Source organism: Monodon monoceros, unplaced genomic scaffold, assembly GCF_005190385.1.
Source record: "Monodon monoceros isolate NGI ecotype Baffin Bay Population unplaced genomic scaffold, NGI_Narwhal_1 Super_Scaffold_15, whole genome shotgun sequence".
Lineage (NCBI taxonomy): Eukaryota > Metazoa > Chordata > Mammalia > Artiodactyla > Monodontidae > Monodon > Monodon monoceros.
The window spans coordinates 69600486-69723363 of NW_021703771.1; the positions used below are offsets into that span (position 1 = coordinate 69600486).

Genomic DNA, 122878 nt, shown 5'->3' on the forward strand with positions numbered 1-122878 from the left:
GAGAGAGAGAGAGAGAGAGAGAGAGAGAGAGAGAGAGAGAGAGAGAGTGTGTATGTATTGTCTGGAGGGGAAGGGGGAGAAGGAAGAATGGCTGGAATGAAATCATAGAGAGTGGCTGGAAGACTTTATTTGGTTCTCATAGATTTGAATTAATATCTTAAAAAAGCTTTTTTATGGTACCCTGTGGATGACAAGTAGAAACTTCTCCATGATAGATCTGCACTGCCCAATACAGCAGCCTCTAGCCACTTGTGGCTGTTTATTTTAAATGTAAATTAACCAAAACTAAAATAAATTTAAAATGTTGTCCCCAAGTCATGTTAGCTACATTTCAAGCACTCAATAGCCACATGTGGCTGGTGGCTACTATATTGGATGGTGCAGATATAAAACATTTAGATCATCACAGAACATTCTGTTGGGCAGCACTGAATGGACAACTCACAACTCAGCTTTCTGCAGTATCATTTCTGCCCTGAAGAAGACAAAGAACCTTGGCAAAGAAACTTAATGAGGAAATAATGGGCTATGCCCAATAACTGGACATGAGCACTGCTGAAAGGAGTGAGAGATTTGCTTCTCACCTTCTGAAAAATATCAGACTCTTGCCATGCAGAGAGCTAAGATAATCCCTGGCTTTCAGTTTGAAAACAAATGTAAAGGCTAATTGGGAGAAAGTATTATAAGAGGAAGACTCCAGAGTCAGACTGCTGGGCTCAAATCTGGCCTTGCTTCTTACTAGGTGGGATCCCTTGAAAAAATAACTCAACCCCCTGAAGCCTTCGTTACTTCATCTGTGAAATAAATTTTGTTAAAGAAAAGATTTTCATGACACTTGTTAAAGCAGTAAGGCAGACTTTATTAAGGATTATAGTGATAGGTCTAGGGACTGTTGAGATGGGGCTTTGCTGTAGGGGAGAGACTGGGCTCAACTCTGAACACAGCTAGGAAATGTGAGGATTTATAGCCAAGGAACAGGGTGGGGGCGTGGGTAGATGAAAAATTACTAAGTGGAAACACCAGGTGTAAGGGGGGATGCTGGCTAAACCAACCTAACAGGGTTCTTGCTAAAGGCAGGCTGGGATGACCAGGCATCATCTGGGGGATAGTGGAAGATGAGGAACCCAATTAGATATCAAAGGCAATCAGGTATGGAAGGTAGGGGATTCTAGGTAAACCAACATAGCAGGGTTCTTGCTAAAACTGGGCCATGCAAAGAAGGATACAGAAGTTCAAAATTTGAGATCTAGTTTGGGAAGAGGATTTAGAGGAGCCTGACTAAAGTTCGGTCAAGGAGAGACTCTTTGCCAATATGGCAACTGTACCTTCCCACAGGGCTGTTATAAAGGTGACATAAGTAAATATATGTAAAGAATTACAATAGTACCTTGTGGATAATGCAAGCTTTTAGTGTTCATTAATATTATTAACCAGCTCATCTTCTTGTCAAATTGGCACTACACAGCACTGGCTTTGGAAGGAGAGCCTAGAGAGAGCTGGTTTTATATGTGTGAACATGTCCTAATACACAATAAGCACTCAATACCCATTTATTACTGTCGTTATCTTTCAAATGGCTGTATTACCAGAGGCAATTAGCAGTATTCACAAAGGGTTGGAAAGTCAGTTTATGGAATATAAGTTTTTTGTTTTTTGTTTTTTGTGTGTGTTTTTTTGCGGTACGTGGGCCTCTCACTGCTGTGGCCTCTCCCGTTGCGGAGCACAGGCTCCGGACGCGCAGGCTCAGCGGCCATGGCTCAGGGGCCCAGCCGCTCTGCAGCATGTGGGATCTTCCCGGACCGGGGCACGAACCCGGGTCCCCTGTATCGACAGGTGGACTCTCAACCACTGCGCCACCAGGGAAGCCCAGGAGTGAAGGTTTTTTAGATGAAGAACAACTTCTGTTGGGGCTTGAAAATAATAAAAATGAATGCAGAAGTTTTGATTAAAGGTTAACCAAAGAAGAAATCGTCAGAATAACACATTTAAAGTAAGTTCACCAAGACCAGCCATAAAAAGGTAGATATATAAGACCAGGTTTCCAAAGAAATGCATGGATAGATGCTAATATATTGTAATATATTCCCTGAGCTTAAGTGGTATCGCCCCTTCAATAAGCAACAAATATTATAAGCCATCTGGATGAAAATGACAGTGGTGAGTGGTCGGTTTGCAATAGCCCCTGTTATTAAAAAGACAGAGAAGGGTTAGGAGAGCATTCTAGGTAAAGAGAACAGCATATTGACAAGGCACTCAGGTGTTAAGGGGATAACAAGTTTAGTGTAACTGGAGTTTTGTTAAGAGAAAGTGGCTGTCTTAGTCTGCATGGGCTGCTATGGCAAAATACCACAAACCGGTGGCTTAAACAGCAGAAATTTATTTCTCACAGTTCTGGAAGCTGGGAAGTCCAAGATCAAGGAGCCAGCTGATTCAGTTTCTGGTAAGGGCTCTCTTCCTGGTTTGCAGACGGCAGCCTTCTCACTATGTCCTCACGTGGGCTTTCCTTGGTGCATGCTTTGGCAGAGGAAGGGTGGGGGCCAAGCTCTCTGGGTGCCTCTTCTATAAGGACACTAATCCCATCATGAGGGCCCCAACATCATGACCTCATCTAACCGTAATTACCTCCCAAAGGCCCCATCTCCAAATACCATCACAATGAGGGCTTCATTAGGGCTTTAACATACAAATCTGGGGGGAGAGCACAATACAGGTCATAGCAGTGGCTGAGATGGGACCGGATATGTAGAGCTGGGTCAGCTAATAAAGGACAGTTGTACCCTGTTCAGGAGTTTGGGACATTTCCACTGTCAACAAGGAGCTAGCAAAGGTTTTTTAAGTAGGGAGATGACGTAATCAAAGTATTTTTAGAAAGGTAACTTTGACAAGCAGCATCTTCTGGCTGCTGCTTCCTGCTGCTTTTAGTGACTCGTTAAGTGACTAGTTGTCAGGAAGCAGGGCCTACAGTCAGTAGGATACAGGGTATTGAGGAATTACTCATGGTGTATTATTGGGGTATTGTTGCTAAACAGATTGTGTTAAAATCTTGCGTGATAATCTTTTTTACTTATTATTTATCCATGTGAGTAATTTGAATCATAAGAGTGTCTGGCAATGGTTCCACGAAGTTACAAAGCACTTCTTTGTATGAGTGGTTGATTCTTACATCTTGTTGACAGATTAATTTACCTCTTCTTCTCTTGCTGTTATGTGACTATAATTTAAGACAAATCCCTCAGGGCTGTCGCCTGAAACCCTATCTTCTTGTTTCATTACTCTTCATTTTTTACCTTTCCTTGCTTTGGACCTTAATTTGGGGGTCTTCACATTTATTCCATAAGGACATTTATTACTGAATAACCCTCACTATTTTTACTTATGCCAAACATTTTTAAGCTGAAAAAGATCCTTGAAAAAGAAATGGAAGATTTTTTTAAAGTAAAAATAACAACAATTACAACAAAACAAAACCAAACCCAGAACAAACAATAAAGTCTCTTGCAATAAGGCAGCACTTTGCCACCTGGTGCAGAGTTAAAGTCATTTAGCTTATGAATAAGTTTTTAAAAGGCTTGGAGCATAAAGACAACTTTTCTAAAAAAGGCACAGCAGGGTTTCCCTGGTGGCGCAGTGATTGAGAGCCCGCCTGCCGATGCAGGGGACACGGGTTCGTGCCCCGGTCCGGGAAGATCCCACATGCCGCGGAGCGGCTGGGCCCGCGAGCCATGGCCGCTGAGCCTGCGCGTTCGGAGCCTGTGCTCGACAGCGGGAGAGGCCACAGCAGTGAGAGGCCCGCGTACCGCAAAAAAAAAAAAAAAAAAAAGGCACAGCATTCTTTCCAAGTGAAAAGCCCAAAGAGACCAAAGTCTGATGATGACCTAGATTTCTGAGACAGTTTACACTGAAATGATTATTTGTTTCTTTTTGAGTTGCCACATTTTTAGGTCTTTAGTGGTAGGCAAAGTTGTTAATGGCGCTATCTTTTTTTTTGTTAATGTCCTTTTCTTCAGCCCAGTATATCAAATAAATAAAATTTAAAACACAAAGATAATCTGAGACTTTAATGCTTTTCTATTTATTTCTAGTATGGAACGTTCAGAACCATAAACTGCCACATTTTTTGTAAACTGCTATAGTTTTATTATTGTGGGCTGACTACTTTCTTCCCCACAGCTATGATCATCCCACGTCTCTGACTTAAGCCCCTTTCTGAGTTCACATTTTGGTACCTTTGACCTCTCTTATGCTCTTCCCATCTGAATTTGGAAGGAAACAAATGGTTACTTTTCAATCTAATTCAAGCTGTCATTCCAACCGCAGTGAGAAGCAGTGGATGTCTGAGCAAATTCCAAAGCTGGCTTCCCTCCGGGGAGTTGTGTCCTGGTATGAGGAGAGTCTGGGCAGTCTCTCCAAGAGTTGGGTTCGGCTGCATCTTGCTACATTGGCTGCTTCAATGAGCATTTCGAGACAAAGCAGGCCTGATTGTGTAGAACAGGAGGTCTCTAACTTGGTGCCAGGGAGTCTAAGATTCACATGCAGGCCCTATTTGGGAAACCCTGTGTATGTCTATATATCCTTGAGTTATTTGATTTTGATTCCATGGGAGCAATTTTACAACTCTGTATGCTGTAAGTAGCAGGCATACAAATTCTGTCCTGTCTGGTATGAGTTCTATCGACTTCCTTCAGTCTCCCTCTGCCACCAACGTAGGGGGGTGAAGGGGGGGTGAGGTGGGAACAGTTGTGCTTCCATCTACAGTTCACTTCAACCTTCCTTCCTTTGTTCCACACAAATATGTGCTTCTAGACATTTTTTTTGGGCCATGCAGCTTGCAGGATTTTAGTTCCCCAGCTAGGGATTGAATCCGGGCCCTTGGGCAGTGAGAGCACAGAGTCTTAACCACTGGACCACCAGGGGATTCCCTTGACTTCTTTTCTGAACCAGCTATAACATCTGCCTGGTTCCCACACTGAATGATTTAAACAAAATCTTTAATGCACGTCCATTCTTATGTCTGTATAAAAGTCACAATTTTACTTTTTTTTTTTTTTTAAATAAGGTTTTAACCCTAAGCTCCCTCATTTGGAGAATGAGCATAGTAATACCTCTCTCACCCTCCTCCCTGAGTTTTTGGGCTTGAATGAGTTATAATTAACTGGGTTGAAATGATGCCTAAGGGCTGAAAATGTGTCTTCTCTGCTTTTGTATTTCCAGTATCTGGAAGGCAGAACCTGTCCCAAAGTGCCCTTTGGTATAAAATACTAAACTAAATAGGAGGCATTATTATTATCATCAGATGTTGTTGGCAGCCCAAGAGCCAGCAACCACTGACCTCCTCTTGAAAGTGGTAGAGGGTTCACCTCAGGTAGCATTCGAGGAGTCAAAGGAGCAAAGCTCACGTGCTGGGCAAATGAGGACACAGACACACCTGGTGGTTTCTGATTCCCGGGAAGAGGCCACAGGTGACAGAAAAGGGTTAAAGGAGTCTCAGAGTTGCCTCTTCCTTTCTGGGCCCTTTGCCACCAGAGATTCAGAGGTCAAAAGTGCTGTTCCCACACAAACGTGAGCTGCTCTAACACACAGTAACCTGTCATTCTGTGCCTCTGAGGTGGGAGGATAGGCAGAGGGGAAAGAGCACGATTTCTGGTCTGCAAAGTCCTATACTGAATAGCAAGACTGGGTACAACAGTAAAAGACTGCCGACACTTACTGGCTGGATCTGTATCCTACTTCTACATTCAAATTACTTATTTCCATTCCAAAATATAAACTTTAACACTTTAAAATAGGAGGCTAAATCTCAAAGCTGAAGTCACTATAGAAATATTCTGCAACGGTTTTTAAGTCTCAGTGTTCTCTTTTCCACTCTTCATCTCTCCCTGATCTCAACATGAGCAGGTACACTAAACATCTTGTTCATTAAGCATTACCAATGCAAGGGTAACAAGAAGGCAACTTGTGTTCGCTCAGTGAGTATCTGAATGCATCCCCCCCATTAGGCTGAATAATGGCACCCAGCGATGCTGGTCCTAACCCCTGGAACCTGTAACTTGTACCTTATATGGGAAAAGGGTCTTTATAAAAGTAACTAAGTGAAGGGTTATGACAAGGGGAGATTATCTGGATTAACCTGGTGGGCCCTGAATGCAATTACAAGTATCAGTATAAAAGAGAGGCAAAGGGAAGACACAGACAGAAGAGGTAAAGGCACATGATCACAAAGGCACACCTTGGAGTGATGCGGCCATAAGCCAAGGAATGCCGGAAGCCCCAGAAGCTGGAAGAGACAAGGAAGGGATTTTCCCCCAGAGCTTCCTGGGAGAGTACAGCCCTGCCAACATCTTGATTCCACGCCAGTGAAGTTGATTTCAAACTTCTGGCTTCCAGACCTGGAAAGAATCCATTTCTATTGTTTTAAGCCACCGCGTTTGTGGTCAGACTGGGTAACTTAAACAACACAATTTTATTTTCTCACTGTTTTGGAGACTAGAGTTTCAAGATAAAGGTGTCAGCAGGGTTGACTTCTTCTGAGGCCTCTCTCCTTAGCTTATAGATGCATTGCCCCCTGTGTCTTCACCTGGTCTTCCTTCTGTACATGGTTGTGTCTGTGTCTCAATCTCCTTTTCTTTTAAGGACATGGGGCATATTGAATTACGACCAACACATATGACCTCATTATACCTTAATTACCTCTCTAAGGACCCTATCTCCAAATACAGTTACATTCTGAGGTACTGGGGGTTAGGACTTTAACATATGAATTTTGAGGGGGATGCAATTCTGTCCATAAAATCAAGTAACATCATTATTCTTATTTCTACCCATGAGGAAAGAGTGAGGTCCAAAACTTTGTTTGATATCACACAGCTGAAAAATCCAGGAGCATGGATTTGAAATCAAGTTGCTCTGATTTCATTACTGAGTTCTTAAAAAAAACAACAACAACAAAAGGTAAAGACTCAAAGAGAGATAATGTGGATGTCTTAGAAGAGTTGTTTTTTTACACCTCACCCCTCTAGTTTCTTGTCTGGTAAATTCAATCTGAAGGTGAAGAAGGACGTACAGCCTAGGCAGTCAGGATCATTACTATATATATATATATATATATATATATATATATTAAGTCTGCTATAAAATAATCACCCTTACAGCTGATTTCTTGAAATATCATTTTGGAAACAAAAACATCTACAATGAATTATCAGAGTTATTTTTAGGAGAAAGTTAGAAATCTTGCATCATAACAGTTTGTTTTTATTCTTCTTCAATAATAATGCCTCTCCTATCTATTTCATGAGACATCATCCTTTTTCTTAACAAAAAATTTGATCAAGTTCTAAAATGTTGTTTGTCAATGGGGAAGAATTTCCAAACATAACATCATTTGTTGAACAAACATTTATTGAACATGATCTGCCAAATATTGTTCTAAATATTGGGAATAAAGTACAAAAAACCCCTCACAGAAAAATCCTGAATGAAGCCTACATTTTAGTGGGATAAAGCAGATAGCAAACGATTACATGTCAAAAATTAAGTACACAGTACATACCAGTCACGCCTTAAAGTGACTGTACCCACAGTTCACAGAACACAGCCTCATGAGAGTGGTTACCAGACTCCTGACCCACAGAAATCATGAGAGATTAAATAAATTATTATCATTTTTTAAAGTCATTAAATTTTTTTTTTTTTTTTTTTGCGGTACGCGGGCCCCTCACTGTTGTGGCCTCTCCTGTCGCGGAGCACAGGCTCCGGACGCGCAGGCTCAGCGGCCATGGCTCACGGGCCCGGCCGCTCCGCGGAATGTGGGATCTTCCCGGACCAGGGCAGGAACCCCTGTCCCCTGCATCGGCAGGCGGACTCCCAACCACTGCGCCACCAGGGAAGCCCCTAAAGTCATTAAATCTTGAAGTGATTTGTTATTCACCATTAGACAAATAATAAGTTGTTTGTAACAATAATTCAAGTATCTTCTTAGTACCTACTTTGTAATAGCTTTGTGTTTTCAATTGGTTGCATGATTATTTTATGGTAAATGTCATGATGTCACTAGAAAATATGCATTTTTCTCCAGGCAGTGCTTGGAAAGTGTAAGGCCAACTGGCCCGAGGCAGGGGAACACAATCAGATGCACAGGTTGCATCAGAACGAAATTCTCCGGACCACCCAGTTCCAGAAACTGCCCTGGAGACATTCCGGACCACCCAGTTCCAGGAACTGACCTGGGGACTTTGAACCCGGCCCAGCCTTCCCGCCTTTCGAGGGGCGGGACCAACGGTCCCCCAGGATACCCGAAAAGACCACCAAATAAGGAATACCCTGCGCCCTCCCAGATTCACCACACCCCTTTCCCTTCTTCCCCTATAAAATCTTGCCCAACCCTCGCCCGGGTGCGACTTCTCTGGCCCCTTTCTCTCGGACCAGTGAACCTTGCCCGGGAGCGCTCCCTAATAAAGCTCACTTGAAGCTTTCCTCTGTTTAAGTGCCGTTTAAGATTCGACCTTACAGAAAGCAGTTGTTAATATATAGTATCATTCTTAGAAGAGCCTGATATTTCTGAGGAGCTACAGGTATCACTAAATGATCGGGCTCTTTCAAAGGAATGTGAATTCCTATCCAGAGAACCTAATTTTCTGTGCTGCTTAGCCTCAATTACTCCTTAACATTCTTTTCCTAGAAAGAATGCTTCTAGGTAATTACAATACCTGAACGGTGCTTGTCACAATAGATATTCAAAAAGAGGATAAATCTCTTCCCCTCACTTTCTTTATTTTTCATAGGTTAATTCTAACTTTCAACAAATAAAACTAACGTTGAGTTTAATAGATTTATATCTAGACAATAAAAGTATCTGTTACCTGTTTTCCAAGCCATTAACTGACTTGAAGGCAATTTAAAAATGCATAGTATGTATTCTTGGTTGACCATACAGGATTGGACTTTTACAGATTGCCGTGGTTCCCCCTGTTAAAGTGGTAGCCTCCACCAGCTGAGGAGAGAATGGAGCATATTGCCCTTTCAGCCCAGAATATCTATACAAGGAGGAAAATCCCCACATTTATGTATTTCAAATAAACCTATTATATATAAGGCTGGGAGTTCTTTGTAAAAACAACAGCAACATTAACAACAACAACAACAAAAACCTCTTGGAGTTTCCACCTGAATCAAATCTTTGGAACAAATGATGATTTCATTGATTTCTGCATAAGACAACGTTGCAGGTCAAAACACAATCTACTGGTAGCATGTGTTATTTAGCTGCTAATCTTAAGAGAAATCTTTATACAAACTTATTACAGCATAGCTAATTTGCAGCCATGCTTAAAGATTCTTCTTACTGCGCTGTGAAGGAATTCATATTATAGGTTTCTGACATAAGTACGCTAACATTCACTCAGTGTTTCTCCAGGGAAGCCTGCACTTAAATGGCAAATGTATTTGCCCCGAGGCATATGACAATTGTCTTACTCTACTTTTTACATCCTATTTATACTTGATTCTTCAGACACTTTGAAGTGGTACTTCATTTGGTGGCAATGAAAGATCAATGCATTGATCCTTTTAAGTGGATGGCAGACAAATGCAGCTTGTCTTTCTATTTCAATATCATATAACATCATAGAGCGCTGGAATATTGACACATCACATTTCTGACCAACTTAAGGTCTTCATAATTAAAAAGGAGACACACCATTGGAGAGATACTGCAGGCACTGCACACACTGAGCAGCAGTACTCAAAGTGTGGTCCCTGTACCAGTAGGACCAGCAACATTTGGGAACTTATTAGAAGTTATTGGGTCCCACCCAAACCTACTGCATCAGAAACTTTAGGGGCAGGGCTCAGCATTCTGTGTTTTAACAAGCCCTCCAGGGGACTTTGATGCAGGCTATAGTGTTATAGTTTGAGAACCAATGATATAGGACATTCCTAGCCAAAGAATAAGACAGATCAGGATACTGAACCCCTGTTAGGCCTGATGCAAATGTGGATTAAAAAATAAGACATGACTGGCATTTGTACTTTCTTCTTGGTTAACTTGATTTCTATTTAAAGTCAGAAATCTACGGATGATAAAATTAAGTTGCTTCATAGGTGAAGCAAATTTAAATAAAGGACTTGAGATGAGGAAGTTTTCTGGTAGGGGGTGTATCTTCAGACAATATTCCTTAACAGGAATCTGGGAATGACATACTACAGAAAGTCCTCATGACATTTCTAAGTTTTACCACTGGGAGAGACTGAAGGACACCATCATATCTGCCTTTCAGAGGAAATGCCAGTTAAGTGAATCAGTATGTCAGTATCCATAAAATGGCTCTCTGGAAGTTTGATTAGGATTGCATTGAATCTATAGATCTGGTTGGAAAGAATGGACAGCTTGACAATATTGTGCCTTCTTATCCATGAACATGGACTATCTCTTTATTTAGTAGCTCTTTGATTTCATTCATCAGAGTTTTGTCATTTTCTTCATATGGATTTTGTATATATTTTGTTAGATTTGTACCTAAATCTGTATATATTTTATTTCCTTTTCTTGTCTTATTTCATTAGCTAGAACTTCCAGTATGATGTTGATAAGCTGTGGTGAGACAGCATATCCTTGACTTGTTCCAGATTTTAGTAGGAAAACTTTGAGTTTCTCACCATTAAGTATGATGTTAGCTATAGGTTTTTTGTAGATATTCTTTATCAAGTTGAGGAAACTCCCTTCAATTCCTAGTTTGTTGAGAGTTTTTATCATAAATGGGTGTTGGAATTTGTCAAATGCTTTTTAAGCATCTCGATACAATCATGTGATTTTTCTTTAGCCTGTTGATGTGTTGGACTACATTAATTGATTTTTGAGTGTAGAACCAGCCTTGTAAACCTTGGATGAATCCCACTTGATCTTGGGGGTAAGGATATTTTTATTCATTCAAGCTTTCAACAAGTTATCTGTTGATCTTTTTACCAGGTAATGGGCTATAGAGGTAAACGAAATAAAATTTCAGCTCTTATGGAGTTGATTTTCTTTTCTATTGAGGAAGATGGAGAAAATGTATAAAATGAATATATGTCAGATGGTGATAAGACCTTAGAGAAAATAAAGCAATAGGGGGATAGAATGACGTGGTAGAAGGGAAGGTGCAATTTTGTGTAGAATTCTCAAGTCAGCCTCACTGATAAGCTGACATTGGAGCAGAGGCTCAAAGGAAGTGAGACAGTGGGCCATGCGAGTACCTGGGGGAAAAGCATTGCAGACAGAGGGAACACTCATTTCAAAGGCCCTGAGAAAGCATGCTTGAGAATGCTCCTGGTACAAGAAGCACCCTGAGGATGGAACAGAAGGATAGAGGGGCAGTGTGGGAGTTGAGGACAGAGAGGTGGCAGGGGCTCAGATCGGCCAGGGCCTTCCAGCCTTCATGAGGATTAGGTTTCTCTCTGAGTGAGCTGAATAACCATGAGAGAATTTTGCACAGAGCTAGGACATTATCTGTCATGTATCTTAAAACGATCACATTGGTGGCTGTGTTGGGAAAATGCTCTAGGAAGCTGTTAAACAATCCAGCTAAGAGTGAGTATGGCAGGGGCTAGGTGGCAGCTGTGGAGGTGATGAAAAGTAGTTGGAGTCCAGATGTATTTTGAAGGTGGACTGATGGATTAGATGTGAAGGATGAGAGAAGAAAAAGATCTTTGTCTTGAGTAAGGGAAAGATGGAATGCCATTTAATGAGATACTGAAAAAAACCCAACCAGTAGCTTTATTCTTATACCATTAGTTAACGAAAATTCCAATTAACAAATTCATTTCATTTTTTGAAAGTTTTGGGAGAAGACTTTCCTTCTATAAGCTTATATTCCTTTAGTGAATATCTGTAGCCAATACCATGGACTTGAACTCTGGGGCCGGTTCTTGGTAAAGCCTCCCATTCTGCACATAGGAGAGGATAGCTTGTCCATGGTTCCCTGTAGAATAATTGCAAAGGGTGGGTGGGGATGTTAGCTTTAGTGTCTCAGTGGTGCTTATTAAAGGAGGGAGGGAAGGAGAGAGGGAGGGAGGGAGGAAGAAAGGAAGGAAGGCAGAAGGAAGGAAGGAGGTAAGGAAGAAGGGAGGGAGGATGGAAGAAAGTTAGGAACCATTTAACCCCAGCTTCTTAAAGGCAGAGGCATCAGGTCTACTTATGGTCCTCTTGAGGCAGGTGAAGACTTTTCAGTGGGAAAACTAATGTCACAGAGTGATATTATATTAATGTTATGACATATTCAAATGTGTGGACAGACGCTGTCCACACCACAGGTTCAGAATGCAGTAAATTCACATTTAAAACCCTTGAAGTACGATGTATCAAAACTTACAAGATTACATCCTTTTTTCTTAGATGATTTAATTGATAGGCTTGAAGGACAATGAAGGTGAGTTCTGCCATGATGAGCTGGTGTCCATAATGATAAAGACATCGAGTGTATTTGCAAATTCTCTGTCAGTGGATAGCAAATCTTTTGCTACATGGCAAAGTTAATTATACAATTACATTTCAATTGCTTTCAAATGTTTCCATTTATGTGTCCAAGGGCAGTCTTTTACTACAATACAAATATTCTTTCTGTGGCTCCGCGCTGGCAGTTCAACATCAGATTCAAATTTAAGAGCAAAATATGACAATCTTCCAAATATCCTTGGCAAATAATATGGTCACCTAAATTTGTAATATCAGTGACACCACTTATTACACAATATTCTTAATATTACAAACCAACAGAGCTTATACTAATGAAGTAAAAGTCAAATATATGGAATTTTCCTTTTGATACATGGTCTGTGTTATTACCATGGAAAATGATTAAGTATTTCTTGACTTATTGTTCTCAATTTTGTACCCCCCAGAGATATTTGCTTATGCCTGGGAGCATTTTTGGTTGTCATAATTTTGGGGGTGGGGTATGCTAATAGCATCTCATGAGTAGAGGCCAGAGATACAGCTAAACATCTGATGGAGCACAGGACATTCCCCACAAGAGTAATCTAGCCCAAAATGTCAGTCAGTAATGCTAAGGTTGAGAATCCCTGACTCATGCCATTGCTCATAGCTCATTCCACAGCTCACATCACAAATGCATTCCTTTAGCTGAGCCTTACAGTTCAATCGTTCAACTCAATATTTGAGTGTCAAAGGAAGATTGGCACTATATTGCGTCTCTAGGATGGGAAGAACCCACTAGGTTGAAGTTATAAGATTTACAGTCATTAGCTGAGTTGGAAGACCATATGATTCTTTATTGGAAACTGGCAAGTGTGCCAAATTAAGGCTTTACTAAGAATATCGTGAGGGTTAACGAGTCTTTGAAAGATAATAGTCACCTTTGTGTCTAAGAACTTTATCTATGCATTCTTCTTTTTTTTGCGGTACGCGGGCCTCTCACTGTTGTGGCCTCTCCTGTTGCGGAGCAACAGGCTCCGGACTCGCAGGCTCAGCGGTCATGGCTCAACGGGCCCAGCCGCTCCGCGGCATGTGGGATCTTCCCGGAACGGGGCACGAACCCGTGTCCCCTGCATCGGCAGGCGGACTCTCAACCACTGCGCCACCAGGGAAGCCCTATCTATGCATTCTTTATTCATTCCAATCCCATGGCTATCTATTCAGTTGAGTGTCAGTTACAGCTAGCTATTCGAGATGCTCCACACACACACATTTTAACTGTGGCTGCCAGATATCAATGAGATTCACAGGCCCCCAGTACAATATTCTCCACAAAATATGCCTGATATTTTGAAGACCATCTGTCTCATTTTAATCTAGAATAGGCTCTTCTAAAGCTTTTGCATGCCAAATGACTTTTAAAAAACCAAAAAAGCCTTGTGCTGTGTTAAAAAGTGTTTTTAAATGTTTTTATTGAGATATAATTCATATACCATAAAACCCAGCCATCCGAAGTGTACAATTCAATTTTTTAAGTATACTCACAGAATTGTGTAACTATCACTACAATCTAAGTTTAAAATATTTTCATCATGCCATAAAGAAACCTCATGCCCCTTAGCAGTCACTCCACATACCCCAGTACCCCCAGACCTAGGCAACCACTAATGTACATTTTTGATTCTATAGATTTGACTATTCTAGACATTTCATATAAATAGGAGCATATAGTATTTTTACTACTGGTTTCTTTCACTTAGCATGTTTTCAAGATCCATCCTTTTGTAGCATGTCTCAGTACATTTTTTCTTTACTGTGTCCAAATAATATTCCATTGTAAATATATACATTTTGTTTATCCATGTATCATCTGACCGACATTTGTGTTGTTTCCACTTTTGTATATTGTAAATAATGCTGATAAGAACAAGTTTTAGGGTGGGGGCCCTAATTCAATATGACTTGTGTCCTTATAAGAAGAGAGACACTAGGGGTGGATGCACACGGAGGAGAGACCATGTGAGGACACCTTGATCTTCAACCTCTAGCCTCCAGAACTGTGAGGATAAAATTCCTGTTGTTTAAGCCACCCAGACTGTGGTATTTTGTTATGGCAGCCCTAGATGACTAATATTCCTGGGAATGGAATTGCTGGGTCATATGGTAACTCTATGTTTAACAATTTGCAGAACTGCCAAATTATTCACATTCAAGTCATTGTATGGATATATGTTTTCTTTTCAGTAAACACTTAGGAGTGGCATAGCTGGTAAGTGTATGTTTAACTTTTTAAGAAATGGACAAACTGTTTTCCAAGGTGGCTATACCATTTTACATTCCCACCAGCACTATATGAGGGTTCCAACTTTCCATTTCCTTGCCCAAACTTGTCATTGTTTTGATTGTAGTCATCCTAGTGGGTGTGAAATGATATTTCATTGTGTGTCTTTTTTTTTTAATAGAGTTCATTTTTTTTAGCCATTTTAGGTTCACAGAAAAATTGAGCAGCACGTACAGTGTTCTCAGAAACCTCCCACCCATCTCCACCTACCCCCAAGTCTCCCACTATCAATATCACACATCAAAGTGGTAAATTTGTAACTTGTTACAACTGATGAACCTATTTTGTCACATCGTTATCACTCAAGGTCCATAGTTTACATTAGGGTTCACTCTTGGTGGTGTAGACTCTATACAGGTTTTGACAATATATAGTAGCATGTATCCACCATTGTAGCCATCATACAGAATTGTTTCACTGCCCTAAAAATCCTCTGGGCTCTGCTTATTCATTCCTCTCTCCCCCTCCACCAACCTCTTCATTAGGGTTTTGATGGTTTTGATTTACATTTCCCGAGTGACTAATGCTGTTGATCATCTTTTCATGTGCTTATTGGTCACTTATCTTCCTCAGAGGGGAGATATATGTCAAAGTTTACAGACTTTCAGTTATGAGTATGTACAGTATGATGACCATAGTTAATAATATTGTATACTGAAACTTGCTGAGAATATATCTTAAGTCTTCTTACCACACATACACACAAAGAGTTAATTATGTGAGGTGATAGATGTGTTAATTGTCTTATTTTGGTAATCATTTCACAATGTATATGTATATCAAATCATCACACTGTATACCTTAAATATATACAATTATATTTGTCAATTATTCCTCATTAAAGCTGGGAAAAAAAACCCCTTAAGGTTAGAATGGCTACTGTTTGTACTGACTACCTGAGAATCGTATTTGAGGGCAACCATGTTTAGTGATATTATATTGTAGCAATACAAAATATACATGATGTTTTTTGAAGTAATTTTATAGAACTCTTAGACTTCTTAAGATTTTGATGTTTTTGTTTTGAAATAAAAATATTTCTATTAAAAAAATCCTTTGCCCATTTAAAAATTGGATTATTTGTCTTTTTATTGTTGGATATCAGTGCTTTTTAAGGTCCAGTTTGCCTCCAACTGAAAAGGAAAACGACCCACGATTTTGTCTAGTATAAGAGACACACTATAGTGTCTTATCCTGAATGGTAGTCTCCTCAACAGGTTTCACTCTTTCTTTACATCTGGGATCCGCTGTTGCCTTGTGATTTCAGGGCAGAGGCACCACTTTTCTTGGCAGCTGGATTCATAGGCGTCCAAAAGAAACAGATAGCTTTAGGCAATTTTCAATCAATCTTAGAGAGATAATAGTGTAACAATTCGTTCCTGATATCACAAAGAACAGATTCAAACAGCACTTCTTACAATTAAATATGAAACACACAGGAATAGTGCAGTTACAGGAGAAGTGTTAACTTATTTCTCAGTGTTTATTGGCTAGTGCTCTTTAACGGACAGGACGTTTGCAGATGTCTTAGTAACCCACACAACCCTGCTCTGGCGTGGACCGTGCTTACCAGTTATTTCAACCAATTAAATTCAGCAGCTATTTACTGCACACCCAAAGAGAGGCAATGCCTGTTCTGCTGAATTCACTGAATTCTTTGATAAATGTTTAAAAAGAAATAGTTGTACGTTTACTAACTTTTTAGAAAAGGAAATAGCAGCCTCCCTTTTTTGTTATTTATTATTCACTTGGCTAAAGAGATTCTGGAACTTAACACCACGTATTCTCGGAGAAAGAAAAATCTAAAATGGAAAACACCACAGTGCTTCATCTACAAGATTTAAAAGAGCCTTAAAGTTCACTTGTACTTAAAATCTTTCAGAAACGATTTCACTATCTCCTTTGAGAACTCATTTTGTGTTTAAAATTTCCTTTCTCACAGATAATCAAAATCATGCTGGATGCTTCAGGCCTATCCTCCTCTGCATTCAGTAGACTAGCTCCTCCCTGCTGACATCTTATAAGGATGAAATTCTTCACACTTTCTTTGCCTGATAGTATAGTAGCTCCCGTATTCACTTACACAGATGACATGTGATTGCCAAATAAATGGATGGGAATAAAGGTGTTGGTGCTGATCTGATATTAAATAAGAGGAAGCTTAATTTCTCCTTTATAAATAACCCTCCACTCTGTGTAAGTTCCAGTATCTTCTTTCCACATCTTAATGGATATCCTTGCCTATCCCTAGAATGTGTACATGCCACACCAGAGGCCACTAATGAGCCAATGATACTCATAAACTGTCTTTTTTTGGGTGCAATCTTTATTCTTTGATGTTTAAGTCATGGCTAAACACTTTGGGGTATGTTTTCTTAGAAACATTACGATGCTATTTAAAAGTGGTAGCATAAACCCTATCACCCATTTGTTTCCCCAAGGGTAGTGTATGAGTCGGAGTTCAACCAGAGAAACAAAACCAGGACTTATGGCAAGGTATTGGCTTATGTGACCGTGGAGGCCAGTTAGGCAAGTCAAGTCCATAGGGTAGGCTATCGGGAAGGGCAGGCTGGAACTCTCAGGCACGAGCTGAAACTGCTGCTCACAGATGGAATTTCTTCTTCTGGGAAGTTTCACTTCTGCTTCGAAGGCCATTCAACTGATTAAACCAAGCCTGCCCAGGTCATCCAGAATAATCTCCCTTACAGTCAGCTGATTATGGACTTTAATCATATCTGTAAAACACTGTCACAGCAACACACAGTGTTTGGATAACTGGGATTACAGCCTAGACAAAATGCCTCATAAAACTGAGCATCACAGGTGACAAGTATCTCTGTGGTCATAGAGCAGTCACAGAGTATCAGTTTACTTTGTATTCATACGGAGATGGCTTTTGGTTTAAAGTCAGCTGTTATAAGCAACCTCAACCATTTAACTTTTTTTAAAACAAAGTGTAAGATGCAAAATTAAATGGAACTCCTTGTTCTACAGTCCACCAGACTTGCTGTCGCTGCGTGGGTAGACTTCTTTCTACAGTGGGCCTTTGCCTATGATCAATAAAATTGTGTATATAGCAACTTACCACAAACTTGGCTAGAAAAATTTAGCCCATTCCCTGCCTTGTTCTTGATGAGGAGACAATGAAGATAATTTAAAAATGGTCTATTGTAGTTGTTCGCAAAATTTTTGGTCTCAGGACGTTTATGTGCATCAAAGTTATTGAGGACTCTATAAAGACCTTTTGTTTATATGGGTTATGTCTTTGTCAGTTTGGGCTGCTACAGAACTCTCTCCAGGGAGCTGCAGACTGTATACAATTTGGGGGGCTTATCCTCTGAAGCTCATCTGGGAAACCTCTTCCTCCCAAGGGCCCACTGACTCCAGGTTAGGACACTTGGGTGGGGGTCTGATAAGTACCCTTTTACGTGATGGTGAATAAACTGCTCTTCCAGTACCTAGACATACAGTTTTAAAACCAAGGAGGAAAAGAACAAACAGGAAGGAAGGGAGAGAGAATTAAACAGTGGTTTACTCAGTAAAGATCTTTTTTTTTTTTGCGGTACGCGGGCCTCTCACTGTTGTGGCCTCTCCTGTTGCGGAGCACAGGCTCCGGACGCGCAGGCTCATCGGCCATGGCTCACGGGCCCAGCCGCTCCACGGCATGTGGGATCTTCCCGGACCGGGGCACGAACCCGCGTCCCCTGCATCGGCAGGCGGACTCTCAACCACTGTGCCACCAGGGAAGCCCTCAGTAAAGATCTTTATGGTGATGCTTGAAAGACCAAAGCCATTTAAGTAGGAAACGTGCTAATCTTTTGCTGTATGTATATGGAAAGATCATGAGTAAAAGTAATCCTCCCTTAAAAACAACTCACTGCATAAACTGGATGTCTACTTAATCGAGTCATCGTTAACAACTTGATAGGAAGGCGAAGTGCTATGTAACATCTTTACTTGTACTGTATCATGCTGGTAGACAATTCTCTGGGAAGCTGAATGAGTTCAGGGTAGAAGCGGCCACCTGCAGCATATAAGCAGTAATCTGATTATCAATTAAAAAGTGAAAAGCACTGAGGAAGTTTTAATTAAGCAATATTCCACAATGATGCTTTTAACAGTTTTATAGCTAGCTAATCATTTATAAACATTCTAATACAATAGAGCGAGATCAGGGACTAAAATACATTCCCTTTTAAAACACAGGTTTGCACTGAGCAAAGAAGACAATATTCTGTGACAGCCAAAGGAAAATATACTCAGTATGGTCAACAAACAGTAGTGTTTTCATTTTAGTTGATGGACATTTTTACAAACAGTCTGGAAAAAAAAAAACTGGGTGTAGCACTCATTTGATTGGGAAGCAGGGAAACAAAGGGGCATAAGGTGCCTTTATAATTCTGAGCTCAGAATTAGGGATGTGGCAAATATACATGAAATGGTCTTGAAAGAAAATAAGCGCAGGTCACCTCAGTAGATATACCCCAAATAAATTATTAATAAAGTGAGGAGGAAGTAGTTTCTAAGGAAATCTGGGCACAGATGTTTGCTCTGTAAGACACGGAGAGTTCAGGGATCAGAACTGTGAGACATACAAATCACGGATCTGAAAAGATCCCATGTGTTGAAAATAGGTCCTTGCTCAAAATTGCTCCTTGAATAGGCTCTATCAAGGATGTGGAACATAATAGCAGGTTTATTAGGAGACAAAGATACCAAAGGGGTTTGGAGAGGGAGTTCTTTAAGTAAAGGCTGAAGGTATGGAATATCTGAAAGGCAGAAAGCAAAAGTTACCTAATAATTTAATAATAATAATAGTCACCCATACAAAGAATCATTACACAGATAATGGAGGTTAAATTTTATTTCTATTTTGCAAGTAAAAAGCATATGCTGTAGTACAAAAGATTTGGTTTCAATATAACAAAGTCAGTTTTAATGGACAAAATCAGTCTTGAGAGTCACTGATATTAAATAACGGAATAGGGTTAAGGGATGGTACGGGAACTTCAAAGACAAGGTATGCAGGTCTCTGAAAGGCTGACTGAAGGCATGGGAAAGCTGGAGATGCCAACTTTGGTCCCAGCCAAGTTCTCCTGCTATTTTCTGTACGTGATACTGTCTGTTATTCAACTCAGAGGCAACACCATATACCCACTGTGAGAACTGAATTCCCTTTGGGTTTATCAATTACTCACACAGCCTTCCTCTAAAGGAAGGCTTGCAAGTGGTTCATATTCAAGCCTTACGTGTGATAGTGTTTATATCACATTCACAATGTAACAGAAGTACATAGAAATTCTTGTAAATTATATAAAATATAGAGTTGATTGATCCCACTTTGAAGAAGCATCATTGAGGATTAGATTTCCTTTATCAGAGTAGACAGGTTTAAAACACATTGCTTGTACTGTACCGTTTTAATAACATTTCATTTTTATATTGATATGTCAGTTAGAAATTAAGAAATGGCATATAATTGTGGGATTTCGTTTAAATTCTAGAAAAACTGAAAGATACTTTTTATTCAGCTTAACTAAGGCTGAGGTCTTCTAGCACAGGTGATTTTTGCATTTCTTGAAGATTATCCTGTAGTTTAATAAACATAAAGAACTCAAGCACACTAAATCTTGGGAGGACTAGTAAACGAGAGCAGAAGATTTAAAAGACATCATTTCTTCCTTTGTCTACTTAACAAGGTAACTTGAGTTGATGATTAATCTTGCATTATTAAATTCAAATCCTAAATATTTTGACAAGTATTGTTAAGTTTGATAATTGTTTATAAAGAATTTGTGGTTATATGTTGAATTATCAATGTAGAGAGTTTTCAGTTTGTTGTTATTAATATGATATGAAAGGGACCAATCCCTAATACTGTATCCCTAAAACATGGGCCATTCTACTGAGATCACATACAGAGAGAAAAGTTGAAGCTGCAATAGACATAGTAAAGCTACCTGGGTTTGAAGCAAAAGACTAAGGAATTAGGTATATGTATTTCACATTGTATATAAATAAGTCTTTTCAGTCCTAGTAAGCTCACTTCGATTCTTTAAACAGAGATGTGGCCCCAGATCCAAATGCATTTCAGCTAAGGACTCGAACTACCTCATTTTTTTTTCTCACTGGTTCATTAATAAAGCACCCATTTAAGAACAACTATTTATAAGTATAGTGATATTTCAGAGAATATAAAATGATGGAAGGAGGAAACAAAGAAGTCCTTTGCTTGCAGCCAAGATGTGGGGACGAGATCTGAATTTGTTCTGAACAATCATTTGGGAGAAGTGTCACAACAGTTTTGAAGAAACAATAAATGTCTATAAAATATAGGATTCTGTGGTATAAACAATTTTGACACCTTTTGTCGAGAGACCAAAACAAACAAAAAACAACCCCCCCAAAAAAACAAAAACAAAACAAAAAAACAAAACAAAACCCCCAAAGCCACGCAGTATGTTCTATGGATCAGAAATTAAATAAATCCCCAAATTTCAATTTACACTAAAATATTTATTTGATAATATTTTACAGAAATAAATAAGAGCAGGTTTTCTCTAATACAGATAGGTATATTTATATATTTATATTTCTTTTTTTTTACAAAATTAAAGCATATCAAATTGTTTTCCCTAAAACTGTAGCGCAGAAAGGAATACTAGGAAACAAAAAGAAATACTGAAATATGTTCATCATTAAATTATAACCATGGGCCTTCTGAATCTCTACAAGGTATATGATTTAGAGAAAGAACATGAGATTTGCAGTCAGGGGACCTTGGCTCCACTGTTTACTTGCTGTGTGTCATAGGCACATTTCTCAATATTTCTGAATCTCAGTTCTCTACCTTTCAAACAGGAATGATATTAATTATATCAACTTCACAGGACTGTTGGGCAAATTAAGCACGTGAATGTATAGGAAAGCTCTTTATAACATGTAAAGAGCTACAAAAATAATAGTTCTGTTTAATATTTCATATAAAAGAATCAATGCATATCTTCCTTCAACTGAAGAAAATAAGCACCAAAAATGTGTGTGTGTTTTCTTCAGTTGAATTATGTCACCTTATAAACCAGAATAAGAAAATGCACCTTAACTAAGCACCAAAGCCTCTCGGACAAATGTGATCCAGGGTATATTTCTATTACAGTTTTCTGGGCAACTAAGTAGGAGCTAATGAGTCCTGAGGGTCATTTAAAACTCTGAAGGCTCAAAGAAAACAAATCAAGAACATCTGTATTGCATCAAACGGCTAGGATACAACAAGCTACTCCTTATTTAGCAATTTCAAAGTCCATTAATTCTTCACAGAAGAAGAAACACTAGGTTATTATCACTTGCAATTATTTGCTTATGTGAATATGACATTCTCTTGCTCCAAAGATCAAATACTAGTCCTTGAGGAAAGTACTAGTGGAATGAAATAACAAATCCTATCATAAATTTAGATATTAATGATTAAAAGTCTAGTTACACAAGAACACGGGAAAGGAAAAGAACCCAGGACATTAGTATAATAACGATAAAAAAAACCCCTGCCATATTGCCATGTTATAATAATAAGAATTGAAATGATAAACACTGCAATATTTACAGATACATCAATCTTAAAACATGTAAAAACTCAATAAGACAAATTAAAAGTAGAGAAAGCAGTTTAGATAATTTTAAGGAAAGTAAACATTAATACACTTAGAAAGGCTAAAGTTAACTGCTTACACTGATAATACTTAACATAGAATAGAAATACTTAAAGTGTGCCGTGTTTTGATTTTTAGTGGCAAGATACAGAGAAAAGAAATAATTGCCTAATATTAACTTATTGTTAGGAGTTGCATTACTCTAAAGTTACTATTTATGGAGTTACAGTCTACATCTACTCAAAGAATTAGGAGCTAACATAATTCACCATCTTTTAAAAATATCACTAATAAGATATTGGTGAATCATGTGCTAAAGATACTGAAGGCTCTTTCAAAGATGAGATCTAGTTGGTAGAGTATACCAGGTCATGTACAAGGAGACTAGTTGACTTACTCTGTTATTCTAACTCTTTTTAAGACTGATCTTACCAAAAGAAAAGTACACATTACCTCTCTTAATTCCCTCAGATAGAGGTACTCTTTGGAACAAAAACAAATATTTTATTCGGAGTGTAAAATTAAAAATCTTTATAGCTATTGTGGAAACAGTATACTGGAAAGGACTCAATAACTACTAGGACACTGTACAACTGAAAAAGAAATAAATTCATTCAACTAAGAACACTGTTTACTGACATCTATTGGATTGTTTAACTTATAACTTTATTCTTTAAACTATGAAAAATTTAAAACACATTAAAGTCTGTGGACTGAATCAAGTGTACTTCATTCAAGGTCTTCAGTTTCTTTGGTAAATAGGTCTGCCAGATCAGCCACAGTCAAGACAGAGGCCTCGGAATGTTTCGCTGATGGGCTTGTGTGACTGCAGGATTTTGCAAGTGAGCAGAATCAGAAAGAAACCCCAAGGAATAAATTATTATATTTGTCTTTATAATAATAATATAAGACATAATAGTACATAATATTATATTCTTATATAAGAACATATTTGTTCTAAGTTTTTGTAATTGAGTTATAGGAAACTCCTGGAAGAAAGTAGGCAATGGGATCATTATTACAACTTGTTAAAATTAGTGAAGATTTCTATATACCATTTTCAAACTTGGTCATAAAATGTCTTTCTCTGCACAATTAATAAAACAAAGAAACAAAACCCCTGCCAGCTAGTACTAAAGCTCTCACCTTACAACTTACCTTCTTGGTATCCGAAGTTAATTTGTTTCAAGAAAAATCCAACAGCTCTTTTAATTGCTGTTTTATTGAGGCAGCTTATATATAAGCACTGAATTCTGTGACATATGGAAACACCACTAACAAAAAGCCTTCATGCTTGAGGCAAAAAGCTCTTGTGGTAGCCTTTCTTTCCCAGACCACCAATTAAAGAGAATTTCTGGTTTCCAATGGCTTCTCTGCTATGCAAAGTACCTCTGTGGAAACAATCCCTTCTAAGGCAATCATCTCTTCTGAGTATATCTTCCAATCATACCTATCTCACAAGGATTCAGTTAGGTATTAGTTTATGTTTCAAAATGACTTTAAAGAAAATTAATTAGGAAATAAATGTTAGGAAGTTTTATGATTCCAAACTTAAGTTTTCAAAATTAAGGCTGTTCTGGTCTCTCTGCTTCTGTTCTGCCTTTGAAATTAATGCCACAATTACCAGCCTAGTTTTAAGCCCAGACCTTTCTACCTGTGTGATGTATCAAGCAGCACTCTAAATTTCATGTTACAGCTATCAGACTAAAGCTTTTAGGTTGGACATAAAGATAGATTTCATTTAAAAGTAATCCAGTGGCAAAGAAATGTACGATAGTTCCTCCCTCCACCCCCCGCCCCAATACACATGGGTGATTTAAAGTATACTAGCTCTGAACTGAAGTTTCTTTAATAGTAGGACAGTTTAAATATTTTTATATATTACAATCCTTATTAATAAACTAAGTCAAATATAGAATGCCCAAAGTACTAACTGGGAAATTTTGGAGAGGTAAAATGCCATACCGTGCTTTTAAAAAGTATTTGCACTTAAATCTTCCGGTTGACTAAGTGGTCATCTAGGTGAAGAAGTTCTACACACCTATACAACCTTTTATGAACAGGAAAACTTCTCCTGTCCACTTGAAGTAAACTGTTACGTACCTCCTCTCGGCGGTTTTCAGCATTGCTTGCATTCTTTCTTCTATTGTTGCTTTAATTAAGAATCTGTGTACAATAGTGGGTCTAGAAGGCACATAACAATTATAAGTTTAAAAACACCTTAAAACAAATTAGAACAAACAAACTTCATATATTATATGTTATATTCGTCAGTCAGTTGGTATCTACCGTGGCAGGGACTAATCCAGGTGCTGGTGGGGGCAATGGTCAACAGTGAATACAACAAATGATTTAATCTGAGTGAACAAGTATCTATTGAGGGGAGACACACAAAATAAGATATTTTCAGGTGCAGACAATGACATGAGGAGGGTGACACTTGACTTGAAGCATGACTGATGGGGATGAGACAGCTAGTAAGCAAAGGAGGAGTGGAAGGGGCTTCCAGGTAGAAGCAGCAGCAAATAAATGCAAAGTCCTGGGAAGAGAATGTGCTTGGCACAAGCTTAAAATGTCTGAGGGGCAGAAAGAAGGCTAGCATGGCCAAAGCATGTTGTAAACCAAGGGCAGGGAGGTCAAATCACAAAGGGTCTCGTAGGACATGGCAAAAATTTGGATTCTTGCCATCAGTGGGTTTAATGCATGACTTGAATTATTCTTGGTTATACTTTAGAAGTTCTTTTGGCTGCTGTGTGGAGGACGGACTTTTAGGCAGAAAGTGGAGGCAGAGATGGCAGGTATCTGCATGACTTTCTTTTTTATCTCATTTCACATTTCTTTGTTCGGCTGTTACCTTCTTCATAAGAACCTCCATGCCTTCCTGCCCAGCCGCCTGCACTCTTAATCCTCTTTTCCTTGCTCCTAGCATAGTATATATTTCACTTATCATGCTTATTGTTTACCATTTGCCTCTCTACCAACCCCCTACAACTAGAGTTTAAGCCCTGTGAGGGCATCTCAAGTACTTAGAACAGTGCTTGGCACACAGGAGGAGCTCAATAAAAACTTACTGAATGAACTATGTGGGTATTGATGCAGCTAGACTGTTCAAGCTGGTGATGGAAAGATGAGGCACTTCTAATCTGACTGTATCTGTTTTCTCTGAATGAGGCAAGATCATCCTCAAAGGGGAGGAGGAAGATACAGGAGACTTAAGAGAGTCTCCTCAGAAAGTAGAAAAATCTATTTACTAGGGAAGCATAGTAGGATTGTAAAACAGTGTTGAGAGGCCTTTTTAGACTTGTGGCCTTACATCTGGGATGAGTCCACTGTATGCTTTAGAAGATAATGATAAGAACTCAATGTTTAAAGATATAACACAAAACCAAAAAGCAAAAAAGCCAACGCCCTGCTCCCCCGACCCCACCGCCAAAAACCCAAACCAAACAAAAAGGAATAACCCAATAAGACATAAGTACGTTTCAAATGCTACTTGGTAGTACTTTAGAACAAGCTTGCATTTATTACAATTATATTACTTTGCCATATTTTGCCTGATGAACATGTCTCTTTCTTGCTTGAGGTTAAAAGTCATCATTTGCTCTCCCAGCCACTGCTTACAAAGCAGGCCACATTTCTGAGGACGGCATATAAGACCTTGTCTCCTGCCACTCCTCTCCACATACTTTATACTCCAGCAATTTCACTTCTTAGGGTCCCTAGAAATATCATGTTATTTATTTCCTCTGTGTTTCTGCACAGGCAACTCTGGCTGTGTGAGCACCCTTTTCTAGCCCAACTTTGGAATAATTATTCCTTTAAGAGTCAATCTAATGAAGCCTTTCCTGACTCTCTAGGGCACAAGAGATCACTCCCTTCTTTTGTTACCACAGTACTTCTATTATATTTTCTCACACTCTACTATAATATGTTAAATCATGTTTCCTGTACCACATAGTGATCTCCTTGGGGAAACCAATGATGCCTTATGCAATCTGCATCTTCAGGATCTAGCATAACACCTGACATATGGTAAGTATTCGATCAATATTGATTTCATGAGTGCTTAGTATGGATGCATTTAAAAAAAAAATTCAAAGCATCTAACATCCAGGAGGTAATACATCTGAGAGACCTTATAAAGGATAATTGTCCATTCTGACATTTGAATAAAAGTAGTACATACTACATAATATCTACTATTAGGATTACTTTGCGCCTTAAACTAAACGAATTGTCTCTTAGAGTGGACCTGGAAGGCTGTATTTCCTAAGGGGAAGAATTTATAGAAGAGCTATTTGTTTTCAGTCATGTACAAAATATACCTTCTTTTAAATACAGGCTACTTTAGCCAATCAAAAGTCAATTCTTCTCAAAGTTATGATAGATGCCTTCAACTTAGTAGTTGTCTTAAGTATTTTAAGAAGCTGTTTTGATGAAATGATCAGGGTAGTTTCTAAAGGAGGAGACAAAAATCTAGGAGAATTTGGGGGTTTGCTGCTTGGAGAAGGGAGGGTTGCAAATCTCAAAATGTCTTCTGGTCATCTAATAACACTTGAAAATTTAATACATAAGGAAGTAACTAAAAATGAATAGGTTATGATGAACATAAATGAAGAGTTTAAATGCTGATCTGTATCTTAGAAGCTGGAGCAAATATTACTGATGTTAACTTTAGCCCTTACTTTGTTTGTCCAATCCGGTGCACCCTTCCTATGGCCTGAAGCTCATGGGCAGGGTTCAATATGGGCTCCACCAAGAGAACATGAGTTGCTTCGATGATAGTTAATCCATTAGAACCTGTGTGCAGGGGCAGCAGCAAAATATTGATTTGGGGATCATGTTTAAATGCTGAAAGGTTCTCCTAAAAAAGAAAGGTACGTTTAAATTTTAGCTGGATAGTTAAAATTAAGAGCAGTATATTATAGGTAGCTCATGTTAAAATGCCTAACGGTACCCAGGTCATTGTGAAATGTAGTGACTAAGAAAATTAAATGTAAAATTACCAATTTTAGAAAACATAAACTTATTGCTTGACTTTATGAAAAAAAGTGTCACATAACCTCTCTTGTTCTTTATGATATATAATGGAATCACAAGATACATGTATGTGATGTATGCAAATTAAACTATATGAGCTTAGAGGAAAAAAAGTGAGAGAAAGAATGCAAGAATGAGTGTGAGGTAAGAGCCATGAATCTACTAAATTTACTCTTGGTGTTTTTTTGTGTTTGTCACTTAGGTGTGCACCTGTCATTGTGCTGAGTGTGATGTAAGCATAGTTTAACCATACGCAGTTTGCCTAATGCAGTGACTTTAGAGCTTAATCCCAGGGGCAATGAGGCCTCTGTCCATTCAAAAGGTGCGTCATAGGCCATCTCTTCCTATATTAAAGAAACAGACCTCAAATCAGAAGATCTTTAAATATGGTTTGCTATGGGTATAACTGAATAGATGGAAAATAAATGCAATTTCTTTACTTTGCCTTTAAATGTTAATTTTATAATCAAGAACTCAAACCATGTTTTTGTGGTTTATACGACACAAGACAATAAATGCAAGTAAGCTAGTTAAGAGCAGTTTCAATTTGCAACTGAATCCACTCCAAAAAAACATAAGTCTTTTGACATACCTGAAATGTCTTAACACGACTGATCTGTGCAAATTCCATGTTGTTATCAGTGAGAGCTTTTGAAATAATGTCTAATACATCTTGCCACTAAGAACACATAAAATAATAGGAAAATAAGTATTTACAAACAGCTTTCATATAACAAAAATTTGAAAAGTGACTAAACCAAAATATCCTTTATACCTCAGAATTAAGTAAACAAAAACTTCAAGTATAATACCATTAATATATTTTGTTCTATACTGAAAGATTTTTTTGTATCAAATGCTGGTTAAAGATAGGGTAAAAAAAATGAGCGTCTTCAGTAAATGAATTATGATAAACATAAACAACAGAAAACAAATTACAGAGTGCTTAATGGATGTGGTTATCTTCCAAAAATGAAAACTAGAAGCTTTACTCAATACCTTTTATTCAATAGTTTATTTTAATTTTCTTTGCCTTAACCAAGTTCATCCATGAAGTGACTTTCAAGGTTAGAGATTCCAATTTAAAAATATTAATATAAGAAAATCCCTAGTAAGATTAATATAAAAACATGAAATGTAGCTATAGGAATTGCCTTGTGAAGCATCATCAAATTTCTCTAAAAATAATTCTATCCAATGGACACAGAAAAAAAATCTAACATGGAGAAATCTATCAGTAATTCTAAATCTCAATTATATTTTGGCAAACATTAACAATTATTTCTCAGATAAAAAGTGATTTGAAACAGAAAGCCACTCCGAGTTAACAATGAGGATGAAAATGTTGATTGTACCGTTGAGAAAACAAGTGCTTTAGCCCCTGGATCTCTCAGCTGGATTCTCATCAGAGTTCTGACCACAGCTTCCACTTTTGTAGAATGGCTGCCCTTTGAACACAAAGAAGAAAACACATTATTACCAAATAAAATCCAGTTAACAGTGGAATGGAAAACTAACATAAAACACTTATTATCAAAACTATATGATAGGAACGTATGTGTTCATCCTTTTTCATTTTGTATCTGCTGGAAATTTTCTTTAGCCTCAAACTGTACAAGATACGGACTTACGCCCTGAGAGAATCAAATATAAAAACGCACACCAGAAAGTCATACAGTGATATGACCCTAAGATAAGAGTTTTTAGTTAAGTGGCTGGGTTTTGTAGTTACAAAATTTTGTTACTTTAGATAAGCAGAATTTATATTAAAAACACTCTTCATTTCAGATATTATGGCATTGAAAATGTTCAGAATATAATGAATCAAAACTCCAAAGTAAGCAAATAGTAAAGAATCTAACCCACAAAGAATCCTTTCTTACAAGGGCACTACAATGACAGAGGTACAAATGACGTCCACTTGGACGGAAGCAGATTTATACAAAGCTAGATAAACATTGAAAGAGTGCTTTTTGTACTTTTCCATGACCATTTCCAGGATAAGAGTATGAAAATGAGAAAAAGTGAAGAAATAAGAAAATGAAGAAATAAGGCAAGTGCTTTTGTAGCCTTCATTGAGAAAGTCTTCCTCCTGGAATGCTTTGGGAGATGGTATGACAGGGAGATCAAGGGCATAAGATTTTGAGTGAGATAAATTGAAATTCATCTGCCAGTGCTGCAACTCCTTTAGTTATATAGATTCCAACTTTTCTAAGCCTTAGTTTTCTTATCTGTCAAGCAGGGATGATAATTACATCTATTTCCAAAGGTTGCTGTGATGGTTAAATGAGAAAATGAATACAAAGCGTTTGGCCCAATAGTTGGCAAACAGTAGATACCCAATAACTTACTATCTTTCAGAGACATTAAATATGAGCACAACAATGACAGAGATTATCCTACAAGGGGGGCAGGTCTAACCAAAAAGAAGTAAAAATATTCCCATACTACTCTTCTCCTCAAATCACACCCCCTTACTACTTTTACACAAAGAGACACTCAAAGGTAGAAATATAAACAAAACAAGGAAGAAGGCTTTACTAATTTTAAAGTTACCAACAAAGAATTATGGGAGAAATTTAAAAATTCTCGTATTAAAATCCTGGATCTACATTTATTTCTCTGGATATGCAGACTTTCAATTATACTTGCAAGGTTAAAAAGTATAAGGGACCTACTTCAATCTAAAACTTATCTTAAATAAGAGCAAAATTATTTCAAATAAGAGAAAACAGGAAATTAGCATAATGTGATCATTTAGTCATTTAGACAGAAATGTCCATGTTCCTTGCAAGGTCTCATTTTCAAAGATATCTTCAAGTGAAATACCAGGATAACTATGAATGCTTCTATCAATTAAGCTGCTTCTTACAAAAATTTCAAAAGAAAACAGAATAGTCTTTTATAAGCAACATTCCAAACCAGAGTGCTAACTCTATGAAGGAAAAGACTAGAATATTCTCTTTTATCAAAATTTGGCCAATTCAGTGGTAGCTCTCAGTGATCCCTTCCAAATGCTACAATTCTGAACCATTTGGTCCCAGTCCAGTTACTTCCTACTATGAAAGAAGAACAATAAGGAAGTCTGGAAATCCAAAGCTCTGCTTGGCAGAAAGCTACATGGGGAGTGAGATGGCCTTAATACCCTTTTCTTCCAGATGGACAGAAAGTGGCTATTGAGAATGAGAAAACTGAAGAAAGAAGAGGGTAGCTCATATATGTGTTCCTTGGTTTGAGCAAGCATGCCTTACACAATTTTTGAAAACAAAGCCAAAATGCATAATCCTTATGTTAGACCAATGTGTTAAAGCAGTTTCTCCCAAAGATTTCACATTTTAGACTACTTGAAGACATTTAAATTATCATAAATTATCATTACAAATGTTGCTTCAAGTTACAAGATGCTGTGTTGAAAATACACTGCCTTTGTGAGTCTATTTTAATAAAAATTCATAATATGTTGCTAAATGAAAAGTTAATGCCCTAGACAGTGAAGGATTACCAATCTAAAAAGCATTACTGATCTTTCTAAAAAGAAAGGCAGTACAATGTAGGAGAAAAACTGAATAGAAGTTAAATAAGGATCTGGTTTCTGTCCTATTTGCTACATACAGCACAGACACTTTTTGGATAACTTCTTTTTTGGCCGCCCACACGGCATGTGGGATCTTAGTTCCCTGACCAGGGATTCAACCCATCCAACCCGTGCCCCCTGCAGTGGAAGCACAGAGTCTTAACCACTGGACTGCCAGGAAAGTCCTTGGATAACTTATTAAAAATTACAAAAAAGCAATGTATGTTCATTGGACAACTAAGTTAATAGAAGTTTAGGATTAAAAAATTTAAGTCTATTATTTTATGCCTTACTCTCTCTAAACACCACTAAGAATTTGGCATTTATTCTGTTAGACCTTCTTGTGCATTTTAGAAGCCTCTATAAAAATGCACACACACCCCACAAATATTTTTAAATGTGTTTTATAACATGGCCTTTATATTTAACATTGTATCTTGGCAATCTTAACCACGTAGGACCTTTATATATACCTCACCTCAATGGCTGCACAATATTTAGGATACAACAATTTATTAAATATTTGTTTATTAATATATATTTAGGTTGATTTCATTCTTTTTTGTTCTTACAAACAATACTTCAGTGACTATGCTTATACTTATACCTTTGGGTACCTGTGCACATATTTTTGTTGGAAAGGCATATAATGTGGAACTGTTGGTCAAAAGTTAAAGAAAAACTGGTTTGTAGGACCTCTCATATACTGTACATGTTAAATTTATGTTGTAAATATTTTCCTAACTTTCTATATGTAGTTCACATTTAATTGTATAAAATGCAGTAATGTAAGCAAAAGTGCTATATTATATTAGCTTTAGTAACTCACAAATGCTTGATGAATGATATGTGGATTTAAAAACTAAGTATTCCTTTTTTTTTAAAATTAATTAATTTATTTATTCATTTATTTTTGGCTGCTTTGGGTCTTCATTGCTGCGCCCTGGCTTTCTATAGTTGCAGCGAGTGGGGGGCTACTCTTTGTTGCTCTGCAGCATGTGGGATCTTCCCGGACCAGGGCTCGAACCCGTGTCCCCTGCATTGGCAGGCAGATTCTCAACCACCGCGCCACCAGGGAAGCCCAAAACTAAGTATTCTTTGACTTTACTACTTTATTAGACTTTTCTATGTTTGTTTGACATTTAAATTTGTCTTTCATAAGGGAAAGATGAGAGATTTTATTTAGAGAAGAATAGCTTTTTCCTCAATTAATTGCCCTGCCATGATTCTATCTAGTATGATTTCATATGATATTATATCATATCTCAGAGTACAGTATATTCCTGTCATTTATCAGTTGATATTTGTTTGAAAACAAGGACCAAATGGCATTTACTTTTATATCACCTAGAGCCTAGCATGGTCCTTTGTAAATAGTATACACTCAACCAGTTTACTCAATGTAAAAATTTTTAATATGTATGTTTAGGCTTCTCAATCCCAAACACACCTGAGTAAAACAATGAATAAACAAAATAAAAATAAAAGCGGGTTAGAATACAATTAAAAACTCTCAACATATTTTTTTGGTCATTCAGAATGATTAACAACAGGCAAATCAAATCTTGCAATTAATCTCTTTTATAATTGAGATTATAAAATTATAAAAGCTAGAGAGACTCAGACAAGAGCAGTCTTGAAAGATGAGCAGATTTAATCTAACACAAAGCAGACCTGAGGTGGTTTTTGGATTAGTACTGTGTAATGAAATCACTGGAACTGGTCTAAAAAGAAGGTACCAGTTGGAGGGTGGTGCCATCTCATTCTGGTCTATCAACACTCATTTTTTTCCCTACCTACCAGCAGTGATAGGAGAGGTTAATAAAATCAGCAAACCCTGTGGACTTTTATTTCCAATCTTTAGAATCAGAGATACCTACCACATTAGGCCTCTATTCTTAACTTTTTTCTCTCTTCTGCTTGTGTTTTTACACTTCCAAGTGAAAAGCAAAAGTCCCCAAATAATACTGAAAAGACCATGGTTGGTCTAAGAGCAGAGTAATAAAAGGGATCAAAGGGATCAAACCCTCTAGCATTTCAGGTGAGTTCATGTTGGATTATTCAAATCATTCAACAAAAACTTTCTGCGCACATAAATGACAAGAACTACACTAGGCACTGAATATACAATGATGAAAAGATACTCCCTTATTCTCAAATACACATAGTCTAATGCATGTTACAGAATATGGAGAAAAGCAAAGGATAGTTTTATACTGCTGGGCTGGCCTGGAAGCGACTTAAGTGAATGCTTTATTATACCATCTTAATAAGCATTATGCACATTCTACTGTTCCTTTTAATGTTTCTTTCTATCTCAAATACATAAATGAAATTTGGCTCAGATCTGTCAGTTTCTGAGACGACTACTCAATGTGGTCACTGCTACAGAAAAGAAATATTCACTTTGTTAAAAAGATTAAAACAGGAAGGAGATGGGTTATATCTATATAGGAGAGGATCACAGAAAAAGCAAAAGAGATATGGATGAGGAAAACAGAGATATCAATCCATCCCTGTGCAAGGTGTTAACAGAGTATGAATATTCTCAAGACAGGTACACTGGCAGCCTTAATCCAACCCAGTTTATGTTTTAGCTCTATCAGCAAACACACAGGTGCAAAGTTAGGCTGGAATTAGGGAGGGGGGGGTGCATGGAAGAGAAATCCCCCAAAACTGCTAGATCATTTCATAATATATTAGGCTGGCAGAGTTGGATTTAATTATAAGCAGCTCTGCCCTCTTCTGAAGTTCCTGTCCCTTTCCTCATTTCTATCCTTTCTCGGTAGTCTCTTCAGTTTTTCCACATGTATATCTACCAACCCTACTCTATGATTAATGCTTGGTTTTTCTTCATGTTTCTGAAACATCAAAGACCAAGGCCCAGCTTTGGAATGAAGACCCATCATCTGTCCTCTGCCCGCCCCTGACTGTATCTTTGTGGCTGTTCTCTCTGAGGCACTAGCTCTCTCTAAGGCCAACTAGGGAACTATGAAAGGAGACATATAATGTGCTACCACTCAGATCAAGTTAGTGCCTCTCCTGGTCTTCCTCTCATGAGGTAAGCAGCCAAGAGCATTATAACACTTAACACTGAAGGAAAAGGATGGAATTTTCCTTCTTTACAACAAAAGAATCTTACAAAATGTTCTTTATGAAGATCTTTGCTCCCTTGCTTGTAATTTAATGAACAAAACCAAACTAGATCTCAAAGCTACACATATAGGTCTTTCCCTTTCTGGAAAATTAAGCACAAAGTTAAAAGCTCCAGACCACTCAGGCAGTCAAGGCAATGAAAAATCAGTAGAGATCCATTAGCAATAAAGGCCAACAAAGAATTTCTCATGAAATCTGGCCTAGAGGTTGTCTAATAGCATAGCTAGAAATCAGAAATGTCTCGTAGCCTCTTATCTGCACTAAATAGGTGCAACTGACTTATTTTTATCATAGAGTTAAACTTGATTGGAATAAGCAGCTACACATTTCCAGGCTCTTGCTAAAATCTGAGAACCTCAACTTTGAGTTAAAAGCTGTTAAATGTGTTAAAAGGATGGAAAATTCAGTTTTGTTTCTATTTCTATTTTCTATTTCTATTTTGTTTCTATTTCTACTCAGGAGATGAAGAATTCTAATGAAGCAATCAAGTAGTATTTGATTTAGACTTTGATCAACCCCTCTCCTCCAAAATAGGTCTAAATATTTTACCAATGCATCTTAGAGTGAGGTACTGCTTTTTTCTCTGAAGTCTTGTTATTGGGGAAAGAGGAGGGAACAACAGGAAAAATCCATGAGTATAGCATAGAAGACATACTGTAGCTGGCTTCACCCTATTCCCTTCACATCTATTTTCTATCTGTTGAGACTCCTTATTTAGGGAAGGAAGGAAAGGAAGGAGAACAGTTATGGCACCTCCCAACTGTAGCAGCAAAGCACTACTTCCACTTGATGTATATAAATAAAAGAAAAATAGTGCTCTCTATGACTGGAAAGTTATTGTTGAAAACTGGGAACTCTGAAGCAGGGCTTGGCAATCCATGACTCTGAACCAACGGTTCGTTACCCGTTATATCGCTTCTTCACCAGTCTAGTCCTTCTTCCTTTGGCCCCTTTTATTTTCTCTGTTTGTCTAATCTGCCCACATTGCTCTCCCACTCCTTTTTCTTTGTAATATATATGGATTCTCATGGTCATGCTCAGCTCCAATGGCAGAATTAAGGGCTAAAGTGGCCACTGTGTTCTGAAGAACATCAGAAAAAAGTCAACACAATGGAGACGATGAATGTACTGAGTCTTATTTTTCATCAAACATCAGAGAGAATATTCATGTTTATAGGTTACTTTATGTCAACAGGCAGACTAAATCTTTAGGGATTTTATAGATACTATATATTTATATATTATCTTTAATGTATCTTTATAATATATTAATATATGATATATTAGTATATATGTTTATATATTATATATATTCCATACATATTCCATACATACACACTAATATAAAACATGTCAAATAATGTCTTACAGTATGGGGGTTGCCAGTCACTTATGACTCTAAAGTGAAGGCAGAATGAAGTCATTTTCAGAAGTGTAAAAACTCTGATTTTCCGTTCACATGCTTATCATGTTAAAATTTCTTGATGCAGTAGATCACAGCGAAAAAAGAACTGTAGAATGAGGATTACATGAATAATGGTGCCAGATAAGGCTGACACAGAAATGAAGGAAGCTAGCTAAAAAAATGAGAACTTCTACTACACTGGGGTACTCAGAAGATTCTTCCTTGAAAAGCGAAGTTTAAATGAGAGGATTAGGATTACATTCCTTTCTGCATGACTTCAATCACTCTGCTTGGTTCTCTAATGAAAAGTATTTATATTATAATATTGTACACACCATTTACTGATTTTTTTTTAGATATGGAAGTCACATCTACAATTAGATAACAAAACATGACAGTATAAACATTATAATATAAAAATGATACTATAACAAAAATTAGAATGTGGAAGGGAAAAGAAAGAATGAAGGAAGAAGAGATGCACGAATTTCCTCCTATTTTGACGTGAGGACTATTAGCAGATACTGTCTACAGCTAGTACTTCAAGAAACAAAATTTATGTATATTACTGAAAGTCATAACTAAAAATAGAAACTGGCAATAGAAATAGGCAAAGAAGGAAGAATGGAGAACATTACTTTTCACTGTATGCCGTTTGTTTTATTCTGAATTTATGTTTATGCTTTTGTGCAAATTACTTCTACTAAAAAATAATATTACACTTTTTGTTTACCCTGATTTCTTACAGATGAATAAGGGTTTTAGGGGAATGGGTGGGAGGCTTGTAATTCTGGGACCTTTTAAGCTTACTACATTAGTGATACAATTGGGACTGTGTTTATCACAAGTGAACTGGTGTTCTGAATTATGCCATTACCCTAGTGCTGCATGCTATTGTACCTGCAGTACCTCTCACTGCTCTAGGGTCAAATGGATGCCTAACCTGTGCTAGCTGCCCTGGATAAGAAGTTTCAGCCTTGTCAGAAATGGGACAATCACATCTGAAACACAGCAGGGATAACATTTAAATCTTCCAGTTATTACTTGTATTGGTTTTTTGCAATCTTTTAAACCTACTACAAGAATCAAAGATCCTGAGATTAGAGATTTTTTTGAAGATTCATTTAACTGAAGAACATCACTTTAAAAAAGACAAATTTACACAATTTAGCTCCGCTTCCCCCCCCCCCAAAAGAACTATGATCTCTAATCAGTTGTATGATAGATCATAGATTTTTCTTTAGGTTTCCTTGCTGATATGTAACTTGATCTGTTTCCTATTGTTCAGTATAGAAGAAGTCATTTCCTGTCTTAGTACTTTCTGACTTTCATTACTTTTATTCTGGACTTTTCCTTTTGAAGCAGAGCTAACTCTTTCAATTTGCCTGTGCTGTCCATAGTAGTTCCTGCTGAGTAAGATCAGTTAGCATTGTTTTATTTCTGTCTGCACCTGTTCACCATGCTAAAAATCCATGTTGATAGTGACAGATACAATTTAGTGCAGTTACACAGCTTGTATGATTGATCTCACAAAGTAGGAATACTTTTCAAGCACATGCCTGGGTTGGGTTCTTCACATGTTACTTGAATAAAGTTCAATGGAAACTCCATCCAGGCAGCCTATGTGGGAAGTTTTACAAGTGCACTTAGCCACAAAAATATTATCCTGTTGTTTAAAATACTTTGAATGATTATTTCCAAGAGATAAAGTTAGCAACTGCAAAGAAGTTAAAAATTTTACCTGGAGCCAAAGGTTTTTGGGGATATTATATGTAAATGCTAATCAGTGGTTTACTTGTCCATCCATCCATCCAGCCAACCATCCATCCATCCATCCACTGAGTACCTCTTACATGCCAGGCATTGTTCTAGATACTAGGGATACAGTAGCGAATGAAACAAGTCCTCACCTCATGAATAATGTCTTTTCCACATTTTAATGGAGTTTATACTCCACACAGTAAAAGTGTTCATAAAAATAACTTATAGTTTATATCTTAGAAGTCTTTACTGTATGTTCAATTTATTGCAAGCTATTGCTAACTTCAACATGAGACTCACTAACAGTTCAAGAGCTAACTTGGCTGGTGAATAGAAATGGTTTTTTGCAATTATATTTATTCATGACATTTTCTAACAAAAACACTTAACTGTGTTATAAATTTACCAGTTAATATTCATGTATTAATATTACACTATACATTAATATTATATTATACATAATATTAATTTACCAGTTAGTATTATAATATCACATATCTCATATGAAAATATTTAGATAAGCATATTTACCAAATTATTTTATGTCAATTTTAAACTCAGTCATAATTTTATAGTTTTATTCCACCCAGATATTTTAATTGTATTTAGAAAGTACAAGACAGACTTCACAAGTCACCTTTGAATCAACTGAACAAAAAGTCAAAAAGAAAAAAAAAAAAAGAAAAAGAGAAAAACAGAAAGGAAACAACAGGATTCTACACATAGTAGAATATGACCCATGGTATTACTAGGTTTCTCTGAGAGTTTTAATGTAGAAATACAGTATTTTTTTCCTCTACAAAAAGGCTGTATAAAACACCTCTACTAGCAATAGATTTGCTTGTTAAAAATGTAGTTTCCTGGACCAGATCCGAGATCTAACGAGTTAAAATTTATGGGAATGGAGCCTGAAAAAATTCTTTATTTTAAAAAGCAGACCACTTGATTATTAGACACTCAAAAGTGTGAGAAGATGAAGCACTGTGGTGTGTGTGGGACAGGTGGGAAGGCTTTGCTATGGCTATATCCATGTATTTTCTCCTGGATAGAAACTTATGACATAAGAATCGTGTCCATTATGGGGTCACGGTTTCCGCTGACAAAAATGCTTTGTATGAAACCTAGCCAAACTGAGGACCCGGGGAACAGGCCACGTGGGGCATATGTTCTGCCAGGAGGCCTACTTCACCCTCTAAAATGCCTGGCAGCTGTCAGAACTTGCAGGGGGAATTTTGTTTACTTTGTGAAATGCCCAGTAGGTTCCAAGGGTCATTCAGGAATACTGTCACACTGCTGTTAGGGTAGATAGAGTCTTTAACTTAAATGCATCCACTAACTCAATAATGAATACTTTACTCATTTTACTTATATGGTCAGTCAATAGGATTCCTTACATTGTGAAGTACCAGTAGAAAAAAATGTCTTATATTATTTAATTCTATTTTTATGTTCTCCAAATATCTTTTGTCAGAGATCAGCTATATGATTAAGCACCATGTATGATATTACACTGTTTGCTATGTCCGAGAGCCTTGACATGAATGCTTAGAGTAAAATAAACATTTCAGATAAAAACTTTAATGAAATGAAAAATTAATTCTCAGGAGTGTTTAATAAAAATCAGGGATTGGATAACCAACAATAAAAAAGAACCCCTAAGTTTAGGAATAGTATGAACTAATATTTATAAAATTTCAAAATAATGCCTTCATTATTCATATAGAGTCATCTTTATATCCCTCAACTCCAAGACAGATGACGTGACCATTTAGTGGGGTAGTTTCAGATGGTCAGAGTACAGTGAGAGTCTGAGAAAACGATAAGCACATGCTTTAAGGAGAAGGTGGCAGAAATGTGACAGGCAGCAGAAGGCAGAAGCGGCAGACAGAAATCGTGACAGAAAATGAAAGTTAATGTAGCAAGAAGCAATGTGAGAAGGTGGAAAAGTGATAAAACTTGCTTGCATAGTAAGTACAACATTCAGTCATGTATTTAATGAAAAGGAAATGTAAATATTTATGCATCAAAAAGAGAAATTAACTTTAGTGAATTCTGTATTCTTTTAATTTTTTTACAAGATCCTTCAATTAATTCATGTGTTTATCAATACCCATGAAAGACAGGAAGAAGTCAGAACATAATAAACAGTATTTGTACAGATATCCCTGTTCCAACAGGACAGCAAATGTAACTGTCCTGATCTCTCTCCTGGGTGTCTAGGAAAGCTGCCATAAAATGAACAGGTGTTTGGGTTTGATGGGCTCAATGACTCAGTTTCACAGAGGCTGTGCTGTTTACTGGTAGCCAGAGCAATCACTTCTTAAACCTTACTGCATGAAGCCTGACACAGCAGTTCTTTCTTATGCTCGTTCCCCATACTGTGATGAAAGCCTTCACCTAAGGGTCAGCAGCCCTGCTTAGGCCGTGAATGCTATCTGTGGCCCTTGGGATGCTTGAGGCCAGATGAAAAGATAAAAGGGAAGAAGAAAAGGCTAAAAAAAGACTTTTTATGGGAAGGAAAAGGAGAAAGAAACTATAAGAGTAGGAGGAAAAGGGGAGGGGGGACTGAAAAGGAAAGCAGTTCTTTGTGTGGTGAATAGGTTAAAGTATACTAACTCTGGACATTATATACCATCCACCTGGACCACCTATTCAACATTCAGATCTCATTGGTTCAGCTTCTACCACCTTTTCTCCTCCACCTCACTTGAGTCACCCACTTCTACAGTCACATCTGGAGTACCGAAAACCTGTCCCTCTGGAAAGAACTAATACAAATATCATATGATATCGCTTATATGTGGAATCTAAAAAATGGTACAAATGAACTTATTTACAAAACAGAATCACGAATGTAGCACACAAACTTATGGTTACCGGGGGTGGGAAGGGAGGGGAGGGATAAATTGGGAGATTGGGACTGACATATACACACTACTATATATAAAATAGATAAGTAATAAGGACCTAATCTATAGCACAGGGAACTCTACTCAATTCTCTGTAATGACCCATATGGGAAAAGAATCTAAAAAAAAAAAAAAGTGGATATATGTATATGTATACCTGATTAACTGTGCTGTACTCCTGAAACCAACAAAACATCGTAAATCAACTATACTTCAATAATAATAATAATTAAAGATCTCCTATTCTCTGATAAGGACCCCTACCCTTATAGCTTGGTTGTGCAACAGCCCACCCTACACTTGTTAGTTATTCGATTTCAATGAGATCTCTACTTTCTCTCTACATATCAACACTCTCCCTGTCTTTTCAAGAATCTTGTATTACGCATTATCCCTTTTCTCTCCTATATCTTCAATCTACTCTTCTTTATTGAAGATTAAACATGCTCAAGAATCTTTTATATTAAACAGAATAAAACAAAAAAACACAAAGCCTTTCTGCACTTCATATCCCCTTCTGGTTACAACACTCACTTTTCTACTTCACAGCTAAATTTATGAAGTAGTTGGGCATTTTTCTCTCTTGACCTATTCATTTCCTGTTCACTTCTCATTGCCTCCCGATCTGCTTTTTGCTAATACATTTCCACTGAAAGGGCTCCTTTCCAATGACCTTCAGTAGCCAAATTAGTCCATCTTGTAGCTGAGCCACCTTCAGCATCAAGGGAAACAGGTGATAACCGCCTCCTCCTTGAAGCCGAGTTTCCATTGCCTCTGTTGGCAGCATGTTCTCCAGGACTGCCTATGCCTCTAGTTGCTCTTTCTTGGTCTCCTTTTTCAGCTCCTCTCCCTTTATTCCATTTTTTTAAAAAGCTATGGAGTGCTGCAGGACCTGATCTGAAGCTAAATTTTATGTTTCTTTCCTTAGGCCAGCTCATACACTTTCATGGCTTCAAAGATCACTTATGCCAATGTCTCTGAATTTTCTCTCTCCAGCTCCATATATTAACACTTTGCTGGAAAGTTCTATATGGATGTCTTCGGCACTTCAAATATCGTATATCTAAATGTACCCTTCTTCCAAGTACCTTATATAGTTAACTGTACTTTTAGTCACTTGATTTTTCACATCAGAAACCAGAGGTCACCTACGAAATCTCCCTCTTCATCATCAACCCCTCCGATACTGTATCTCATTCATCAACTCTACTCCAAACATCTCCTGAATATATGTACTTCTTTGCATCTCCACTGCCACCAACCTAATCAAAGCCACCATCACTATTGTTGTGGCCTCCTAAATTGGTCTCTCCAAATTTTTTTCTACTCTAGTCTTTTCTATTCCTGCTAATCTAATTTCCATACTGTAGCAAGAGGAATCTTTTAAAAATCCAAGTCTGATCATGATACTCCTCTGCTTATAACATATAACATGTTAATAGCTTTCTTTACATGAAAAGAAAATTCTCAGATGCTCAGATGGCTCTTCAGTATCTGGCCCCTCTTTGGATTCGACTCATTTCATTCCATTCTCCTTTGTGTTTTCTACACCGCAGCTACTCAGTTCCATTTGAGTTTCTTCTTGTCTCAGACCTATTCACATACTGGGATTTTTGGTTGTTTGTTTTTTCTGTCTTGCAGCCTCCTCCCAACAAGATCACTTTTACCCTCTCTCAGGCTGGCTGATCCATTCATCCTTTAGACATCTACTTAACTGCCATTCCCTCAGAGAAGCCAGGTTTGATTTTCTTTTGTAGTGCTTATCACGTCAATTATTTGCTTAATGTCTGTGCTTTCTGCCTCAACTCAAACTCCTTCCCCTGACTGCCAAAATGTAAAATCCATGAGGGCAGCAATCATACCTGTTTTATTCATGAGTGTGTGTTGCATCTGTGAAGCCCAGCACACTGCCTGGCATACAGTATGTGTCCAGTAAACATGTACGGGAAGAATGAATGAATGAAAGTTCATCCCAACTTTGGGATTCTGTTTACCTCAACACACTTGAGAGCACTGTGACTGATATTTTCAGGTTTTACTCAAATGACAGTGGGAATAAATAGCAATTAGATATTCCTTAATGGAACTCCAGTGTTCTCGGGAGAGGGCATCCTAACAACTGCCTAACTCCTGGCAGCTTCAACTTGTGGTTAATTCTACTCACAAAATACAACCCTGAAAAATAAGTGAGCAGAGAGCATCAGGGACCCAGAAGGAGAAGAAATGAATGAAAAATATTCTACTACCTCTTGCTTATGAGCCAGCTGCCCCATTCTCCCAACCACTCCTTCTGGCCTATATTCCCTACTATACTCATACATTGAGTTGTCCATTGTCTAAGTTTGGTTAGAGAGAGAGAAAAAAAAGCATGCTTAAGTAAAACAAAGAACAAAATAGTAAAGGCTTCTCATTAAATAAATACCCCTTAGGCAGAAAGTCCAGTTACAGATCCTATTTGGATTTTAAATTATAGTCTTATTTCTTAAAGTTCTGAAGGAAGCATGGGAAAAAAATAAGGAAAACAAAGCGAAGCTTTGGCTATACTCTGAAATACCAACCCACGCCGTCTAAAAGTGCACTACCTCCTCCTTGTGACAGTCTTCACTAACTTCAATAATCAATTTATTTTATCCTTCAATTTGGTGGGGCACATCTTTTTTTCCTGATACCCGGGGCTGAATGGAAGAATGAAGAAAAAGAAACCTTGAATTTAACCAGAGCTCTATCAATTTGTAATGGACAGAAACACTGCAAAAATAGTAAGGGACTGGAATTCTAACATGTCACTTTTTTTGCCATGATGGGCATAACTATTACTAACTAACTATGCCTGAAAAAGCTTTCTTGTGTTCCTCCCACGAGGAACAAGTAGACGGTAAAGCTGAGGATTTCAGGCAGTGTATCTACAGACAGACAACAGTGGTTGCTCCATAGTCACTGGGCCAGGCTTGTTCTGATTTTGATGCTCTCACGGCCAGATACTGATTCCTATTATCTTGCTCTGACTATGCGTCTACATGTTCTTAACTGACTTTACCTTCACAGGGATATCCTCTTCCTGGCTGGCTTTCTCTGAGGTGAAGACATACGAGATTTCTTTATGAGATGTGGTCTGGCGGCAGATGGCACACTTAATGGAGCTCCTGTGAGACCCCACGCTGTACTGTTCGATAATAATTGAAATGCATTCATTACAGAAACAGTGCCCACAGGTCAGTACTGCCCACTAAAAAAGAAAACACATAGAATATGCCTCAGTGAGATGCTATCAAAGATGCCTTCCAATCTATATACATATTAAAAGGAGAAGAGAGTCATAATTTCATTTCCTAACTATTTCATAATATAAATATCCTTTAAGTCATAAAAACTAAGTTATACTTTTAAACTAACTATTTTTTAGTCCAACTAGACTAAGCTTTCATAGTCTTTAGTTGTGTTCACCCTAATAGGAGGATAATAGTCAGTCATCATTATTTTGTAAGATGCTCATGTTCTCATTTCAGCATTTAGGAAAAATGCAAATTACTCTTTAGCACTCTCACAGAATAGACTGACTACAACATTAATTTGGACATAATGTCATATTCAGTATATTCTACACAACTTAGTAATAAGCAGATTTACATTTTCACATGTTAAAGCATTTATTATATAGAAAATGAGATGGAAATGTTAAAGATAATAAAATTTCTGAGACAATCTAGTTGCGTGAATCTCATCAAAACTAAAAGCAAAGAAGAAACTACTTACACCATGATCCTTTCCATTTTTATAGTAATTTTTATCAAAATGTTTTTATCACTGATTTTTAACAGAAATTGCCAGTATCTGTAACTACTATTCTTCTCCTCCACTACCAATCTGTCCTTTTAAGATTTATTATCAATAAAATATCCTTTAAAATCTTATCTTCTCTATGAATCGTGGAAACTAAAAGATATGTTCTTTCTGATTATTGCTGGTCAGAATACAGAACTCATATATTTAGGCTTCTACTCTCAGCTCCATAGAAAAAAGTGCCAAGGACACTTTTACTCATTTAATAGTAATAGACTTATCTTTCAAAATTTGAAAAGCAGTGAATATACCGATATTACATATATTTATTTATCATACAAAGTAGGAACTTACAGTATCATAAATCACATTTCATAAAGTAAAAATAAGAATCTCTTTGAGGAAAACTAATACAGTTCCATTAAGTTTATAGACATTTGTATACTAATATTCACAAAGAAATATACTTAATTGATATAATAGTCTTCTAAAAATCACATATGAATTCCCTCAGGACTGCTGTTATTTGCCTTTAAATCCTGGTACTATTAGACAGTAATAATGTTAATTAAGAACTACGTTACTATACCTTTGTCATAACTTAAGTAAATCTGTGTATGCCGTATTATATTTCTGTACAAGTACCAAATAACCATGGTAAACTGACAGACTCAAGTGACTGGAAATAATACTTAAAATTATTCACCTTTAATGAAAAAGATGGGGCTATTCTAGAAATATGTTTTCACCTATCACTTAAGGGAAAACATTGCTCAAACATATTTGGCACTAAGCCTGTTAACCTTTGGCCCTACCTTTCAGACAGAGGTACTATTTGCCTTGCATGCAAAGTTTGAGGGTGGGGCGAGTTGTATGTAAAAGCCTTTGAAGACTGTAAAGTATTTTACAAATGCATGTAATATTTATTATAATTTCACCTGTTTTCCCAGTTGCCGAGCACAGATTGGACAAGGTTCTGGATTAATACCTCCTGATGTTTTGTCCTGAGACTATCCAAAAAAGAATTAAAACATATATTAGTTATATTTTAAAAGCTGTTACATGTTTTACAACTCATTTATAAAAGTAAATGTTGGCAATTAAAATAATCTAATAATTGAGATGACCTAATAATTCATATATTAATACTATCATTCCTGGGATTTACAAATTTTAAGGTGTGAAGAAAAAAATGGACTCAATTTTCAACAGTTTGTTAAAGTTATATTACTGTATTTGTGATTATGATAGAAGGCAAAATAAAAAGCAAAATATGATATAATTTACCTAAATTCTCAAATTTTACTTTCATGTTAGATATATTTTTTTAATAAAGAAATAGAATATTCTGCATGTCCACTTGGCATGGGATCAAAGACATTGGGAAGAGGCAGCATTTATTCACATAACCCTTATTAATACTGATTTCTTCTCCGTATCCTTTTTCTAATCTCACCAAGGCAAAGCAAATAATTAGAAACCAGAAATATTACTGATTTGAGACCTAACTATGCCTGGAAATTATGTTGAAGTATAATAGCTTTTCAAAGTCTCTTTAAAAACTGAAAGATTTCCAAAAAAGTCATCAAATGAACAGGTTTTAAAACTGAGGAAAACAAAGGAAAGTAAATTAGACTCATAGATTACTAAATTGTTCTTGATTATCCTTTGACTCTTATAAGCAGAAAAAAAAAAGCTAAACTGTGCATGGATTCAGAAGTTCTAATGGTTAAAACAATTCCATTAACTACAATGTAAGTACGCAGCATTTAAAAAAAGTTGGACTGAATTATTCTTTTCCTCTGTTAATTATTGATTTGTTTCAGGTAACATAGCAAACCACCTAAAACCTTAGTGGCTAAAAAAACATGAATTTCTCCTGATGCTACAGGTCACCTGGGTTACTTTGGGATGCACTGATTTGGCTTGGGCTGGATGGTCCAGGACGGCCCACACTCATATCTAGCAGTTGGTAGGCTAGCTGGTCTGGGGAGAGGGCTAAGCTGAGGTTTTTGCTCCTCAAGAAAGGTAACCTGGGCTTCTTCACATAGTCTCAGAGTTCCAAAACATGACACAATTGGGAGAATTCCAAAGTGCGTGGACTTTTCAAATCTCTGTGACACAAGGCCAAAAACAAGTCATCTGCCTAAGCCTAGAGTCAGTGTAGGAGGGCATTAACCAAGAGCAAGCACGCAAGAGAAGGTATTACTATAGCATTTTGTAAACAATCTACCAGAATTTACAATACCTCTTCTTTTCTAATTTACTTAATGTAAGAATTAGCATGTTTTCCATAAAGGGCATGATTGTAAATATTTTAGGCTTTGTGGGCCATACAATCTCTGCTGCAACTCCTCAACTCCGCTATTATAGCACAAAAGCAGCTGTAGACAATACTTAACGAATGAGTATAGCTGTATTCCAATAAAACTTTATTTACAAAAACAGGTGATGGGCTGGATTTGTCCTATGCTTAGTAGTTTGCAGATTGCTTATTTTCTTTCATTTATAGAGTAAATATTATTTTCTTATATTTTTTGCCAAATGGGTTTTCCTACATAGATTATATCCTTGGAATTTTAATTTTTAAAAAAATAATTCAACATATAGAGGAGATCAACTTATGTTCCATAACTAAAAGAATCATCAACTATCTCTTAATTTTGACTCTCACATTTAAAGTACAGAAATCTTGTATTTTAAAAACTCATGTCCAGAAATATCAAGAATTTTTTTCCGAATGTTATTTTTCTATAGCTAGCATTTTGAGAGATTGACTTGAAGTTCTTCTCTTTTTTCCCCTGCCAAAATAGTAGTCATCATTATAATAATAGTAATAATATAATAATATTAAGAGTGAATACCTAGAAAGTGCTTAATAAACCAGTAAACACTTTAGCACTTACATATATTAATTCATTTGATCCTCAAGAGAGCCCTACAAGATAGTGTTACTTTTCTCATTTTACAGATTGGACAAAGAGAAGTAAATAACTTGAATAAAGTCCTATATCTAGAAAATAGTGGCATCATGATTCAAATTTGCACTATCTAGGTCCAAAAGTCTACCTTCTTAACTACTATGCTATTTTACCTATAAAGAATGTCCAACTTTTTCATTTTGTCATTGCTGAGATTTAATCATTCACTTAAATGTATTTTGTACTAGTTTTCAGGACCAATTGTAGTCTACTGCTTTCCTTCATTTGCCCTATCCAAAAATCTACTATTATATGTTGTTCTGATAAGTTACTCTGCCACTCCCATTTATTCTTGCCAGAAAATGGAATTATATTCATCAATGTCTAATACAGTACTTTGCTTACTACCACGAAAATATGTTGAGAATTACATTAAATAATTCGTTACCACGTCCTCTTATTTAGCAGCTTTCCAAACACACTACACAGTTTAAAAAACAAATTTTAAAAATCTGTATATGTGTTATTGGATGCATGCGTTTATCTTTGCTGAGTGGTATGTTGTAATACTTTCACTATTCAAGGCTTCCAACTACAGTCTGTTTACATTGTGCTATACTATATACTGCATACCCTTTACATTATCTTTATAACATATTTTCTATAGATATCATCTTCTTTTGTGATCTGTGTAGCTATTGCAGACATAGCTAGTGTTCTGACTCACATAACTAACACAAACAAATAAAAGAATGATTAAAAAAACACCTATACCATTAATTAGGGGACTAACAGATTAAACGAAAGGAGTCAATAAAGTGGTTTATTGATAATACAGTACGGGAAAAAGTAGCATCTTTTAAAAACAATACCTTCTCCAAGTTAGTTAGGTAAAGAAGCTGCCCAAGTTTTTTCTGAAGCTGTGATGTAGCAACAGCTTTATCATTTAGTAGTTTTATACGATTTTGTTCCACCTAAAAACAAAACAAAACAACTTCTTTATTCTAAGATGGTAACATTATATTAAACATGCACAATTCTTCTATTTTAATTCTTTCTTAAAAAGTGTCCTATTTTATGAAAACATATTTACATGTGAAAACTCAAATTTGCAAAAGAGATACTAGATAATATTAACATATTTCAAAAAATATATATATTTTACTGTATAGAAGACAAAATTCTTTTAAATAAAAAGCTTCCCTATATACCTGAAGTAGGTTAAAAATCAACCAAAGGCTATTTGTGTATGATTTTTCAGTAATACATTTATGGGATAAAGAAAAATAAAATGGTATGTTACTTTGGCCATACAAATGAAGTGATTTTAAGAAATCCAGGGAAGAATCTCTCTGCTCCTCCTTTCTGTGCCTCCCGCCCCCCGCCAGTAGAATATGGTAACAGAAAAAAAAAAAAGAGGAATTTGTTTTCACTTAAAACTTATTGAGAATTCTATTTTAAAAATGAAGTGAAATAGTATATAATGAATATTTCTAAGTTTTTCTAAGTTACAGTCTTCAAGCTTTATAGGAAAAAAAAGATTTAAAAGATTAAAGGAATAAAAACAAATTCTAAAGAAAATAATATTTTTAATATGAAGAAAAAAGGTTGGTGGAGTTATTTTTTTAATTCTGAGATACAAAGAGGAATTTAACAGACGATAAGTTGTCAATATCTGCTCATCGTTAGCAAAGGAAAACAGTGCAAAATCAGTTCTTGGTTGTTCTTATGGAAGATTGTTTTAGTTCTGAAAAAGCTGAAGTAATAGGACATACGTCTAAAAACTGACCAAGAATATCTTTAGGTTTTGGCACGCAAAAGGTGCTCAAGAATAGATGAATATGCAACATGGAGAGAAACAAACAAACGTGCAAATGCACCCAAACAGTGAATGCTAAGCATGTATTAGACATGAAATTGCTCATCTCTGACCTACTACAAAAACAAACAACTTCATATGGCTCAAATGAAGAGCAGATATGAAACACTTACTTATTGAAGACATCACTGCCCTGACTCTATCCCTTCTATGGATCTTGGATTTTTGTGACATCTATTTTCTGTGTTCTTTTCTGTGATTCATTTGCAAATTACCTCATGTGGTTCAATGATATGAGGAACTGGTGGACTGGGCTTTGGCTCCCTAGGATCACGTACTCTTAGTCGTTCTGTAGCCATTGCAAGCTCATCAACAGCAGACACACGATTCCTCAGAGCCATCCAATATTCATGAAGCAACTGAAGGAACAGAAAAGACAGACAGTGGTAAAGCACATAATTAAAACTGGTTAAAACCATCAAGATGTCCCTTGGTCAAGAGTCTTCAGTGAGGTCTTAAATCATACACAGTGTTTTCATTACGGGTCTAAGGTACAAGCAATTCTTGGGCCATTTTTAGGATGAGGAAGTGGGTCTGAATAATCTCCACAGGACACTATAGTGTATTGCCTCTTCAGAATCTCAGGAACAGCATACCCCGAGATTTCTTGGTAGGACCAAAGATCTTTACAGATCAATACTAGACTGGTGGAATCTCTGCTTTATTTTTTAAAGAAATACTTTTTATTATAAAATATTTCACATTCTCAAAATAATATGTATATATGATAATGAGAATATTAAAGTATACAACTGAGTCCACATCATCCGAATTAGGAAAGAGAATAATGCCAGTTCCTTAGGAAGCCTGTGTTCCTTCTCAATTGCATCACTCTCTTGCCTCACACATTCTTCCTTCAACCCCCAACAATGGGGTAACCACTATTCTGAATTGGACTTACTATTCTGTACTTTTTGCTGGAGTTATACTAATCCATGCATCCTTAATAATCTGGTTTTATATGTTTCTGAAATTTATAAAAATGCTATCAATCAGTATAAAATTTTTTGATCTGCTTTCTTCACTAACTAACATTATGCTTTGAGTTATATCCTGATTGATGTGCGTAGCAGTAGCTCATTCATTTACACTGTTGTTAAGGGGTTTAGTCTGCAATGTTATGGAGAACAAATGAACAAAGATCTGGGTGAACTGCATGATAAGCACTCCTCTGACAAAGACCATGTGGCTAAACTGAGCTCAAAGGAAGAACGCAGGGGCAAATGAACACTGTATATAGTATTGTTTCTTCCATGACTTGCCGTAATTAACTGTGTTAATGTGCTTTTGCTTTTAGAATAGTAATGTGAAAAGAAAAAAACTATTATGAACCAATGATTTCGATGCTATAGAAGTATCATTCTTCAATCTATCAAATGTATGAATTGATATTATAGACAGCACAGCTTCTCTTTCTTGAGAGAAATTTTTATCCTGCTTTAAAAGGCAAAACTTTAGATTAAAAAAATAAAAGATATCAAATGGAATATAACATTATAAATAAAAAACCCACTTCTTTTATTTCCTCACTCATCTCACTTGCAAAGTAGGACAAGGGATTAAAAAATCCACATATAAAGAATAATTCAAAATTAATGAATTCTGGAATCTCAAACATAGAGTTATAATATGATGAAATTATTAAAGTACAAATATGAAGAGTCCCTTTGTGCATTATTAATTGCAATGGTTTCTAGTCTTGTATGTTGAGAAATGTTTACTATGTCTTCCAATCTTTAAGGTTGTTGATGTTTGGTTGTTATTCACAGAGCAAAAGAAAAAAACAAAAACGGAAACAAAGCCACACTCTGATTTCAGAGAACAGCAGTGTAAGACCAAGCTAAGACTAGAATAACACACTTTCAAGGAAAAACAAAAGGTTTCATATAAATTTCATTTTAGTAATGATTTTTAGTAATTTAATAAACAGAAACTTCTCATTTGTTCAGTATTATTATATTTATTATTCATCATTACAATCATTACATTTTAGGGAAAGATAAATTATGACACCTCAACTCTCTAAAGCAGATTTTTAAAAGCTGAAGAGAGAAAAAGGAAAGTAGCAACTAAAATTAATGTAAAGGAGGGGAGTTCTTTTTTATTTTATATTTTGGTACACGGGCCTCTCAATGTTGTGGCCTCTACCGTGTGGAGAACAGGCTCCAGACGCGCAGGCTCAGTGGCCATGGCTCACTGGCCCAGCCGCTCCGCGGCACATGGGATCTTCCTGGACCGGGGCACGAACTCGTGTACCCTGCATCGGCAGGCGGACTCTCAACCACTCTGCCACCAGGGAAGCCCAAGGAGGAGAATTCTTAATATGGGAAGGAAGTTTTAAATTACTGTTACCTTATATTCTTTCTTCCAAGCTTCAAAGAGGTCCATTGAAGTACTTCCCTCATCAATGAATTCAACATCAAATCGATGTGATTTTGCAAACGATAGCAGAGCTTTCATGGATCGCTCTGTCTCACTTATTGCCCACAGACCCCGGTTGGTGGTAGGTATTCGATCATCCACCAGTCCTTCTTCATCTTCTATCATCTCCTCAAATATTGCAGTCTGGCCTTTGACTCTGAAGACATTTGAGAACAAAACCACAGTAATTACTGTCAGTGGGTAACAAGTACTATAAAAATGATATTGCCAGAGCTAATAGGAAAGCAAGGTCAAAAACAAAAATTTCATCAACATCTTTCAATGTCATGTCTACAAGATCATGCGTGCAAGTTTTTGGAAAAACCATACCAACTCTGAAAATGCTTGAGGTATCATACATTTGACAAGTGCTTTCTTGAGAGCAAACTGGCCTAATAAAAAATGGCTATAAATTCCAGGCTAAAATCTTGCTCTGAGAATTAAAATAATACAAAACACAAATTACCACCACTATCAACCATGCAAAAATAAAACAGAAAAACCACAAGATGACCTAAAAGTACAATCAGACTTACTCTCTTCTCAATTTCCATGTTTGTAAAATAGGAATAATTTTACTAAATGTACTCACTAAGTAGCTTAATCCCTAACACAAGGATGAAGACTTCAAATCTGTGTTGGAGAAAGTGTATTATTAAAAAGAGCTAACATTTTTATAGAACATTACCACGTATCAAACACTATGCTAGAGAAGAGACCTTCAAGATGGTGGAGAAGTAAGACGTGGAGATCACCCTCCTCCCCACAAATACATCAGAAATACACCTACATGTGGAACAACTCCTACAGAACACCTACTGAATGCTGGCAGAAGACCTCAGACTGCCCAAAAGTCAAGAAACTTCCCACATACCTGGGTAGGGCGAAGGAAAAAAGACAAAAAAAGACAAAAGAATGGTGACAGGACCTGCACCACTGGGAGGGAGCTGTGAAGGAGGAAAAGTTTCCACACACTAGGAAGTGCCTTCACCGGCAGAGGCGGGGGGGTGGCGGGGTGGGGGGGAGCTGTGGAGCCACGGAGGACAGCGCAGCAACAGGGGTTCAGAGGGTAAAGCAGAGAGATTCCCGCACAGAGGATCGGTGCCGACCAGCACTCACCAGCCCGAGAGGCTTGTCTGCTAACCCACCGGGGTGGGTGGGGCTGGGAGCTGAGGCTCCGGCTTCCCGTCGGAGCGCAGGGAGAGGACTGGGGTTGGCAGCGTGAACACAGCCGGAAGGGTGCTAGTGTGCCCCAGCTAGCTGGGAGGGAGTCTGGGAAAAAGTCTGGACTTGCCTAAGAGGCAAGAGACCGTTGTTCCAGGGTGCGTGAGGAGAGAGGATTCAGAGCACTGCCTAAGCGAGCTCCAGAGACGGGCGCGAGCCACAGCTATTGGCGCGGACACCAGAGACGGGCATGAGATGCTAAGGCTGCTGCTGCAGCCACCAAGAAGCCTGTGTGCAAGCACAGGTCACTCTCCACACCTCCCCTCCCGGGACCCTGTGCAGCCTGCCACTGCCACAGTCCCATGATCCAGGGACAACTACACCAGGAGAAAACATGGCGCACCTCAGGCTGTTGCAATGTCACGCTGGCCTCTGCCAGCGCAGGCTCGCCCCACATCCGTGCCCCTCCCTCCCCCCGGCCTGAGTGAGCCAGAGCCCCCTAATCAGAGGCTCCTTTAACCCCACCCTGTCTGAGCGAAGAACAGACACCCTCCGGCAACCTACACGCAGAGGCAGGGTCAAATCCAGAGCTGAACCCCGGGAGCTGTGAGAACAAAGAAGAGAAAGGGAAATCTCTCCCAGCAGCCTCAGGAGCAGCGGATTAAATCTCCACAATCAACTTGATATACCCTGCATCTGTGGAATACCTGAATAGACAGCGAATCATCCCAAAACCGAGGCGGTGGACTTTGGGAGCAACTGTAGACTTGGGGTTTGCTTTCTGTATCTAATTTGTTTCTGGTTTTGTTTATCTGAGTTTAGTACTTAGAGTTTATTAACAGTGGTAGATTTATTTATTGATTTGGTTGCTCTCTTCCTTTTTTTTAAATACAGATATATATATATATTTTTGCTTTTTCTCTTTTTGTGAGTGTGTATGTGTATGCTTCTTTGTGTGATTCTGTCTGTAGAGCTTTGCTTTTATCGTTTGTCCTAGGGTCCTGTCTGTCCTTAGTATAGTTTTTAGTGCTTGTTATAATTAGTGGACTTGGTTTTTGGTTTGGTTGCTCTCTTCTTTCTTTCTTTTTCTTTTTTTTTTATGACTTAAAAATTTTTTTTATTTTTAATAATTAAAAATTTTTTTATTGTAATAACTTTTAAATTTTATTTTATCTTTTTCTTTCTTTCTTTCTTCCTCCTTCCTTCCGTCCTCCCTCCCTCCATCTCTCCCTTCCTTTATTTCTTTCTTTCTTTTTTTCTCCCTTTCCTTCTTAGCCGTGTGGCTAACAGGGTCTTTGTGCTCCGGCCGGGTGTCAGGCCTGTGCCTGTGAGGTGGGAGAGCCGAATTCAGGACATTGGCCCACCAGAAACTTCACAGCTCCACGTAATACCAAATGGCGAAAGCACTCCCAGAGATCTCCATTTCAACGCTAAGACCCAGCTCCACTCAACGACCAGCAAGCTACACTGCTGGACACCCTAGGCCAAACAACTAGCAAGACAGGAACACAACCCCACCCATTAGCAGAGAGGCTGCCTAAAATCATAATAAGTCCACAGACACCCTGAAACACATCACCGGACGTGGTCCTGCCCACTAGAAAGAGAAGATCCAGCCTCATCCACCAGAACACAGGCACTAGTCCCCTCCACCAGGTAGCCTACACAACCCACTGAATCAACCTTAGCCACTGGGGGCAGACACCAAAAACAACAGGAACGACAAACCTGCAGCCTGCAAAAAGGAGACCACAAACACAGCAAGTGAAGGAAAATGAGAAGAGAGAGAAACACACAGAAGATGAAGGAGCAAGGTAAAAACACACCAGACCAAATAAATGAAGAGGAAATAGGCAGGCTACCTGAAAAAGAATTCAGAGTAATGATAATAAAGATGATCCAAAATCTTGGAAATAGAATGAGAAAATACAGGAAACGTTTAACAAGGACCTAAAAGAACTAAAGAGCAAACAATGATGAACAACACAATAAATGAAATTAAAGATTCTCTAGAAGGAATCAATAGCAGAATAACGGAGGTAGAAGAACGGATAAGTGACCTGGAAGATAAAATAGTGGAAATAACTACCGCACAGCAGAATAAAGGAAAAAGAATGAAAAGAATTGAGGACAGTCTTAGAGACCTCTGGGACAACATTAAACGCACCAACATTCGAATAATATGGGTCCCAGAAGAAGAAGAGAAAAGAAAGGGACTGAGAAAATATCTGAAGAGATTATAGTTGAAAACTTCCCTAATATGGGAAAGGAAATAATCAAGTCCAGGAAGTGTAGAGAGTCCCATACAGGATAAATCCAAGGAGAAACACGCCAAGACACATAGTAATCAAACTATCAAAAATTAAAAACAAAAAAAAAATATTAAAAGCAGCAAGGGAAACACAACAAATAACATACAAGGGAATCCCCATAAGGTTAAAAGCTGATCTTTCAGCAGAAATTCTGTAAGAGAGAAGGGAGTGGCAGGACATATTTAAAGTGATGAAAGGAAAAAACCTACAACCAAGATTACTCTACCCAGAAAGGACCTCATTCAGATTCGACAGAGAAATTAAAACCTTTACAGACAAGCAAAAGCTAAGAGAATTCAGCATCACCAAACTAGTTTTACAAGAAATGCTAAAGGAACTTCTCTAGTCAGTAAACACGAGACAAGAAAAAGACCTACAATAATAAACCCAAAACTATTAAGAAAATGATAATAGGAACAGACATATCAATAACTACCTTAAATGTAAATGGATTAAATACTCCAATCAAAAGACACAGACTGGCTGAATGGATATAAAAACGAGACCCGTATATATGCTGTCTACTAGAAAGCCGCTTCAGACCTAGGGACACATACAGACTGAAAGTGAGGCGATGGAAAAAGATATTCCATGCAATTGGAAATCAAAAGAAAGCTGGAGCAGCAATTCTCATAGCAGATAAAACAGACTTAAAAATAAAGACTATTACAAGAGACAAAGAAGGACACTACATAACGATCAAGAGATCAGTCCAAGAGGAAGATATAACAATTGTAAATGTTTATGCACCCAACGTAGGAGCACCTCAATACATAAGGTAAACGCTAACAGCCATAAAAGGGGAAGTTGACAGTAACATAATCATAGTAGGAGACTTTAATATCCCACTTTCACCAATGGACAGATCATCCAAGATGAAAATAAATAAGGAAACACAAACTTTAAATGATGCATTAAACAAGATGGACTTAATTGATATTTACAGGACATTCCATCCAAAAACAACAGAATACACTGTCTTCTCAAGTGCTCATGGAACATTCTCCAGGATAGACCATATCTTGGGTCACAAATCAAGCCTTGGTAAACTTAAGAAAACTAAAATCGTATCAAGTATCTTTTCCAACCACAACTCTATGAGGCTAGATATCAATTACAAGACAAAATCTGTAAAAAATACAAACACGTGGAGGCTAAACAATACACTACTAAATAAGCAAGAGATCACTGAAGAAATCAAAGAGAAAATAAAAAAATACCTAGAAAGAAATGACAATAAAAACACGATGACCCAAAACCTATGGGATGCAGCCAAAGTAGTTCCTAGAGGCAAGCTTAGAGCGATACAATCCTACCTCAAGAAACGAGAAACATCTCAAATAAATAACCTAACCTTACACCTATAGCAATTAGAGAAAGAACAAAAAATCCCCAAAGTTAGTAGAAGGAAAGAAATGATAAATATCAGATAAGAAATAAATGGAAAAGAAATGAAGGAAACAATAGCAAAGATCAATAAAACGAAAAGCTGGTTCTTTGAGAAGATATACAAAATTGATAAACCTTTAGCCAGACTCATCAAGAAAAAAAGGGAGAAGACTCAAATCAATAGAATTAGAAATGAAAAAGGAGAAGTAATAACTGACACTGCAGAAATACAAAGGATCATGAGCGATTACTACAAGCAACTCTATGCCAATAAAATGCACAACCTGGAAGAAATGGACGAATTCTTAGAAAAGCACAACCTTCCGAGACTGAACCAGGAAGAATTAGAAAACATAAACAGACCAATCACAAGCACTGAAATTGAAACTGTGATTAAAAATCTTCCAACAAACAAAAGCCCAGGACCAGATGGCTTCACAGGCGAATTCTATCAAACATTTAGAGAAGAGCTACCACCTATCATTCTCGAGTCTTCCAAAATATAGCAGAGGCAGGAACACTCCCTAACTCATTCTACGAGGCCACCATCACCCTGATACCAAAACCAGACAGAGATGCCACAAGGAAAGAAAACTATGGGCCAATATCACTGATGAACATTGATGCAAAAATTCTCAACCAAATACTAACAAACAGAATCCAATAGCACATTAAAAGGATCATACACCATGATCAAGTGGGGTTTATCCCAGGAATGCAAGGATTCTTCAATATATGCAAATGAATCAATGTGATACACCATATTAACAAACTGAAGAAAAAAAACCATATGATGATCTCAATAGATGCAGAAAAAGCTTTTGACAAAATGCAATGACCATTTACGATAAAAACCCTCCAGAAAGCAGGCAGAGAGGGAACTTTCCTCAACATAATAAAGGCCATATATGACAAACCCACAGCAAACATCGTCCTCAATGGGGAAAAACTGAAACTATTTCCACTAAGATCAGGAACAAGACAAGGTGCCCACTCTCACCACTATTATTCAACATTGTTTTGGAAGTTTTAGCCACAGCAATCAGAGTAGAAAAAGAAATAAAAGGAATCTAAATTGGAGAAGAAGAAGTAAAGCTGTCACTGTTTGCAGATGACATGATACTATACATAGATAATCCTAAAGATGCTACCAGAGAACTACTAGAGCTAATGAATGAATTTGGTAAAGTAGCAGGGTACAAAATTAATGCACAGAAATCTCTTGCATTCCTATACACTAATGATGAAAAATCTGAAAGAGAAATTAAGGAAAAACTCCCATTTACCATTGCAACAAAAAGAATAAAATACCTAGGCATAAACCTACCTTAGGAGACAAAAGACCTGTATGCAGAAAAGTACAGGACACTGCTGAAAGAAATTATAGATGATACAAATAGATGGAGAGATATACCATGTTCTTGGATTGGAAGAATCAACATTGTGAAAATGACTCTACTACGCAAAGCAATCTACAGATTCAATGCAATCCCTATCAAACTACCACTGGCATTTTTCAGAGACCTAGAACAAAATATTTCACAAATTTGTATGGAAACAGAAAAGACCCCAAAAGGCCAAAGCAATCTTGAGAAAGCAAAACGGAGTTGGAGGAATCAGGCTCCCTGACTTTAGACTATACTACAAAGCTGCAGTAATCAAGACAGTATGGTACTGGCACAGAAAAAGAAATATAGATCAATGGAAAATGATAGAAAGCCCAGAGATAAACCCATGCACATATGGTTACCTTAATTTTGATAAAGGGGGCAAGGATATACAATGGAGAAAAGACAGCCTCTTCAATAAGTGGTGTTGGGAAAACTGGACAGCTACATGTAAAATGAAATTAGAACACTCCCTAACACCATACACAAAAATAAACTCAAAATGGATTAAAGAACTGAATGTAAGGCCAGACACTATAAAACTCTTAGAGGAAAACATAGGCACAACACTCTATGACATAAATCACAGCAAGATCCTTTTTGTCCCACCTCCTAGAGAAATGGAAAAAACAAAAATAAACAAATGGCACCTATTTAAAAGCTTTTGCACAGCAAAGGAAACCATAAACAAGATGAAAAGACAACCCTCAGAATGGGAGAAAATATTTGCAAATGAAGCAACTGACAAAGGATTAATCTACAAAATTTACAAGCAGCTCATGCAGCTCAATATGAAAAAACAATGAACCCAATCCAAAAATGGGCAGAAGACCTAAATAGACATTTCTCCAAAGAACATATACAGATTGCCAACAAACACATGAAAGGATACTCAACATCACTAATCATTAGAGAAATGCAAATCAAAACTACAATGAGGTATCACCTCACACCAGTCAGCATGGCCATCATCAAAAAATCTACAAACAATAAATGCTGGAGAGGGTGTGGAGAAAAGGGAACCCTCTTGCACTGTTGGTGGGAATGTAAATTGATACAGCCACTACGGAGAACAGTATGGAGGTTCCTTAAAAAACTAAAAATAGAACTAACATAAGGCCCAGCATTCCCACTACTGGGCATATACCCTGAGAAAACCATAATTCAAAAAGAGTCAAGTACCACAATGTTCACTGCAGCTTTATTTAAAAGAGCCAGGACATGGAAGCAAACTAAGTGTCCATCGACAGATGAATGGATAAAGAAGATGTGGCACATGTATACAATGGAATATTACTCAGCCATAAAAAGAAGTGAAATTGAGTTATTTGTAGAGAGGTGGATGGACCTAGAGTCTGTTATACAGAGTGAAGTAAGTCAGAAAGAGAAAAATAAATACTGTATGCTAACACATATTTATGGAATCTAAAAAAAAAAAAAAGGTTCTGAAGAACCTAGGGACAGGACAGGAATAAAGATGCAGATGTAGAGAATGGACTTGAGGAGATGGGGCGGGGGAACGGTAAGCTGGTATGAAGTGAGAGAGTGGCATGGAGATATATACACTACCAAATGTACAACAGATAGCTAGTGGGAAGCAGCCGCATAGCACAGGGAGATCAGCTTGGTGCTTTGTGACCACCTAGTGGGTTGGGATAGGGAGGGTGGGAGGGATACACAAGAGGGAGGAAATATGGGGATATATGTATACATATAGCTGATTCAGTTTGTTATACAGCAGAAACTAACACAACATTGTAAAGCAATTATACTCCAATAAAGATGTTAATTAAAAAAACAAAAAAACCCCTGAAAAACCCCACTATGCTAAGTAATTATATGCCTTTTCTTATTTAATATACATAAAAGAAACTCAGTGAGGTGTTATTATCTTCATTTCACAAATGAGGATCCTGAGGCTTAGAGAAGTAATCTGTGCATAGTAGTGAGCAGGGATCTGAGGTCATATATGTTGGACTGCACAGTCTGTGTACTCCCATAAACTGTCCCTTAAGCACATATTACCACACGACAGGAGCATTTGGGGGTAAACGTCAGCACAGGTGAAACTGAGCATGTTAAATGGGCAAATGCTAAAGTTTAGTAAACTGACTGGATAAGAGAAAAAAATATAAGAAATGTTATTGTGAGGAAAATGTAGTATAAATTAAAATACCAAGTCTTGTATAATGTTTCATTTTCCTGATGGGAAATAATCAGAGAACTTACGTGTGAGAAAATAACTTCGATTCATACTCTGTGAACAATTCATCAGCCTTACAAAAGACACAGCTGGAAAAGAAGAAATTATCAGAGAAATATTCACAAACATAACTGCAATCAGGTAATTTCTAAAAGAGGCTTAGTATTTTATACTTCACATTTTCTTTACAACAAATATGCCATTTTAGAAAAAAAAAAAACGTGGTCCTCAGGTATGTGTTCCTAGAGAGGTTTTTTTTTTAAAGTTCGATTAATAATACATCTCTACTTCTGTCTGAATTGAAATGAAAAATGTTTTATTATGTGAGCCAGTGTTTCTTCTCTCAGGAGAAATCTAGCTCAGTGGAATGATGCCATTCGTTGGATGATTTCTCCTATTACCTACCAATTGAGAGGAAGCCTGGTTGGCCGGAGGTGGCAGATTGTTGCAGACTCAATAACATGACGAGATGGAGGTCCCTCCAGATTTTTTACAGCGTCTCTTACTTGCTTCTGGAACTTACTTAGCTCTTCCATATGTGTTGTAAGTAAGAACTGAAGACCTCTGCAGTCATGGAACCTGATTCCCATCACCAGCACCACACACACAGCAAAGAAAAGAACAGTAGGTCAATTTCCTAAAAATTCAAGAAGTGGTTGGCAAAGTGTTAAAGAAACTGCAACATTTTACCTAGTCACACCTGAATGAGTTTACAGGAGTGTATTCAATTGGTATCTACTAGTAAACAAAGAATAATAACATTGGGTTGTCTACTACAAAAGATAACAAAAACATCTGATAGTGCCTGCCCTCAGAAACGAAAAACAATATGTAAAATCTGAAAAACAATATGTAAAATCTATGTCCCTGTGTCTGATGTCTTTGAAAGATCAGGATTGCCACAGTCTTTCTTTGTAATACTGATTGACTACAGGTGTTCTCCTGACACCCGTGGTCTACATAGAGGTGACTTGTAGGATGAAAAGTAGAGACAGAAAGCTGAGAAGAAAGGAGAAAAGTAGCCAAGAATTATATTACAAGGAACTTATACATATACACATATATTTTTATGAAGCATGTACTAAATGCCAGGCACTTTGCCAAGCACTTTTCCTGTATAACCTCAATAGATACCCAACTGTGCATGTGTAATAGATGAAGATTAATGAATTAAAGTAATTTAAGTAAAGATACAAAGTTATTATGTGGCAGCCACGGGCTAGGAGTTAAACCCAAACACAATGCTCTTAACCATTCTGATAAACTATAAATGAAATGGGTCAAGAAAAAAAATGTATGGATGTGTGTGTACGGGTTTTTGAAAGGAAAACGAAAGCCTAGAATAATAAGAAATTAAAAAACAAAAAATATAAACAAGACTTGTTTGCTTTTTAAGTTAAGAGTATATCCTTCTTCCTAAAATGCCATATGCCATTCTCTCCAAATTGTTCAAAAGAGCCCACTTTCCTTCCTAAAAGGCTTTCCCAATATTTCACAACACTAATCTATGTTTCTTTCTGTTCATGGAGTTTACTAACAACATTATTCATTTTCGTACTTTGTTTAGTTTTTATACATACTCACATTTCTCAAATTATTTACGATTCTTGTCTTCTCATTAAGCTAACTTTTAGAAGGTAAGAATTAGATTATACCCCTTTTTCAAAAACATATATAATACGCATAGAATAGCTGCTCAGTAATTTCTAAAAAAATTTACTTAGAGATACTTAAAATTAGGTTAGGTATCAATACTATTCACAAAAAGAAAACACAGTTTTTTATTTGTAATTTATTACAAATTTAGACTGCTCTTCGAAAATTAACATTGAACCAATGGGAAGAAGTGGCTTTGGAAAAGTTCTCTCCACTAACTCAGGTCTGAGCATGTGAGTAAGGGCTGAAAAATATCACAAATCAGCATTTAACATGTCTTTGCCATGTTCTCTCTTGCAGGTCCTTTAAATAAAAGAGAAGAAAACACAGTAATAGAAGGTAACTCTTAGACACCATAATGGTAGGTACTATTTTAAGTAAGCACTTTACAAATATTAATTTACTAATCCTCACTACAATGCTGTGAGGTTTTATAGATGAAGAAACTAAGGCAGAGAGAGCTTATACAACTTTCCCAAGTTCAAAGAGCTGACAAGTGGTGGCACTGAGGTATGAACACAGGCAGTCTGTCTTGAGAACCTACTTGCGCTCTTAATCACCAAGTTACATAGTGTTCCCCAAGAATCATTAACAAGCAAACATAAGTAGTTTGGTGTCTGAGATATGTCTCATTAAAAAACACAGCAGCAGTGTTAAGATGATCTCTGAATACATGTAATATAAAAAAAATTAACTTTAAAAATGTGTTTTCTTACTTTCTATTTATGTCTAATGTTTTTTAAAAGCATGTTTGTGTAATGAATTATACATTTTATGTTTCCTGTTGGTCCTTTTACAGACCTGGGACCTCAAAACATTTAATAGGGGATATATTCTAACATGAGGATTTACAACTTTTAAAAGTAGTTTCTAAGAAAAAAAAAAAGGAGTTTTTGTGTGATTTAAGAAAAACAAGTTCAAGATATTTTAAAATATTTTCCTTTATCAGCTGATGCCACAATGCTGGCAGAACACATTATTAGGACATAGCTTTAAAACTGGATAAGATGAATTCATGACATAAATGACAACTTATCCTGGAACAGTGATTCTTGGGCTTAACATGGAAAAAGGGAGTGCACTCAAAAGCATAATATACTGCATATACCTCAGAAATGAGAAGCTCATCACGTTCTGAATGGTGAAAAAGATGATTACATTAAGGTACATCCAAGTTAATAATGACACAGAAAATGTAGCATATTTTTTAGGGTGTTAGCAGACACATGAAAAAGTTTTTAGAAGAGCAAATGAAAACACTTTAAAACATTTCAAAGATATTCTTATACTGAATTTTTCACTGAAAACCAACTTTAATCCCAAGGCTGACATTATACTGAGATATGATCTGAGAAGCCATAAAGATCCTCCTCTCTGTTCCCCTCCCTAGAATCAACAGTTCTGCCGCCAACACCTAAATTCCCCACATTAGACAGACATTCCTTTGGGTTAAACCACTGAAGGTACTTTTGATAGGGTATATTTGTTCTCTGGGAAGAATTATTCACCATTCTTACTTCAAGAGGAATAACCCAACTTATCTATCTTGAAGAATGGTGATTATTGCTGAGAAGAAAGATGGGGAAGACAAAGCAGACTCTACAATATAAAACCTGGGCCACTGTGGCACTATAAGCTTAGCCCTTAGGGAATGAATGACATAGGGAAATATGAATGCCTTACCCCAAGGGAAAAATTCTCCTAAACAAAGTCTGTTTCAAAACTTTGCTTAAAGAGCTGGCTTTAAGCAACTTTGTCCAACAAAGATACAAAGAAAATACTTTAAGCAGATTAAAAAATAGAAAAAAAAAGCACTGAAAAGAGAACAGTTAAAAATGACTAATATACAGGAGAAAAGCATACCTCATATTTTGGTCTGAAATATATGCAACAATAGGTAAAATGTAGATGTTCATAACCACAATATGTTATGACTTTTAATTGTAACTCTTAATACCAAATGATCTGAATATTTGGGGTGACTACTCATTAACTATTCTGTTTTGTGCTATTTTCTTACTTCTCTGACATAGAAAGCTTGCCAGTTTGTTGCTTGTAGTTGCTGGTTATTTCATTTCGCACTCTTTGAACAAGTTCCTCTTCAATACCAAATTCCATTGCTCTGTGTATCACATTCAGCCACCAAGGAGAATTAGAATAAATCTGTAAACAAGACAACAGCTGATCAATTAATGTCTTTTTAGTACTCACAACATTTCTATCACTGGAAAGAGTTCTGTGAAAAATTAAAAGGGAGCAATAAATGCAACTCTCAAGGGAATCACAGTAGTGGGGAGACAAGTATACATGTTGTATATACAATGAATAAGTACAACTTCTGCATATATAAGTAAATAGAACACCTATTCCATGATTATTCTGAAAGAGTGAGAATTTATTTACATATATTTATAACAAAGCTGTGCTAAAAGAAAATACCTAAAACAAAATAAAAATTCAGTATTCACTCTATATATCTGAAAAGGTAACAGGTTTCTTTCTCAGCATAATAAAGTCATAATGCTTATCCTCAACTAACTGAACTAGATTCTACTCAATGAATAATCTTTGATAACTAATAAAATTATATGCTTGAATACTAAATAATTAATGAATTAGGAAGAATAAAATGTGGAGTAACTGGTTAAAATCAAAAAGTAAAAGTATTTTGTGTAGGCTTCTCCTTAAACTTTGCTACTGATTTCATGAAAGAGGAATTTTAGAAATAACAAATGGCACATATTTCATAAGGAAAATACTTATGGTTCTCATATTCTAACATCTTAAAAAAAAAGGTTTTGGAAACATGCACATCTAAGATCAAAAGAAGGTTATGGAAGTCTTCATTTTCTTCAAAAGACAACTTGTTATATACCGAAGGTAAGAGGAAACCCCATTATACCTTAAAAGAAATGAAAGAGGATAACCTCAAAATAGGTGATTTATCTATGTGTCTGTTCATCCAATCAATAAACACTGCTAACAGCAAATAAGTTTTTATTGTGGCTCAGGTACTGTACTAGGTGCTAAAAATTCCAAGATGAATAAGAAAGTTCAAGTTTCTCCCCAGAGCAGAACAAAAACCAAAATGTTATGTGGAGAAAAGCATAAGGAAAGTCACATTGGTGGCCATACCTTTCTCTGGAGGTCACGTACGGTCTGCTGCACTGGCAGCAAAGCTTGTTGTGCTTCAGCAACCTCTGTATTACACTTGCTCATATAATGCTCTCGCAGCTGTTTGGCCTGTGTTGAAACAGGAAACAAGCATAAACTTTCATTTCAGGTCAAGAAAATAATTTAGTATGATGTTTCCAGAACAGTGTACTTTATTTAATCTATTTAACTCAACTAAAGCATTAAACTCTACAAGTATACTGTAGAGAACATAAAAGCCACGCTAGAGGGCTTCCCTGGTGGCGCAGTGGTTGAGAGTCCGCCTGCCGATGCAGGGGACACGGGTTCGTGCCCCGGTCCGGGAAGATCCCTCATGCCGCGGAGCGGCTGGGCCCGTGAGCCATGGCTGCTGAGCCTGAGCGTTTGGAGCCTGTGCTCAGCAACGGGAGACGCCACAACAGGGCGAGGCCCGCGTACCGCCAAAAAAAAAAAAAAAAAAAAAAAAAAAAGCCATGCTAGAAATTCATAAGATGTATATTGAAGAGATTTTACCTGTAAGCCACCTTGACTTACATTTACCTATCAGTCACATAATTTAAGAAATTCCAAGGATTTGCTCCCCAAGTTTCTAATTTTTTAATTTTAAAAAATGGGAGGGGAAAGAGCAGTAGTATTTCAAACTATAAGGCAAAACAAGAATACATTTTAGAATTTCTTGTCTGATTCAGTTATTATCATTTCTTGGAATTACTTCAGTTTAGAAATAATACTTTGGGTTTTAGGACTGAATTGTGTTTCTCAAAATCTATGATGAAGTCCTAACCCCCAACGTGACTATATTTGGAGATACGGCCTTTAAGAAAGTAATTAAATGAGTAAATGTAGATAAATGAGATAAGGGTGGAGCCCTAATCCTATATGACTGGTGTCCTTAAAAGGAAAGAGAGACACACCAGGGATGCAAGTACATAGAGAAAAGGCCACATGAGGACACAGTGAGAAGGCAGCCATCTACAAGCCAAGGAGAGAGTCCTCAGGAGAAACCAACACTGCTGACACCTTGATCTTAGACTGCCAGCCTCCAGAACTGTGAGAAATACATTTTTTTTAAATTAAAATAAATTTTATTCAATTTATTTAAATTAAAAAACCCAGTAGGTTACCCATTTCTCCCACACCCAAGCCCTACCTCTTTCAACCACCAGTCTGTTCTCTGTATCTATGAGCATTTTCTTTTTTTCTTTTTTTTGGGATTCCTCATATAAGAGAAATCATACAGTATTTGTCTTTGTCTGACTTATTTTGCTTAGCATATAATACCCTCAAGGTACATCCATGTTGTCGCAAATGGCAATATTTCATTCCTTTTTATGGCTAAACAATATTCCATCATATATGTATACAACATCTTCTTTATCAATGGACACTTAGGTTGTTTTCATATATTGGCTATTGTAAACAATGCTTCAATGAACATAAGGGTGCATATATCTTTTCAAGTTAGTTTTTTTGTTTGTTTGTTTTCTTCGGATAAATACCCAGTAGTGGAATTGCTGGGTCATATTATAGTCCTATTTTTAAATTTTTGAGGAACCTCCATACTATTTTCCATAGTGGCTGCAGCAATTTATATTCCCATCAACAGTGCACAAGGGTTCCCTTTTCTCTCATCCTCACCAACACCTTTTATATCTTGTCCTTTTGATAATAGCCACTCTAACAGGTATGAAGTGATATCTCATTGTGGTTTTGATTTGCGTTTCCCTAATGATTAATGATGTTGAGCATTTTTTCATGTGCCTGTTGGCTATCTGTATGTCTTCTTTGGAAAAATGTCTATTCAGATCCTCTGCCTATTTTTTTTTTCTTTTTTAAAAATGTATTTATTTATTTCGACTGTGCTGGGTCTTAGTTGCAGCATGCAGGACCTTCACTGCAGCATACGGGATCTTCACTGCAGCATGTGGGATCTTTAGTTGTGGTATGTGGCCTTTTTAGTCTTAGTTGCGGCACACGGGCTTCTTAGTTGCAGCATGCAGACTTCTTAGTTGTGGCATGCGGACTTCTTAGTTGCAGCATTCATGTGGGATCTAGTTTCCTGACCAGGGATTGAACCCGGGCCCCCTGCATTGGGAGTGAGGAGTCTTACCCACTGGACCACCAAGGAAGTCCCTCTCTGCCTATTTTCTAATCACCTAATAAGGGGTTAATATCTAAACCCCTGATAAGGGGTTAGTATCTAAAATATATAAATAGCACATACAACTAAATATCAAAAAAACAAACAACCCAATCAAAAAATGGGCAGAATACCTGAAAAGACATTTTCCCAAAGAAGACATAGAGATGGCTATGAAAAGGCACATAAAAAGATGTTCAACACTGCTAATTATTTGAGAAATGCAAATCATAACAATAATGAGGTATTACCTCACACATGTCAGAATGGCTATCATCAAAAAGTTTACAAATAACAAGTGTTGGGGATAATGTGGAGAAAAGGGAACCCCTGCATACTGTTGTTGGGAATGTAAATTGGTGCAGCTACTAAGGAAAACAGTATGAAGGTTCCTCAAAAAACTAAATATAAACTACCATATGACCCAGCAATTCCAGTCCTGGGTATATAGCTGGAAAAAAAATGAAAACACTAGTTCAAAAAGATACATGAACCCCAATGTTCACAGCAGCACTATTTACAATAGCCAAGACATGGAAACAACCCAAGTGCCCATCAACAGATGAATGGATAAAGAAGTTGTATATATTTACAATGGAATATTATTCAGCCATAAGCAAAAAATGAAATTCTGCCATTTGCAGCAACATGGATGGACCCAGAATATTATGCTTAGTGAATGGGTCAGAAAGAGAAAGACAAATATCATATCACTTATATGTGGAATCTAAAAAATAAAACAAATAAATGTATGTGTAAAACAGAAACAGACTCACAGATGTAGAAAACAAAATAGTTGTTACCAAAGGGGAAAGGGAAGTGGGGAGGGACAAATTAAGGGTATGGAATTAAAAGATACAAACTACTATGTATAAAATAGATAAGCAGCAAGGATATATTGTATAGCAGTGGGAATTATATCTATTATCTTATAATAACTTACAATGGAGTATAACCTGCAAAAATACTGAATCACTATGCTGTATACCTGAAACTAATATAATAAATCAACTATACTTCAATTAAAACAAGAGAGACTGTCCTTTCCCCATTGTCTAATCTTGGTTCCTTTTTTGTAAATTAACTGACCATAAATGGGTGGCTTTATTTCCGGGCTCTCTCTATTCTGTCCCATTGATCTATGTGTATGCTTTTATGTCAACACCATACTGTTTTAATTACTACAGCTTTACAGTATAGTTTGAAATCAGGGTGCATAATGCCTGCAGCTTTGTTCTTAATCTTAAGATTGCTTTGGCTATTCGGGATGTTTTCTAGTTCCATACAAATCTTTGGATTGTTTATTCTATTTCTGTGAAAAATACCATTGGGATTTTAATAGGGATTACATTGAACCTGTATATTGTTTTGGGTAGCGTGGACATTTTAACAATATTAATTCTTCCAGTTCATGAGTGTGAGAAATAAAATTCCTGTTGTTTAAGCCAGTCTGTGGCATTTTGTTATAGAAACCATAAAAGACTAATACAGAAAGGATTCAAAAATTGTTCCTCTTTCAACTTTTCAAGACAAGTAGGATCATGTTATTTGCAAGTAACAGAAGTACTGAAAAATTTTATTCTTATAAGTTACCATTAGGAAAAAGGAAAATTCTTCACTTTCGTCCATTTAACTGAAATACTTAACTGGCTCTTGAAACTATTTTAAGAAATATCAATTAGATGGAGCATGAAGTCTGAAAAAAAATTCTTTTATAGACAGAATGAAAAAATAATAATTACCTCTTCCACAAGTCTGCCATCTCTCAGGGTAGGAGGTATCCCTGGGTGCTTGGCTATCAACAATTCCATCAAGTTATGGGTAGCATGAAGTCTCTGTAAAACACAGAAAAGGCAACAATTATGACAGCCAATGCAGTGAACTCTAAGGGGAGAACCTACTATTATTAAGGCATACAGGACACTAACACCACATTTAAGATTTAATCACCGAATTCTTTTCCTTTAAAACAATTTGAATACCAACTTTCTCTGAGTCAGTTTTATAGTAATTATCTTAACTCATAATGACATAAATTTCTAATTAAAAAGATACAGTTTCATGAAACATGTCTATGTATTTAACAGAGTATGTAATATAGGTATATTTCTTCTCTTATACATGCACTTGTCTATATGGGGAAATATGAGTATGCCAAGTAAGTCCAGTAAAGTAGAAAAGTTGACTGCACAGACTAGATTCCTCTTCTCCTGGGAAATGAGTGTGGATGAGCCTAGCAATTATATTATGATATAAACAAAGATAATGAAATACATTAGAAAACAGGGCTGTGACCTGGATCTGTTGAACTTAAGGGCTGAAAAGCAGAGGAGCTAGAGGTGAAGATGGTGTAGAATAAAGGAGAAAACTCCATCTTAAATCTCTGTATTAAATACAAGCCACGCATCTCACTGTGGTATTGAGTCTGCGACTGGTTTGACGCTCCCTCTGGAGTAAAGGGCTATGAGAAAAAATAAAGTGAATGTAGTTTCTATCTAATTTGAGTCTTTATTTGAGAAGACAACTAAAGGCTAAAGGATGATGGGAAAGGAGTCTTTCTGGTAAGGTCTGATTTGGTGTCAGTGATTTCAGACTATAAGGGTTTACTCTGTTTGGCCGTGGTACAGATCTTTGTAGAGTTAATCTTTGAAGAGCTACCTCAAATGTCTTAGGTCTTTTCATCATGCTTTCATAGATAACATAATCAGTAACACGATCAGATTTCTTTTTTTTTTTTTTTTTTTGCGGTACACGGGCCTCTCTCTGTTGTGGCCTCTCCCGTTGCGGAGCACAGCCTCCGGACATGCAGGCTCAGCGGCCATGGCTCATGGGCCCAGCCGCTCTGCGGCATGTGGGATCCTCCCGGACCGGGGCACGAACCCGTGTCCCCTGCATCAGCAGGCAGACTCTCAACCACTGCGCCACCAGGGAAGCCCAACACTATCAGATTTAATAGCAAAAACAAAAGTATAAATACCATGAAAGAAAAAATGGTAGAAACTCGGCTCCATTGCTCTGTGTGCACTTGTGGAAGAGGACTTCTGCTGCTTTCTGCACAAGGTGGTGGACTGAAATGGGAGGAATACTTGTCTCTCTCCATTCCCGTACACATGCCTTACACGTGCCCAACAGAGCAGGGTGGCTAATCTGACTTGATAGAGCAAGACATTTGGTGGACCATGCTTTATCAGCAGCTGGGGTTACTGTGACTCAAAAGCAAGAACCAGGCTGATTGACAGCTTACTCTTCACTCTTGAACTCAGGCATACTGGACCTACCTGTCCTACTTCTGTTTCCTTTATTCAGGAGCACGATATCTTTGTACTTCCTCCTTCTCGCATGTGGTAAATACATTAGCTAAAAGGTCCATGACCTTCTGTAATCCTTACCCATGCATAATATAAGGAGACTGGTATTTAATTTTCTCTCTTCTTCCCTCTCCCCCCATACACTCCTCCTAATACCTGCTCAGGCACAGGTGAACATGTAGGTCCCAAGGTTTAGATTCTGAATGGTAAAAAAGAAGCCTCACCTGGGACTCAAGCCTAAACTTACCAAGATTCAAAAAAGTATCCTTATTTACCATTTAGCTAGAAAGCCTTGTCTATATGATCCACTGGACTGAACCAGAAAGAGGAAGATATTTCACACTTAAGTAAGTGTTATAATTCAAATATCCAAGTCTCCTTAAAAGACCTCCAAAAATTAAATTAGAAGATCACTGAATAGTTTTTATTATCACTTAGTTTCATTTTTGAGTTTAACTCAATTTCTCTTCTTTTTGGTGAATACTATGTGAATAAATATGTTGATGTTAATATGTGAAGTGATAAAACTGACCCCATTCTTTGAAATACAAATATTTTGAGCTGCTTTTCTAATGTAGCTTAGGCTTATCTAGTCAGCCTTGTGGCCCATACTGACCTGAGCAGACAGAATAGTGACTCTAAAACTTTCGTGTATATACAAATCACCTTGGGTGCTTATTAAAAGAACATGATTTCCAAGCTTCATCCCCAGTGATTATGACTTAGTCCATTTGTTACTCTTTGTTCTCTTAAATATTCAGAAAAATTATTTTATAAAAAACAAATATTTTGAAACTTTTTACTTACTTGCAGTGAATCAGTTTTGAGCTTTCCCTTGTGTTCCTCAGATGAACGCAGCACTTCTCTGTACAGTTCTGCTGCCAAGGCATACTCACCTGAATAATCAAAATATATTTAAAGCATAAGAAAATCATGTATTTAGTTCCCAATGTCATCTAGTTATCTATAATCTAAAAACACCTACTGTAAAAATATAGCAATGATTACAATTCACTAATTTATTTTTTAAGAAAAGGAATTTAACGTGGTATTAATATGATTGCCCCAGTAAAAAAAAACTGGTAACAGCACCTTTTTTGTTGTTGTTGTTGGTTAATTTCACAGACTAGAACACCAAACACAATGTTTTAAAATTATACTGAAAAACAAACTCTGAATTAACTTTTAATTTAAACAAACGGTTTTCTTCTTGTTAAAGTTACTGACTACCAATCAGTAGTCATTAGGATGTTTGAAATTAAGGACAAATTAGGGGTACTTACATGTATTTATAGACAAATATTCAAAATACTATGGCCAACCTACACATAATTCTCAGAAAAATAATGCACTCTTCTTGATAGGAATTGTTCTTATTGGTATTTGGCCAGAATGATTTACAGTCAATAACTACATTTCAAAAGCTTAGGAATTCTTTCTATTTCTATCACTATTAGTCTGAGATTTATGCTGTTTTTTATTATACATAGTTAGCACCTTATTCAAATAAAGTAATTAAAAAAGTATCAAAGCACAGGTTGGCAAACTACGGCCCATGGGTCTTATCTGACTGCATTTTTGTAGGGTCTACAAGCTAAGAATTTTCTTTTACATTTTTAATAGCTGAAAAAATTAAAATAATAATAATAACTTGTGACATGTGAAAATTACATGATATTAAATTTCAGGGTCCACGAATAAAGTTTTATTGGAAGTCAGCGATGCTGACTTATTTATGTACTGTCTGTGGCTACTTTTGCATTACAATAGCAGGGCTGAATAGCTGCCACAGATCTTACGGTTCACAAAACCTAAAATATTTATTACCTGGTTCTTTCAGAAAAAGTTTGATGAGACTTCACTGAAGAAGAGATGAAACATTTTTAATGGCTTTGAGTAATGGAACCTATGTTATTTGCTGCCTGGGGAAAAACTCAAAATTGTTAATTGATACATACAATTAAAATAAAAATCTAACAGTGGCAAAATCATGGAATACAAGGGGAAAAAAAGGTAAAGAGATGTTCTGGTTTTAGTTTGCTGAGGAAAAAAGGCTTTTTCCTGATCATCACATACACTTGCATTTTTATTTTTTTTAACTTTAAACTAGTTTCATTAATATCATGGATTTAGAACTTTGTTCATGGCCATAATGAGTTTTTCATATATATACCTTTATAAATTTGTTCATGGCCATAATGAGTTTTCCATATATACACCTTTGTAAATTTTGTTGTTGGTTCTCTCTCTCTCTTTGTTAAAGTTGATTTTATATATGTAAATTTTATTGTGGTAAAATATACATAAAATAAAACTTACAATTTCAACCATTTTTAGAAGAGTGCAGTTCAGTAGCATTAAGTACATTCGTTCATACTGTTGTGCAAAACACTTGCTTTTATACCACTGCTTTATATCTAATTCTACCAGTTATCTAATATAAAGCTTTCTAAAGCACACGTTTTCACAGTACTTTACAGTCATCCAATTTCTATTCACTTTAATAAAGGAGAAGATTATTTTTGCAATAATAAAATTGCATTACAATGTAGGAGTAACATAATTATCTTCACACAATGAACTCTCTTTAGTTTTGAAGATTTTTCTAAAGCTTTTCAAAAGACATATGGATTCTATTAATATTTATACTATCATTTATAGAGAACAATTCATTTAACGATTTTCCCCTCATAATTATTGTAACTTTTAAAGGAGATACAATGACTATAATAAAAACAGTTGAAACTGAACTAGTCATTATAATGTTTTTTTTAATGCTTAGTAAAAAAAAAAAAGGACGTTTTCGGGGGAAGACATAAAAATATGCATATTCAATAAGCTATACAAGTTTAAGCCAAATATGGAAATACCGGTTCTTTGCCACTTGATGGCACTAACATTTCCAGGTAAACAAATTGTACTGGTTCTATACTGCCAAACTAATTTTCTCCAAAAAAACACCTGTAGAAATGAAGAATGTATGTGATGATCAGGAAAAAAGTTTTCTTTCTCAGAAAACTGAACCTAAAACACTTCTATACCATATATGTGTGTGTGTGTGTGTGTGTGTGTGTGTGTATTTCATGTATACATTGTACAAAATTGAAATAATACCATGTTTTTAATACCATAATCAGTGAGGAACATAGAATATACATTGTATATCATATATATATGTTTGCATACAATATAAACAAATCCCTTTAGAGTTTGATATTAAGTTTAGATTTCTTTTAGAAGTCAGATCTTTACTATCTGATCTCTAATATTAGAATAGTTTAAATTATGTAAGTTAAATATGTAATGTTACTTTTAAAAATGTGTATTGTTTAACATACTACTATGAGTTAAACCATGGAAACTAAAAGTAGTTAATCCTCCACAATTAAGTTCATAATTACAATTAAATGAAGAATAGACATACCATTTATTAATGGACTTTCTAATAGGAATTTCTCTTAACAATTAGCAATATTTTCCATCCATAGATAAATAAATACAGTGGGAGGGAATACAGTGGAAACTATCTGAAAAGAGCAGTGATGCACCTCCTGCTACACCATAGCATGGTATTTTGCCACATAGGAGCCAACTACATGCTGATCCTGCTGGAGTGTTACAGTGTTTGGAAATGATCAGATGAATAACCTTTTCCCCCAATTCCCATATTATGCATAACTTTACCACAGGGAAAAAGAGACAACAAATCTGACAAGGAGACTAGAAAAAAGGCCAAGTGAAGAAATTCATTTACTGTCTTAAGCTTCTGAGTCATAACAACATAAAATAAAATGAGGAATGCAGTTTTAGAATTAAGATGGGAAATCTGAAATTTATTTTTATTATTGTGATCATCTGCAAGTAACATATTACTCCATTTCAGAATTTTTTTTTTTTTTTGGCAGTACGCGGGCCTCTCACTGTTGCGGCCTCTCCCGTTGCGGGGCACAGGCTCCGGACGCGCAGGCTCAGCGGCCATGGCTCACGGGCCCAGCCGCTCTGCGGCATGTGGGATCTTCCCGGACTGGGGCACGAACCCGTGTCCCCTGCCTCGGCAGGCGGACTCTCAACCACTGCGCCACCGGGGAAGCCCAAATTGAACTTTTTGAATATGGATAACTAATGGTTCCAGTACCATTTACTGAAAACACTAACCTTTCTCCACTGAAATGCCTTTGCGTCTTTGTTGAAAAATCAACTGATCATAAATAAGTGGGACTAGTTCTGGACTCTATTTTGTTCCATTGGTCTACTTGCCTATCTTTATGCCAGTATTATACTGTCTTGATTATTATAGCTTTAAAGTAAGTGTTGATTCAGGTAAATCTTCCAACTATTTTGTTCTTTTCCAAACTTGTTTTGACTATTCTAGGTGAATTTTAGAATCAGCTTGTCAACTTCCATAAACAGCCTGCTAAAATTTTTGTTTGGGAAAATTTTGATTGCATTGACTCTATATCAATTTGAGATGAATCAGCATCTTAATAATATTAAATCTTCTGATCCATGAACACAGTATAATTAGGTATTCTTTAATTTCTGTCAGCAATATCTGTACTTTTCAATGTTTCTGTGATTTTTGTATGGGTCCTGTACATATTTTTTCCAACTTGATGTCAAAGTATTTCATATTTTTTTGATACTACTATGAATGGCATTGTTATAATTTCTTATTGTTCATTCCCAGTATATAGGAATATAATACATTTTTATATATTCATCTTGTCTTATGCAACCTTGCGAAACTCATTTATTTGCTCTAGTAGTTTTCCTACATAGACAATCACATTGCAGCAAATAAAGATAATTTTATTTTTTTCCTATTCAATCTGATTAACTGTTTGTCTTCCTCTATTAAGAATTTAAGGCCCACAAGATCAGAGACTACTTTATTTTACTGTATTATTTTTAGTACCTAGATCATACCCAGCACACAGCAGACATTCTAATATTTGTTGGGAGAATGAATTTATAAACAGTATTACTTTGTAAATTAATATTCACTTGAATGTGTCAAATTTTAACCATTCTTCTATTTCTAGGCATTTTGGTTGTTTCAGTTGTTCACTACTATAGACTAAAATCCATAATTTATTGCCAAATCTTTGTTCACATTATAATTTCCCTAAAAAAACTTCTAAAAGTGGAAATGTTTGGTGAAAGCATATGTAAACTTTGAAGCTTTTTGAAGTGTTCTGTGTAACTGCTCTTCATTAAGCTGAACCTATTTAAATTCCGAATAGTACCGTGTGAAAGTGTCTTTCTTGGGAAACTTTGATTTCTACTATAACTAATCTTCCTCATTAAGTGTTTAGAAGAATCAGAGATAACAAAGCAATCACCTTCTACCTTTAATGATGTGGATGCCTGCTAAGCCATTGAGGGCACAAACTAGCTGCCGATGTGCTTCTTCACATTCAGTTCCACATTTCTTCTGCAGAGATGTCAGCAGTTCCTCCATTGTCATGGTGCTAAAAGAAAAGGCAGATTGTTCAGGACTAGAAAGAATCCTAAGTTAGAGTATTATATTACATAAGGTCAACAGCACCAGACTCTTACAGAGTCTTTGTGATCTTCAGTATCTTTCTGTTTACCCCCATTTTCACCATTATCACTTTTAGCTTGATTACCTCTTACTATTCCAGCAAGCATTCTTCTGGTCCCATCATTCTTTAACTTTCTCTCATTTCAGTCAATGAAGACCAGAACTAGGAAAATCTTCCTAAAGTACAAAGTACACATGATATACTTGGAACAGTATGGGTGTGAGAACGTAACACTGAATCTGTATCCTAGCACTAAACTTAATTAACCTCTAAGAGCCTGACTTTTTTTAATCTGTAAAGAAAATGAATATTCTCCAAGGATCAGCTCAAATGCCATTTCCACCAGAAGGCTGTCTAACATTAACTACTTTATATAGAAATTACTGTCATACTCTAATTGTCCACAGCAATTCATATATACCTCTTGTGAAATACATCATGTTTGCCTTACGTAATAGAGATCTATAATCTTTGTCAGCTCCTTTATTTGTCCATAAACTGCTTAAAGGCAAGGACAAAAGTCAAATTCCTCTTTATGTTTCTTACAGCACCTGAAAGGGTATCTTTTTAATATCAAGTGCTAAAAAAAAAGGCCAGTTCTTAAGTCACAGTCTGACGAACAAAAAAGTTTCTGGGACAATAGAGTATTGTGGGCATAAATAACCTTAATGTATTAGAAAGGAATAATCAAAGAATATAGCAAACACGACTATAAAGAAAATATTTAATGGTAATCTAATTCATCTAATTCCCCGATGTGGGAACCAAAAAATATAATGCAAAAAGAACAAAAGCCTTTCATATCTGGGGTGCAGCAGAAAACAACCCCCCCACAAAAAACAACAAAACCCTACAACAGTTCTAATTTTAAAGAAATGTTCAAAACCATGAAAATAATTTTGATGTGATTCTCTTTCACAAAGGGGGTTCCATATCAAAGAAAAATCACCACACTGCTAAAAATAGCTGACCACTCAGTTATAATACCCTGAATGAAACTGTGGGCTAGGAAGCTAATTGCTTAAATATTGTCTATTACTACTGTATTATCAATTGGAGTATAAGAAAATTGGTAATAAAACCTTTTCTGGAGTGGCAAGAACTCCCCACGAACAGCCTGTGGGTGGCAGCAGGCCTGCCTGAGCCTCAGCAATGGATATAGGATGGAGGTGACAGTCCTTCTGTCCAGGCTGCTGAGCTTCAAAGCCCAGTCAGAAATCTTCCTGAGTTTTACTACTGCATCCTGGCAGCACACTTCATGTTGACGGTGATAGAAATGTCTTTCCACTGGAGAAAAGTGGAGCCAGTGGATTTCTTCTGTCTGAGGGGGTATCTGGATCTATACAGAGGAGAAAAAAGAAGATTTCACCTGGAAATTTAACTTTCTACCAAAATTCTGCTTTTCTTCTTTTTTTTTTGCCCTAATACCCTTAATCAATAAAAACTTATCCTACTGACTTGGTCAATCACATCTCTCTTTGCAGACCTCCACAGTATCTTGGCAATAAAGCTGTAGAGGAGCTGAGGATTCTTCTTGCAGTAAGGACGATAGAGAAGTCGAACCCACCAGTGTTTGACACAGTAAGGTTCAATACCAAGAAAGACCACTAACCCAAAAAGATCTGAAAAGAAAGAAAAAGAGCACATTGAGAATACAGACGGTGCTCAACTTACGATGGTTCGACTTACAATTTTTTGACTTTACCGTGGTGCAAAAACGAACGCTGTTAATTAATAAATCATCAAATCTGATTTATCTCTATCAGTCTAGCATAGTGGATCTCAACTGAGGTGGAGGTGGAGGGGTGCAATTTTGCCCACTGGGGACATTTGGCCGTGTCTGGAGACATTTGTGGGTGTCACAATTTCAAGAATGCTACCAGCATCTAGAGGGTAAAAGCTCAATATCCAAAATGCCCAGAACAGCTCCCCCACAAAATGAACTATCTGTCCCTAAACGTCAATGGGGCTAAGGTGAAGAAACCCTGGTCTAACACAAAAAGAAAACAAATGAGACTTCTACTTCCAAATACAACATAGTAAGTCACGTCAGGCTAACATTCCCACTGCAACAACTACAAAAAGAACAGATGTATTACAAGAGTCATAGTGTTAAAGATATCAGCGAATCATGGAAGCAAAGATGAAAGATAAACTAAATTTCTAGAAATTTGGGAAAGGCTACTTTTTAAGGTAACTTGGGCATGAGAAAACTTTTGGGGGTGATTATGTTGACTGCGGAAATAAACTCACAAGTAAATACATATGTCAAAAATTTATAAATTTTACATTTTAAATATTTACAGTTTCATTATATGTCATTTATACCTCAATAAAGCTGTTAAAAAAATTAATAAAAAATTTGTTGAATGGTGACAAGTGCTCAAAACACCTGCCAACATCTTATTCAACCAAAATAAACTAACTACCCAGGGAACTGAGGAATTATTGCTCATACTTTTCAATATTAAAATTAGAAAAAAGTAACTTTGATAGTCATTTTCTTTTTTCTATACCTTCTCAGCTAACTTTTGAGCTGAATGATATCTTATAAACACCTAAATATCATAATTGGGCAGTTTCCAATGTAACAGCAGACCACTAAATTAATTAGACTTTTAATTAGACTGATATTATTCTATAAATATGTTTCGCAATGTAACTTACTAAAATTACACAGGTATTTAAAATATATACCTAAAATCTTCCTAAAAAACTTTTTTCCCCTAAAAATAATCATCAAAAAAAATTGTTTTTCATGTCATTGTAATGGATGGATGCTGATATTTTTATTTTAGCAGAATGATAAGTTATTCTGCTAGAAGCAAACAATACATGAAAATTTGAATTTTCAGAATGATAAATTTTGAGGATGAATATTTGCCACAGGACTCCAAGAATATTTATATTTTATAATTAACTGCATTTTAATGACAGCTTTTCAGGAAATTTATTATGTAAAACAACATTTACTTAAACCTTTAGTTTTAAATATTTGCAACTTGAACAAAAGTTTTAAAAATGCAGTCTATGTTCCATGGAAAAAATAGTTATATGAATGAGATTAATGTAGAAGCATGAGTTATATTGTGTGAGCAGGAGGTCCTTATTTTTATAGACACGGCCAAGTGAAATTAATTCCTTTTTCCTCTCTCTCTGGCTCTTTCCCTCTTTCTTTCTTGTCAGGTTCTTCCTGTTTTCTACTCACCATTTGGAACTTTGAGTTCAATTCAGACCTATGTCTACACTGTTCAAGCACGCACAGTAACTGCTCAAATTAGGACAATGGGACTACTCACCATATATCTATCCTCATATATGCAAACAAATATCACTTGATTCCATTTAAAAAGGTTAAGTGTTTGAAACTATTAGGAGTCAAATATAGATACATATATAATCACTTAAGTAAGGATTTCAGCAAAAGTTAAACATAAAATACTTCTTGTTCAAAAAAATTAAGCTTTTCAAATATATGCAATATGTGAGAAAACCATACATTACCCTCCAATCCTCTCTGTACTGGAGTGCCACTGATGCACCAGCGGTTAATCCCACTTAAGCGCTGAGCCATTTCTGCAGCCTGATGGGAGAGAAATATGAAATAAAAAAGAAAAGAAAAAAGACACAGGAAAAACTCAAAAGTCAGGAATATGTTTACTTATGAAAATAGCCCATGACAAGCTATGTTTCAGGTCAGATGCATCTGCTCTTATCGAACACTTATCACACTCAATATTGAATGTCATATTCAACGGGCTATCTTCTAGTACAGTGGTTCTCATTAGCAGGAGGCTGTCATGTGTCCTTCCAAAGAGGAAAGGTAGTTCAAGTATGTGTAGAATGAAAATACCCGCTGAATGACTGATACATTCCCCAGACCACCCCATTCTCCAGATGTGAACCACCATGCTAATAGACATGATTTATAAATTCAATTCAGGTTATAGACTGGCCAAAGAAGACAGAATAAAGACATACAACAAAGTCTGAATAAAAATTCTGTCCTCTAAAGTAGTATTTTTCTATTACCATTTGGTCTCTCTGATCAAAAAACTGCCAAAGTTATCAGAGGCTATATGATGAGCCTTCCACATAGCGGAAATGCTTATAAAAGTCCCTAAATACTTTGATCTGCATCACACAAAAACTGCCATCTTATTCAAATATACATGTGCATTGCATTTAGAGCAATGATTCACAGATTACCAAAATAATTCCTAAGGATTATATAGTTCATACACAGAGAAAAGCAAATGTTGAGTGTTTAAAGGCAAACTTTTGGCCAATGTCAATGCTGTGGGTTAACTACACTTAAACTATTAAATTTTCTATGGACAGTTTCCTCCAATCCCTTTCCCTTGTCTCTTCCCCAGCCCTCAGAAGGTTCTGCAGAAATTCTCACTTTTACAGTAGGACATTCAACCATCTGAGCTTCATCAAGGCAAATCCTCCACCACTCCACAGCTACAAGGGGGCTCGGAATGGCCATATAGCGCTTCTGGTTCCTTAAGCGACGCCCATCCTCACTATTGCTGTGTGGGATATCTACATAGTTTAGTTCTGAACGAAGGACATCATAAGTAATGATGACTATATCCTGTTCTGCCAAAAAATGAGGCTGTAAAAAACCATCTTTCTTCACTCCTTGATATACCTAGGAAATAATCAGCATAGACATAGTTATTGCAGAAAGGCACATCAAAGATACTGAAACAGTCATTTATTTATACACTTATTGAGCCCTTTCTATTTGTTTAGAACCAAACATGCTATAAAATACACCCTATACCTGTCTAGAGAAAGATGCATTTTAGTGTGTAAGACTAATAACATAAGTAATGTGAATGGAACAGTAAATGTGAAGGCTCACAGTGGAAAGACCAATTCTATGGCTAAGAAGGTAAATTCAGAGAGAAATTCAAATTTGTGGTAGATCTTGAAGTACATTGAGGAGTCCTCACAGGTGGAGAAAAAGGGAAAAGGACTTACAGGTAGGTGGGTAGATGGAATAGCTTGTACAAAAGCACAATGGTGTGAAAAAGTAGAACAATAAGAGCTATTATTTACTGAATGCCTTTTATATTTCAGACACCATGCAAAGTTTTATCTCCTACTTTCAACAACAATCCTGTTAGTTGTTATTATTTCTATCCCACACATAAGAAACATGTAGTGACTTGCTCCAAGCTGGTAGAGTCAAGATTCAAACCAAGGTTTGCCTACCCTACAGAACAGAGCTCCTCAATGGCAAAGATGGTGTTTTACACATTACTGTACTCTCCATGCCTATCATAGTGGCTGAAATCCAGAAAACATACATAACATTTGTGTGGAAAGAAGAACAAAGAGAGTAAAGAAAACTAACAGTAGTGAACAACAACATTAAATGACCACTTACTATGTGCCAGCACTTTATCAAATCATTTAATCTTCACAAAAAGTCTGTGAGGGGGTACTACTTTCAGAATTTAGCGCAATTCGTGGCACATAATAGGTACTCAATAAATATCTGTTGAATGAGTAAATCCTTATTTTACAGATGGGGTAACTGAGGCTTCAGAGGAAGATTCTGGAGCTAAAAGTTGAAACATCATACAAGTTCATACTATTACACAATGCTGCCTTTGAACTGCATTTCTCTCAGAGTATAAACGCTTATACAAAGACTTTTTCACTTATACGATCAAGATTTTTTTCAAAAGCTTTCATCTTTCCATCCAAAGTGCTTTAACTTCTGATGTCAGAAAAGAATAAACAGTCTACAGTTCTATTTCTTATTCTCAATTTTCTCTATCTCTTATTCTCAATTTCCTCTTCAAGTTCTGATTTAATATTGTTATTATCTCATTAAGTTAATTTTGGGGATAAAAAACAAAGTGACAAAGATTATAAAAATTATAATGGGGCTTCCCTGGTGGCGCAGTGGTTGAGAGTCTGCCTGCCGATGCAGGAGACACGGGTTCGTGCCCCGGTCCAGGAGGATCCCACATGCCGCGGAGCGGCTGGGCCCGTGAGTCATGGCCGCTGGGCCTGTGCGTCCGGAGCCTGTGCTCCGCAACGGGAGAGGCCACAACAGTGAGAGGCCCGCATACCTCAAAAAAAGAAAAAAAAAAAATCATGGAGTGAAAATTTACATTTTCCTATCCCTTTAAAGAGTCCAAACTACCTTACCAAGACCCGAAGAGATGATGACCTCACATGTCTATTGATTTCATCCACCCACTGATGACAGATGGAACTAGGGGAGATGATCAGTGTTGCTCTTGTTGATACTGGCTCCATCGCAACAAGGCAGTGGGGGCAGTAGAAAGGTTTAACCTTCAGATTCTTCTCTTCATAATTCACACATTTTGCATGCTGCCACAAGTGGCATTTCAGGCACTGAACACGAGGCTTACGGTCTACCTGGTCAACTTCACCACATATGCACTCAAAGTGATAATCGGAGGAATTATAGGGACCCATGATATTAGAATGTGCCATGTCATGACCAACAGGATTTAGAGATTCAGCTTGGTCCTTTGCTGCATGTTTTTGCTTGACTTCAAAGACACATGTACTTTCAGATGTGGTAACATCAGTAACTGCAGAGTCACCGGTAGCTGGACAGTGATCCTGTGAGTTGAGATTGATGTTAAGCTGACTTTTTTCCTTTTTTGTGGATGGAACAACAGGCTTTTTCCTCAATTTACTACGATTTCTCCTGGCCTTATAGTAATAATAGTAAGGATCATCATCATCATCAGAGGTGTTTGATGGCAAGTATTCGGAATCTGTGTCCTTGCTCCCTGGTTTTCTGGATTCTTTCTGAATTTTCCTTGGACTCCCCACAACCTATGAAAAATATTATATATTTAATTTATTTCAACAGAGTCACATATCTGAAATTAAATGCCCAACTTCACGTGCTTTACATAAAAATCTAGTAGCCAGTCTTTGTTACCCCTTCCCTGAGGAGAATCACTCTTGATCAGTGGCTTTCAAGTTGCTCTAAGAACTCCCCTCCCTGATTTCCCCTCCAAAAGCAAAAGAAAGCTCTACTGCTGTATCATTAAGATTTGGAGTGAACAAAAGTTAGAAAGATAAAGGGAGCTACTAATTTTGGCATCAACTTCTTATAATTTACAATCTGCCTAAATCAATAAAAGACTGGTAGTTTATAATATATAAATATACAAACTAGGGCAATTATAAAGATACCAAGTATTAAAATACAGCATTTAAACAAAGTGAAAATTAATCTACTAGTTACTGCAATTAGCAAATAAGTTCCTTCTTTCTTTCTCCTTTCTAACTGTGTGCCCTCCTGCAATTATTTATTGAATGCCAATTCTGTGCCAGGCATCATGTTAGATGCTGGGGATATATATATGAGGAATATTTAGCTCCTGGTCTCAAAGGGGTCTGTTGGAAAAGACAGAACAGTAAAAAATAAAATGACGCCATAGGAATGCATAAGAGGGTTATATAACCCAGAGGGGCTGCGATGGGGAGGTAGGTGCCAGCAATAGCTTCCTAGAAGTGATGTCACAGTCAAGGTTGAACAGAGGAATGAATGACATTAACATGGAATGACTGGCATTAACTGAAGGAGATTTTCTTTTTTGGGTAGCAGAAGGATTATTAAAAGCACAGAAGTTCATTGCAGTCTTCTAACCTAGCTGGGGAGAAACTGGTGGAGACTCCCTGCTTTAGGAAATGAACTTTTTGGTCTGCCATTTCTTTCACAGTAGCTAAGCTGGTAACTCTACATTCTAAATTGTTGTCATTAGTCTTTTCTTGATTTATGTTTGCCAATTTGTAACTATTTTCTTAAAAGCAAACTGAACTTATTGGCCACAAAGCAGCAGTTTTATAAAAAAAATATAAACATTTTATAAGGTGATGACATGGGAAAAATAAAAACTTATATAAAAGATTCATTGTATATAAAGAGCTATGCAAATATAAGGTATCAGTATTTTTATAAAGTATGGAACATGCTTTTTAAACTGCTGACAACATGAGGGTAAGAAAAGTTATCTTAAATTATAATATGCTTAACAAACTAATTTTACAATTCACTCAATAAATATTTATTGAGTACCAGACATATGTCACACACTCTTCTCCAGGCTTAATGGTGACCAAAATAAAGTTGCTACTCTGATGGAACTTATATTCAGGAAGTAGAAAACATATGCCTCAGCCGTAAGCGTTTTTCCTAATGTTTGTTTTTTCATCATCAGACTGTAAAAGCTTCAGACAGGTGGGGTCTGTCAACTTATTCTGTAAAGCATCACATAAAGCTACTTAATAAATGCTCTGTTACCTGCTTTTTTGTTTTATCATGTATATCCTCTTCCTTGTAATTCTTTCCCAGTGTAAAAGTACCAGAAAAACCATGGCCTTTGATCTGTTTCACAAGACCTTCAAAAATTAAACATTTCAGCATCCTTTTCAGAAGACTCCTGTTCCGTTGAACATCGTATCTATATATAGAACTGACATACTTGTAGATGGAAAGAATGGAAACTCCTTTTTTTCCATTCATTTCTTTAACAGCTGTCAGGATCATCACACGTGTAGCTAAATGCAAAAGGATATGCTAACTCAGTCAAAACAATTAAAATGAAAAGAAAACTCAGTTAATCTTAATGTGTACTGAGGACCAAGTTAAGAAGAAAATAAATCAAAGATTTATTAAAGATATGTTGTCTGTACATCATCATTTTGAAGAATATGTAATAAAAATTTATCTCAATAATTAAGAAATAAATTACTGTAATGGAATAATTTAAGGAAGAATTACATTAATTTGCTAATCTTACAAATCAACTATCATTTAAAACTACATATTAAAAAAAAACTTCTCACAGTTATTTACATAAATGCTACCATTAGCAAGGGAAACATTCATTTGCTAGCAGAATTTGAAGTAGCTACTCTTTATCAAAGCCTGATTTAAACTGTAAGCTAAAGAAATTTAAATGTTACAAATTAAGCAAAAAACTGTCTGGACCAAGTCAAACCAAAGAATAAATGTTTATTTTTGTTAAGATAATATGCCTTGTAATTGAACTTTTATGCAAAGTATAAATAACTGTAGAAACAATTATTCATAACAATTACAAGATATCTCTATATAATAAGAACCAGAACAAAGATCACTGTAAAAAGGTGTTACCTTTAAGAGATTTCATACTTACGGGGGCACTGAACTTTTTCTTTTGGTTCAAATTCCATATTCTGGGTTTCTGTGTTTTTTACATTTCCTCCAGAATTATGTGATGGAATGAAATAATTCACCACTTTTCCCTGATATAAACAACATTAAGTAGTCACACAGTGTTTTGCTTTCAGTATTCTGAGTTGCTTAATAAGACAAACCCTCCTTCTATTAAGGAGATGCAAAAGAGTTATAATAAATTATGAAAGAAAGGACTAAATATGTTATGCACACATATAAACCTTATTTTTTATTTCAGAGTTTACAGCTAGCCATCACTTTTTAAAATTGTACATGTTATCTTAAATTACCTAAATTTTAAGTGTGAAACTTCTGAAATTAACTTTTCAAGCCTTGTTTAAAATAGTAATAACCCACTGAATTTGTAATAATACTCAAAATAACTTAAAATTAACACAGCTAATGAACAGAAAATATCCAAAGGAAGTTACCGATAGTTAAAACTGAATACTCCAACTCATTTTCTACAAAGGAAATAGACATTCCCTACTCTAACCCTTAATCAAATCTGAAAGGCTAATTTTGCAAACTTTACACTATTAAAAGATCACATAACCACTAAGGTTGTGAGCATGGTGGGCCCTACAGGTAATTACAGTTATGCCTTTAACTAGTGGCCTCATTTCGGCAGGATTAAATGGGCTGATTTCAGATTCCATTATTGGAAAATATGAACTGTGAGCTATATTTGCCTCACTGAAGTTTTTCCTTTTTCTTATAAACTCTAAAATTTGCATTTTTAAACACAATTGTATTTTGTAATGAAGACTCAGAGTTTGTTTCATCTAGCAATCTAATTACTAAGCTGTTTATCCTGTAACAAAGTTCTAATTATTGATATTTGACTCTAAAATTTACATACCCGAGATTTGCAGTTTTTGAAAAATAGCTCTCAAAAATATTTAGCAGTAATACGGAGACGTGAAGTAGTGACAAAACATTTGAGGAAGTAATAAAACTTTCCTAAGGGAATTTCTCTGCCAGCTAGAAGGAAGCTTGGTAAGTGACAGCATGTCGCCTTCCTAGTTGGTCAATATCACTTAAAAAAAACCCCTCCAGGTCACAAACATCCCATTTTCTGTGCCTACTTGAAGTTAACTAACAACTAATATAAATCATTAATTGCAGAGTAAACTGAAAGTGTTGACTTAAGTGCCAAGCAAATGTTCGATATATGATGCTTTTGGAGAACATATGTCCCCGCTTTCCCAAGCCCTATAGTACTCCTACTACCTCAGGAAGAGTGAGAGCATCTTGTTTGACATCTTGTCGAGTATGTGTCAGAATCAGAGCCAAAACCTCTACTGTCTTTCCCAGACCCATCTCATCTGCTAAGATTCCACCAAGCAACAGTGGCCCAGCATTTGGGTACTCACGGATGATGCTAAGGAAAAGACAAGAAAAACACATCATAGGAATGCAAATAAAAATTACACTGTTCCTAAAGAGAACTGGGAGAAATGCATAGAAGGCTAAGCTTTTAAAAATTATATTTTAGGTTGCAACAATTATAATCCCTAGATCATGAATATAAGAACTGTGATCAAAAAACTGCCTGAGCTGACAACTAAAGTCTGCAGAAACAGAATTGGTACTGTCATCATTTTTCTCTTCTATAAATAAAAGGAAGCATGTCTGCCTTCTTTCTGTGACCTTTATGAATCTGTGAATAAAAAATTAAGAATGGCAATAACTACTGATTCACTAGTCATATTTAATGATTCCTAAAACTCTTTTGTAATAGAAATTAACAAATTTAATGAACTGGCCCATAATAAGATGACATTTTTACCTAAAATTATAATCTCTTTAAATATCAATAACTATGCATCTTAAGTCTATTATACTGCATTTATCTACTGAAAAATTACAAGTGCTATTAATTCTATGTCTATCTATAAAAATGTCTAATGAGACCTGGACTTAGTATTCCTTCTCGAGGTACTGCTGAGGCTGAAGACTTATGCTACCAATCTCATACAGGTTTTTGTAATATTTATTTTTACTATCGTTTTGCCTTACCAGCCTGTATATGGATTGTAGTAGAGTTTCAAACCCTCAGATGTAACAATTTCTCGCCATAGGAAGTGCAGGGCATTTTCTAAAGAAAAATATAATCATAAGAACAAGTTTGTTTGTTTTCCTTTCTGCCAGATAATCACATTAAAATAAAAGTAAGTTAACAGTCAGGACACCCTGGAAAGGCACATACACATGGGAAAAAGGCTAGGACTCCTCTCATTCTTTTCTTCAGATATTATTCTTTAGCTTTCTTTGCTTTGGGCACCAATACGTTCCATATAAACAAGTGATAAGACAGAAAAAGTATAGCAAATTACAGAGGATTAACAGGAAAAGAAAACTAATACATATAACCAAGTCTTACCCAATAAAGGAAAGTAGCTTATCTTTTATAAATCCTTCAAGAAGTTACCTGATGTCTTTAAATAACTCAACAGATATACGATACTGGACTAATACATTAACGTAAATCAGACCTAACCTTTTATATGGGTCTGAGTCGGAGGAAAGGCTTAACTGAGGAAATAATATCTAAAACTATAACACTGAAGTACTGAGTTAATTTCAGCCAGAATCGTCCACTAACCCTTCCCTTAATATTTTAAGTTGTTCAAACCAACTGCTAAGTAGGAAGTATGGCTCCACTCACCAGTGAAATGGTAAGTCACTTTTTGTTACTTTCTTTAGGGATTAATAGATGAAGTAGGAATACAGACATATAGGTTTTATAAAATGAAAAAAATTAAAAGATAAAAAGCTTTAATTTACGGGAACCAAGGGAACAGAAAAACTACTAAATGACACATGGGATTTAATCAACAAAATCCAGCCTGTGGACAAAAAACAATGAATCACTGACACATGCAGCACGGATGAACCTCGAAAACATTATGTTGAAAGAGGCCAACTCCTTCCACCCGAGTGTACACATTTTATCATTCCGTTTGTTTCAAAAACAGGCAAAACTGGGCTTCCCTGGTGGCGCAGTGGTTGAGAGTCCGCCTGCCGATGCAGGGGACACGGGTTCGTGCCCCGGTACGGGAAGATCCCACGTGCTGCGGAGCGGCTGCGCCCGTGAGCCATGGCCGTTGAGCCTGCGCGTCCGGAGCCTGTCGCTCCACAACAGGAGAGGCCACAACAGTGAGAGGCCCGCGTACCGCAAAAAAAAAAACCAAAAAAACAAAAACAAAAGCAAAAAAAGCAGGCAAAACTAATTTACGGTGATAGTGGTTGCCTCCCGAAGGGGTTGAAGTAGGAGAACTGACTGGGCAATTATAGAACTTGCTGGGGTGATGGAAATACTTTGTCAGCCCTGTATGATAGAAATATTAAAAGAAACAGGTAAAATTAATTTTAATAGTTGTTTTCATTTAGCCCAATATAATCAAAATATTATCATTTCAATTATGCAATCAATATAAAAATTAGTAGTGAGATATTTCACATTCTTTTTTTGGTACTATTTGAAATCTAGTATATATTTTAAACCTATTGCACATAATTTGGACAACCACATTTCAAGTCTCAAGAGGCATGTGTGGCCAGTGGCTACATTTGAAAAAGTCTGGTTCTATGTCTTAACTGAGTTGCTGGTTTCACAGATGCGTAGATTCATCAAAACTTATCAAACTGTGCCCTTAAGGTCTGTGCATTTTACTGTATGTAAGTTACACCTTAATCAAATTCCTTAGTTGAAAAAAATTATTTCATTTTGGAGAAAAAATAATCCAGTCTGTGGTAAACTCTACAGAGCTAACCATTCCTTAAACAAATATACGAAAAAAATACAAGAGAGAGGAGATAGAACCTATGGACTAAAAGAAACTTAAGAGACAGCAACTAATTCCAATATATGGATGTTATTTGGTTTCAGATTTGAACAAACTATAAGAATGAGAAATAGAGAGAAGGGAGGGAAGGAAGGGAGAGAGATTTGGTGATATTAAGGAATTATTGGGTTTTAAAATGCATTATACATATATTTATATCTGTTTAAAAGATCCTTTATCTTTTAATGAAATAAACCGAAATATTAACAGAAGAAATGATACAATATGTGGGATTATTATTTCAAAATAATTCAAAATATTGGGGGAGGAGGAGGAAGAAGAAATAATATTGGCTATGAACTGATATTTCCAAAATAAAAAGTTAAAAAAATAAAGTTTGTTGGATAAAAAAGTGGGAGAAATAAGAGCTATTCATCACTGATTAAAATAAATCTATACAGGAAGAGTGAGAAATAGTTAACACTTTACTTCCTAGAGTCATGTAAAAATCTCATCTTGTGCCCATGCCTTTAAAGACAATGATAAAGAAGTGGCACAAATGACTCCCATAAATCTACTACTTTTTTGAAAACACTTATTAGATGGTGTTTCATTTTATTATTTATTTTGTGGAGTAAAGAAAATAAATGCAAACCTAGGAAAATTAGGTTAGTCACACATTGTCTCCCACTTTTGTAAATTTGCTTTCTGTCCCTAACATTCATGATTAAATTGTAAAGCCTTTTACATGTATTAGGAAGATTCCATCTGGTCAGGTTACAAAAGCAATTCTTAGTTGGAAAGGCATGTAAAAAATTTCTTGGTTTTTAAAAATTCCAATCAAGGCAGCCTTTACTTTGGCTGGAAAAATCAGTTTGAACTTTTATGGATGAGGGAACTCATATATGAATTTCTCTAGATTTCAGTTTTGAAGGATTTCTTAGAAAATAATTTTGTTCATAGTAGCACCCATTCTATCCTATGTTTTCAATATGATTTGTTTACTGATCGATTTCCCCCTACCCTCTCTCTCATATAATCCCTCTGATCAATTTGCCTTTCTTTAAGCATCTTATACTTGCCACTAGCAGGGGTGCTTTTGAAATGCTCTTGTTGTAGCATCCAATTTACAGCCTCTCTTTGGTATGGTCTCAACACAGGAGTCAGTGCAGGATGCTGGACATCCACTTGGATGCATGGAGTTTCTTGTTGATGTGTTTTCTTCACAAAGTGATAGAGTTCATCAATGTCCTGTCCCTCTGGCTCACTCTCTGAATCTTCCTCATCCTCTTCCAACACATCTGTATATACAAGAACAAATGTACTCAAAACAATCCCATCCACATTTATAACTATAAGCAATTCTTATTTCAAGAACATACCATGCATTCTTCCACTTCTGGGTCCTTTCTTAGTATGTTTTTTGACTGATCAAAAATTTACCCATCCATCCTTCAAGAAAATTCAACTGATACTTTTTCCATGACATTTTCTTTTGTTTTCCCTGGTCAGAATTAATATTCTCCTCTGTGTTCATGCAATACTCTTATACTTTGGATATAGTAATATATTGCAATCTGTCTGGTAATACAATCATTTGTGTGTATTCATCCCTTCCCCACTGAACTGTAATGCTCTTTGAGAGCAAAGGCTGTCTTTTGTTTTTATAGTTCCTTAGAGCAGCTAGCATGTGCCTTGCGCGTTGTAGATGTTTAAAAAACATCTGAGGAACTGAATGTGAATATCTTTTGCAGTTTGTAAAAGGATAATTTATTTCACTTTTACATCTTAACATAAAAAAAATCCATACGCAATTTTTCTATGTCTAATAAGACAAGGATTCCCATTCTATTTCTTATGCTAAAAAGGATAGGTATTTGGTAGCAGCACCAGCAGCCAATCAGGAGATTAAGGGCTTAAGCCATCAACACAAATTCGTAAGAATTTCAGACTCATTTGTTGGGCACAATTGCCCTGTGGAAGAAGATTCATGCCTACAACATGAAAAAAAAAATTCAAACTCTTGAACAAATTTACAAACCCCGTTAACTAAAGCTAATGATTTATTACTGAAAGGTTTCAAATAGGCCTACACACATTTATAGAACAGGCCTCATATGCCCTAAAATAAAAACTGTACCATAAAATACATAATTTACTATTTTCAATAAAAATTATGTCATATTAAGATTTTCAAAAGTTTACAATTAATGTGTAGTTATATGCTTGGTTATTTCAGACTGTTAGTATAGGTGTATACTCTAGTATCAGTAACTAAATTTGAAGTTTTCTTTTAAAATCCTTGAAGTTTTCCTTTGAAAAGTTCAAATTTTATTATTTTTAAAAGGCAGAATAATGGAATCCTTATAACTTTAAAAATTCTAGGTGTACTTAAAAGCATTCCTTCCAATTTTAAAACCGGTGATTTTCCTCCTTTTAAGTCTTTAACATGCAAAATGATTTACTATTATTAGTTATCATGAAGCTTTGCAAAGAATGTACTGCAGAAACAATTCAATAACCAAGCTCAGAAACGGATTTCCCAAATATTCCAGTATAAAAATGTTCTATAATTTGCACCTGAAATAAGGCTGACCCACCATGAGCAGGACTTGGAGAATTTGAGCCGTTTTTCCAGTAGTGTTGATGGGCTGCATCAAGCCATCCACACTCTCCCTTGGGAACCAATGGCAGACAACTCTGAAACTGCAGTCCTGACCAAGGATACAACGTCTTGCCAAGAAACAGTAGCAAAGTTAACTGGTCTTTATGGGAAGCAGGCTCTTGAGATTATTTGTCAGACTGCAAAGGAGAGGTGGAATAAAGGCCAGCCAAGAATCTCTGGCCATGACAAAATAAAAAAGCACAGGAATAATGCAAAAATTCCAATCAGCTCAGAGCCCTTTAAATTCTGCCTATTGACTCCGTAAACATTTCTTGAGTAACTACTATAAGCTGAGCACATTATTAAGCAAATAAAGACAAAAATTATAGAAGTAGGGGTATTTCGGATAAGTATAATTTTGTCATATAGCAATTTTATGAAGGTTTAATTTTTACTATGGTTTTAGTAGCTGTTTTTCTGGCTGTTATGTATAGGATTTGGGGGAAAACCCACAGCTCTTCAGTAGTAGCAATTTTAAAGTTTACTTTAAATATTACCTGGAATAATAAAATTGTGTAACTTTTCCATCACTCTCTTCATGAGTTGATTGAACTTTTTCATTCTTGAGTTTGCATCACTCAGAAAATCTAGTTTTGCTAGGCCACCTTCCAAAAGATAAATTCCAACCTACATAGAATTAATCAACATAAAAATAGTTTTGATTGTACTATACCATTTTTGAGGATGTAAGAAAAACATTTTTTAACATCATCATTTTTAAAGGTAATCACAGTATTTACCCCACAAGCACTAAATATATACCTACCAAATCTCCCTTAGATGTTTTCACTTTCAATAACAAATGCATTCTACAAATGCAGTACCTAGTATGTGTGATGCACCATTTAAGTAGCTAGAAAAAAATATTTCCTTAACTGAACCTGGGAGACTGTGATGAGAACACCAATTCTACCAACCAAGTCAATGATTTCCCAACTGGATGATCATCAGAATATCAATGAAGCTGGTTAAAAATGCAGATTCCCCCAGAAGATTCTGATGCACATGACAGGATTCTTAAGCACGGTTAGGTTTGGGAATCCCTATTACTATATCAAACACTAAAATGTATAGGAAAACAGACCTTGATTAAGGTTATGTAGCTTGAGTCTAGTGAAACAATGTAGTATGAAGTTTTGTAGTCAAAATACTTGAATTTTAATACTGGCATTGATATTTAAGAGCTAAATAAACTAACAAAATAATTGATTTATTCTGACCCCAATAGAGAGAAACCTATATGAGATAGCCCACTTAGTACAATTTTAAAACTTCCTAATGGTAGATAATCAATAAATACAGTTTCCTTCATTTTCCTGTATTATCCTGAGCTTAATTCCCTAATCACTGAGATTCTCATAGTTTTTCACTAAAGAACAAGAATCAACCAGCATTATACAGGAATAAGTGGCAAAGATTATTTTTCACTACTTATATTCTGCTTTGTACCTAGAGATGGCTTGCTATAGCAGCAATAAGTGTTTAAAAGTTTATAAAAATTGGGATTAGGGAAGACAGAACAGATCAAGATTTGGTGTGTGGGTGGGAGAAGTAGACAGAACACAGGCATACAATCCATGAATTCTTACATACTTGTTATCCCTGAGCCACAATTTTTGGCACTATCAGCAAAGAGAGGGAATGCTTGGTTGTACAGTTAGACTGTTCAGGGAAGAATTAATTACAATCCAATGCTTCTAAATTTTCTCCTTTCCTTCTGTCAATTCAGAAACTATAAATGGGGCTATCAATATAATTGATTTTTAATGTGAGAAATGTATAACACAGCTTTCAACTGAACAGAGGTGAATTTAACATTTTAGAATTTTTCAAGTTCTAGCATGAAGGCATATAAACCTGCTTCATAGTTGACAAAGTACATTTACTTACATTACCTCACCTGATTCTCAACACAACTGTATGAGGTAAAAAGAATGAGTACTATTTACATTTCGTACAAAAAGAAGCTGAAATTAGGGCCTTTAAATGATTCACAAAAAGTTACTTGGCTAGTGAATAGCAGAGCCTGAAATGAATGGTAAATTTATTCATTCACTTACTGAAAATCTGTTTAGTACATGGTATTTTACTGGGCTGTGAAGATAAAAAACTTCATAGTCTAGTGAGGGGGAACGATATAAAATGTAAGTACACTACAAGTGACCAAGGCAAAAATAAGCATATGTGTTAGATATTATGGGGGAAGAGCATGTAACACCATCCATGGAGTTTAAGAAAGCATCTCCTTAGGTGAAGTAAACTCTGAGCTGAACATTAAGCGATGACCAGGAGTTTGGAGGGATGAGGAAGGCACAACCCAGGCAGAGGGAAGTGTGAGAGCAAAAGCAGAGATGCAAAAAGGCAGCAGGGTATCTGCAGGAAACAAATTAATTTGCACTTTCTGGGACAAACTAAAAAGCAGAGTGATTAAGAGTTGAGGCTGGAGAAGGAGACAAAGGCCTATCAAAGAAGAGACTTATATGCCAGATTATCATTAATTCTAGAGGCAGTAAATAGACTAGAATTCCATTTGCATCCATAGCATACCAGCCCAGAGACAAAGGTAATGAAGGAGTTGAAAAGGTAGTAATTAAAGGATTGCTACAGGAAGAGAAAGAGATAATGAGGACCAAAACAAGTCACTGAGAGTAGAACTGGAAAGGGCGAATCAGGAAGATCCTGAAAAAAGAACAGCCTGAAAATGATTAGCTATAATATACATTTTTTATAGTTATTGAATGTCCCAAATAAAATGTACTCTGACACTTAATAATGAGAGGCTTATTGCTGGCTTTCCAGACCTTCCTTCTAAGTTAATTTCAAAATGGGCTGTCTGATGCAGAAGAACCTTAAAAGACACTACAGAAATTGCATACCTTGATAATGCGATTTCCTTCTGGTTTTTGGTAAAGTTTTATTCTTTTCTTCTTTTGCAGCCACCCCAAATCTTCTAACATTTCACCACTAAAGGATGATTCCACTTGAATACCTTTGTCACAAATACTGATTGGCTCGTTGAGTCCTCTTTCTTTTTTCTCTATATCTTCGCATTCTGAATGAACATAGATCACAAACTGACAGCTCGACTCTGAACTCGTCAGTGTAAAAGTCCTTTCAGAAAAATTTTCAATTAAACTCTGTTCAGGAAGAAGCTGAAGAGTTAATTCCCCTAGAAATGCTTTCCAAGAATTATCAAAGTGACAGGGAGAAATCACAATATTCAGCTTTAGAGACAAAGGGGAAAAAATGCCACCAGTCTCTTCTTCAACTGATTTTGAGACGCTCACCACTTCTGAACACCTCTTCTTATCTTTGTGAGCCACTTCCTCCTTTAGACTATCATCTAGGATGATGCAGTGAGCAGAAGAGGAGTCCAAACCTGGGCAGGACTGCTCGTCATCAGTTGAGGTGAGAGGTTCATTCCTTCTGTCCTCATGCATATTCCAACGAAGCTGCTGTTGCTTTTCCTCATCTACCCTCACTGGAGGAGCACGTTTCCGTCGGCTGCTCATTTTCAAGTTATCTTGGTAAATATGAAGTCTAGAAGACAAACACAACAGTAGGCATTCCAAGAGAGGATTTTAGTATTAAAATACTCCCAGATGAGAAATTCAGCAGAGAAAAATAATCCCACACATAACATGAAATCTTCAGAGACACACAAACTAATGGATAATTTTTTTAATAAGTCAAATACAGCTTTGGAACACACTGACTATAATCTCATGTATCATATAAATTCTAATGGTCTTATTGGTCTTTTACAGATAAATTTAATATAGATTTGTTGTTTAAACTAAAATAAATTCTAAAAATACATTTAATGAGCAGCATGATAGTAAGGTAAATCTCTCAGATATCCTGGAAATGCTTATTTGAAAACTTTTAGTAACATTTAGATTCATATCATCACCACAGAATTTCAATTTTGTTTTATAATCCCAAAGAGTTAACAAAACTTCACTTGACTCTTACATAACTTAAAAATCCCTAAAAATATATCTTCTTTTTCAAAAGAGGAAGATGAAAACATAGAAATGTATTTCTTTTTGTGAATCAGCATATAAAAAGAATAAGAGGGATATCTGGGCAAGAAATAAGGTGGTGATGGCAAACAGGGGAAATAAGGCAGAGACAATAATAGAAGAAAATTTAAAAATATAGGGAAAAAAAGAAAAGAAAGCTTTGTCAACTCAAGAGAGGAAACTGGGCTAAAAGCAGCCTATATAAGGTAGGCCCTAAACTACGTTTCCCAAAATAATAGCCAATTCCTATACACAGCATAAAACAACTCAGAGAAGTTAAATCACAAAGTCATAATGATGGTTGGTGCCTATTCCAATTAATTCCAACCATGTAGCTGGGGGAAAAAAAAAAAAAGGATGTATAAACAAAATTTGTCTTCAAGTGCAGTTTAAGAAATATTCTCAGAAAAGGGAACCCTCTTGCACTGTTAGTGGGAATGTAAATTGATACAGCCACTATGGAGAACAGTATGGAGGTTCCTTATAAAACTAAAAATAGAAGTACCATACAACCTAGCAATCCCACTACTGGGCATATACCCTGAGCAAACCATAATTCAAAAAGAGTCAGGTACCACAATGTTCACTGCAGCTCTATTTACAATAGCCAGGACATGGAAGCAATCTAAGTGTCCATCAACAGATGCATGGATGAAGATGTGGCACATATATACAATGGAATATTACTCAGCCATAAAAAGAAACTGAGTTATTTGTAGTGAGATGGATGGACCTAGAGTCTGTCATACAGAGTGAAGTTAAGTCAGAAAGAGAAAAACAAATACCGTATGCTAACACATATATATGGAATAAAAAAAAAATGGTTCTGAAGAACCTAGGGGCAGGACAGGAATAAAGACGCAGATGTAGAGAATGAACTTGAGGAAACGGGGAGGGGGAAGGATAAGCTGGGAAGAAGTGAGAGTGTCATGGACATATATACACTACCAAATGTAAAACAGATAGCTAGTGGGAAGCAGCCGCATAGCACAGGGAGATCAGCTCAGTGCTTTGTGACCACCTAGAGGGGTGGGATAGGGAGGATGGGAGGGAGATGCAAGAGGGAGGACATATGGGGATATATGTATATGTACAGCTGATTCACTTTGTTATAAAGCATAAACTAACACACAACTGTAAAGCAATTATACTCCAATAAAGATGTTAAAAATATATATATAACATATATAGAAAAACAAAAAAGAGAAATATTCTCAGTAATTCCATTTTTAAATAAAATCCAGTCAGGTATTCGCCGAGTCCCCAGTAAGTATTCAACACCGTGCTGTATTTGAGGAGAGGATATAAAAGAAGTGTACATCAAACCATGGTCTTTAATTCAATACAGACGATAAGCTGTGTTTTGGTTTCTTGACGACAAACTGAGCACACAGAGCAGTCTACATCCCTCTACCTCCACTAACTCGCCATCCTTAATTACTCTGCTCCAAATCTAGCCCTGTTTAAGGTAATACAAAACAAGGGGAAATCTCAGCTGACCAGAAACTTTGAGGTATTCCTAAAGAATGATACAGAGGGAATCAGACTGGAAAGCTGAGTGACAGCGTGAATGTATTAGCACAAAAGATGGGAGCATCATCAAGCGGGCTGCCATGCTCAGTGGTGGGGGACCTGGTAGTGGAACCCAAAGTGAGTCCAGGGCTACAGCACAGATAATAGTGGAACAATAAAGTGGAAACCCACAGGCCCTTACCTGCCCTATTTCTCCCAAAGCCAAGGTAGCTGTGATGGGGGTATCTATTTTCTGGTGAGAGCGGTGCCTAAACTGGAAAGATGTCCTTTGCCACTGACTAAAGAAAAAAAGGCAGATGACAATGGACTCTGCCTATATGGAGGTCTCACCAATCTCCCATCCTCACTGAATACAACAGAAAAGAAGTCTTACATCTGCTTCTGAGCCTCCCCTTAAGCAAACTGTACAAGCAGAGACAATGAAAGGTAAAGCGAGGAATCTGAACCTCAAAGATGAGTTCACAATCAACAAACATGAAGGGATCTCCAACAGGAGTATAAATGAACAAAGAAACTTTCACCCAAACAGATGGAGCAATCTGAATAAGAACTTTATAAAACAGTCAAATCATTACATCCTCAGGGAGATAACATATTGTTTTCATGAAACAGAATCAGCAAGTCATAACACAAAAAGGTGGCTATTAAAAAAACTGACTGGCAATTTTAGGAAAGCAAATTATATTACTGGGTATTTTCGATCCGCGGTTGGCTGAATCTGTGGATGCAGAATCTGCAGACATGGAGGGCTGACTGTATCTTTAAAGAAATAAAGGTGAAAAAAATGACAAAAGCCAAGAGAATTCACTTGCAGACCCACATTTACAAGAAATGTTAAAGGAAGTCCTCACAAAGGAAAATGATATTAGATGGAAATGTGGACCTACACAGTGGGATAAAAAGCATTGTGAATGAAAAATATGTGCATAAATATGTCTTTTCTCTTGTTTTTACAGTTCTTTAAAAGATAACTTTAAGAATTTTTCATTCTGAAAATTGTCAAGTCTACATAAAAAGAGAGAAATAGCCTAGTAGTATAATCATAGAGATATATATATACTATGTACTATGTTTATGGACTGAAAGACTCAAGATGCCAAAATGTCAATTCCTCAATATTGATCTACAGAGTCAAAGTAATCCCATTCGAAATCCCAACAGGCCTTTTTTTTTTTTTTTTTGTAGAAACTGACAAGCTGATTCCCAAGAACTAGAAGAGTCAAAATAATTTTGAAAAAGAAGAGTAAAGTTTAAAGATTTAACAATGACTCCAGGACTTACACTGACAGTAATCAAAACAGTGTGGTAATGATATAAAGATAGACATATAGACCAATGGAACAAAATAAAGTGTCCTGTAATAGACCCACATAGCATGGTCAATTGATTTTTGAAAGAAATTCAAAGGCAATTAATGGGGAAAGAATATCCCTTTTAATAGATATCTCTATGCAAAAAAAAAAAGAACCTTGATTTTTACGTCCCCACACACATAAAAACTAACTTGAAATGGATCATAAACTGATATATAAAAGCTAAAACTGTAAGGCTTCCGGAAGAAAACTGAAGACAAAATCTAAGTGACAGTGGATTAGGCCAAAAAAAAAAAAAAAATTTAAATAGGACACAAGAAGCAGAGACTATAAGAAAATGATAAATTAGGCTTTAATGAAATTAAATACTTTGGCTCTTCAAAAGATATTGTTATGAAAATGACAGGGAAAGCTGCGGATGGGAAACAATATTAGTAAAACAAATACCTGATGAAAGATTTCTATGTGGAATATATAAACAACTTGCAAATCAATAGTAAGAAAAACAACCTTATTAAAAAATGGACATAAATTTTGAACAGTCGTTTCACCAAAGAGGATCTATACGTTGCAAATACTGTAAGCACATGAAAATATCTTCACCATCATCAGTTATTAAGGCATTTCAAATTCAACCCATAAACCACAATGAGAAACTACATATCCAGTAGAATGATTAAAATTTAAAAGACTGAGGATGTAGAAGAACTAGAACTGAACTCTCCAGCATTCCAACAGGAAAAGTCTGTCAATTTCTTACAAAACTGAATATATATTTTCTACACAGTCTATTAATCCCACTCATAGGCGTTTACCTAAGAGAAATAAAAACACAGAATCATAAAAGACTTAAACTTGAATTTGCTAATAGCAGTTTTATTAATAAAAGCCTACAACTGGAAACAACCCAAATGTCCATCACCTGAAGAATGGATAAACAAATGCAATACTTACTCATGATAAACTACTGATACATATAACAACATGGATGAATTTTTAACACATTATACTAAGTGAAGGAAGCCAGAAGTGAAAGACTACATAGTGTATGATTCCATTTATATGAAATTCTAGAAAAAGTAAAAATCTAGTGATAGAAAGCAGATTAGTGGTTATCAGGGGCCAGGAAGTGGTAAGAGGTGACTAGCAGCAAAGAAGCAGAAAGGAAACCTTTGGGATAACAGAAATGTTCTATTGGTGATCACACGATGGTATACATTTGTCAAAATTCATCAAATTGTACGTGTAAAATTGTTGAATTTTATTGCATGTAATTTACCTTAATAAAACTAATTTAAAAAGCAGGACTTCCCTGGTGGTGCAGTGGTTTAGAATCCACCTGCCAATGCAGGGGACACGAGTTCGATTCCTGGCCGGGGAAGATCCCACATGCCTCAGAGCAACTAAGCCCGTGAGCCACAACTACTGAGCCTGCACTCTAGAGCCCGCGAGCCACAACTACTGAAGTTGTGGCTCTACTATGCGCTTAGAGCTCACGCGCCTAGAGCCCGTGCTCTGCAGCAAGAGTAGCCACCGTAATGAGAAGCCCGCGCACCGCAATGAAGAGTAGGCCCCGCTCGCTGCAACTAGAGAAAGCCCACACGCTGCAAGGAAGACCCAACGCAGCCAAAAATAAATAAATAAATTAAAAAAAAACTAATTTAAAAAGCAAAGATAAAAAGTACGTGCAGAAGTGATTTAAAAACTGTGAGAGAATATTAAGCATAGCTTTATTCTAATAAACTTGAAAAATCTAGATAAAATGTGTAATTTACTAACAAAATGTAATGAATAAAACTGGTCCAATAAATAGAAGATCTGAATAGAACAATAACCATAAAAGAAACATATAATATTACTTATCTACCTAAGATCTACCTCATTTCCTTGTTGACAGAACCTTTCTCTCACTTAGGAACACATTGGCCTTGTGACTTAAAAGAAGAGTGGTTTCCTCCGTAGTCTCAAGGAAGTTGTTTGTGCAGTCCAATAAGGATGCCACTAGCAGGAGAGAATGTGGGCTTTGAAGTCCTTTCAATAGATTCTAATTCTAGCCTTGGCACGTACAAATTATCTAGCCTCTTTGTGTATGTACAAGAGCACAGCAACAGAAATTTAGCACATATTCAGTAAGTGGTAGTTGCTATTATCATCACCCCGAGAACACTATAAACTATATTTTACAATAACCAAACTTTAAAGTGGCAGGATGGGAGACTATAGATCAGTGTGTTTCAAATTTGACTTACATTAGAATCACCTGGAGGAAATTTAAAAAATCCTGATGCCTGGTACTACCCCAGCCAATTAAATTATAATCTCTGGGGCAGGGCCCAGGCACTACCTCCATTATTTTTTAGGCTCCCTAGGTGATTCCAGCACGCAGCCAAGTTTGAGAAACCTCGTTATTGTTAGCCAGCTGCCTACTAAAATCCACTTTTCTTTCCAAAGTATAGTATAGATGGGAAATGTCTGCTCAACTGGTGCTGCATCTCTAGTAATCCATGACCATTTTGAGCCAATCAATTGCGAAGAGAGGTTAATATGTGCCCTTTCTCTTACAACAGTCTTGTAATAGAGATATTATTGAATCAGAACACATTCCTTCATCTCTCTGTTCTTTTCTCTGGTTAGGCTCATCCAGTATCTTTTAAGTGATATATACCACTATAATCTGCACATTCTTTCAGATGTTTGCTTCCAGTCTGATTCTTCTAATATTACAGAAGTATTTGTCAATTACAATGATAAGTTGAAGAAAAATAAAGACCAGGATTTCTAGCAAGGCTCTCATTTTGTTCAGTTCTCTACTGAGCAAACATTCATGATCTGCCTTCCCTCCACCCCACCATCCTGTTTTGGTTGACTCTTTTTCTAGCAGATCTCTATCTAGGGATAACTCTTTAACCAAAGAAGATAATGTTTGATCAAAGCTACTTATAACCATAATGTTAGCTGGTAGCTAATAAGTCAAGTACTGGTAAAATTCCAGGTATCTCTAATCATATTCCAATTCTAAATCCTTCTCCTTGTTTTCCTCATACCAGATGAATCTCATCTTTGATGATTCTGCTTCTTCTTCCTCCCCCTTAAATATCAATGTTTGGGTATAACATGATTATATGCAGTTTTCTATATGGACCACATTTTTATTGTCCCTCATTTAGATGTAAAAAGCCTTTTGCTTGAAATGCCCTTTGATGCTTTTCTGCCTATCGCTGTCCTAATCTCCCCACAAAACCTTCCATGACCAGGTATGCTGAGTTAAGGGCCTCTCCTCCTTGATCCCAACTGCTACAGTGCTCTTAACTGTTTGACTTTGAACTACTTGAAAGCTGGGCAGGAACAGTGTCCTATTCAGCATTGTACTCCCAATGCCAGGTCAGTGTCAGGATGGAAATGACATACAAAGTAGCGTGAACCAAAGATCTCTAATTTTCTCAATACCCTCTCTCTTTTTAAGGACCTAGTACAGTACTTTACTCATATTTCTTTCTGGAAAAATCTCTCTTAACCATATTCTAAAAGACTATAGGTAGTGTGAAACTACTCTTTACTACTTCTGGCCCAGAATGAGACAGAGAAAACTGACTGACCTGTATCTTTAACAGAAAACAAAGATAGATGGCTAGAAGAGTAAACATAAAATGTTAAGTTACTAAGACAATACAACAAATGGATATCAATTAAACTTATTCTGGTTCTTTCCTCTCCAAATTATTAGCTCTTCATTAAAAGACACATACCAATCCTGAATTACCACGAATCCATGGTAGGCCTGGGTTTAGGCTATTAGGGGAACAAAGAGTATATACATTTGAGATATTGCTGTCCAAGGTAAGCCTTATGCAAGTGAAGCCCAACCACTACTGATAACTGAGAAGTTCTCAGTGACCTAGCATTACCACAATCTTCTTCTGTAGTGATAATCCCAGTAGGCTGAGAGTATTTTCATCTGCTGAACTCTAGAACATAGGTTAGTCACAGATACTTAGAAAATGCCCTCATAAGATTTTTCACCAGCAGATTGTTTCCCCCAAATCTTTCTAGCCTGAACTCTTAATAAAAGATTTGTTTTAATAATCCTGTAAGTACAGTTCTTCAGGCTGGACAAGAAGATTATATATATACATATATATAGCATCCTTCAAAACTAAACTATTTTATTCTCAACTGCCAGCTTATTGGCCAAGTGGACCTTGTAAACTCCAGGAAGTGCCAGCTTTAGCAGTACAGGTACACTTATCCCACAACTGTTCACTACCACACTGCTTCCAGCATGATTACTGATCATAAGTCAACTAGTCTTTTCGGTGACAGTACAGATATTATGGATTATTTCAATTCATGGGAGTTTCATCATTCTTGCTATCACCAACCGAATAGTAAAAAATGGCTTTAATGACTTTAAAATTATTATTTTTTTGTTCCGTTAAAGCCACAAGTTAATTTAAACACAAGTAGGAAAACACCAAACATCTAGGATTTTTACCTCATGGCTAATGACAAGTCACTTAGAAAAAAGACACAAGCTTAATGGTCATTATTTAATAATACTGCTTATCTGACAGTGACCGTCAGTCATGAGAAAACACATCTTGGTTCTGGAAACTAGTAACTACCAAGGAGTCAAACTGTACAATGTGCACTGGTGGTTTAGAATGCGAACGTAATTAATATGACTCCAGAGGCAACTGAGAACTTTCAGACTAACTTGGCCTCGGCCTCCCCTGTACTACATTACAACCCCGCCCACCAAGAAGCTAGGCAACTGCCCAGTTCCAAGTCTCCAGGGGCATATCTGCGGCGAACAGTGATACCCACTCAGTTTTCTTCCAAAAGACTCAAAAGCGGTTCGAGGAGTCTGAGGAGGGCTGTCAGCGCCGACCGCTCCCAGCAGGCCGGGCAAACAAGCTGCCGCGAGGCGGAGGAGCGCGATCACAGCCCTCGGGGCGCTCGAACAAGACACTGCAGGCCCCAGGCCCCAGCCCCCGGGGAGAAGCACAGCCTCCTTTCCCATGACCCCACCTCGTCCCGGGGGAGCCGCGGCGGTGCACGGGCCCACACGTCTGGGATGGGGAAGGGTCGGGGGGACTCGCGCTGCGTCTCCCTCAGCCTTTTAGTTTCCCGGACTCCAGAACAACAGAGTCCTCCCTCCCTGGGACCTCCGTCTCTGTGCAGAGACGCCTTCCGTCCCCGACCTCTGACCCCTGACCCTCCATCACCCAAGCGCCTACCTAGACTCGTTCTCCAAGCCCCTAGAGCCTCTCTGCACCAAGGCTCAGGGCCCTCTAATGCCCCCGCAGGTCCCGGGCACGCATTCGCCACCCAGCGAACATCCACCTGAGGTAGCCACGCGCGATTTAGGCTGGCGTGTGTTGCGGTTCCTTGGGGGGCCCAGAAACCACAGCTCCTAGGTGCTGGGCGCGCGCTGGAGCGAGGGGTCAAGGTGAACGCGCACGTAGGAGCGCCCCGCCCCCTTTGTCCGGCAGTGGCTTCATGAGTGTCTTCTGCGCAAGTCCACATGGTTAGAGACTCTCGAAAGACACGGTCGAAGTCTCGCGATATCTCGACACCAAGACATTGGAGAATACAGGATTGGCTGGAACCTCTAAGGAGGAGGCGGGGCTCTAAGCGGATTTAGAAGTGAGCGGGGCTCCCGGCTGAAGGGGCGAGGCTCCCAGCGGAAGGGAGTGAGACCAGTTTGAAGCGAGTGCTAGATGTAAGAGTTGTGGCTTTAATAAAAAGAAGAGAATTCTGCAAATGCACCTTTTAAATTGTTTCCAGAAAGCAGCCACTAATTAGTTACGGATGAAGCTTATCTCCCTCAGAAAAGTGATTTTAAAAGACTTTCCAGGGAGATGTGAGTAAATATTTTAAGATGAGGAAAAAACTACACGTATTGTGCTGAAGCTGGCCTTCCAATATCTTAGTCCTTTTCCTTCTCTTCACTGAGCGGTAGCCGCTTTTCTTGGACGTAGGCTTATGCCTAGATAACTGGCATAACTGAGAGGCTTCAGGGCAAGAGCAAAATAACCCTCAGGAACATGGGGCACTCAGTGATTGAGTACCTAATAAGGACTCAGCATTATACTGCGGAGTGGTGTCTTGGCCTGTGTGATCACAGAAGGACAAAAGTAAGTTCTTGCCTGTGGGAGAATCCGTTAGCTGCGGAGAGAGTCCAGAGTGGGCCATATTCTTTAGACCTCTAAAAGCCTAAGAGAAGCCATTTGCATAAATGAAACCACATAGAATTCAGTGGAAATCAGTGACCTTATCCAAGTCTTCATAAGGCAAGTTGAAAAAGAAGTGCTAGTGCTGGAGCAGTAGGCAAGCAGAGTCCCTCTTCATTGGAGAACTGATCCTTTCACTAAGTATTGATACAAGACATAATGGAGCCTTTCTTTTGGAAGTGTAAGTTGAAACTCCATATTTAAACGTTTATTGTGCTGTAAAAGGTTATCTTTGATAACACATTTCACCATTGGAGCAGAAAATTAAGCTCATAATTTGACTGAGTTCAGCTGGTACCAGGCAGAAATATTTAAAAATAAGCACAGCATCATTTCATCTTTGTTCAGCTTGATCAGGGTAATTAATCTCTATAGACATTATTGTTATCCTGTACAAAATATTAAAGTATAGATCCAGTTGTGTGTCTGGAGATGTAATTTCACCTACAGAGATGGAATTCTATACAGTATCCTGTTCTTACAATTAAAGAAAATTCTTCCTCTTGAATTTTCCAATGGTATGTTCAATTCTGTATTTGCAAAGTGCCCTGTGTAGTCTTTGAAAAGTTCTCTATGAAGTAATGTTTTTTCATATTAGAATCACCAGAGCTGATGCTCAGTTTTGCACCTTTGCATTCTGGAAGCTCCCAGCTGTGAAATAGCTGTTCACCCCTGACAACACTCAGTTCATCCACCCATTAGATGCTAAAGATGTAATAGCATTCCTCAAGTGGGAATCAGTTGATCAGACATCAACCAATCAGGGAACCACTCAGTGTACATAGAGTTCAACTGCTTCTTCTTGAAACTGTAAATGTAGCTGAAGTCAGACCGCTTGCTTCCTTGTGTGGTCCACTAGGCCAAAGCTATAGATCCAGTTCCTTTTGGGGATAGTAGCTTTATTCTAACCTTGCCCCTAACTCAGGTCATCAATTTTAGAAAAGAATGTTTTAAGTTGTTCTCAAGGGGGAGGAATGGTTGAGAGGTAGTAAATGAGTAAATGTAAATTTAACTCCCTTTGGAGGCAGAAAAGCATGACTGATGATTTAGGAGTAGAACTTTGTTTTGCAAAGCCCTTTCATGTTCGTTTTTCCATTTGGTCCTAAAATGATAATATGAGATATTTAAATTTTTCATTTGAAGAGGAATCTGTGTCTCAGAAATTTGGTGATTTGCCACAGTTTGGCTCTCAGAGAACAAGAGAATCTAGAATTCCTCTGGATTCTCTGTCTAGGCTATTTCCTCTTATTACTAAGTCATGTTGTCTATCAAATAAAAATGAACAAATTTTCACCAAACTTTCTAGGTTGCCATGGGAAAAATGAAGGCAAGAGGTGTGTAATTACTTGATGACACAATGCAGAGTATATCAACAACAAGGATCATTCAGACCCAGCACTCCTTAATAGAAAGATCATTAATAAAATTGCTTGAGAAGTTTATTCCATATTCTACTTATATTTGCCTGCTCTGTGGAAGTGAAGCTGATGGCTACTCAGTGTGATTGAGGCTTGCCAAAGATGACTTTTTGCAAAAAGTGACTTTTTGTTTCCATTTTCCTTACTACCAATCTGTCTTAGGATTGCTTTTCCTCCTCCTGACAAAATGAAAATATTAAGGTCAAAGTCACTATTTCAGAATGAATCACAATGTCCAAAGCCATTGGTAAAGTGTGTGTAGTACTAACAGTGAGAGGAAGAAACATTGTCTTGGAAAATTGGTGCTAGTAGAGGTGATCAGCTGTGTTGAAGTGAATGAGTGCCAGGTCAAACAAACAAGAAATGGTATCATAGGGCCTGGGCATGCTTTGCTGTAGCTTGACCACGTTGCGGGGCAGGAGGTGTGTGACTTGAACACAATGTTTAGAACTTCACAGTTTTTGCTCAGGCTAGTCATGGATAGGTTTAACTGTTAACTTTCAATTTAATTTTTCCTTGGTGATTTGCAGGTCAAATTTATTTCAAAGTCCAAAGTTTGTTCTGTCTCCCCTGCTGCAAGCTCAACCTGCAAACTGAAAACTCTGCCTCTCCTAATTTGTAAAGCAAAATTTGGAATCTGTACATAAAATGCTGCATTGGACATGAACTTAGGACATAAGGAAACGGGAATTCACCATTTCTTTGTAAGTACTTGTTTTGGGTGTTAATAAAGCAATGCTTGTAAGTTAGGTAAGCACAAGGAAAAAGTTGAAGTTGGGTCTGTTGGGTAAGGAAAGATATAAGATTATATTCAGTGTTTATTAATGAAGATAATATAATCTGTATCCTTGGTACCCTTCTGAGTCCCTCCTCACCTCCATTCCCAATTGTTACTTTTCCTAATTGCATTTTTTTTCCAGGTGATTTTGTCAATATGGCCTCTGAGCATTAAGGAATAGTAATATTGTAGATAAGTCTTTCGATGCTTATGACTTAAGTAATATTTATTATGCAATTCTGACAAAAATAGAAATGAAATACTTTTTTTTTGCGGTACGCGGGCCTCTCACTGTTGTGGCCTCTCCCGTAGTGGAGCACAGGCTCTGGACGCACAGGCTCAGCAGCCATGGCTCATGGGCCTAGCTGCTCCGCGGCACGTGGGATCTTCCCGGACCGGGGCACAAACCCGCGTCCCCTGCATCGCCAGGCGGACTCTCAACCACTGCACCACCAGGGAAGCCCCAGAAATACTTTTTGAATATTTAAAAGGTTTCTATCATGTGTCATTTTAAAGTACAAATGTGATGTAGCACTTTCAGAATGAATCTAAAATCTCAAGGAAGGTTAATCATAGTAGTGTTAGCATAAAATGATGCTTGCCAGAGGATAAAGAACCTTTCTGAAGCTTCCATCCACTGGAAGGCTAACACCATGCTCAGACATCAGCACTGGTGTATTTTTTAGGTCAATTTTGGAGACAATGGCAAAATTAGATATGAGTTTCACTTCCTTTAAATCCTGTAAATTTGCTGAATTCCTTTTTGGGCTCTTAAACTTAAATACTTTACATACTGCATGATAGTAGTATCTAATGATCAATTATGTCCATGTTCCATAAATTCCCCTCTTGACTATTAGCTCCTGAGAGTTAATTTTTAAAAAACAAACCAAATCCATCCAACCATCTCAGGTAACTCTAGTGAAACCAATTTAAAGACAGATATTTGGAAACCACTTGAGCAAATGACCTCCAGCTTATGAACTAATTGATTCCTGGTTGCTTAAAAAACAAGTTTATGTAAATCAAATCCTTATTTCCCATATGCATAATGTTATAAACTGGGGCACCAATCCTGGACACCATCTCATACCTTAAAAATACCAAAATTACCTTCACAAGAATTAACTCAAAATAGGTCACAGATCTAAATATAAAATACAAAACTATAAAATTACTAGAAGATAACACAGAAGAAAACCTAGATGGCCTTGGGTATGGTGATGATGGTACTTTTAGATAATATACCAAAGGCATGATCCATGACAAAAAAATTGATGAGCTAAACTTCATTAAAATTAAAATAATCTGCTCTGCAAAAGACAATATCAAGAGAATTAGAAGACAAGACACATACTGGGAGAAAATATTTGCAAAAGACTCATCTGATAAAGGACTGTAACTACAGTCATTAGTTAAGGGATACACAAGATAAAAAGATGTAAGATGTAACTTATAAAACATAAAAAAAGTGTTGGGTGGGGGAGAGCAAAAAATGTCAAGCTTTAGAATGTTATCAGCCTTAAGTTCTTACCAACTTAACGTAGACTGTTACAGATATAAGTTGTTATATGTAAGCCTCATGGTAACCACAAAGCAAAAACCTATAGTAGATACACAAAACTTAAAGAGAAAGGATTTTAAACATACCACTAAACAAAGTTAGCAAATTATGAAGGAAGAGAGCAAGAGAAGAAGAAAGGAATAGAGAGGAACTATAAAACAACCAGAAAACAATTAACAAAATGACAATAAGTAAATACCTATCAGTAACTGCTTTACATATAAATATACTTTGACATACTATACTATGTCAAAAGACATAGAGTGGCTTAATGGATAAAAAGCAAGATCCGTCTGTAGGCTGCCTACTAGAGACTCACTTCAGATATAAGGAAACACACAGACTGAAAATGAAAGGATGGAAAAAGCTATTCTATGCAAATGGAAACTAAAAGAAAGCTGGGGTAGCTATACTTATATCAGACAAAATAGAATTTAAAACAAAGACTATAATAAGAGACAAAGAAGGGCATTACGTAATGATAAAGGGATCAATCCAACAAGCGGATTTAACATTTGTAAATATTTATACACCCAACATAGGAGCACCTAAATATATAAAGCATATATTAACAGACTAAAGGGAGAAATAGCAATACAATAATTTATATCAATGGATAAATCATCTAGACAGAATATCATTAAGGAAACATCAGCCTTAAATGACACATTAGTTCAGATGAACTTAACAGAAATATACAGAACATTCCATCCAAAAGCAACAGAATACACATTCTTCTAAAGTGCATATGAAATATTATCCATAAGTGATCCTATCTTAGGCCACAAAACAATTCTTAATAAACTTAAGAAGATTGAAATCATATCAGGCATATTTTCCCACCACAGAGGTGGGAAATCAATTACAAGAAGAAAACTGGAAAATTTACAAATAAGTGAAGATTAAACAACATGCTGCTGAACAACCAATGAGTTAAAGAAGAAATGGAAAGATAAATTTAAAAAAATACCTTGAGACAAGTGAAAATGGAAATACAACATACCAAAATATATGGGATACAGCAAAAGCAGTTCTTAGAGGGAAGTTCATAGAGATAAATGCCTACATCAAGAAACAAGAAAAATCTCAAACAACCTAGTAATAATATATAATAATTATATCAAGGTATAATAAGTATTTAATATAATTGTATAATAATTTCAATAGATGCAGAAAAAGCATTTGACAAAGTTCAACATCCATTCATGATTAAAGCTCTCAAGAAAATATGTATAGAAGGAATTTACCATAACACAAAATAGGCCATAGGCCATATGTGAAAAGCCCACAGCTAATATCATATTCAGTGAGGAAAAAATGAAAACTTTCTCTTGAATATCTGGTACAAGGCAATAATGCCCACTCTCACCACTTCTATTCAACATAGTACTGGAAGTCCTAGCCAGAGCAGTGAGATAAGAAAAGAGAAATAAAAGGCATCCAAATTGGAAAAGAAGTACAATTATCCCTATTTGCAGATGACATAATTATATATGTAGAAAACCCTAAAGACTCAACCAACAAAACCTGTTAGAGCTAATAAATGAATTCGATAAAGTTGAAGGATACAAAATCAGCATAAATACAAAAATCATTCATGTTTCTATACACAAACAATAAACTATCTGAAAGGGAAATTAAGGAAACAATTCTGTTCACAATAGCAACAAAATAATAAAATACTTAGGAATAAACTTAACAAAAGACATAGACTTATACACTGAAAATTATAAAACATTGATGATGGAAATTAAAGAAGACACAGATAAATGGAAAGACATCTTATGTTCATGAATTGGAAGATTCATAAAATGTCCATACTACCCAAAGCCATCTGTAGATTCAATGCAACCCCTATCAAAACCCCAATGACATTCATTACAGAAGTAGTAAAAACAATCCCAAAATTCATATGGAACCCTAAAAGAATCTTGAGAAGGAAAAACAAATCTGAAGGTATCATACTTCCTGGTTTCAAACTTTATTACAAAGCTATATCAAAACAGTATGGTACTGGCATAATAAAGACATATAGATCAGTGTAACAGAATAGAGAGCCCAGAAATAAATCCACACATTTACAGTCAGCCGATCTTTGGCAAGGATGCTAATTACCCATAATGAGGAAAGGATAGTCTCTTCAATAAATTTTGGGAGAACTGGACCCTTCTCTCACACCATCTACAAAAACCAATTCAAAGCAGATTAAAGGAATAAACATAATTCTTGAAACTGCAAAACTACCAGATTAAAACATAGGGAAAAAGCTTCTTCACATTAGTCTGGGCAGTGATTTTTTTGGATATGACACTAAAAGCCCAGGAACAAAAGCAAAAACAGACAATGAGATTTGTCTATTTTTCTATGAGATTACATCAAACTAAAATGTTTCTGCACAACAAAGGAACCAATCAACAGAGTGGAAAAGCAACCTACAGAATGGGAGAAAATATTTGCAAACAATATAACTGGTAAGGGGTTAATACCTGAAATATATAAATAACTCAATCAGTTAAACAGCAAAAACAAGCAAACAATAAAACCCAAAAATAAACCCCATGAAAAAATGGGCTAAGCGCATAGCACAGGGAGATCAGCTCGGTGCTTTGTGACCACCTAGAGGGCTGGGATAGGGAGGGTGGGAGGGAGGGAGACGCAAGAGGGAAGAGATAAGGGAACATATGTATATGTATAACTGATTCACTTTGTTATAAAGCAGAAACTGACACACCATTGTAAAGCAATTATACTCTAATAAAGATGTTTTTAAAAAAATGGGCTAAGGACCTGAATAGATACTTATCAAAAGAGCACATACAAATGGCCAACAGGTATACGGATGAAGGGATGCTCAACATCACTAATCATCAGAGAAGTCGAAATCAAACCTACAATGAGATATTACCTCAAACTTGTTAGAATGGCTATTATCAAAAAGACAAGGGCTTCCCTGGTGGCGCAGTGGTTGAGAGTCCGCCTGCCGATGCAGGGGACTCGGGTTCGTGCCCCGGTCCGGGAGGATCCCACGTGCCGCGGAGCGGCTGGGCCCGTGAGCCATGGCCGCTGAGCCTGCGCGTCCGGAGCCTGTGCTCCGCAGCCGGAGAGGCCACAGCGGTGAGAGGCCCGCGTACCGCAAAAAAAAAAAAAAAAAAAAAAAAGACAAAAGAGCGGTTGGCAAGGATATAGAGAAAAAGGAACCCTGGTACACTGTTGGTGGGAATATAAATTAGTACAGCCATCATGGAAAACAGCTTGTAAATTCCTCAGAAAGTTAAAAATAGAGCTACCATATGATCTAGCAATCTCACATCTGGGTATATAACCAAAGGAAATGAAACAAGTATCTTGAAGAGATATCTGCACTTCTATGGGGTTCATTGCAGCATTATGCACAATATTCAATACATAGAAACAACCTAAAGTGTTCATCAATGGATGAGTGGATAAAGAAAATGTGAATATATATATAGTTCAGCCTTAAAAGAAAAGAAAATCCTGCCATTTGCAACATGGACAAACCTGGAGAACGTTGTGCTAAGTGAAATAAGCCAGACACAGAAAGACAAACTACTACATGATGTCATTTATCTGTGGAATCTAAAACATTTGAACTCATAAAAGCAGAAAAGTAGAAAGGTATTTGCCAGGGGCTGGGGGATGGGAGAAATGGGGAGATGTTCAAATGGTACACATGTTCAGTTATGCAGGATGAATAGGTTCTGGAGATCTAATGTATAGCATGTGACCATAATAATAGTATTGTATTGTATACCTGCAGTTTGCTAGAAGAGTTGATCCTAAGTGTTCTCACTACAAAAACTATAATAACCATGTGAGGTTATGGATATCTTAATTAACTTGATTGTAGTAGTCATGTTACAATGTACATGTATATTAAATCATCAAGTTGGATGCCTTAAATATATACAAGTTATATTTGTCAATACCTCAATGAAGCTGAAAAAGGTGGTAATTGAGAAATTTCAACAGTTTGAACTACCCTCATCAAAAAATGATTCATTTGTAATCAATAGGTATTATATATCTCATTGTATTATTTTGATCCTTTGAAAGGCAATTATCCATGTAGAAGAAATTCTTAGCCAAACAATATTACAATAGCTAGAAGCTTTGTGTGTCCCAAATATTTTTAACAAATGTGGGTTTTCTAGATTTTGTTTGACAAGGAGTGGGAGGAATTTCACCTGTTCTACCAGAAACCAATAAAGGAGTCCTGTTGCTTTAATGCCTATTTCTCCTGTGCAGAATATTTGTTCAATTTTTTCCAGTTAAATTTAATATATGAAAATCAACTTGAAAAGCATAAATGTGTATTATTAAGGAGGGTAATTCATAATGGATATACTGGCAGAAATGAAATATTTAATTAAACATTGAAAATAAATCCAAATCATCAGTGAGTATTACCCTGATTACAAAAGAGTCATCTTCTTATGCAAAATAGAATATTTATGAATGTGTGTTTTCAGTCATTTTGAATACAGATATGTATTTGGAAAATTCTTCAGATTTATTGAAGTTCCTCTGCCCTAAATAGCCAGTTTTAGTTAAGTTTTTTTATCATCCTCATCCCTTTTACAGTGCAAGCTTAAAGAGATGTAATATTTCTATAGTGACTGCTGGCTATATAGTCATTAGAAAATTCAAAATACTGAAATGAATGATGGAAAAAATATGTTTGTAGATGTAAATAAATCTTGCTTTTAGTTTCTCTGTACCATATGCTTTATTTTCTAATTAGAGACAAATATATAACTATGTGGAAGCTACAAAAAATGTTTCATTGCTATTATGTCATAAGGGTCTCTTTGCTATTTTAGAGTGTTTTTTGAAAACCTGGTATGTTAAAATCTTTTGTGGCAAGTATCAAAATATTGGCTTAGACAGATTTCCTAACTTAGTCTGAACTTCTCTTTATAATTTAATATCCTTCCATTTCTTGGAGAAGCATGAGTGCTTTTCTACTGTACAATAAGTCTCATAGGAAAATGATCATCACCCACATTTTGAAGGAAAATGCTGTGGCTTGTAGAGACATTGCCTGAAAATTATAGTAAGCTTTGCTAGTTTGAATGAGGTTTTAAATAGTGCACAGAAAAGGTAAAAATACAGACCAAATTCTGTACAGAGTTGACTTCTCTGCTACCTTATTGCTATATAATGCAAAGGAAAATTTATGAAGTCTGTGAGGCAGGTGTACCCTAGGCAGACATAGTAGAAACACTAACAATATGAGAATAACTTAAAGGATATAGAAACCAACTCCCCATTCCTCCGTATCTAAAATACCCATTCACAGTTGCTTTGGTACTTGAAAGTATATTATTAGATATTTATTTCTTTGGATAAAGATATTACATATGCAGGAATTTTTTATTTTTTTACTTATGATACATTCTATTCAGCAACTATTTTACATAATTGTATGTCAAATGCTTTACAAATTGTGGGAATATAAAGTTGAATGAGATAGAATCCTCGTCAGTTTCTCTCACTGTCTAGTAAGAAAAGAAAGCTGTGTTAAGATGAGTGTAATGAACTTTTGTATGTGCTATGATAGAGTGCTGATTATTGTGAGGGCATAAATGAGCGAATGACAAACTATTGGGATGGTTAGAAACTGCTGAGGATAATCGAGTGTTGGGTAATTGAGTGTTGAAGGATTAATAGGTATGTTCCAGGTAGACAAGGAGATAAGGTATCCTCAGTAAAATGAGCCTCTTGAGTATGAAGGCCTGGAGGTGGATTTTTTGAAGAAATTGTAGGCTGTTGCACATAGGTGGAATGAAGAGTGAAAGTGAACACATGGTAAGGGAAGAGCAAGAAGTGAATTAAAATGGGGGAGTAGCCAAGGGTTTGATTATGGGAACATTTTATACCATGATAAGGCCCTTGGAATTTATTCCATTATCAATATGGGGGGCATAGAATGATTTTAATCAGGGAAATTATATGGTCAGATTTGTGTAATAGATAATTCTAGCTATGCTGTGGGGGACAGAACAGATGGGAAGACTCTGGAGACAGATTATTAGAACATCATTGCAGCTAGCGAGCCCAAATATGGGAAGGAATTGGACTAAGGCAGTATCAGGAGGAATGGAGAGGAGGGGAGCAATCTGTGAGTCAGGTAGTGCCTTTTATAGAGATAAGGAGTACATCAGCAGGTAGATAAGGAGCACATCAGCAGGTAGATAAGGAGTACATCAGCAGGTAGATAGAGTTTGGAGAAAAAGATGCTTTCAGTTTGGGTCTTGCTGAGTTTCAGATGCCTGTGGATAGAATGCACAAAAGGGGCACTTGATTTGGACAAGTTGAATAATTAAATGAATGACCACATGAGAGTAGGACTAGAGAAAAAGTCTGGCCTGGAGATGGAGATGAGCACACAGGTGGTAGATGAAGTCAAGGGAAAGGATAAAATCACTCAGAGACCGCTTGTAAAGCAGGAAGAGATGAAGGCCAAGAATAGAGCCCTGGGGAACACCACCATTTAAAGAGCAAGTATAAGAGAAAGAGCTGAAAGGAGACTTAGAACGCGTGGGCTGAGTTGTAAGATGGAACACCCAGAAAGCATAAATGTCATAGAAACTGAGTGAAGAGAGAGTTTTAATATTGGGGGGAACAAGTGCTGGAGAGAAATCAAGTCTCAGAAAATGAAAAAGATTCTATGGGTCTCTCAGGAGGTCATTAGTGACTTTTGCTTGAGGAGTTTAAGTAGTGATGAGGGGGGACTTGCTTGCAGTAGGGTGAAGAGTGAATGAGAAGTGAAGAGAAGTGGTCATCTAGTGTAGATTTTCTTTCTAGGAGGTGGTTGTGAGTAGAGAGAGATGTAGCAGGAGGTGAAGAAGAATCTAGGGTCAAATTTTTATTTACTTTTTAATTGTTTATCTTACTTATTTTTAACAGCTTTCCTGAGGCATAACTGACATATAAACATTGTATATGTTCAAGGTGTACACCTTATAATAATTCTTGCCTTCTGTTTGATGTCCATTCCCACCTTTAGCACCGCTGTCTTCCCAAACAGGGATCCATTCTGCATTACTCATTCTGTTCCTCCAGCAAACCTACCCAAAACAAGCACTGAACTAGGAACCAGGAGACCTGGATTCTGGTCTCGTCTTGCCCCAGTGAGTTTTTTTTTTTTTTTTTTGCGGTACACGGGCCTCTCACTGTTGCGGCCTCTCCCGTTGCGGAGCACAGGCTCCGGACGTGCAGGCTCAGCGGCCATGGCTCACGGGCCCAGCCGCTCCGCAGCACGTGGGATCTTCCCGGACCAGGGCACGAACCCATGTCCCCTGCATTGGCAGGCAGATTCTTAACCACTGCGCCACCAGGGAAGCCCCCCAATGAGCTTTATGATCCTGGACAAGTCACTTAATTTCTACGACTTTCAGGTTACTTATTTTTAAATCATAACAGCTGAAAAGACCCTTTCCATCTCCATCTTTCTATATGTCTTTGACCACTCTTGCATAAAAGGTGTAAACATACTTGTTAATTGATAACAACTTAAATGGCATCTGTTTTTAGGATCATTTGTATTGTAGTAGTATTTAAAACCTTTAAGAAAAGTTCAAACAATTTAAATTCAAGATACAAACAAGAAGTGGGGGACTTTGGAGGGCACTGTACTTCCCTGGTACTTGGAAATCACACCACATAGACACCTTTTCCATGTATAGAACTCACCCTTACTGATTATATTAAGATGAGAAGCTAGCTAAGAAACAACCAAAATTTGTTCCAGGCCATGGTAATGAGGCAACTTTTAAACCCTGCTGGTAGTAACAGTTGATTACAACTCCATCCTTTCAGAAATTCCTTGTCAAGCCCCAAACCTTAGAGTCATCCGTGATTCATTTTTAAAAAATTCCACTCCACATTCATTCCTTCAGAAAATCCTACTGGCTCTACTTAATAATCCTATGGACTCTATCCAGAGGCTGACCATTTCTCACTATCTATTGCTACCGGCCTGGTCTAATTCAGCCACTGTTATCTTTTGTCTGTATTATTGCACTAGTCTCCTAACTGGTCTCAGTACTTCCACACTTGCCTCTCTACAGAATATTCTTCTCAAAGTAGTCAGAGTAATCTTATTAAATCATAAGTCAGATCATGTCACTTCTCTGCTCAAAACTGTTCGATGGCTCCCCTATTTCATGCAGAATAGAAACCAGATTCCTTACAATGTCTTGCAAGGCTCTGTATAAACTGTTCCCCATTTGTTTTCTGACCTCATCCCCTACTGTTTTCTCACTCATTCACTTTGTTCCATCCAGAAAGACATCCTTATGTGTCTTCAGTCACACCAAGAGCCCTCAAACCTCAGGGCATTTCACTGGATGCTTCCTCTGCTTGAAACACTCATATATATCTTCAAGGCTCACTCCCTCACCTCCTTCAAATATTTGTTCAATTGTCACCTTCTCAATAGGCCTGACTATCCCATTTAAAATTAAATCTTACTTTCTGGTCTCCAGTTTACACTTCTGTACCCTAATCTGCAGTTCTATTTTCACTAGGGTACTTGTGACATATATAATTTACTAGTTCATTATGTTTAATATTTATTTTGTTTCTTCTTTTTTTTTAAGATGTTGGGGGTATGAGTTTATTAATTAATTTATTTATTTTTGCTGTGTTGGGTCTCAGTCTCTGTGCGAGGGCCCTCTCCAGCCGTGGCAAGCGGGGGCCACTCTTCATCGCGGTGCACGGACCTCTCACCATCGTGGCCTCTCCCGCCGCGGAGCACAGGCTCCAGACGCGCAGGCTCAGCAGCTGTGGCCCACGGGCCCAGCTGCTCCACGGCATGCGGGATCCTCCCAGACCAGGGCTCGAACCTGTGTCCCCTGCATAGACAGGCAGACTCTCAACCACTGCGCCACCAGGGAAGCCCTATTTTGTTTCTTCTTGATAGAAGGAAATCAGAGATTTTTTTGTGTAGTTCACTGATCTATCCCAAATCACTTAGAAAAGTGCCAGGCATGTGGTAGGCACTCAATAAATATCAATTGTTGTTGAATTGACAACAGTAACATCAACAGTGACTATTATGGTCTGAATGTTTATGTGCCCCCCACAAATCCATATTTTGAAATGTAACCCCCTAGGTAATGGTATTAGGAGATGGGGCCTTTGGGACGTGATTAGGTCATAAGTGTAGGGGTCTCATGAATGGAATTATTGCCATTATGAAAGAGGCTCCGCTTAGATCTCTCGCTGCTCCTGCCACATGAGGATACAAACAAAGTTTGTAACCTAGGAAAGGGCCCTCACCTGGCTGTGCTGGTTCCCTGCTTTCAGACTTCCAGACTCCAAAACCTTGAGAAATAAATTTCTATTGTTTATAAACTACCCAGTCTTTTGTATTTTATTATAGCAGCCTGAACAGACTAAGACAATGGCCACCTATATTTACATAGCAACTTAGAGTTTTTAAAATATATTTATTTTTCAGAGGCTGTAATAAATATGGCAATGGCATGGGGCTCCTCCTAATGAAACCTTGTCAGCTAGATTAGTATGAGATTCACCAGGGAAAGCAGAGCCTTAAGGAACTGGGAAGGAAGGTATATACAACACATATGATAAGCAGCGACCCTGCAAAGTCCATTATGCTCAGCAGCTTTTGTGAGAGTGGATAGTTGAATTAATGGTTTGTTGGTTGGGGCTATAGAAAATAGAAAGCATTGTTCCAGAGGTGAGGTAAAGAAGCCATTAAAAAATGAGCATTGCCGAAGTCACAATTTCATCTATATCTGTCTCTTTTAGAGCATTATAATCAGAGAATATTGTGTTTGGTTGGCTAAGACAACAGTTAAGAAACAAAAATTTGTTTACTTTTCAAGTTATTCCCAGATTTGTGTATATGTGGTTTATACATTGTGGATACAATGGGGAAAAATACCATGCAAGCAATGAGAATAGATATACTGGAAGACTAGGGCCTTTCTTTTGAAATGTACACATTTAGTCTGTGATGCACAGCTTAATGATTCCTTAGTGGTAACAGAAGAAAATCCCAAATGAATTTTGTTTTTGAAATATTAACAAATTTAGCCTGAGAATAGTAGCATCAAAAATATCTGTCTTACATAACTTGTGGGAAACAAAGCTGCTTGAACCTGCATAAGCAGGCTCTGCATAACTGCATAAACAAGTATTTTGTTTCTCCCTGAAAAATCAAATCTCCAACTAGAAAATAACCATTTACTTTTAGCTGCAGTAACTAGACTATAAAGCAAATAAAGGACCGGTATAGCTCCCTTGGGGAGAAAGAGAAAGAGGCTGTATTTGTAAATTCTACTTATGGTTATCTATCTCATTTAATTAGTTAAGTAAAATTAAATAAACACGATTTTGTAACTGGAACATATATTGTGATAGGAAGATTAAATATAAAAGAATTAGATTTCAGGTAGGAATATGCAACTCTGTTTCTAAAGTAAATCTGGAATTAAAAGTTGTATAGTTGTCTAGAAATATATTAATTATGTATTTAAATAAATAGTTAGAATATGGAAAATAACACAAGTTGAAAATATATCATTAATATAATGAATTACCAACTCTATTGTTCTTGTTACATGCATCATGGGCTAAATTTAATTTTTAAAAAGCTTTTCCTTGCAAAAATATGCATGATATAAAACTGTTCTTGTAAGCTCTTCTAAAAGACTCTATTGAAATTACCTGTTCAGCAAATAATAGTAGAAATTAATGTCACGTAGCAGTTTCTTCCAAGTTTAACCATCTATATCTCCGCCAAGACAGATGTTCAAATTCTTTGAACATTCTTTGGGCATTCTTTTTATGTCATATATTTACTTTAAAAGTTAGTCTAACTCTGATTTTTCCATTTGTGACACTCTTTATAACTTTATTTCATTTTTTACTGACTCTCTAGCTCCAGCTACAGGAACTAGATGCTTGATAGGAACTGTTTAGTTATTTTTAAAGAAAAATTATTTTTTATTTCCAATCCATTGAAATCACAGCTATTGAAGATAATGAGACCAGTGAGTAATTATTCCAGGAAGCAATATTTAACCTCTCATACTGGTAGAGAGACTGTCATCAAGGTAGAGTGTGTTTACATGTCCTAATATCTGGGAGGAAATTATCTGGAGGTAAATATAATTTTTTAATGAAAAATGCATGGCCGTTAATAATTTAACCATACATTTTTAAAGCATTAATTTTATCAGTTGGGAAGGAATTTATATGCAATTAGAATTCCTGATGGATTGTGGCTTATATAAGAAAGGCAAGAAATCTGAACGAAGGTGATGACAGGTTGCGTATAGCAGCTCAAGGATAGCATTTCACTTTGTTAGCATCTCCACGCCATCTCTCAGTGGCCTTCCAGACATAGTCTCAAGACGGCTGCAGCAGCTGCAGGCACCGAAACCACACAACCAGTATCCTGAGTAGAAAGGGCCAGGGACATAAAAATTTCTTCTTGCAAAGTCTATCTTTTTATAGGGGGACAAAATTTTTCCCCAAAGTCTCCTAGCAGACTTTCTCTTATGTCTTGTTGAGCATAACTATTGTGATATGACCACCTCTGTCTCCAAGAAATTTGTGAAAAAATATTTAATGAAGGAACGTGGTATAATAGGATTTCTGTAACTAGTTTTTATTAATCATGGGTCATTTTCTAGGGCTAACAAAAGACTTACCTTCCCTGAGATGAAGGAATCTTAGCCGGCTACCTGAATACAACTAAGATTCTGTTAGGGAAGACTTGACAAGATATGGAATAAGATTTTTCCTGATGTTCTGCAATTATGGCTAACACCCAAAGCTGGCAATAAAAACAAAAAGTATTACACCTATTGCAATCTATACCTATAAGCAATTGGGGCTGGCCATCATCCTTGGGTTTGTATGTCAAGTACCCGGTTATGGTCATATCTGTGCTATAGTGTGTGTCTGTTTATATAAGTATAGAGGTATGTACAAATTACTTAGTAGTTATGAACTCAAAACAGAAAATAGAAAACTTTTATTAAAGGACAGCAAATATTTGAAACAAGTAAAGGTCAATACTAAAAGCCAGGCATCAAGAAATATAACTGTGTGGAAAATTGATGCAGTTAATAGGATATCAGTGTTACACTGATACAGTCCAGGAACTTTACTCATGGAGTAAGCATTATTCTTATGGAGCATATATCCTCCTTATTTACTTGCTGTGAATCAATCACAGATTTTACTTTGAGTTTTCCAGAAGTCAGTGCAAAGCAGAAGCATATTTTAATATGTGATTCAAGGCAATATAATGTAGGAATTAGTTACTTGCTTAAAATATGGTCATCACTTAACACTAAGACCAGAAAGAGATGTCACCTGAGTGTCTCAAAAGAACACTTGTACTACAGAAACAATATCCTCATTATCATCCTTACTGAAGAGCCATTGATGAGTTTCCTAAGGTGCTATAAAAAATGAAAATGTAGATGAAATAGAGTAGCAATAGCCATTTTGATTACAAAAATAAGTGTACCACCTAAGACAAACATTATACTATTTTTCAGGGAGAACTATTAGGATTTTTCTCGTGGCTCCTAATTTTATGTTTGAATGCCAGGGTTATCTGAGATTGAGGAGATCACAAGTAAATTTGGCATTGCCATTGTCATTTCCTCTCCTGAAGGGGAGCGATGTGTGTTGTTAACATAATGTATAATCTAATTTGGGAAGAAACGAAGCTCACTGGCTTTTATTCAGAGTTAAATACTCACTTGTTTGTTATTTCTAGTTCTTAAAGCTCAAGATAGGGACTCCCGTGGTGGTGCAGTGGTTAAGAATCCACCTGCCAATGCAGGGGACACAGGTTTGTGCCCTGGTCTGGGGAGATCCCACATGCCACGGAGCAACTAAGCCCATGTGCCACTACTACTGAGCCTGTGCTCTAGAGCTCACGAGCCACAACTACTGAGCCCACGAGCCACAACTACTGAAGCCTGCGCTCCTAGAGCCCATGCTCTGCAACAAGAGAAGCCACTGCAATGAGAAGCCCGTGCACCACAACGAAGAGTAGCCCCTGATCTCCGCAACTAGAGAAAGCCCGTGCACAGCAACAAAGACCCAACACAGCCAAAAATAAATTAATTTAAAAAAAAACTAGAAAAAATAAAAATCAGTATGAGATAAAAAAAAGCTCAACATATTAGAACTGAAAACATGTGGTTTGATAATCACTGCAAAAGAGTTTGGAGTGTGTGTGTGTGCGTGCTTTGACCTTTAATAAATATTTGTTGAGTAAATGAAAGGATGGATGAGTATATTGTTTTTGGTCGTTCAATGGACTGACTCATGAACTTTCTGGTATTATGCCTTATGTCTGAGACAAAATTTGAGCACTTCCTATTAAAATAGAGACACTGAGCAATATTACTAGAATGCTTTATAACATGGCTTATAAAATGACACAATTTTTAATAACTTGAATACAGGATAGATATGTGAGTGCACAGTAACTCTTTTACTTTTAAGCTTCAAAGTGAAACCAATAATTACAATAAGGACCTGACCCAAAATTAAGGTCTGAAAATACTTAGTAACCAGTCATTAAGAACAACATATATCTAGAAGCTGTTTTCTTTAGCCGGCTGTTTCTGTGTTGAAATCTATAATTGGCAAAAACAAAGCCGAACAAAATTACAGGCACAAGGGAAAATAGTAAGCCAACTGAAACTCCTTTGTATGTTAGAGACTTTCACTCCCTTTTTGTTACATACCCTGGAGCAGGCTACCAGGACTTGATAAAATTTCTGATTTGGAAATCCTTAAAAACAATAAACAAGAACAGGTCTTGTATCTTTTTACTTATATCTTATGCCTTTTACCTTATCTCTTTTTACTAAGTCATGTTCTTTTTCTCCTTTAAAACGAAGCTCAAAATTTGCTGCCTCTGTCTAGTAGTCTCTGACTCTTTGACCATGATCCACTATTGGGTGTCATTTCAGCTCTTAGGGGTTTAATGAAACATTATTTGTCATTCATGGTGATGTTACATCACATTGTTCTTATACCTTTCTTGCATTTTAAAATTTGGAATCTTTACCTACTTTTAAATAGAAAACCCCCAAAGTAATAAAAAAGTGACGTATCACTTAGGTGATTTGGATTTCTAGGATTATTTTGTCAATTGGTTAACACTAAAATGATTTGATTTTGCAAAATATGCTCCTTAGGGTTTATTAGAACAGTAGATCCTAACCAGGAATACTGGGAGCACTAGAGGTTCCTCAAAGATCACTTTGTGGGCAGCTAGAAAATATAATATTTTTTTCTTTTTTTATTGAAGTATTGTTGATTTACAGTGTGTTAGTTTCTGCTGTACAGCAAAGTGTTTTTATATATATATAATTTTTCATAATCTTTTCCATTATGGGCTATTATAGGATATTGAATGTAGTTCCCTATGCTGTACAGCAGGACCTTGCTGTTTATCTATTTTTTATACAGTAGTTTGTGTCTGCTAATCCCAAACTCCTAATTTATCCCTCCCCAACCCCTTCCCTTTTGGTAACCATAAGTTTTTTTTCTATGTCTGTGAGTCTGTTTCTGTTTTGTAAATGAGTTCATTTGTATCACATTTTAGATTCCACATATAAGTGATATCATATGATATTTGTCTTTCTCTGTCTGACTTCACTTAGTATGATAATCTCTAGTTCCATCCGTATTTGTTGCAAATGGCATTTTTTCATTCTTTTTTATGGCTGAGTAGTATTCCGTTTTATATATATATATATATATATATATATATATATATATATATATACACC

General features: G+C 36.7%; 1 protein-coding gene across 4 annotated transcripts; it reads right to left on the reverse strand.

The window, feature by feature from the left end:
* Positions 1–21247: 21247 nt before the first annotated feature.
* Positions 21248–103480, reverse strand: SHPRH (SNF2 histone linker PHD RING helicase). Of its 4 annotated transcripts, none has more exons than XM_029223742.1 (30): positions 103295–103480; positions 94063–94726; positions 91684–91813; positions 89604–89822; positions 86753–86831; positions 85964–86114; positions 84690–84798; positions 83813–84069; positions 81673–82335; positions 79904–80155; positions 79003–79081; positions 76957–77120; positions 76581–76837; positions 75302–75423; positions 70760–70848; positions 68387–68479; positions 64487–64594; positions 63372–63514; positions 60101–60274; positions 59722–59784; positions 51171–51396; positions 49034–49177; positions 47812–47913; positions 44957–45028; positions 43276–43464; positions 28789–28881; positions 28026–28112; positions 27079–27257; positions 24497–24577; positions 21248–23219 (listed from the first exon to the last, which is right to left on the reverse strand). In XM_029223742.1, exons 2-30 carry the CDS (start codon positions 94696–94698, stop codon positions 23123–23125), a joined length of 5058 nt encoding a protein of 1685 aa, XP_029079575.1. In that variant the 5' UTR covers positions 94699–94726; positions 103295–103480; the 3' UTR covers positions 21248–23122. The 4 variants fall into 4 exon arrangements, 3 of the variants coding, with proteins under 3 accessions (XP_029079575.1, XP_029079577.1, XP_029079578.1); XM_029223744.1 differs by lacking the exon at positions 103295–103480 and adding an exon at positions 103086–103222; XR_003793695.1 differs by having other exon boundaries at positions 23201–23219; positions 27079–27193.
* Positions 103481–122878: the final 19398 nt, after the last annotated feature.

Bases quoted from the DNA above. Each gene is read 5' to 3' on its own strand.
- SHPRH (XM_029223742.1), bottom strand. From the start codon at position 94,698: ATGAGCAGCCGACGGAAACGTGCTCCTCCAGTGAGGGTAGATGAGGAA. The intron at 89,823-91,683 runs GTAATATTTAAA...TTGTATATACAG, and splicing joins ACACAATTTTATTATTCCAG to ATGTGTTGGAAGAGGATGAG. The intron at 84,799-85,963 runs GTAGTAGGAGTA...TGTTTATATCAG, and splicing joins ATGCTCTCACTCTTCCTGAG to GGAAAAGTGGTGAATTATTT.